Source organism: Symphalangus syndactylus, chromosome 13 (genome assembly GCF_028878055.3).
Source record: "Symphalangus syndactylus isolate Jambi chromosome 13, NHGRI_mSymSyn1-v2.1_pri, whole genome shotgun sequence".
Lineage (NCBI taxonomy): Eukaryota > Metazoa > Chordata > Mammalia > Primates > Hylobatidae > Symphalangus > Symphalangus syndactylus.
Genome location: NC_072435.2, coordinates 41,038,788 through 41,157,621, shown reverse-complemented (window position 1 = coordinate 41,157,621; position 118,834 = coordinate 41,038,788). Strand labels below are relative to the sequence as shown.

At 41.2% G+C, this 118,834-nt stretch overlaps 7 protein-coding genes, 1 long non-coding RNA gene and 2 pseudogenes across 9 annotated transcripts; 5 read left to right on the top strand and 5 right to left on the bottom strand.

Annotated features, from left to right (window-relative positions):
- Positions 1-6,787: 6,787 nt before the first annotated feature.
- OR7C2 (olfactory receptor family 7 subfamily C member 2) lies at positions 6,788-7,750 on the bottom strand. The gene has a single exon (XM_055235566.1). The coding sequence runs from the start codon at positions 7,748-7,750 to the stop codon at positions 6,788-6,790; it is 963 nt and encodes a 320-aa protein (XP_055091541.1).
- Positions 7,751-21,622: 13,872 nt separating this feature from the next.
- On the bottom strand, positions 21,623-22,471 carry LOC129459188 (olfactory receptor 7A17-like). Its single transcript, XM_055235574.1, has 2 exons — positions 22,117-22,471; positions 21,623-21,831 (listed from the first exon to the last, which is right to left on the bottom strand). Exons 1-2 carry the CDS (start codon positions 22,469-22,471, stop codon positions 21,623-21,625), a joined length of 564 nt encoding a protein of 187 aa, XP_055091549.1.
- Positions 22,472-31,836: 9,365 nt separating this feature from the next.
- Positions 31,837-38,088, bottom strand: LOC129460197 (olfactory receptor 7A17-like; annotated as a pseudogene).
- Positions 38,089-42,602: 4,514 nt separating this feature from the next.
- Positions 42,603-43,547, bottom strand: LOC129460196 (olfactory receptor 7A10-like). Its single transcript, XM_055237844.1, has 2 exons — positions 43,118-43,547; positions 42,603-42,832 (listed from the first exon to the last, which is right to left on the bottom strand). The coding sequence occupies exons 1-2, from the start codon at positions 43,545-43,547 to the stop codon at positions 42,603-42,605; spliced, it is 660 nt and encodes a 219-aa protein (XP_055093819.1).
- A 15,007-nt stretch (positions 43,548-58,554) lies between these two features.
- LOC134732178 (uncharacterized) lies at positions 58,555-65,885 on the top strand. Of its 2 annotated transcripts, none has more exons than XR_010115055.1 (3): positions 58,555-58,960; positions 61,784-62,420; positions 64,097-65,885. It is a non-coding gene; the product is annotated as an uncharacterized lncRNA (long non-coding RNA). The 2 variants fall into 2 exon arrangements; XR_010115056.1 differs by having other exon boundaries at positions 61,761-62,420.
- Positions 65,886-67,781: 1,896 nt separating this feature from the next.
- LOC129459183 (olfactory receptor 7A17-like) lies at positions 67,782-68,710 on the bottom strand. The gene is given in 2 exon segments (XM_055235568.1): positions 67,782-68,197; positions 68,200-68,710. Coding segments are annotated over 2 exon segments (927 nt in total).
- Positions 68,711-85,935: 17,225 nt separating this feature from the next.
- Positions 85,936-86,816, top strand: LOC129460194 (olfactory receptor 7A10-like; annotated as a pseudogene).
- A 5,751-nt stretch (positions 86,817-92,567) lies between these two features.
- Positions 92,568-93,398, top strand: LOC129460193 (putative olfactory receptor 7A2). The gene is made up of 2 exons (XM_055237843.1): positions 92,568-92,922; positions 93,208-93,398. The coding sequence occupies exons 1-2, from the start codon at positions 92,568-92,570 to the stop codon at positions 93,396-93,398; spliced, it is 546 nt and encodes a 181-aa protein (XP_055093818.1).
- A 10,441-nt stretch (positions 93,399-103,839) lies between these two features.
- On the top strand, positions 103,840-104,742 carry LOC129459184 (olfactory receptor 7A10-like). Its single transcript, XM_055235570.1, has one exon. The coding sequence runs from the start codon at positions 103,840-103,842 to the stop codon at positions 104,740-104,742; it is 903 nt and encodes a 300-aa protein (XP_055091545.1).
- A 3,038-nt stretch (positions 104,743-107,780) lies between these two features.
- Positions 107,781-116,856, top strand: LOC129459182 (olfactory receptor 7A10). Its single transcript, XM_055235567.1, has 2 exons — positions 107,781-108,203; positions 115,430-116,856. Exon 2 carries the CDS (start codon positions 115,442-115,444, stop codon positions 116,369-116,371), a length of 930 nt encoding a protein of 309 aa, XP_055091542.1. The 5' UTR covers positions 107,781-108,203; positions 115,430-115,441; the 3' UTR covers positions 116,372-116,856.
- The last annotated feature ends 1,978 nt before the right edge of the window (positions 116,857-118,834 follow it).

Sequence of the window (118,834 nt, the reverse complement as noted above, 5' to 3'; positions counted from 1 at the left end):
GTGCGGTAGTGGGCACCTGTAGTCCCAGCTATTCGGGAGGCTGAAGTGGGTTGAGCCCCGCCAGCGAAGGTTACAGTGAGCCGAGATAGCATCACTGCACTCCAGCCTGGGCACCACAGGGAGACCCTGTCTCAAAAATAAAATAAAATAAATAAAAAGACTCGTAGAACTCAGAAAAGCTATCATACTCATAGTTATGGTTTATTACAGTGAAGGGTACAGATTAAAATCAGCAAAAGCAAAAAGTGCATGGGACAGAGTCCAGGAGAGACCAGATGTGAGTTTTCAGTTCAGTAGAAAGCAATTATATCTCCCAGTAATGAGATATATATATGTATTTTTTTTTTCAGAGTCTCTTTCTGTCACCCGGGCTGGAGTACAGTGGCAAGATCTCAGCTCACTGCAACCTTCACCTCCCAGGTTCGAGCGATTCTCCTGCCTCAGGCTCCCGAGTAACTGAGATTACAGGTGCCCACCACCATGCCCGGCTAATTTTTGTATTTTTAGTAGAGACGGGGGTTTCGCCATGTTGGTCAGGCTGGTCTCAAACTCCTGACCTCAAGTGATCCGCAGGCCCTGGCCTCCCAAATTGCTGGGATTACGGGCAGATCACCTGAGGTCAGGAGTTCGAGACCAGCCTGGCCAACATGGTGAAACCCCGTCTCTACTAAAAATACAAAAGTTAGCTGGGTGTGGTGGTGGCTGCCTGTAATCCCAGGTACTCAGGAGGCTGAGGCAGGAAGAATCGCTTGAACCCGGGAGGTGGAAGTTACAATGGGCTGAGATTGCGCCACTGCACTCCTGCCTGAGCTACAGAGCCAGACCCCTTCTCAAAAAAAAAGATAAATAAATAAAACCAAACAGAACATCAACAACAACAAAAAACCACTTTTGGGCTGTTTTGTAATAACGGGTAGCTTAAAACAAATACACTGTACAGCTGTACAAAAATGTTTTTTCTTTATATTCTTATTCTATATGGGTTTTTTTTCTGTTTAAAAAATTTGTAACATACGCATTAGCCTAGGCCTACACAGGGTCAGGATCATCAGTATTACTGTCTTCTACCTCCACATCTTGTCCCACTGGAAGGTCTTCAGGGGCAATACCATGCACGGAGTTGCCATCTCCTGTATTAACAATGCCTTCTTTTAGAATATCTTCTGAAGGACATGCTTGAGGCTGTTTTATGGTTAACTTTTTCTTTTAATAAGTAGAAGGAATAACCTTTAAAATAGTGATAAAAAAGTATAATATAGTAAGTACACACATCAGTAACATAGTCATTTATTTTCATTGTCAAGTATTCTGCACTATATATAATTGTATGTGCTTGCCTTTTATACAGCAGGTGGAACAGTAGATTTGTTGACACAAACGTGTGAGTAATGTGTTGCATTCTGAAGTACAGTGACTATGAAGTCATTAGGCCGTAGAAAATTTTCAGCTCCGGGCCGGGCGAGGTAGCTCACGCCTGTAATCCCAGCACTTTGGGAGGCCAAGGCAGGTGGATCATGAGGTCAAGAGTTCGACAGCAGCCTGGCCAACACGGTGAAACCTTGTCTCTACTCAGAATACAAAAATTAGCCAAGCATGGTGGTGGGCGCCTGTAATCCCAGCTACTCAGGAGGCTGAGGAAAGAGAATTGCTTGAACCCAGGAGGCGGAGGTTGCAGTGAGCTGAGATTGCGCCACTGCACTCCAGCCTGGGCAACAGAGCAAGACTCCGTCTCGAAAAAAGAAAAGAAAATTTTCAGCTCCATTATGATCTTATGGGTTTACCATAATATACGTGGTCTGTCGTAGGCCAAAGCATCATTATGTGGGGCATGACTGTATACCAATGCTGCTGGATAATAAAAACAAATTCAGTAAAATAAGAAGCTACTACATTATAAAAGTGACATTAAAATCAATGAGGGGGCCGGCCATGGTGGCTCTCGCCTGTAATCCCAGCACTTTTTGGGAGGCTGAGGCGGGTGGATCACCCAAGGTCAGGAGTTAGAGACCAGCCTGGCCAACATGGTGAAACCCCATCTTTACTAAAAATACAACAATTAGCTGAGTGTGGTGGCGGGCGCCTGTAATGCCAGCTACTTGAGAGGCTAAGGCAGGAGAATCACTTGAACCCAGGAGGCAGAAGTTGCAGTGAGCTGAGATTGCGCCATTGCACTCCAACCTGGGTGACAAGAGTGAAACTCCATCTCAAAAAAAAAAAAGAAAAAGAAAAAGAAAAAACAACAATTTTTTGATTGAGGGAGGGAAGGACGTTAAAAATGGTACTTGGATAATTGGTTATTAATTGGGGAGCAAAATCAACTTAAATTCCTATCTTAACATCAGCCACCATAATAGAATGAAGTTGGAGGAAAAATGTCAAATAGCAGCAGAATTCTAGAAAAAAAGATAGATTAACCCTCTGAGCAGAAATCCAGATGGAAGAAAGAGAAAAGAAGAGAAATGAGAAGATAACTGATGGACTTTTTTACCTGCAGATGTTTAACAGCTGCAGGTAAAACAATAAAGATAATGAAAGATGAATGGAAAGCTGTGGAAATATTTAATAAATACTTACGTAAAAGATATCTTTTATGCAAACTGTCATGTTTGTTTCAGCACTATTCACAATAGCTAAGATTTGGAATCAAACTAAGTGTTCATCAACAGATGAATGGATAAAGAAAATGTATTACATATACACAATGGAGCACTATTCAGTCATAAAATTAATGAGAGATCCTATCATTTGCATCAACATGGGTGGAACTGCAGGACACTATGTTAAATGAAATAAGCTAGGCGGCCGGGTGTGGTGGCTCACGCCTGTAATCCCAGCACTTTGGGAGGCTGAGGCGGGCAGATCACCTGAGGTCAGGAGCTCAAGACCAGCCTGGCCAACATGATGAAACCTGGTCTCTACGAAAAATAAAAAAATTAGCCGGACGTGGTGGTGGCTGCCTGTAATCCCAGCTACTCGGGAGGCTGAGGCAGGAAGAATGGCTTCAACCCGGGAGGTGGAGGTTGCAGTGAGCCAAGATCGCACCATTGCACTCCAGCCTGGGTGTCAAGAGCAAAAGTCCATCTCAAAAAAAAAAAAAAAGCAAAAACAAAACAACAACAACAAAAGAAATAAGCCAGGCACGGAAAAACACATTACATCTTCTCACTTGTGTGTGGGAGCTGAAAAAACTGAACTCATGGAAACAGAGTAGAATGATGGTTACCAGAAGCTAGGAGGGGCAGTAAGGAGGGAGGGAAGATAAAGAAGGGATAGTTAATAAGTACAAAAATACAGTTAGAAGGAATAAAATCTAGTATTTGGTAGCACAATAGGGTGACTACAGTTAGCAATAATTTATTGTATATTTCAAAATAACTAAAAAGGTGGAATTGGAATGTTTATAACACAAAGAAATGATAAATACTTGAAGTGATAGATACCCCAATTACACTGATTTGATCACTACATACTGTATGTGTAAAAATTTCATATGTGGCCAGGTGCGGTGGCTCACACCTGTAGTCCCAGCACTTTGGGGGGCAGAGGTGGGCAGATCACGAGGTCAGGAGATTGAGACCATCCTGGCTAACACAGTGAAACCCCATCTCTACTAAAAATACAAAAAATTAGCCGGGCGTGGTGGCAGGTGCCTGTAGTCCCAGCTACTCGGGAGGCTGAGGCAGGAGAATGGTGTGAACCCAGGAGGCAGAGCTTGCAGTGAGCAGAGATTGTGCCACTGCACTCCAGCCTGGGCGACAGAGCGAGACTCCATCTCAAAAAAAAAAAAAAAAAAAGAAAATTTCATATGTACCCCATAAATATGTACAACTATTGTGTATCCATAATGATTAAGAATAAAAATTTAAAAACTACTTTAAGTGAACTAGAATTTTAAAAAGTCTAAGATGATAAATGATCAAAGGAGGTAAACTCAAAATTTAGTAAAAATAAATGTGAGCAAATCACTACACAATGTGTACATATATCAAATCATTATACACCTTGAATATGTACAATGTTTACTCATCAATACTCAGTAATGCTGGAAAAAAGAATTACTATAAAAACATTGAACACAAAAAGATCGAGCACAAAAATGATCGAGCACAAAAATTTTCATGAACAATCAAAGGAAGTCAAATTAAAATATCAAAGGAAACAATAAATCTTACTCATGGGTTTCATTTATTTCTGAGGCTGCAGCTCCCAGACACAGAATATTTCTTGATTGGGGAGCATAATTCCAGAAGTAAGAATTTACGTCAGAGAATTCCTGGTTCCTTTGAGGTTTAACTATTATTATTAGAAGGTTTGACTAGAGGTAGCTGTCATGGGTGAGTGGCGACTGTCTGGGGCTGGTGGTGTGGAGGATAAGAAGAATTTATCAACACAATTGTAGGTAAAGAAAGGCATATTTATTGGAGAAAGTATGAAAATACATCGCAAGGAAGCAATGGGCAGGCCAGCAATGGAGGAGCTGACTGCAAAGAGACAAAAGCTTGCTGGGGATTTTATAAGACAATGCTTGTGCTGTGTGCTGAAGAGGGCTTTGTACAGTATTGATAAGGCCAAGGTTGCAGTGAGCTAACTTGCAATTTTTGTATCAGCCGAGGGTCTGGTGATGGCTGAGTGCAGGAAGATTGTGAGTTTTTTGCACAGGAGGGCTTTGTGTCCGGGACCATGAAGAAGGGCAGACTTCTATCTGCTTCTTTTTGCTTTCCCTTGGTCTCGCCAGCCTGACTCCTTTTCCCTAATTAGGACTCCACAGTAACATAACATAATGCCTGGGAGAGGTGTCTGATTCATACAGCCCTGCATTTGAACCTTGTCGCTACATTCATTACCTTAAGCTAATTACCTACTTACCATAAGCTCTTACTTCTTTATTTGTAAATATGAGAAATAATACTAATCACATAAAAGAGTTATTGGAAAAATTAAATGAGGTAATGTATATAAAGCTCTTAAACGGTGCTGGTATATAAAGTGCTATTAATATCAACATCAATAACCTTGAATTTTGTGTCTAGCTCTAAATCTTAATTAATTTATTATTATTATTATTATTTAGAAACAGAGTCTCACTCTGTCACCCAGGCTGGAGTACAGTGGCATAATCACGGCTCACTGCAGCCTCAACCTCCTGGGTTCAAGCCATCCTCCTGCCTCAGCTTCCTGAGTAGCTGAAACTACAGGCATGCAGCACCATGCCTGGCCAAAAGCTCTAATCAGATTAATCAATTTGTATTTTTCTGGTCCAGATCTTATTTTATATTTAACCATCCACCCATCTATTTTTCTACTCCATTTGACAAATATCGTGTAAACATGAACTCCTTACCAATAACTGTGCTAGGCATTGTGATTGCAAAAATGGGTGAGACGTTGCTCTGAAGTTCAAGGAACCCATATTGTGAAAGAGTAGAAAAGTTAAGTAAAGTTGGTGTGACTGAAAGGAAAGTGAATCAGATTAAAAAAGGAGGAAACTCTTTGAGTTATTTTTATTCACGTAACCTCAAAAAACATCTCTGTAAATGAGTTTCCAGGGCAACATGTCCAAAATAGGGACATATCTCATCGCTTCTGAGGGTATATATTTAACACGTTAAGATTTGATATATATATTTGTAACTCAAATCAGGCCAGGCGTGGTGGCTCATGTCTGTAATCCCAGCACTTTGGGAGGCTGAGGCAGGCAGATCGCTTGAGGTCAGAAGTTGAGACCAGCCTAGCCAACATGGTGAAACACTGTCTCTATTAAAAACGCAAAAATTAGCCAGACATGGTGGTGCATGCCTGTAGTTCCAGCTACTCGGGAGGCTGAGGCAGGGGAATTGCTTCAACCTGGGAGGTGGATGTTGCAGTGAGCCGAGATGGCACCACTGCACTCCAGCCAGGGCAACAGAGGGAGACTGTCTCAAAAACAAAAACAGAAACAAAACAAAACAAAAAACAAAATCCAAATCATTACTAAAGATAACGGAGAAAACACCAGGTTGTATTCATACAAAGTTATGATTACTGATTAGAAAGTCAAATACGGTGATCCTATATAACTTTATTAGCAGCAGCAAGGGCAGAAAACGTTCCAAAGGAAGATGCAAGGGAAGAGAAGCTGTAATACGTATAAAAGAAGGCAGGGTGCGGTGGCTCATTGCCTGTAATCCCAGCACTTTGGGAGGCCAAGATGGGCAGATTACTTGAGGTCAGGAGTTCCAGACCAGCCTGACTAACATGGTGAAACCCCATCTCTACTAAAAATACAAAAACTAGCCAGGCGTGGTGGCGGGTGCCTGTAATCCCAGCTACTCAGAGGCCGAGGCAGAAGAACCACTTGAACCCGGGAAGCGGCAGTTGCAGTGAGCCGAGATGGCACCATTGCACTGCAGCCTGGGTGACAGAGTGAGACTCCTTGAAAAAAAAAACGCGGCTGGGCACAGTGGCTCATGCCTGTAATCCCAGCGCTTTGAGAGGCCGAGGCAGGTGGATCATGAGGTCAGGAGTTCAAGACCAGCCTGACTAACATGGTGACACCCCGTCTCTACTAAAAATACAAAAAATTGGCTGGGCATTGTGGCGCAGGCCTGTAATCCCAGCTGCTAAGGAGGCTGAGGCAGGAGAATTGCTTGAACCTGGGAGGCAGAGGTTGCAGTGAGCCGAGATCATGCCATTGCACTCCAGTCTGGGTGACAGAGCAAGACTCCGTCTCAAAAAAATGCATAAAAACAGAAGTCGAAATATTGGCTGAAAGAGGCCAGTCTGGACTCAGTATTGTGTTCACTGCAATTCATGAGAGCTTGGTAATGGTCCCCTCTTTGAGAGACGCTGCCCTGAGGAGGAGTCTCCCCAGTGACCCCTTCGTGTCCCTGTTCCTCAGGCTGTAGATGAAGGGGTTCAGCATGGGGGTGACCATGGTGTACATCACCGAGGCCACCAGACTTGTTCTAGAAGATGGTGTAGCTGCAGAACTGAGATAGACCCCAAGGCCCGTGCTGTAGAACAAGCTGACCACTGAGAGGTGGGAACCACAGGTGGAAAAGGCTTTGTGCTGGCCTCTGGCAGATGATACTCTTAGGACGGAGAAGAAAATCTGAGAATAAGAGAATAGGATTCCACAGAGAGGAAAAACACCCAGGACAATGGTCATAAAATACATCACGATGTTATTGATGAAGGTGTCAGAACAGGCAAGCTTCAGGACTTCGGAAGGATTGCAAAAAAAGTGCGGAATTTCCATATTTGTGCAGAAGGACAGCCTCAAAATGGTCAAGGTCTCAAGCAAGGAACCCATGACACTGATGCACCAGGGCCCCAGAACCAGCAGTCCACAGAGCTGGGGGTTCATGATGACCATGTAGTGCAGGGGGTGACCGATGGCCACAAAGCGGTCATAGGCCATCACGGTCAGGAGCAAATTGTCCAGGCATCCAAATGCAATGAAAAAAAATATCTGGGTGAGGCAGCCTGCAAAAGTGATCATTTTGCTTTGTGTTTGGATATTCACCAGCATCTTTGGGACAGTCGTGGATGCGAAACAGATGTCAGCAAAGGACAGGTTGGAGAGGAAGAAGTCCATGGGGGTTTGGAGGTGGGAGTCTGAGCTGATGGTCAGGATGATGAGCAGGTTTCCGGTGATGGTAACCAGGTACATGGAGAGGAACAGCCCATGGAGGAGAAGCTGCATGTCAGAGTCCTCTGCGAATCCCAGAAGGAGAAAGTTTCCAACTTCTGTTTGGTTTCCCCTTTCCATGGGGCCTCTGGGTTCGCTGAGAAGGAGGAAAAAAAAAAAAAAAACAGCCACACAAAATTTACTCCAAATAGGCACTCCCCAGAATGACTGCAATATCCTTTATTCAAACCCAGGGAACTCAAGAAATCATGCATTTTGGCTAATTATTGGATTTCTTTGCCAACAAGTTACAGTTACCATCACTACCTGGAGAAGTCATCTCTACATTATTGGTCCTCAAACTGTGGTTCCTGGAACAGCCCCATCAGCATCACCTGGGAACTCATTAGACATGCGCCTTATCATGCCCACCTGACCAATTGAATCTGATACTCTGGGTATGGAGCCAGCATGCTGGTGTTTGTTTGTTTGTTTGAGATGGAGTCTCACTCTTTCACCCAGGCTAGAGTGCAGTGGTGCAATCTGGGCTCTCTGCAACCTCCACCTCCCGGGTTCAAGCAATTCTCCTGCTTCAGCCTCCTGAGTAGCTGGAATTATAGGCATGCACCACCATGCCCAGCTAATTTTTGTATTTTTAGTAGAGATGGGGTTTCACCATGTTGGTCAGGCTGGTCTTGAACTCCTGACCTTGTGATCTGCCCGCCTCGGCCTCTCAAAGTGCTGGGATTACAGGCATGAGCCACCACGTCTGGCCTTTTAATCTTAATTTTTTTTTTTTTTTTTGAGGCAGAGTCTCACTCTGTTGCCCAGGCTGGAGTGCAACGGTGCAATCTCAGCTCACTACAACCTTTGCCTCCCAGGTTCAAGCAATTTTCATGCCTCAGCCTCCTGAGTAGCTGGCACTACAGGCGCACACCACCACGCTGAGGTAACTGTGTGTGTGTGTGTATGTGTGTGTGTGTGTGTGTGTGTGTGGTGTGTTTTTAGGAGAGACAGGGTTTATCCATGTTGGCCAGACTGGTCTCAAACTCCTGACCTCAGATGATCCGCCTGCCTCAGCCTCCCAAAGTGCTGGCATTACAGGCGTGAGCCACCGTGCCCGGCCGGCATTCTGGGTTTTAACAAGCCCTCTAGGGAATTCTGATGCACACTCAAGTTTGAGGACTATTGCTTCAGCGCTTGCCTGTATCCCTAAGCAATCATTCCCTCCCCAGCATCCCTGGTGGCTGCTCTTGCCGTTTCTGCCTAAGGCATGGGGATTAGGAAATCAGGCAATGAGAATTCCCTAATTCTAGGCAGAATTTCAATCCTCAGGAGGCTTTTTCTTTTATTGTGCTGCATTCCTGTAATTTATTTTTCATTTTGTTTTAGAGACAAGGTCTTGCTCTGCTGCCCAGGCTGGAGTGAAGTGGCGCCATCCTAGCTCACTGCAGTCTCGAACTTCTGGGCTCAAGTGATCCTCCTGCCTCAGCCTCCCAAGTAGCTGGGACTACAGGTGCAAGCCACTGTGCCCAGTTGTAATTTCTACATGTTAAATCCCCTGGATCTTGGATGCCCCTTCTGCTAAAAAATAATAACCACATTTTTAATAATCATTGTTTACATTTCATTTATATCATCAATCTCCCTACCTAAACTCAACAAAAATGGAACTTTGAAATAGAAAAGCCCTAGAGTTTCTAGATATAGAATTAAATTTTATCCCCATTTTCCGTCATCTGATTCCCTCAGATCAAAATATTCTGCCATACGGAAATGGCTCTTTAAAACTTGCCCATGTTGGACATTTACTTACTTTCTAAGTTTTCTTAAAGACAAAGAAGTTGTTGATTAATTATAGTTTTATATTTTCTTCTCTTAGGATAATCTGTAAATGGCCTTTCTCAGTTTTGTTTTTTTTTTTAATTAAGATATTTCCGGCTGGGCGCGGTGGCTCACGCCTGTAATCCCAGCACTTTCGGAGGCCAAGGTGGGTGGATCACGAGGTCAGGAGTTCGAGGTCAGCCTGGCCAACATGGTGAAACCCTGTCTCTAATAAAAATACAGAAATTAGCTGGGCGTGGTGGCACACACCTGTAGTCCCAGCTACTAGGGAGGCTGAGGCAGAAGAATTGCTTGAACCCGGGAGGCGAAGGTTGCAGTCAGCCGAGATCATGCCACTGCACTCCAGCCTGGACAACAGAGCGAGACTCTGTCTCGAAAAACAACAACAACAAAAACAAAACACATTAAGACATTTTCTTGTTCACAGTCTTATAAATAGATAATTTTAAATGGTCATCTGTGCCATGACAGCAAGCAGGGTATCAAATCTTTTGTTCCATATTTTTAATTGTCTATCTTCAAAATATACTTAAACATTGAGTTGAGAAATTTGCTTAGTATTGTTTTTTTCATAATTTTATTTCTGATGTGCCAGTTTATCCTCCCAGATGAGCTTTAGAATCCTCTAGCCGTGTTGCAAGAAAAATGCCATTGGAATTTTATTGGAGATTACATTAAAGTTATTAATTAATTTGGAGAGAAATTGGCATCTTTATTATGTTCGAATTCTCATTCTAGTAGCAGAAATGTTCCTCTGCATATTTTAATCCTTTTTCGGGTAAACATTTTTGTTCATGTGTTAAAAATACACATATAGATTATGTTAATTTCTTAATATTTTAATGTAATATTCCCCCACATAACGTCTCTGCTGTTGGTATTATATTAGGAAGTCATTTGATTTTTTTGTATTGATGAGGTGCCATGTTCTTTTTCTGGGTTATCTTGTTAGTTTCATGTTTTTCTCTAAAATTCATCTGTTTTCTCCAAATAATGCTAATTAATAACACCTATTTCTCTTTTAGGTCTTATTGCATTGGTTTGAAATTTTAGAATCCTTTTAAAATTTATGGTAGGAGTTAGCATTCTTCTTTTTCTTCTTCTTTTTTAAATAGAATAACCCTAGAGTTTTGTAATTTAATATGATGTCACTGTGATTTAGAATGTGTAATTTTTATCATGTTAACTTGCATTTTTTATTTCTGGATACTTCAGTGTGTTTAAAAAATTTTTTTTATTTTTTTATTTTTAAGTTGTGTGGGTAAGTGTATATCTCTATGAGTTACATGACATATTTTGATTCAGGCATGCAATGCATGTGGTAATGACATCATGGAAAATGCAGTATCCATCCCCTTAAGCATTTATCCTTTGTGTTTCAAACAATCAAATTATACTCTTTTTGTTATTTTAAAATGTACAGTTAAATTGATTTTGACTATACTCACCCTGTTGTGCTAGCAAATACTAGGTCTTATTCATTATTTCTCTTTTTACAACTTATTATTAATTTTTGTGGGTACATAACAGGTGTATGTACTTATGGGGTACATGAGATGTTCTGATACAGGCATGCAAAGCATAAGAATCACATCATGGAGAATGGGGCATCCATCCTCTCAAACATTTATCCCTTGTGTTACAAGCAATCCAATTATCCTTTAGTTTTTTGTTTGTTTTGTGGTTTGTTTGTTTCTTTGTTTGTTTCAGATGAAGTTTCGCTCTTGTTGCCCAGGCTGAAGTGCAATGGCGCGATCTTGGCTCGCTGCACCTGCGCCTCCTGGGTTCAAGCGATTCTCCTGCCTCAGCCTCCCAAGTAGCTGGGATTATAGGCATGTGCTACCATTCCTGGCTAATTTTGTATTTTTAGTAGAGATGGGGTTTCACCATGTTGGTCAGGCTGGTCTTGAACTCCTGATCTCAGGTGATCCACCCACCTCAGCCTCCTGGAGTGCTGGGATTATAGGTGTGAGCCATCTTCCCTGGCCTCCTTTAGTTATTTTAAATAGTGTTTTTTAAAGGTATAAATAAGTGTTTAATGATTAATTATTTAGAAAAAATAATGTCAAATCCCATCTCTGTAGTCCCAAGTACATTTCAAGCAAACAAGAGACTACATAAGCTATCTGAAGAAAACATAGATAAACATAGATTATGTAAATTTATACGTGGATAGACGTAATCTTTGAAAGTATAAATTCTTTCTGAATAATTCCCCTTTGATAGAAAAAAGAGGTCAGCAACTGGAACCATAAATTGAAAAATTCTGAATGAGAAAATGTGCCTTGCGGAAAGTTAGAATGCAAAAATAATCTATTTAACCGACAAAAGTTAGTATCTTTATAAAGACAATTATAAATCATTGAAATATTAATGCATTGCTGGGGAAAATAAATAGAATATTAAAGCTTCATAAGATGAACTGTAAAAAGGGTAATAAATGTTGGAGAAAATGTTTTATTTTTACTGTTAATCTAAAAAAGTAAAATTAACAATAACATACCCCTTTCACTGAGGGAATTGAAACGTCTGTATGAAACAAGAGTAAGAATGCAAAATTCCGGCCAGGGGCGGTGGCTCGTGCCTGTAATCCCAGCACTTTGGGAGGCCAAGGCAGGCAGATCATGAGGTCAAGAGATGGAGACCATCCTGGCCAACATGGTGCAACCCCATCTCTACTAAATATACAAAAATTAGCTGGGCATGGTTGCACGCACCTGTAATCCCAGCTACTCCCAGCTACTCGGGAGGCTGACGGAGAATTGCTTGAACACAGGAGGTGGAGGTCGCAGTGGGCTGAGATCGCGCCACTGTACTCCAGTCTGGCGACAGCGTGAGACTCCGTCTCAAAAAAAAAAAAAAAAAAAAAAAAAAAAAGAAGAATGCAAAATTCCATCATGTGGAACATGTGGAAAGAAAACATTTCAGATACTGCTATGAAAAGACATTTGGTCTCCTTTTCTGAGCTACAGAAATGAACTCAGCCTATGGATCTCTTATAATTATACACATATTGGCACCAAAAAAATGATCTATAACAACATATCCCAAAGTATGAGAAGGATCATCTTTGAGTGTTAATATTAATCTTGATTTTTAGATTACGTTTTTAGTATATTCTTTGAAAATTGCAAATGAGTACATGTGTAGCCTATCCTCAAGAAATAAAAACTTAAAAATTTGAAGATATTGTCAATACAAATGTTACAAAATCAATATTGTAAAATTTGATTTTGTTAAAAATTATCAGAAAACATTTAACATTCTGTTAAAACAGAAAAGAGTAGCTAATAAAGATCAAAGCAGAGTTAATGAACTAAAAAGAAGAAATATTCTGGAACTGAAAAATAAATTCCAGAGCTAATTCTTTGGCAAACACAAACAAATAGAAAAAATTAGACAGAAGTGTAACAAAAGGGATACAAAGAGGGAGAAAGAGCAGAAAGGCCTAGAACCAAGAATGAGAAAAAAATGAACACAGAGATAAGGCAACGCTCAACTTTGCAAGATAATGTTAGTTATAACGCCATGTTAAAAATGTGAAAATCTATACCTAATGCTAAATGACGAGTTAATGGGTGCAGGAAATCAACATGGCACATGGATACATATGTAACGAACCTGCACATTGTGCACATGTACCCTAAAACCTAAAGTATAATAAAAAAAATGTGAAAATCCCCAAGAAACAAATTTATTTCTGGAAAAATATAAGTGCCCAAAGTTGATTCAGGATGGAGGAAAACAGATCAATAACCAAGAAAGGAATTAAATAAACAGAACTTACTTCCAAAAATGCCCTGGCGAGGCTGTGTGGCAGGAACAACAGGAGAATTCTCCTTTAAGAATTAAAAAGGAAACGTATGTTTATTATTAGTAATTATTTGTCAGTGCCCTGGAAGTTTCAACGAATGCAATACAAGGAGAAAAAGAAATGAGACCTATATTAAAAAGGCAACATAACTTTGTTTTCAGATGATGGATTGGCTGTGGATAATGGATTGGTAGCTGAAAACTTATTCTTTTTTCTTCTTTTTTTCTCTTTTTGAGACAGAGTCTCGCTCTTCTCCCAGGCTGGAGTGCAGGGGCACGATCTCGGTTCACTGCAACCTCCACCTCCTGGGTTCAAGCAATTCTCCTGCCTCAGCCTCCTGAGTAGCTTAGATTACAGGCACATGCCACCACGCCCAGATAATTTTTGTATTTTTAGTAGAGACGAGGTTTCACTATGTTGGTCAGGCTGGTCTCGAACTCCTGACCTTGTGATCCACCCACCTCAGTCTCCCAAAGTGCTGGGATTACAGGCATGAGCCACCACGCCCAGCCTGAAAACTTATTTTAACTGAGCATGATTTTAGTAAGGCAGCTGAAGCAAAACAAATCTGTAAAAAGCAGTAGCCCTTCTAAGGTGGCATTCAGAGGGACATTCAGAATGTTTTTCAACCATTGCTTTTATCTAGTTCCCATGGGAATAGGTAAGGGAATTATGGGAACTCTGTACTCTCTCTGTAACTACTCTGTAAATCCAAATTATTCAAAAATAAAAATTAATAAAAAAGTGAGTCCAAGGGAAAATAAAAGTAGCATTCATATGTACAGTTGAATTTCTTAGAAAATACATCTCCATCATTTCAAACATTAACAAGCATGGATGCTGGTGAGGTTGTGGAGAAAACGGAACAGCTTATACACTGTTGGAGGGAGTGTAAATTAGTTCAACCATTGTGGAAGTCGGTGTGGTTATTCCTCAAAGATTTAAAGATAGAAATACCATTTGGTCCAGCAATCCCATTACTGGGTATATACCCAAAGGAATATAAATCCTTCTTTTATAAAGACACATGCACGAGTATGTTCATTGCAACACTATTCACAATAGCAAAGACAGGGAATCAACCTAAATGCCCATCAATGATAGACTGGATAAAGAAAATGTGGCACATATACACCATGGCATACTAGGCAGCCATAACAAATAACAAGATCACGTCCTTTGCAGGGACATGGATGGAGCTGGGGGCCATTATCCTTAGCGCACTAACACAGGAACAGAAAACCAAATATCACATGTTCTCACTTGTAAGTGGGAGCTAAATGATGAGAACACATGGCCACACAGAGGGAAACAACACACACTGGGGCCTATTGGAGGGTGGAGGGGGAGGAGGGAGAGGATCAGGAAAAATAACTAATGGGTGCTAGGCTTAATACCTGGGCGATGAAATAATCTGTACAACAAACCCTCATGACACACATTTACTTATGTAACAAAACTGCACATGTACCCTTGAACTTAAAAAGAAATTTTTTAAAAAAAATCCAAGAATATAAAATTCCTGGAACAGGGACTGGAAACTTATAAATACTCAACAACTAAAAGTAATAATAGCTAAAATCTATTAAGGACTTTTGCATGTCAAGCACTTGTCATATATTTTATATGTCTTAGTTCATTTGACCATCATCACAATTTTTTGATTTAATGAATGAAAATGTGTTTATAATAATGCATTAATAATAATTAACATGAGTAGGTGTTCACTAGATCTTGGAGACTATTAAAAATTATGCATGATCTTTAATTTAATCCTCTTTTTTTTTTTTTTTGAGACAGAGTCTCACTCTGTAGCCCAGGCTGGAGTGCAGTGGTGCGATCTCGGCTCACCGCAAGCTCCTCCTCCCGGGTTCACGCCATTCTCCTGCCTCAGCCTCCCGAGTAGCTGGGACTACATGTGCCTGCCACCATGCCCGGCTAATTTTTTGTGTATTTTTAGTAGAGACGGGGTTTCACTGTGTTAGCCAGGATGGTCTCGATCTCCTGACCTCGTGATCCATCTGCCTCAGCCTCCCAAGGTGCTGGGATTACAGGTGTAAGCCACCGCGCCCGGCCAATCTAATCCTCATTTTAAATTAAAATGTTTATTATAGTTATTTTAAAAAATTGATACATAATAATTGTATATACTTATGGGGTCCATGTGCTATTTTGATATATGCATACAATATATAATGATCACAGCAGAGTAATTAGCATATGCATCACCTCAGACATTTATCATTTATTTGTGTTGGGAACATTTCAAATCTCCTCTTCTTGCTATTTTGAAATATACAATAAATTATTGTTAGGCCAGGCGCGGTGGCTCACGCTTGTAATCCCAGCAATTTGGGAGGCCGAGGCGGGTGGATCACGAGGTCAGGAGATCGAGACCACGGTGAAATCCCGTCTCTACTAAAAATACAAAAAATTAGCCGGGCGTGGTGGCGGGCACCTGTAGTCCCAGCTACTCGGAGAGGCTGAGGCAGGAGAATGGCGTGAACCTGGGAGGCGGAGCTTGCAGTGAGCCAAGATCACACCACTGCACTCCAGCCTGGGTGACAGAGCGAGACTCCGTCTCAAAAAAAAAAAAAAAATTATTGTTAACTATAATCCGCTACTGTGCTGTCAAACACTAGAACGTATTCCTTCTAACTATATTTTTATACCCATGAGTCAACCTTGCCTCATCACCCCCTACCCTTCCCACTCTCTGATAACTATCATTCTACATTCTACCTCCATGAGATCAACATGTTTTAGCTCCCACATATGAGCAAGAACATGCAATATTTGTCTTTCTGTGCCTGGCCTATTTCACTTAGCATAATGACCCCCAGTCTCATCCCTGTTGCAGCAACTGGCAGGATTTCATTCTGAATAGTATTCCTTCATTTAGGTACCACATTTTCTTTATCCATTCATCTAGTGATAAGCACTTAGGTTGATTATATATCTTGGATATTGTGAATAGTGCTGCAATAAACATGGAAGTACAGATATTTCTTTGATATACAGATTTCCAGGCTGGGCATGGTGGCTCATGCCTGTAATCCCAGCACTTTGGGAGGACGAGATGGGTGGATCACCTGAGGTCGGTAGTTCAAGACCAGCCTGGCCAACATGGAGAAACCCCATCTCTACTAAAAATACAAAAATCAGCTGGGTGTGGTGGCGGGCACCTGCAATCCCAGCTACTCAGGAGGCTGAGGCAGGAGAATCACTTGAACCTGGGAGGCGGGGGCTGCAGTGAGCTGAGATCACACCACTTCACTCCAGCCGGGGTGACAGAGCAAAACTCCGTCTCAAAAAACCAAAAACCCAAAACCAAAAAACCGACAACCAAAAACAAAAACGATACATGGATTTCCTTTCTTTTGAATATATACCCAACAGTGGGATTAGTGGATCATAGGGTAGATCTAATTTAATTCTCATCTTAACCCCATGAAGCAGATATGACTATTATACTCATCTTACAGATATGGAGACCGAGACACAGAAATATTAAGCAAACTAATGTCAGAAGATGTATGCAATGGGCTTGCAAGTGCTAACTATGAAATCTCAGGGAATGTTTCTTTAGTGAATGAATGAATGAATGAGTAACTGAGTAAGATATTATGAGTAAACAACATAGGAACATCTTTGATACAGGAGAATGGAAGCATTTTTATTATTTTTTCTTTTTCTTTTTTGTTTTTCTTATTTTATTTCTTGGAAGCACTTTAAATGGCTCCAGAAAAACAGCTAAGATGGCTGGGTGAGAAACTTTTGAGAGATACTAGAAGCTAACAGAAGATCAATTTTTATTAGGAAGGTGAAAGAGCCTCAGAATTTGGTCCTGGAAGGGATAGGAAGACACCTGAGAGGGAGCTAAGAGGAAGAGCTAAGAGAGACACAGGAATTCATTGTGCAGGTTGCTTTAAGTGAATGGACTGTCCTCACCACACTGTCCCCATTTCCACCGCCAAAGTTCTTCCTTTAAGAGCTCTGCCTGCCTCCATACCTGTTCGCCACCTCAGATGCTCTGGGGCACTGCTGAGCCTCTAGTTCCCTAGGTCCTTTCTTCCCTGGGTGATGGAGGTTCAACTCAGCTTCAGGGATGGACGGAGATGTGGCCTCAGGCGTAAGTCCTCTGAAAGTTGAACTCCCTGCTTCTTGGAACATTCGAGCAGTAAGTAACAGGTGTAAGGGGCATATTTACTATCAGACTTAGAGGTTGAATTCTCATGAATGCTCATTAAATTAATCACTCCGTTCTAACTCTATTCTCTGAGCAATTTCATTCCCATGAGTGAGGGAGCCAAAATAGAAAGAAATATTTTTTCTGCTAGTTTCATATTCTTGGGAGCATCTTGGATACCAGGTATGGGAATCCCTTCCTCTGGGGCTCTTTGCTTATGATACTCTTTTCTGCCTGGTGTGGCTTCCATTGTTTATTGTCCTCCCCCATGATGGTTTCCTCAACATTTTATTTTTTTATTTTTATTTATTTATTTTTGAGACAGAATCTTGCTCTGTCGCTCAGGCTGGAGTGCAGTGGCACGATCCCGGCTCACTGCAACCTCTATCTCCCGGGTTCAAGCAATTGTCCTGCCTCAGCCTCCCGAGTAGCTGGGACTACAGGCACCCACCACCATGCCAGGCTAATTTTTGTATTTTTAGTAGAGACGGGGTTTTGCCATGTTGGCCAGGCTGGTCTCAAACTCCTGACGTCAAGCGATCCACTGGCCTCAGCCCCCCAAAGTGCTGGGATTACAGGTGAGAGCCACTGCGCCTGGCCTCAACATTTTAGATGGAGTTTCTTTGCGCATGAGCAGGCAGGTTTTGTTTTTTTGTTTTTTTTAAAAGACCTTGTGAGTCCTGAGCAACTTCACTTGGAGTTGTGGACAGGAACCACACACAACTCCAAACAAAACCATTCCAATGACTTTGCCACAAGTTCTATTCTTACTATTGAAGGTGCAATATAGAGAAAGTTCCAGGCATGCAAAGAGAAGTAAGATGAGAGGTGGCTTGCCTGGCTGCCCAGGCAGGACCCTGAAGGTATCTACACTTTTACAGGTTCAAAACAAGTCCATTGGATGCTCCTTGTTACTCCATTCCAGAGAATATAGACCATCTTTAACAATTCACAAAGGACCAATTTTTTTTTTTCATTTTTTTTTTCGGTAGAGATGGGGTCTTGCTATGTTGGCCAGACTGGTCTCAAACACCTTGTGGCAGGCCAGGTCCTACTAACGCAGGCCTCTGTAACAACTGTTCCAGCACTGACTCAGTAGTTCAGTTAAATATTAAAAACCGACAGAGCCAGTGCCTTTATACAAAGGCTGGAATGTAAAAAAAAAAAAAAAGCCTACCCAGAGTTTTGCCTAGGCCTTTCCTGGGCCCTGAAACATGAGAAGATAATGAAGGAATTCTTAACAGGACCCATTTAGGATTAAACAAGTTTTATTGGGGGTCTGAAGAAACTCCCCAGGCCTCCACAAACAAGTTCATTGGGGGTCTGAAGGAACTCCCTAAACCTCCATGATCTATTGGGAGACAAGATAAGGGTAATCACTCCAGCACCTGGACCCATTTAGATTAAGTAAATTTACTGAGGCTCCAGAGGAAGGTCTTCAGGACTCAGATCTTAGTTATAGATTAAAAGAAGTTAATCACTTATGTCTTTAGATGAACGCACACTTACACATAGACATATAGCTTAGAAGGTATATAAGCTCTGGAAAACTTTGTAATTTTTGAGTTGATCTGGTGATAATTTCCAGGCCTTCTCCCTGTAACCAGTTACAGAAATAAAAACTCTCTTCCTCCCTAGTTCATCTGCATCTCATTAATGGGCTGTGAGAATAAGCAGCCCGACCTTTGCTTTGGTCTGGGAACAGCCTGGGCTCAAGTAAGTGATCCTCCTGCCTCAATCTCCCAAAATGCTGACGTTATAGGCATGAGCCACTACGCCTATAGTGGCTAGGATCGATTTTTAAAGCCCAAATAAAATACCATTAAAACAGTTCCAGAAAATAAGAATAGTGAGACACAGCATCCCCTCTGAGTGACAAGTTTCTGCCTGAAGGAATAATCAACAAGATGAGATATTTCTCACCAGATGGGAAGACCTACTATAGGGTTTACAATGCTTATGTGTTCAAGTGATGCAACATTCAGCTGGTCGATGCTTTATTCCTGGGTTAACCTCTCACTTTTCTTCTCTGTATTAAGTCATTCCTTATTATCTGCAGGGGATTGGTTGCAGGACACCCTGCAGATAACAAAATCCACTGATGTTGAAGTCCCTTATATAAAATGGCATAGTATTTGCATATCAGCTATTCACATTCTCCTGTATACTTTAAATCATTTCTAGAGTACTTATAATACTGAATACAGTGTAAATGCTCTGTAAATAGTTTTTATACTCTATTTAAAAATTTGTATTATTTTTATTGTTGTATTGTGATTTTTAATTTTTTTAAAAAACAATTTTTTATTTATATATTTTAAATTAAAAAGAACGAAATGGAGATATATGAACTTTCTGACAAAGGATTCAAAAATAATTGTTTTAAGGAAGTGCAGCAAACTTTAAGAAAATACAGAGAAACAATTCAACAAAATCAGAAAGACAATACATGAACAAAATTGGAAATTTAACAGAGTGACTGAAATTATTTAAAAACTCTAGAAGTTCTCAAGATGAAAAATACAATGAATGAAATGAAAAATGCAATCTGGTGTCAACAGCAGGATTGATAAAGCAGAAGAAATAATCTATGAACTTGAAGACATATTATTAGAAAACATACACTCAGAAGAGAAAAACAGAATAAAAAGGAGTGAAGAAAACTTATGGGATTTATGGGGCAGCATAAAGAGGGTAAATATTTGAATTAACAGGAATCAAGAAAGAGAAGGAATGAACAAAGGGACAGAAAGCTTATTAAAAAAAACTGAAAACTTTCCAACTTTCAGGAAAGATATAAATATCCAGATATAAACAGAATAATCTTTGATCATGAGGACTGAAAAGAATTTAGATCATAAAAGATGTAAAGGAATTGATGATCAAGTAAATACACATATTGTTCAATCATCTGTATTTTGTGTTATGATTACATTTGTTAAAGGGGGGAATATTTTTTGGACAATGTAAGTAGTCATATTTGTAGGTAACACTAGAATTTTCAAGTAGAAACAGCAAGATGATACAATAAAATAATATAGACTATGACACCAAATCTTTCACTCAGATCAACAAGCCTCATTATACATGAACAACAAGCTTCCACACTTCAATAAGTAGATGTACATCATCGAAAACAAACCTTCCATAGGAATTTAGTACATAATTGAAAATGTTACTCTATCAATTTAAGGTCATCTCTAACTCTAAGACCATGTAAAGCCAATTGATTTATGCCAATTTGTCTTTCTGTGTAGACTACACTTGGAACATTTATTTGATGAGCAACTTTTGATTAAGTACTCAGTGCCAGTAAATGTAGTAGAATCCATGAATACTGAGTTCAAGAAGAGAACAGGATCCTAATGGGAGTGAAAAATCCCATGACCAGCTATAAAATACCCTAGTACGTTAAAGTCTATATTATCAGGAAGATCAATTAAGGCAGTGATACAGAAATGAATGACAAACACAAAAAGTGAAAAACCATAGCCTCAGAAATTCTTCTCCAATAAAATTACATGAATGGCCTCAGTGCCAAGCGTAGTTTATTCCATAGGAATAGTACAACTCATCACCCTATGAGGCAAATGGGAATCTCCAAATTGTTTCTGACCCAAGGTTGGGAATAACTTTGAAAAAGGAGGAAAACAAGGGGAAAGTCTGTTGAATATTAGAGAGAGAGGAAAGCTTAATAATAGGAGTTGCTTAAGTTTGATGAGGCAGTTGAGATAAAAGAAATGGAAACTTCAGGAAATAAATAGAGCAATTTCCAGCCGGGCGCAGTGGCTCACGCCTGTAATCCCAGCACTTTGGGAGGCAGAGGCGGTTGGATCACGAGGTCAGGAGATCAAGACCATCCTGGCTAACATAGTGAAACCCCGTCCGTCTCTACTGAAAATACAAAAAATTAGCTGGGTGCGGTGGCGGGTGCCTATTGTCCCAGCTACTCGGGAGGCTGAGGCAGGAGAATGGCATGAACCCAGGAGGCGGAGCTTGCGGTGAGCCGAGATCGCACCACTGCACTCCAGCCTGGGCTACAGAGTGAAACTCTGTCTCAAAAAAAAAAAAAAAAGAGCAATTTCCACTTCCATGATCTGATTAAACAACAGCAATATCTGGCTCTGAGGCTTTGAGCCTTGCAATCATGGATATAGCTTCAGCCCTAGGACAACTGGCACTTTTCTAGTTTCCCTCCCAAAGAATTCTTCAGAGCCCTCTTTATGTCCTTATTCCTCAGGCTGTAGATGAAGGGGTTCAGCATGGGGGTGACCACAGTGTACATCACTGAGGCTGTTGCACCTGAGTGTGAGTTGTGGGTTGCAGCCGAGCTAAGGTACACTCCTAGGCTCGTACAATAAAACAAGGAGACAACTGAGAGGTGAGATGCACAGGTGGAAAATGCCCTATACTTCCCTTGAGCTGATGAGATTGCACGTATAGAGGAAACTATCTTAGAGTAAGAGTAAAGGATCCCAGCGAGACATCCTCCACCCAGCAGCACAGCTGCTGAATACATCGCCATGTCATTAAGAAAGGTGTCAGAACAGGCAAGGTGGATGACCTGATTAAGTTCACAGAAAAAGTGGGGGATTTCCAACTCTCTGCATAAGGACAACCGCAGCACCATTAAGCTATGTAATAAGGAATGCAAGACACTCATGATCCAGGACGCCAGAACCAGCAGTCCACAGAGTTGAGGGTTCATGATGACCGTGTAGTGCAGGGGGTGACAGATGGCCACAAACCGGTCATAGGCCATCACAGTTAGGAGGAAGCTGTCCAATCCTACAAAATGTATGAAAAAGTACATCTGGGTGATGCAGCCTGCATAGGTGATGACTTTGCTCTGTGCCTGGATATTCGCCAGCATCTTTGGGACCGTGGTGGAGGCAAAACAGATGTCTACAAAGGACAGGTTGGAGAGGAAGAAGTACATGGGGGTGTGGAGGTGGGAGCATAAAATGATAACCAGGATGATAAGCCAGTTTCCAAATACAGTGATGAGATACATGGAAAAGAACACTCCAAAGAGAAATCGTTGCAGTCTGTGTTCTTCTGAAAATCCCAGAAGTCGAAATTCTGAAATTTGTGTATCATTCTCTGGTTCCATGTGGTGGAAGTGACTATCAAAAAAAAAAAAAAAAATGAGAGAAAATACATGACATAAGCATGCTTTATTCACCCATCAGAAAAAGCTATTATTTATATCCTATAGTCAACAAGTTAATTTCTATATTTTGTGTGTGGATCTGGTCTTCTTTATGAGATCTCCCATCCCATCTGTGCTTAGGAATTCCTTTCCCATGATGCTCAACCTTTCCCCAAATGGTCATGTATTTAAAAACTTTGCCAGGTGCCGTGGCTCACGCCTGTAATCCCAGCACTTTGGGAGGCAGAGGCTGGCGGATCACCTGAAGTTGGGAGTTTGAGACCAGCCTGACCAACATGGAGAAAACCCATCTCTACTAAAAATACAAAATTAGCCGGATGTGGTGGTGCGTGCCTGTAATCCCAGCTACTCGGGAGGTTGAGGCAGGAAAATCGTTTGAACCTGGGAGGCAGAGGTTGCAGGGAGCCAAGATGGCACCATTGCACTCCATCCAGCCTGGGCTACAAGAGCAAAACTCCGTCTCAGACAAAACAAAACAAAAACCAATACTTTAATGATAAATTCTTTCATGGATTTGAGGAATTTAAATTGAGTGTTATCTATGTTCCAGGCTCTGTCTAGACAATGAGTGAACAATGCTGAAAAACAAAAGTCCCTACAGTGAAGTATGGGGAAGAATACGAGTAAATCACATGCTATGTCAGATGGTGACCAGGGCTAATAAGAAAAGGAAAGAAGGTAAAAACGAGAGGGTGGATAGAGGATGTTAATTTTCCTAGGTGTCCAGAGAATACTAGCAGTCAAGGTGACAAGTGCCCATCAACAGTGGATTGGACAAAGAAACTGTGGTACTTATACACCATGGAATACTAGGCAGCCATAAAAAAGAATAAAATCATGTCCTTTCCAGCTACACGGATGAAGCTAGAGGCCGTTATTCTGAGCGACCTAATGCAGGAACAGAAAACCAAATATTGCATGTTCTCACTTATAAATGGTAGCTAAACATCGAATATACATGAACATAAAGATGGGAACAATTGACACTGGAGACCACTGGACAGAGGATGGAGGGAAGGGGATGTGAGCTGAAGAACCACCTGTTGGGTCCTATGCTTACCTCCTGAGTGATGGGATTGTTAGGACCCGAAGCCTCAGCATCACACAATGTACCCGTGTAATAAACCTGCACATGTACCCTTTAATCTATAATAAAAGCTGAAATTTTTAAAAAGAGAAATGAGACCTCAAGGAAGACAGGGCGGGAGCCATGAGGATATCTGGGAATGTGTGTGCCCAGCAGAAAGAATGGCCACTGCAAAGGTGCAGAGGAAGGTTTCAGATGTTCAAGGCCAACAAGGAAGCCAGTGTGGCAGGGAAATCTGTGAGAAGTAAGTGATGGGAGATGGTGTCAGAAGATGTTGCACTATAAGGTGACTTCATTGCTGCTGAAGCTCCAAAATACAGGAAGTCCCTCTGCCCAGCTTTTGTTTTGTTTTGTTTGGTTTTGAGACAGAGTCTCACTCTGTTGGCCAGGCTGGAGTACAGTGGCATTATGTGGATTCACTGCAACCTCTGCCTCCTGGGTTCAAGCGATTCTCCTGCCTCAGCCTCCCGAGTAGCTGAGACTACAGGTGCCCGCTACCATGCCCTGCTAAGATTTATATTTTTTGGTAGATCCTGACCTCAAGTGATCCTTCTGCCTCGGCCTCCCAAAGTGCTGGGATTACAAGCGTGAGCCACCATGCCCTGCCTTGTCCTAATGTTTTCTATTTGCACTTTAATAAATTGGCTCCATGTCCCATGAATTGAAATGCATCCTTTGTTTATTTCCATATGCTGCCTGTGTGCTGACCTCTGTATTCTGAGTCATCTTTTGGAATATATTGAGTCCAGGTCCCTTTACTTTTTTTTTTTTTTTTTTGAGACGGAGTCTCGCTCTGTCACCCAACCTAGAGTTCAGTGGCGTGATCTCGGCTCACTGCAACTTCCACCTCCCAGGTTCACGCCATTCTCCTGCCTCAGCCTCCCAAGTAGCTGGGACTACAGGTGCCTGCCATCACGCCTGGCTAATTTTTTTGCATTTTTAGTAGAGGCGGGGTTTCACCGTGTTAGCCAGGATGATCTTGATCTCCTGACCTCGTGATCCGCCTGCCTCGGCCTCCCAAAGTGCTGGGACTACAGGTGTGAGCCACTGCGTCCCTCTACTCTTAAAAGGGATATCTCTACCTCATTTGTATGTCATATTCTTTTATGCCTAGGTCTTTGCAACTTTAATTATTTATCCATGTTGAAAACATTAAATTATTGCTACTTCATATCTTGTTTCAGTTAATTAGCAAGGCTCCTTTCAATTCTGTTTAATGATGTTATTTTGAAATCACTCTCCCCACTAAAGACAGACACACACACGCACAATTAGCACAGACACACACACAGGCACACACTTGAAGCTGAATGAGGACTCCTGGGACTGTGTTTATAGCAAGCTATTCTCACCTCCAGTCACACTATTAATATTAGAGAGGAATGGAAATGAAGCAAGCTTTCAATATCAGATTATCTTTCCATTTTTTTGTATGGTCATGTTCTGTCTTCTGTTTGAAAAAAACATAAAAATGATAAAAACAACAATTTTGCTTGATAAACATACAGAGGAGAATTAAATAAAACCCAAGGGGGAAAAAATCTAATAACCTCAGATAATTCCTGAGAGACTAGGAAGAAGAAATAGCTTGCTTGAATGAATTAATGGCATTCGCAGTGACGTGGAGGAGACTGGAGACAATCTTTTTTTTTTTTTTTTTGAGACAAAGTCTCCCTCTTGTCCCCCAGGCTGGAGTGCAATGGCACGATCTCAGCTCACTGCAACCTCCGCCTCCCAGGTTCCAGTGATTCTCATGTCTCAGCATCCCGAGTAGCTGGGATTACAGGCGCCCGCCACCACGCCCGGCTAATTTTTGTAGTTTTAGTAGAGATGGGGTTTCACTATGTTGACCAGGCTGGTCTCGAACTCCTGACCGAAGGTGATCTGCCCGCTTCAGCCTCCCAAAGTGCTGGGATTACAGGTGTAAGCCATCACGCCCGGCTGGAAACAATTATTCTAAGTGAAGTAACTCAGGAATGGAAAACCAAACATTATATATTCTCACTCATAAGTGGGAGCTAAGTTATGAGGATGCAAAGGCATAAGAATGACTCAATGGACTTTGGGGACTCAGGGAAAAGAGTGGGAAGGGGGTGAGGGATAAAAGACTACAAATTGTGTGCAGTGTACACTGCATGGGTGCATCAAAATCTCACAAATCACCAATAAAGAACTTACTCATGTAACCAAATACCACCTGTTCCCCAACCTATGGCAATAAAAAAAATTAATAAAAAAAAGAAAAAGCTTCCTTGGTTATGGCCACACTCCAACTCCCAATGTTCTCCTTGATACGCCACCAAAATAATAGAAGATAAAAAACAAATTAGTCCAAAAGATAAAAGTCATGAAATCTTTTTGGGGCCAAGACACTTAGAGATTGAACATACCCATGGAAAGAATGGGCAAAGGAAATAAACCAACAATTCAACCAAGAACAAACAAATTTGGGCATTTTTAATATATGAAACAATAAAAATCTTGTTTTTCCTGTAGCCTATTTCATATTGATTTGGAAAATTGGTTTTTATATGGTCCGACAGAAGATGAAGAGGCGGGCACCTTTTCTCAGGCAGAGTTTCCCTCTTGTTGCCCGGGCTGGAGTGCAATGGCGTGGTCTCGGCTCACTGCAACCTCCATCTCCCGGGTTTGAGCGATTCTCCTGCCTCAGTCTCCCGAGTAGCTGGGATTACAAGCATGTGCCACCACGCCCGGCTAATTTTGTATTTTTAGCAGAGATGGGGTTTCGCCATGTTGGTCAGGCTGGTCTCGAACTCTTGACCTCAAGTCATCCACCTGCCTCGGCCTCCCAAAGTGCTGGGATTATTGGCGTGAGCCACCGCGCCGGCTGGCAATCTATTCTTTGCTATTTTTTTGGGTTTTGCATTTTGATCTCTTTATTTACAATCCCACAGGCACACTCTAGTTCTGGTTCTGGTCTTCTTGCAACATGCAAAGGCTTCGCTGATATTACTACATAAAATTCTGCGCACACTGTGACAAGTCCTTTTACACTGAAATGCCTTCTTCATGCAATTAATCCCTGAGGACATTGTGTCATACACACATTTATTTCATTGTATTCTGTCTTCATCATTCTCATGCCAAATATAAATGAGCGGGGACTTAACTTGCTTTGTTCACTTTTGTGTTTTCACAAACGTATGTGAATACATGTGCATTGTATAGAAACACATTTTAAGAAAATGAGAAGTAATGAGATGAAAAGAATGGCAAGAGAATAAAATCAGTTTAAATCTAGTGGTTTCAAAATAACAATATATTAAATAAAATCAAAAGAAGCAGCAGTAATGAACTGAAACGAGACACGAAATAGCAGTAATTTAATGATTTCAGTGTGGATAAATATAGTTGCAAAGACCTAGGCATAAGAGAATATAACATACAACTGAGGTAGAAATATTCCTTTTAAGAATAAAGGGATCTAGACTCAATATGTTCCAAAAGATGACTCAGAATACAGAGGTCAGAACACAAGGCAGCATATGAAAATAAACAGGAGATGCATTTCAATTCATGGGACACCTTTGGAGCCAATTTATTAAAATATAAACATAAAACACCAGGACAAGGCTGGGTGTGGTGGCTCATGCCTCTAATTCCAGCACTTTGGGAGACCAAGGCAGAAGCATCACTTGAGGTCGGGAGTTCAAGACTAGCCTGGCCAACATGGAGGAACCCCGTCTCTACCAAAAAATACAAAAATTAGCCGGGCGTGGTGGCGCATGTCTGTAGTCCCAGCTACTTGGGAGGCTGAGACAGGAGAATCGCTTGAACCTGGGAGGTGGAGGTTGCAGTGAGCCAAGATCATGCTACTGCACTCCAGCTTCGGCAACAGAACATGACTCTGTCTCAAAACAAAACAAAACAAAACACAGACCTAGTCATAAGAGAATATACTGTATAATTGAGCGAGAGGTATCTAAATTTATAGTTTTATCTTCATAAACATGGATCACATATGTTTATAAAAGATAAAGGTGATCTTTAGTCAAATGAAGAAGAAGAATGCCTTCCAAATGATGGTCAAAGACAGTGCGACTTGTAGAAATAGATTGAACGACAAAACGACAAAAGCGCAATTACAAATAACACAGATGAAAATAAACTGGAAATGTATTAAAGGCCATTTATTTACTCAAATGATGCAGAAGAACTTTGTATGTTTATAAAAGCAATCGGGGTAATGGGTGCAGCAAAACAACATGGCACATGGATACATATGTAACAAACCTGCACATTGTGCACATGTACCCTAAAACCTAAAGTATAATAATAAAAAAAATAAAAATAAAAAAAAGCAATCAGGGGAACACAGTATGACAGATAGATTTGACCACACAAAACTTACAAACTTTCATATATCTATACATGTATAGATGCATCTGTATGTACATAAAATATGCAGTACATCTATATGTGCATAAAATAACTAAATGTTAAACTGCAAAGGTGGTGGTATATACTCAAATATACCCCACCTTAACTCCAATTCCTTTTATTGTTTTGTGAGATAAGGTCTGGCTCTGTCACCCAGGCTGCAGTGCAGTGGCATGATCTCAGCTCACTGCAACCTCTGCCTCCTGGGCTTAAGCCATCCTCCCACCTTAGCCTCCCAGTAGCTGGGACTGCACGTGCATGCCACCATGCTTGGCTAATTTTTGTGTTTATTTTTGTAGAAATGGGATTTCACCACGTTGCCCAGGCTGGTCTCGAACTCCTGAGCTCGAGCGATCTGCCCACCTCAGCCTCCCAAAGTGCTAGGATTATGGGCATTAGCCACCCTGCCTGGAGTAAAACTCCAATTCTTATGTTTGAAAGAATGCAATCAAAAACAGAAATAAAGACACTGCAAACAAACCCACTCCGTGAAAGCAAAGCACTCACACAGACAATTTGCAATTGAGAAAGTAAATGTCTAACAAACCCACAAATATGTTCAGACTCAGCAGTGAAGAAATAATTGCAAATAAAGCTCTTTAGTGTACCCTTTTCCACCTACCCAATGTATACTTTTTCCATCTGACTATCTAGCATGAAGGGAGATAACTGCAAAACGTATGCCTCACGAACTACTGTTGTAAGGTAGCATTAGCAAATAATCCACTGGTCTGGATCTTTCTCACCAGTGTGGAAGCATGCTCAAATATACTCCATCTTAAAAACAAAAAGGAGGCCAGGCACGGTGGCTCATGCCTGTAATCCCAGCACTTTGGGAGGTCGAGGCAGGCGGATCACAAGGTCAGGAGTTCAAGACCATCCTGGCTAACACAGTGAGAGAAACCCCGTCTCTACTAAAAATACAAAAAATTAGCTGGGCGTGGTGGCAGGCGCCTGTAGTCTCAGCTACTCAGGAGGCTGAGGTAGGAGAATCGCTTGAACCTGGGAAGTGGAGGTTGCAGTGAGCCGATTGCCCCACTGCACTCCAGCCTGGGCGACAGAGCCAGATTCCATCTCAAAAAAAAAAGAATGCGCTCACATCAGTGTGTATCCCTCCACAGCCAATACCCTATTTGTCTGCTTCCGAAAATTGCAGAGATTCGTGGACATTTGTTCTCAAATATACATAGAGTGGTTCTACTGGAACCACTCTATGCCTACAGTTCTCTCTTCTCATTATGCTTCCATCACTTAAATATCAACAGTGAGCAGTACATTGCTGAGGTCAATGTTTATGTCCTTTTTAGCGTCATAAACAAAAACCTGAATTAATTAAGCAGACAAGCAAAAAAAAAAAAAACACCCACCGCAATCTCTGGGCTCTGGACTAGGCTGTACTGACTCTCAAGTGACCTCAGAAAAATGTTCTCTGTTTTTATTCTCTCTGAAGCTTTTGTAAAGTAGCTACTGGGCTGTCCGACTCACCTGGATGGGATCTCTCGGAGGAAAGGCTCTGTGTGGGAATTCAAATTCTTCTCTGAATGGTTGATGGTGGAGACTGAAACTCTGTCGCCAGACAAGGCAGCAGGAAGGAGTCAAGCACTGGTCCCTGAGGTAGACCTAGCACTCCAGAATAAATAATCACGTGTGTCCCTTCCAGCCCAAAGTTGTACACGCTGAGGGACAACAGTGATATTTATAGCTCCTCGTATCTGCTCATTAGGCACATAGCTTATTATTCAGACCCTGAGCACATCATTTTCCTGTGGGACGTTGCTTTGCACAGAAAGGAATTTTTTCTTGCAGATTCTTTAAGAGTCCAAGTTAAAAGTTAGGTGCATCGTGAGAACACATAGACACAGGGAGGGGAACATCACACACCGGGGCCTGTCAGGGGGTGGGGGACAAGGGGAGGGAGAGCATTAGGACAAATACCTAATACATCCAGGGCTTAAAACCTAGATGACGGGTTGATAGGTGCAGCAAACCACCATGGCATATGTATACTTATGTAACCAACCTGCATGCTCTGCACATGTATCCCAGCACTTAAAGTAAAATAAAATAAAATAAAATAAAATAAAGAGTCAGGTGCATCTAGTCTTTATTATTCCTTCTCCATGAACTCTCCTGCTTTCCAGAGGTCTAACCTCCCATCACCTTGTCCCAACCCTGAGAGAAAGTTTCCCCGAAACTCGAAGAATGAAGAACCTCCCCTGACTAGGTTTCTTGGATTTCCAAAGCATTGACATGGTGGGCACAGCCCTCACCCCGATACCTCCAGAAAACTGTTATTGTTTTCTTCAACAAGGGAGAGAACTATATTCCTTTGATATAAAATCATAGATACTGTACTCCTTGGCTTCATAACACTTTTGATGAAAAAATAAGGAGATCCATGCTTGTGACACAAGTCAAGAGCTGTCCTCCTCCTCCATTTATAAAACATTTATTAGGCCCACAGTGGCTTACGCCTGTAAACCCAGGACTTTGGGAGGCCAAGGCGGGTGGATCACTTGAGGTCAGAAGTTCAAGACAAGCCTGACCAACATGGTGAAACCCTGTCTCTACTAAAAATACAAACATTAGCCAGGTGTGGTGGCGCATGCCTGTAATCCCAGCTACTCGGGAGGCTGAGGCACGAGAATCACTTTAACCTGGGAGGTGGATGTTGCAGTGAGCCAAGATCATACCATTGTACACCAGCCTGGGCAACAAGAGCGAAACTCCATCTCGAAAAAAATTTATTAATGATAAGATATATATATATATATATATATAGTTATATCTTTTTATGCACATTGTCCTAGGATTACTAACTTATCAAGATGCCATTTAATTTTTAAATAAGAGTTCATTCTATGATGGTTAGGATTATTATGAATTTTGCCCTACATTTGCAGAAATGGTGCTCAGAAGGGTTAAAAGATCTGCCCAAAGTTATGAACTGAGTAAGGGATGAGCTTTGATTGGCACTCTAGCAAGATGTTTTCAGTTCTCTTGCACTTGACCAGTGATTCTTAACCTTGGTTTAGCCTCCAAGGGACATTTGGAAATATCTGGTGAAATGTTGCTTGTCACAACTGGGGAGGTGCTACTGGTGCCTAGTGTGTTGAGTCCTGGGATGCTGCTCCACAACCTATAATACATGTGACAGCCCCCACCACAAACAACTACCCAGCACAAATGTCAAAAGTGAGTAGGTTGGGTAGCTTTATTAAAGACAAGCACTTCTGCAATTTCGTTGTGTAAGAATCACTTGGAGAGCTTGTTCAAGTGCAGGTGCTAATTTGTCAGGGCTGGGGTGGGCCCAGAGATGCTCCATTGGTAACTATCTCCCAATTGATGTGGTTGCTGCCAGTTTTTGCTCTGTGGACCACTCTTTGAGTATTAAGGCAATGGCCAAGTTTTACAGTCAGGTGTAGATATTTTGAGGCCACCACCAACTGTTGGACTCAGTAGCTCAGTGCTATGATTTGCAGGGGTCCCTCAAAATTTATTGTTGGACACTTAGGCTGTTTCCATACTTTGGGTATTGTGAATACTGCTGCAATGAACATGGTAGTGCAGATTTCTTTTTGACATACTGAAGCGGCATCGTTGTTTGGGGTAAATACTCGAGGTTCGTTGTCTCATGCCAAGGAAAGCAAGGACCTGGATACACAAGAAGTGAGTTTAAGAGCAGAGGTTTAACAAGGAAGAGAAAAGAGAGAAGCTCTCATTCCTGCAGAGAGAGAGGGGCTCCAGAGTGGGTCTTCTGGCCCATGGCGAAGTGCAGGAGATTTTTAGATGAGCTTGAGGAGGTGGTGTCTGATTTACATAGGGGATGAGAGATTGGTTGGACCAGGACGTTTGTGAGAAGAAGCTGCCCACCTCACCCTAATCTTTTATTATGCAGATGGAGTCTACCTGACCGGTGCCACGTTGCTGTTCCTTTACTGTACACGTGGTTGACAAAGAAAAGGAAGAGGGAGCCTCCATGTTGAACATGCCTGGCCCCCAGCTAGCCCTTTTTCTCTTGGCACAGCTGCCGGCACTCACTCATGAAAGCTTCCAGCTTGCTTATCTATGGCTGCAGCTCGATTTTACAGGCTGCTCTTTGTTAGAAAAGAAATGATTTGGGGCTGCTTTTTGTTGAAAGGGAAACCTTACCAAGGACTCTCTTAGCCTCTCTAACTGCCTAAATAATTTCTTTTTAGCTCCTATATCAATACCAATTTTAATTCCTTTAAATATGTACTCAGAAGTGGGATTGCTGGATCGTATGGTAGTTCAATTTTTAATTTTTTTTTAGAAACCTCTTTAGTATTTTCCAAACTGTCTGTACTACTATACTTTCCCACCGACAATGTAGAGGTGTTCCCTTTTCTCTATATCCTTGCCAATACTTGTTATAATTTATCTTTTTATCAATAGCCATTCTAACAGATGTGAGATGATTTCTCATTGTGGTTTTATTTTGCATTTCCCTGATGGTTAGACATGATGAGCATTTTAAAATATACCTATTGGCCATTCATTCTCTTCTTTTAAGAAATGTCTGTTCAGATTCTTTGCCTGTTTTTTCACTGGGTTATTTGTTTTCTTGCTATTGAGTTGTTTGAGTTCTTTATGTATTTTGGTTATTAGTCCCTTATCAGATATATGATTTGCAAATATTTTCTTCCAGCCTATGGGTTGCATCTTTACTCTGTGAATTGTTTCCATTCTGTGTAGAATCTTTTTAGTTTGATGCAATCTCACGTATCTATTTTTGCTTTTGTTGCCTGTGGTTTTAGAGTCTTATCCAAGAAATCATTGCAGAGACCAATGTCATGGAGTTGTCCCCCTACATTTTCTTCTAGTAGCTTTACAGTTTCACTTCTTACATTTAAGTCTTTATTCATTTTGAGTTGATTTTTTAAATATAATTTGGGTTAAGGATCCAATTTCATTCTTCTGCATGTGGATATCCAGTTTTCCCAATACCATGTACTAAAGAGGCTGTCCTATTTCCATTGAACGTTTTGGCACCTTGATTGAAAATCAATTCACTGTAAATATTTAGGCTTATTTCTGGGCTTTCTATCGGCTTCATTAGTGGCTGTGTCTTTTAAAATGCCAGTACCATGCTGTTTATAATAAGATTGTTTTCTTAATTTCTTTTTCACATAGTTGGTTGTTAGTGTATAGAAACACTACTGATTTTTCGTGTGTTGATTTTATATCCTACAACTTCACTGAATTTGTTTATCAGTTCTAATAGTTTTTTGGCAGAATCTTTAAGGTTTTCTTTTTTCTTTTTTTCTTTTTCTTTTCTTTTTTTTTTTTTTTTTAGATGGAGTCTTGCTCTGTCACCCAGGCTGGAGTGCAGTGGCATGATCTCAGCTCACTGCAACATCCGCCTCCCAGGTTCAAGCAATTCTCCTGCCTTGGCCTCTTGAGTAGCTGGGACTACAGGCATGCACCACCGTCAGGCTAATTTTTGTATTTTTGGTAGAGACGGGGTTTCACCATGTTGGCCAGGCTAGTCTCAAACTCCTGACCTCAGGTAATCCACCCACCTCGGCCTCCCAAAGTGCTGGGATTACAGGTGTGAGCCACTGCACCTGGCCCAAGTTTTTCTTTATATAAAGTCATGTCATCAGCAAAGAGTGACAGTTTTACATCTGCCCTTCCTGTTTGGATGTCTTTTATTTCTCTTTATTGCCTAATTGTTCTGGCTAGGATTTCAAGTACTATGCTGAAAAGAGTGTGAATCCTTGCCTTGTTCCTGATCTTTCTTAGAGGAAAAGCTTTCAACTTTTCACCTTTGAGTATGATGTTAGCAAGAAAAGAGAAAGTGCTGGTATATGCGTCCAAACTCATCTAGCTGTATATATCAAACACATGCAGTACTTGTATATTAATTATAATTTGGTAAAGCTGATACCCAGAATCTACAAGGAATTCAAACTATAATCAATGTAATAAACATATCCATAATTTCTCAGAGTATCCTGTGTCCTTTTCTTGTTTTGTTTTGGTGTTAAGAACACTTTAACACGAGGTATTAGTCTATTCTCACACTGCTAATAAAGACATACCTGAGACTGGGTAATTTATAAAGGAAAGAGGCTTAATGGACTTACAGTCCCACATGGCTGGGGAGGCCTCACAATCATGGCGGAAGGCGAATAAAAAGCAAAGTCATGTCTTACATGGCAGCAAGCAAGAGAGCTTGTGCAGGGGAGCTCTCATTTATAAAACCATCAGATCTCATGAGATTTATTCACTACCACGAGAACAGTGCAGGGGAAACCGCCCCCATGATTCAATTATCCCCACCTGGCCCCGCTCTTGATGACACATGGTGATTATTACAATTCAAGGTGAGATTTGGGTGGGGACACAGCAAAACCATATCAAGAACCAAAGCTGCGGTCCCATGTAAGAGTCAGATATAAGTGTTTTGAGGCCTTTTCCAACAAGAATTCTATCATGCACCTCATGTGTGACTTTAGGAGGTCAAATGTTGGACTTGGTAGCTCAGCTTTTGCACAGGTTTACACATGCCTTTTGAGTACTTCTCTCCGGACAGGAAATGGAACTTTAGAAATTCCATCTACCTTAGGGAGTTTACTTGAGATGTAAATAATATTTTAAAGCTCATTGGAAAGTGCCTGCCACAGAGCAGATGTTTGATGGACAGCAGCTTGTGACTGTATCATAGTTTCTTATATTTACTAAGATCATTGTGACACCAGAAAGGTTTCTTGGGACAGAAAGAGCATGTCTCATTGGTCGTCACAGAGTCATGAGACAATGACTCATGAGTTATGAGATGTTCAGTGCCTGAGAAGATGCTGTAAGAGGCATTGTGAGATCGCTTCACTTCTCTTGATCTTCCTTTCTCCAATTGTCCTTGCTCTCCCAAATTCAAGAACTAACTAGATTTGGATAGTCACATGGACTAAAAGTGTTTGTCTTTTCCAAAATATATGTGTCCTCATACCCAAAGTGAAAACTTCCCCAACATATATTCTGATGTGTTCTTTCTTTTTTTTTTTTTTTGAGATGGAGTTTCACTCTTGTTGTCCAGACTGGAGTGCAATGGTGGGTTTTCGGCTCATCACAACCTCTACCTCCTGGGTTCAAGCAATTCTCCTGCCTCAGCCTCCCAAGTGGCTGGGATTATAGGCATGCACCACCACGCTGGCTAATTTTGTATTTTCAGTAGAGATGGGGTTTCTCCATGTTGGTCAGGCTGGTCTTGAACTCCTGACCTCAGGTGATCCACCCGCCTCGGCCTCCCAAAGTGTTGAGATTACAGGTGTATGCCACCGTGCCCGACACTCTGATGTGATTTTTAAAAAGCATGACATTAAACCATTTGGTATTGGGAATTTTTGTTATGCAATAGTAACTTACTGATACAATAATCGATGTAAACAGAATTAGTGACATTCAGAATCATCTTTGCTTCTTTATTTTTCACATTTGTTCTGATATTTGAAGGAAACAATTCATGATTACCTGGTTTTCATGTTTGTTTCAGATAATTGTATTAAAATGAGTCTACTTTTAGATTTCCTTCTAGGCAACCAAGAGAGGTTGAAAAAACATGCGATTCGGAGAAATAAATTATGACCCTGTAGATTTTTGGGGAACAGGAGTTCAGTTACATGAGCAAGCTCTTTACTGGTGATTTGTGAGATTTTGGTGCACCCATTACTCGAGCAGTATAGACTGCACCCAATTTGTAGTCTTTTATTCCTCAACCCGCTCCTTTTTATGCTTTCTCCCCACAAAACCTATGGAAATAAAAACAAACAGCCCCTTTTGATGGCAGACTTGTTAATTTCCCCTTGTAACTTACTATAATAAATTTTGCTTTCTATGTTTAAAAAAAATTGTGACCCTGAATCCCGAGTCTCTATTCTCACAGGCAATAGAGGCCAGAAATTCAAACTATTGTGTGAGTTGATCCTTTCATCATGAAGATTGGAAGGAGTTGAATGTAAAAGACATAAAGCAACTAATGATAAAGTAAATACAAACATTCTTCATTAATTTACACTTTAATGATTATGACACTTTTTTTGTAGGTGGAAGTATTAGTTAGGACAATAGAAAGAATCATGGTTGCAGGTAGCAGTGGGACATTTTAAACAGGAAGAACAATAGGATTCAATTTAATATAGACCATGATGCCAAATCCTTCACCTGGATGAACAAATCTCATTACACAGAGAGACCAAGCTTTCACACTTCAATGAGTAGATGCACGTCATCAAAAACAAATGTTACACAGTAATTCAATGTATGATTGAACATTTTACTCCATCGTATTTAAGGTCATATCTGAATCTAAGGCCATATGAAGTCAATGGATTCGGGCAAATTTATCTCTCTGTGTAGATTACACCTGAAACATGTATTTGATGTGCAATTTTTTTTTTTTTTTGAGACAGTGTCTCGCTCTGTCACCCAGGCTGGAGTGCAATGGCACGGTCTCGGCTCACTGCAGCCTCTGCCTCCTAGGTTGAAAAGATTCTCCTGCCTCAGCCTCCCAAGTAGCTGGGACTACAGGCGCGTGCCACCACACCCAGCTAAGTTTTGTATTTTTAGTAGAGGTGTGGTTTCACCATGTTGGCCCGGCTGGTCTCGAACTCCTGACCTTGGGATCCACCCACCTTGGCCTCCCAAAGCTCTAGGATTACAGGCATGAGCCACTGCTCCCAGCCTGCAATTTTTGTTCTATTCTTGCCCAGGGAATGTGGTAGGCACTGTGGACACTGGTCTGAATAGAGCACAGGATCCTAATGAGGAGAATAAAATGCGATGATGAGCTGTAAACACACTAATGTGTTAAAGTTTACATTGTCAAATACAGCAGTCAAGTAGTGATAGGGAAAAGAATGGTGGACTCAGAAGAGAAAAACTGTGGTCTCAGATATTTACCTACAGTAAAATTACATTAATGAGGCTGGGCGTCGTGGCTCCACACCTGCAATCCCAGCACTTTGGGAGGCCAAGGGGGGCTGATCACTGAGGTTAGGAGTTTGAGACCAGCCTAGTCAACATGGTGAAACCCGGTCTCTACTAAAAATACAAAAAATTAGCCGGGCATGATGGCAGGCGCCTGTAATTCCAGCTACTCTGGAGACTGAGGCAGGAGAATTGCTTGAACCTTGGAGGTGGAGGTTGCAGTGACCCAAGGTCACACCATTGCACTCCAACCTGGGTGACAAGAGCGAAACTGTCTCAAAAAAAAAAAGATTACATTAATGACTTATAGTTGCCAAGTGTAATTTTTCTTTGGGCTAACACAGCTCACAACTCTATGGACTAACAGGAATCTCCACTTTGTTTCTGACCTTAGTTTGGGAATAACTTTGGAAAAGTAGGAAAATGACAAAAACAAAACAAAAACAAAACAAAAACAAAAACAAAAACAAAAAAAAAGGCGGGTGACCTGATTAAGTTTACAAAGCGTGGAATTTGGAAATCTGTGCAGAAGGGCAGTGACAACACCATGAAGCTATGTAATGAGGAATCCAGAGCACCAATAATCCAGGACACCAGAACCAGCAGTCCACAGAGCCCAGGGGCTCATGATGACCGTGTAGTGCAGAGGGTGACAGACGGCCACAAACCGGTCATAGGCCATCACCGTCAGGAGTAAGCTGTCCAATGCTGCAAAGAGTACAAAAAAGCACATCTGGGTGCTTGCATAGGTGATGACTCTGCTCTGTGTCTGGATGTTTATGAGCATCTTTGGGACTGTAGTGGAGATGAAACAGATGTCTGCAAAGGACAGATTGGAGAGGAAGAAGTACATGGGGGTGTGGAGGTGGGAGTCTGAGATTGTGGCCAGGATGATGAGCAGGTTCCCGAACACGGTGACCAGGTACATGGACAGGAACAGCCCAAAGAGGAAGGGCTGCAATTCTGGTTTCTCTGAAAGTCCCAGAAGAAGAAATTCTGAAATCTGTGTATCATTCCCTGGTTCTATGTGATTGATAATGACTTTCAAAATGAGAGAAAGAACTTGACGAAAGCGTGCATTACAAACCTATCAGAAATGCTGTCATTTATATTCTACTGTCAATAACTTAATTTTTAAAATAAATTTTATTTCTTTTTAAGTTGACAGAATTGTTTGTATTTGCTGTGTATAATATGATGTTTCGAAGTATATTTACATTGTGGATTGGCTAAATCTTGTCAATTAATATTAATTAATATCACCTCACATAGTCATCATTTTTATGGTGAAAATACTCTGCAACCACTCTCTTAGGATTTTTCACGAATACAATGTATTACCATTGACTAGAGTCAACATACTGTACAATAGATCTCTTGAACTTTTTTTAATTTAACTGTAATTTTGTATTCATTGACGATCATCTTCCCCAACAACCCCCCTCCCCCAATACTCCCAGGCTCTGATAACCTCTATTTTACAAGAAGTTAATTTCTACATTTTGCATGTGAATCTAGCCCCTGTTAGGGCATCCCTTTGACAATTCTGGTTAGGAATTCCTGTCCCACTCACAATCTTTCCCTGAATGCATGAACTCTGCAGTATTCATGAGAAAATTTTTAGGCATTTGAGGACTGTAAAGTGAATTCTGATGTGTTACAAATACTGTCTGGACATTGAATAATTAGTTCTATAAAACAAGTCACTACAGGCTGGGCGAGGTGGCTTACACGTGTAATCCCAGCATTTTGGGAGTCCGAGGAGGGTGGATCACCTGAGGTCAGGAGCTCGAGACCAGCCTGACCAATGTGGTGAATTCCCATCTCTACAAAAAATACAAAAAAAAAAAAAAAAAAAAAAAACAGCTGGATGTGGTGGCACGCACCTGTAGTCCCAGCTACTCTGGAGGTCAAGGCGGGAGAATCGCTTGAACCTGGGAGGTGGAGGTTGCAGTGAGCCAAGATCACGCCATTGCACTTCAGCCTAGGTGACACACTGAGACTCTGAAAAAAAAAAAGTTGCTACAAATCAGTGACAGAGAAAGAATACAAACAAGAGAAATGCCATATGGTATCACCATATGGTATCCAATGGTGACAAATCCTTTGAAGAAGAAAAAAGAAATAAGAAGGAAAGTGTGGATGGAGTGTTATTTTTTTTTTTACTGACCATTTTTTTACTGGTCATTGATGCAATATCAGCAGACCAGGTGACAATTGAACAGAGACCATAGTGAAGGCAGGGCAGAAGTCCATAAATTATTGGGGTACAGTTGGTATTTAGTTACATGAGTAAGTTCTTTAGTGGTGATTTGTGAGATTCTAGTGCACCCATGACCCGAGCAACATACACTGCACCATATTTGTAGCGTTTTTTTTTTGTTTGTTTGTTTGTTTTTTTTGAGACAGAGTCTCGCTCTGTCACCCAGGCTGGAGTGCAGTGGCACGATCTCTGCTCACTGCAAGCTCCACCTCCCGGGTTCACGCCATTCTCCTGCCTCAGCCTCTCCGAGTAGCTGGGACTACAGGCGCCCGCCACCACGCCCGGCTAATTTTTTGTATTTTTTTTTTTTTGGTAGAGACAGGGTTTCACCGTGTTAGCCAGGATGGTCTTGATCTCCTGACCTCGTGATCCGCCCGCCTCGGCCTCCCAAAGTGCTGGAATTACAAGCGTGAGCCACCGCGCCCAGCCGCGTTTTATCCCTTACCCCCTTTCCACTCTTCCCCCCAAGTCCGCAAAGTCCATTGTATCATTCTTATGCCTTTTTGTCTTCACACTTTAGCTCCTACATATCAGTGAGAACATACAATATTTGGTTTTCCATTCCTGATTTAATTCACTTAGAATAATAGTCTCCAATCTCATCCAGGTCACTGCAAATGCTGTTAATTCATTCCTTTTTATGGCCGAGTAGTATTCCATCAGGAACCACCACACTGCTTTCCATAGTGGCTGTGCTAGTTTACATTCCCACCAGCCGTGTAGAAGTGGTCCCTAATCACTGCATCCACACCAACATCTACTGTTTTTTGATTTTTTGATTATGGCCGTTTTTGCAGGAGTAAGGTGGTATTGCATTGTGATTTTGATTTGCATTTCCCTGATCGTTGGTGATGTTGAGCATTTTTTCATAGGTTTGTTGGCCATTTGTATATCTTCTTTTAAGAATTGTCTATTTGTGTCCTTAGCCCACTTTTTGAAGGGATTGTTTGCTTTTTTTCTTACGATTTGTGTTTGTTGTAGATACTGGATATTGTCCTTTGTCATATGTATAGACTGTGAAGATTTTCTCCCACTCTGTGAGTTGTCTGTTGACTCTGCTGTCAAACAGACTTTTGCCATGCAAAAGTTCTTTAGTTTAATTAGGTCCCAGCTATTAATCTTTGTTTTTATTGTATTTGCTTTTGAGTACTTGGTCATCAAATCCTTGCCTAAGCCAATGTCTAGAAGGGTTTTTCCAATGTCATCTTCTAGAATTTTTATAGTTTCAGGTCTTAGGTTTAAGTCCTTAATCCATCTTGTGTTGATTTTTGTATAAGGTGAGGGATGAGGATCCAGTTTTATTCTCCTACATGTGGCTAGCCAATTATCCCAGCACCATTTGTTGAAAAGGGTGTCCTTTCCCCACTTTATGTTTCTGTTTGCTTTGTTGAAGATCAGTTGGCTGTAAGTATTTGGGCTTATTTCTGAGTTCTCTATTCTCTTCCATTGGTCTATGTGCCTATTTTTATACCAGTACCACACTGTTTTGGTGACTATGGCCTTATAGTATAATTTGAAATCAGGTAGTGTGATGCTTCCAGATTTGTTTTTTTTGCTTAGTGTTGCTTTGGCTATGTGGGCTCTTTTTTGGCTCCATATGAATTTTAAAATTGTTTTTTCTAACTCTGTGAAGAATGGTGGTATTATGATGGGGATTGCATTGAATTTGTAGATTGCTTTTGGCAGTATGGTCATTTTCACAATACTGATTCTATCCATCCATGAGCATGGGATGTGTTTCCATTTGTTTGTGTCATCTATGATTTCTTTCAGCAGTGTTTGGTAGTTTTCCTTGTAGAGGTCTTTAGACTCTTTGTTAGGTGTATTCCTAAGTATTTTATTTTTTTTGCAGCTCTTGTAAAAGGGATTAAGTTCTTAATTTGATTCTCCACTTAGTCACTGTTGATGTATAAAAGAGTTACTGATTTGTATATATTAATCTTGTATCTGGAAACTTTACTGAATTCTTTTATCAGTTCTAGGAGCCTTCTGGAGGAGTCCTTAGGGTTTTCAAGGTAAACGATCATATTGTCAGCAAATAGCGACAGTTTGACTTCCTCTTTACTGATTTGGATGCCCTTTATTTCTTTCTCTTCTCTGACTGCTCTGGCTAGGACTTCCAGTCCTGTGTTGAAGAGGAGTGGTGAGAGTGGGCATCCTTGTCTTGTTCCCATTCTCAGAGGGAATGCTTTCAACTTTTCCCTATTCAATATTATGTTGGATGTGAGTTAAATGCATAATTTTAAATTTACTTATATTAACTTTTATCTCTGACTCTAATGCCATACTAAGACAAATCATTTTTTTCAAATTTGTCCATTTGGAGACATGTGGATGAAAATCAGTTTTTTACCAGTCACTGTGTATGCACTTTGGACACCAAGCTGAATAAGAAAAAGGATTCTAAAGATGAGAATAAAACCCAATGGCAAGTAATTAAACAAACTGATGTGTTAATCACCACGTTACCACGAAGAACAGTTTACGTGGTGATGTACAAAGGCATAACGAACACGAAATTGAAAAAGTATTTTCTTCTGCTATAAAATTACACAAATGACTTTCATTGCCAACCGTAGTCTTTTTCCCTTCATTGAAGAAGTACAGCATATGACATTTTTTAGAAGAAAAATTATTTAACATATGTCATTTGAGAAGAACTTATTCTTAAGAAGTCCATGTTGCTCCATGAAATGAATTGGATTCCATGTATTTCTATTAAATTAATTAAATTTATTTATTTATTTATTTATTTTTTGAGACAGATTCTGTCACCAAGGCTGGAGTGTAGTGGTACGACCTCTGCTCACTGCAACCTCTGCCTCCCCAGTTCAAGTGATTCTCCCACCTCAACCTCCCAAGTAGCTGGGATTACAGGCATCTGCCACCACACTTGGCTAATTTCTGTATTTTTAGTAGAGACGAGTTTCATCATGTTGCCTAGGCTGGTGTCAAACTCCTGACCTCAGGCAATCCACCCACCTCGGCCTCCCAAAGCGCTGGGATTACAGGCATGAGCCACCATACCCGGACCCAGATTCCATGTATTTCTGACCCGTAGTTTGTATTAACAGGTGAAAATATAAAAATGGACAAAAAGCAGAACTGTCTAGATATTAGACAGAGCAGAAAGCTTAATGAAGTGAGTCACTTACATTGTATAACGAAGGTGTAATCAAAGTAATGGAAAATCCAGGAGGTAAGTAGAAGGAACAATTTCAATATCCATATTCTAATCAGATTTCAAAGCTCTGAGGCTTTGAGTCCTGCTATCATGGACACTTCTTTAGCCGAAGAAAAATTGATCCTTTTGTAGTTTTCCTCTTGAGGAATCTTCCCAGAGCCCCCTTTATGTCTTTATTCCTCAGGCTGTAGATGAAGGGGTTGAGCATGGGGGTGACCACAGTGTACATCACCGAGGCTGCAGCACTTGAGTGTGAGTTGTGGGTTGCAGCAGAACTAAGATACACCCCTAGGAGTGTACCATAAAATAAGGAGACAACTGAGAGGTGAGAGGCACAGGTGGAAAATGCCTTATACTTCCCCTGAGCTGATGAGATTGCACGTATGGAGGAAACTATCTTAGAGTAAGAGTAAAGGATCCCAGTGAGGGGACCACCGCCCAGCAGCACAGATGACAAATACATCGCCATGCCATTAAGAAAGGTGTCAGAACAGGCAAGGTGGGTGACCTGATTAAGTTCACAGAAAAAGTGGGGGATTTCCAAATCTGTGCAGAAGGAAAGCCGCAGCACTATTAAGCTTTGTAACAAGGCATTCAGGGCACTCATGATCCAGGATGCCAGAACCAGCAGTCCACAGAGTCTGGGGTTCATGATGATCATGTAGTGCAGGGGGTGACAGATGGCCACAAACCGGTCATAGGCCATCACAGTCAGGAGAAAGATGTCCAATCCTGCAAAGAATATGAAAAAGCACATCTGGGTGATGCAGCCTGCATACGTGATGACTTTGCTGTGTTTCTGGATATTCACCAGCATCTTTGGGACAGTGCTAGACACAAAACAGATGTCAGCAAAGGACAGGTTGGAGAGGAAGAAGTACATGGGGGTGTGGAGGTGGGAGTCTGAGATGGTGGCCAGGATGATGAGCACGTTCCCGAGCACGGTGAGCAGGTACACGGACAGGAACAGCCCAAAGAGGAAGGGCTGCAATTCTGGTTCCTCTGAAAGTCCCAGAAGAAGAAATTCTGACATTTGGGTATTATAGCTTGGTTCCATGTGGTTGATGTCACTATAAAAAAGAAAGAAAAGAAACGATTAAAAAAAGGGAGAGAAAGAGTACATGACATAGGCATGCATTACAAGCCTAACAGAAATGCTACCATTTCTATTCTATCGTCAAGAAGTTAGTTTCTACTTTTTTTATTTTTATTTTAAGTTCCAAAGATCTAGAGCCAGAAATACCATTTGACTAAGCAATATCATTACTGAGCATATAGACCCAAAGGAATATGAATCATTCAATCACATAGATACATGCACACATATGTTCATTGTAGTTTCTGTTTTAAAATGTTTATTTTTAATTGGACACATAAAATTGTATGTATTTCTTGCATACATCATGATGTTGTGAAGTATATTTACATTGTGGAATGAAAAGTTACCTTGTGGGATGGCTAAATCTAGCCAGTTAACATCTGCATTACATATCCTTTTTTTTGTGGCGAGAACACTCTACATCCACTCTCTTAGCATTTTCCAAGAATAAAATATGTCATCATTAACTATAGTCACCATGGTATACAGTAGACCTCTTGAACTTAATCCTTCTGTCTAACCGTAATTTTGTGTTCATTGACCAACAGCTGTCCAGTCGCCAGCCTGTGAACCACCCCAGGAACTTCCATTCTATAATACTAGAATTTAACTTCTATAGTTTTTGTGTGAAGCTGGTACCTGTTATGGGATTCTCTTGGTATTTCTTATTAGGAATTTCTGCCCCATTCTCAGCCTTTCCCAGAGGGCATATATTTTGCAGGATTTATGAGAAAATCTTTTATGCATTGGAGGACGATAAAATGAATTTGTCATATTCTAGGAGGTCTAGGATAGTGAGTGAGTGGTGCTATATAACAAATGTCCTTACAGTTTCATGAAAGAGAAAGAATACAAGCAAAGCAAAGCAAAACAAAAAATCGGAATGTACTATGTCAGGTGGTGATGAATCTTTTGAAGAGGGAAGAAAAGGTAAGGAGGAGAGTGGATGGGGTGTTATTTTTTACTGGGCATTCAGGCAAGACCAGCAGACAAAGTGGCAGTTAAACAGAGATCGTAATGAAGACAGGACAGAAGTCATCATGTGCCCTGCAGAAGTGTGTGCAAGGCGGAAGGAATGATCAGCAAAAGACCCAGAGAAACGTGCTTCTTTCGGGTCTTCAAAGCCAGCAAGGAAACCAGAGTGCAGAGGAATGAGCAAGAGGAGACGGATGAGAGGATACTGAAGAATGAGGTGGCCTCGTAGCTGCTGAAACTTGAAGACACAAAGAGTTCAGGGCGGATCACCTGAAGTCAGGAGTTCAAGACCAGCCTGGCCAGCATGGCAAAATCCCATCTCTACTAAAAATACAAAAATTAGCCAGGCGTGGTAGTGCATGCCTGTAATCCCAGCTACTCGGGAGACTGAGGCACAAGAATTGCTTAAACCTGGGAGGCAGAAGTTGAGGTGAGCTGAGATCACGCCATTGCACTCCAGCCTGGGCAACAAAAGTGAAATTCTGTCCTCCACCCCCCAAAAAATTACCAAAAGACAAATGCTTATAGATTGAGAACTTCAACAGAAAACATGAGCAAATTAAATAAACCTAAAGGAAATATACAAGGAACCACAACATTTTGGCATTTATTTTTACATGAAACAGTGGAAGATTTGTTTTTCCTATGCCTATTCTATGCTCACTTAAACAACTAGTTTTTATATAATCTGATAGCAGATGAGACAGCCTTCTTTTCATTTTTCATGTGGTATCTTTTGTTGTTGTTGTTATTCTTGGTCTTTGGATTTTGATGTCTTTTTGACAAGTCTAACGGGCACACTCTAGTCCTGGTTCTGGTATTTATGTAACATGCAAAGACCTCCCCAGATCATGCTCTATGAAATCCTAGAGTCACCAGGATAACCATATCCTCTTGTACTGAATATAATCCTGTACATGATTTTCCCCTGAGAACATTGCTTTATACACACATTTATTCCAATGTACTGTTTCTCTGCTGTTATCATGCAACAGCCAACTGAGCAGAAATTTCACTTGTTTTGTTTACCTTTGTATTTTCACAAAGGTGTACGGATATATGTGCATTATTTAGAAAAAAATTAAAGCAAGGGGAAGTTATGAAATACAAAGATTTCAGAGCAACAAAGCCAGGCTAAGTAGAGGGATTTTTAAAACAACAGTAGTAAACAAAATTGAATGGAACATCAAAACATTAACTTAAATGAGATACAAATAACAGTAATTTAATAGTATCAAAATAGATTATTTAATTGAGAATGAGCTAGACATAAAATTGTATAATATATGATGTTCCTAAAATGTTTTAGTACATGGAAAATTCTCGTTTTTATTGAAATAATCAGGAAGTAAGTTTCAACATATATGGACATTTAATATTTGAAAAAGTTCGTATTTCACTTGGAAAAGGCTAGTTTGTTGAATCAAAGCTGGCATAAAAGCCTATCTACTCAGAAGACAGTAAGGTTAGTCCCCTGCCTCACATCTTACTAACAATTAGTGGGTTTAAAGAACTCAGTGTAAAAGGAAACAATATATATTAGATGAACAGCTAGAAAACTATATATACAATTTATATGTAGGCAAACCTTCCAAACTAAGGAAACAAACAGAAGTAAGAAGATGGACATATAGTTAGCTAAATAAAAGTTAAAACTCTCTTTTTTTGTTTGTTTGTTTGAGACAGAATCTCATTCTGTCACCCAGGCTGGAATGCAGTGGTGCGATCTTGGCTCACTGCAACCTTTGCCTCCTGGGTTCAAGTGATCCTCGTGCCGCAGCCTTCTGAGTAGCTGGGATTACAGGCACACACCACCACGCCTGGCTCATTTTTTTGTATTTTTAGTAGAGACAGGATTTCACCATGTTAGCCAGGCTGGTCTTGAACTCCTGACCTCAGGTGATCCACCTACTTCAGCCTCCCAAAGTGCTGGGATTACAGGCGTGAGCCACCAAGCCTGGCCTTTAAAACTCTTTATGGCCAAAAATATCTCCTTAAAAATCTATGAAGAAACAATTTTCTGTAAAAATCATTTGAAACGCTGATAATTATAGAAAAATAGGAATATAGTAATAATATTTATAATAACAATAATAACAATAACAATAACAAATGCAAATACTTTTTATTACATGAATTTTTGCTCAATCCCAGGAATAGTTTAAGACAACAAGAAGTCTCTTGCACATCCATCAGCCTGGGAAAAAACTTAAGCGCTGCCACATTGAGTGGGGTTGGAACTTTTAAACGGGCAGCAAAAGGGGGCTCTCTAATTTTTCTGGCAGAAATGTGAAGTGTTACAAGACTTTGGGGGAAACAGTTTGGATATGGTTATAAATGTTAAAAATGTACATATTCAATTAACTTGAAATTTATCAATGTCAGTGCTACTGCAATTCTGGTCCACCTCATTTATTGTGCTGGGGTCTGCCCTGCAGATTTCATTATGTTTATCAATGTCCTTGTTCTCTGCTGACCCCACCCCAGCGTGAAACACAAACATGTCATTTCTCAGTGTTCCCTAAGGAACAAAATTACTTCCCAGTGAGAATCACAGTTTTAACATAAAAATTTTAAACTATTTTTTTGGTATTGATATATAGAAAAGAAGAGGAAGAAACATGCTTAAAAAAAAAAAAAAGACTACACTAAATTGGCCAGGCATAGTGGCTCACACTTGTAATCCCAGCACTTTGGGAGGCCGAGGCGGGCAAATCATGAGGACAGGAGTTCGAGACCAGCCTGGCCAACATGGTGAAACCCCCATCTCTACTAAAAATACAAAAATTTAGCTGGGCGTGGTGGCGGGAGCCTGTAACCCCAGCTACTCGGGAGGCTGAGGCAGGAGAATTGCTTGAACCCAAGAGGCAGCGGTTTCCGTGAGCCGAGATTGCACCACTGCACTTCAGCCCAGGTGACAGAGTGAGACTGTCTTAAAAAAAAAAAAAAAAAAGACACTAAATTATAAGGAGCATCTGTGATATCCAAAGAATACTATTCAAATATTTGCATAGACATTGTATGAATATATATGTGGTATGTGATAAAGAAAGAAAAGTTTTTAAAGAAACTAAGAACTCTGAGGACAAAGAAAGGCAGTGAGGATGCAATTAAGTTAAGCATCGTCATGTCAAAGCAACTGCATTGAACAATATAGGATGAAAATCTGAAAAACTTTATATATAAAGATATAAAATAGTAATAATTTAATGACAATAATGCATCATTACTTCAAGATTAAATAGCCCAAGACTTGGAAATTGAAGACTATAAGAGGAAGACTTTTGAAATGTGAGGAGGAAGCCATGTGTAAGGTTATAATTTAATCTTATATAATGATAGAAGTATTCAAATATATTTTTGAGATATAAAAGTGATCTTTATGGCCGGCACGGTGGCTCATGCCTGTAATCCCAGAACTTTGGGAGGCCAAAGAGGGTGGATCATCTGAGGTTAGGAGTTTAAGACCAGCCTGACCAACATGGCGAAACTCCATCTCTACTAAAAATATAAGAATTAGCTTGGCATGGTGGCGGGTGCCTGTAATCACAGCTACTTGGAGGCTGAGGCAGGAGAATTGCTTGATCCTGGGAGGCCTAGGTTGCAGTGAGCCAAGATCGCACCACTGCACTCCAGCCTGGGTGGAGCAAGACTCCATCTCAAAAATAAAATAAAATAAAATAAAATAAAATAAAATAAAATAAAATAAAAATAAAATAAAATAAAAAAGTGATCTTTATTCAGATGTAGAGAATGATTTTCAAAGAATGGCCAAAGGTGATGCAGAAGGTGAGGAACAGACTGAATACAAAAATCCAAAAGATACAATAAGGAATGATAGAGGTAGGAAAACAAGTTGGAAATGTTTGTATGAGAGGTGATTTATTTAGCCAACCAATGCAGAATAGCTTTCTACATTTAAAACGCAAGGTGATAAACACTCTATGACTGATAGACTGATGTGGCCACACAAGATTTATAAGCTTTCACACATTCCTCTCAAATACACTGATGCTTACATAAAAGTACTAAGTGACAAATTCCAAAATTGGTGAAAAACTTTCAATTCTTATGTTTTAAAATATGCAATCAAAAACAAGAATCAACACACTCCAAACCCACTATCCAAAAGCAAAGAACTTGCACAGACAACTTGCAATACAGTGATACACGTCTAACAAACACACAAATAGATTTAGCCTCAACAGTTAGAAACAATTGCAAAGTTAATGTCAGGATATCACTTTTCACCTATGAAATAAATTTTTATTTCATTTGAATCATCAGCATAAAAGAAGATACTGCAAAATATTTGCTGCAAAATGTTTGCCTCATAAACTCCTGTTGTCACGTGGTATTTGCAATGAATTCATTGATCTGGATCATTCTCCTTAATATGGAAACACTCAGAAAACAAACCGTTCATAAAAATAAACAAATGCCCTCACTTTAGTATATATCCCTCCACAGCTAATACCCTATTTCTGTTCTCCGCTTAATTGCAATGGTCCTTGGGTAAATGCTCTACTTTTATTGGGACCACCTTATTTTATTTTTTATTTTTATTTTTCGAGACGGGGTCTCGCTCTGTCACCCAGGCTGGAGTGCAGTGGTCTGATCCCAGCTCACTGCAGCCTCCACCTCCCAGGTTCAAGCGATTCTTGTGCCTCAGCCTCCCGAGTAGCTGGGATTACATGTGCACACCACCACACCTGGCTACTTTTTGTATTTTTAGTAGAGTCAGTGTTTCACCATGTTGGCCATGCTGGTCTCGAACTCTTGACCTCAAGCGATCCTCCTGCCTTGGCCTCCCCAAGTGCTGGGATTACAGGCGTGATCCACTGTGCCTGGCCTTATTGGGACCACTTCAAGCCTCCCTAATCCTCTTCTAATTGGGCTTCCGTTACTATTAATCATCCACAATCACCCTCTACTCTTACATTTATTGTTTTCTTTTTAGCATTATAAATAAATTCTTGAATCAATTATTTCATCAAGCAAGCAATCGAACAACTGCAGCAATCTCTCCACCTAGATCTAGGCTAAATTGGCTCACAGGTGACCTCAGGTCCATCAGCAGGGCTTGCATTCTCCATACACTCTTTACCACATTACCTACTGGGCTCTTAGACTCACCTTCCTGGGTTTTCTGAAAGGAAGGTCTCCATGTGGATGTGTGAGTTTCTCCCTGGATGGTCCATGATAGAGATGGAAGCTTTGTCCCCAGACAAGATAGCGGGAAAAGTTGAAGCAAGTGTATCTGAGCCAGATTTAGGACTCCAGAAGAAACAAACATGTCCCATCCAGCCCAAGGTTGCATTTGCTGAGGGCCAACGCAGAGGAGATATTTAGAGCTTTGTATTTCTGTTCATAGGCACATTTCTTCCTGTTATTCCAACTGTACCACTCATGTCCCTGTGGGATATTGCTCAGCACTAAAAGATATTTTTTTGTTCCTTCATCCTCTGTTCCCAAGACATCTGATTAAAAGTCACATGAATGCAATTTTTATTCTGTCTCCACGGGCTTATTTGCCTTCCGGAGGCCTAACCTTCTCATACCTCATCACAGCCCTGAAGGAACGATTTCTCCAAAGTCTAAACTGAGGAACCTGTCTTGGCTAAGTGCCTTGAGATTTCCAAAACATTGACCTGTGCTGGAAATACAGCCCTTCATATCTCCAGAAAATTGCTATTTCCTTCTTCAACAAGGGCATGAACAGTATTCTCTTGATAGGAAACCATGGAAACGGCATTACTTGACTTTATGATACTTTTTCTGAAACGATTAGAAATGTCATACTTGTAACGAAAGTTAAGAGCTGTGATTTAATCCTTCATTTATAAGACATTTGGTAATTGGAAGAGATATATTTAGATCTTCTAATGCAAGTATCCCCGAGCGTAGCACCTTTTAAGGATTATCTTATTTAATTTTTCAACATTTATTTATTTATTTAAATTAACAGATAAAACTGTATGTAACCATTGTGTACAACATGATGTTTTGAAGTATTAGGTTGGTGCAAAAGTAATTGTGTTTTTTTCTGACTTTTTCTAGTGGGAAAATATATAAGATATACACATTGTGGAGTGGTTAAATTTTTCTAATTAATATATGCAATACTTAACATAGTTATTATTTTTGAAGTGAGAACACTTCATGTCTACTCTCAGCATTTTTCAGGAATACATTCTATCATCATTAAATATAGTCACCATGCTGTACAAGAGACAGCTTGAACTTATTTATTTTAACTGAAATTGTGTATCTTTTGACAAACATCCCCCTACTTCTCTTCCCTCAACTGCCCCAGCCTCTGATAGCCACCATTCTACTTGATAATTCTATGAAATCAACTTTTGTAGATTTCACATGCGTGAGATCATATGATATTTGTCTTTCCATTCCGAGCATATTTCACTTAACATAGTATTCTCCAGGTTCCCCCATGTCGTGGTAAATCACAGGATTTCCTTCTTGTCTATGGCTGAATAGTATTCCATTGTGTAGACACACCACATTTTAATATCCATTCGTCCATTGATGGACATGTGGATTGATTTCCTATTCTATTTCCAGCTCTATTAAAGAGTGCCGCAATAAACATGAGAGTGCACATATCTCTTTGACATGCTGTTTTCATTTCCTTTGTGATATGGTTTGGCTGGGTTCCCACCCAAATCTCATCTTGAATTGTAGCTCCCATAATTTCCACATGTTGTGGGAGGGACCCAGTGGGAGGTAGCTGAATCATGGGGACAGGTCTTTCTTGTGCTGTTCTCATGATAGTGAATAAGTCTCACTAGATTGGATGGTTTTATAAAGGGGAGATCTCCATCACACACCCTCTTGCCTGCCACCATGTAAGATGTGACTTTGTTCCTCATTCGCCTTCTGCCGTGACTGTGAGGCCTTCCCTGTGGAACTGTGAGTCCATTAAACCTCTTTCCTTTATAAATTATCCAGTGTCAGGTATGTCTTTATTAGCAGCGTGAAAACAGAGCAATACACTTTGGATAAATGCCAGCAGTGGGATTGCTGGATCATATGGTAGTTCTAGTTTTAATTTTTGGAGGAAAATGACTGTACTACTTTACATTACATTCCACCAAAAATAATGACTGTACTACTTTACATTCCACCAGGAGAATGAATAAAATGTAAGAGAAAATATCAGAGGGCATCATATATATAATAACATAAAAAGGGTGATACAGAAGGGTACGTACAAAATCACTTCATGATATTTTTTCTTTTTTCTTTTTCTTTCTTTTTTTTCCAGTCTGTTGCCCGGGCTGGAGTGCAATGGCACGATCTCGGCTCACTGCAGCCTCTGCCTCCCGGGTTCAGCAATTCTCGTGCCTCAGCCTCCCAAGTAGCTGGGACTACAGGCTCATGCCACCACATCCTGCTAACTTTTGTATTTTTAGTAGAGATGGGGTTTCACCATGTTGGCCAGGCTAGTCTCGAACTCCTGACCTCAAGTGATCTGCCCACCTCAGTCTCCCAAAGTGCTGGGGTTACAGGCGTGAGCCACTGTGCCCAGCCTCATGATATTCTTTCTTTGTGTCTGTGTGTGTGTCTGTCTGCATGTTTGTGTATGTGAATGTGCAGGCCTGCTACATCACAATATAAAAAGTAATTCTTACTCTTGGAAGAGTCAAAACATTTGGAATCCACTGTAGTAAAGTCAATAATACTTTCATTTCTTGTCTTCATATATTTTCTTTTCATTTATTTATTTATTTATTTATTCCTCTTTTGAGATGGAATCTCACTCTGTCACCCAGGCTGGAGTGCAGTGGTGCGATCTTGGCTCACTGCAACCTCCGCCTCCCAGGTTCAAGCAATTCTCCTGCCTCAGCCTCCTGAGTAGCTGGGACTACAGGCATGCACCACTACGCCTAGCTAATTTTTTTTCGTATCTTTAGTAGAGACAGAGTTTCACCATGTTGGCCGGGATGTTCTTGATCTCTTGACCTCGTGATCCGCCCGCCTCGGCCTGCCAAAGTGCTGGGATTACAGGTGTGAGCCACCGCGCCTGTCCCTAAATTTTTATTTCAATAGCTTTTTGGATACAAGAGTTTTTTGTCACATGGATGAATCATATAGTTGTGAATTCTGAGATTTTAATGTACCTGTCACATGAATAGTGTACAGTGTACCTAACGTGTAGTTTTTTTTTAATCCCTAGGTCCCCTCTTACCCTCCACCTTCTGAGTGTCTAAAGTCCATTATATCACTCTGTATGAAAAATACTGTTTGGGCCAGGCGCGGTGGCTCACGCTTGTAATCCCAGCACTTTGGGAGGCCAAGGCGGGCGGATCACGAGGTCAGGAGATCGAGACCACGGTGAAACCCCGTCTCTACTAAAAATACAAAAAAAATTAGCTGGGCGTGGTGGGGGGCGCCTGTAGTCCCAGCTACTCGGAGAGGCTGAGGAAGGAGAATGGCGTGAACCCGGGAGGCGGAGCTTGCAGTGAGCCGAGATCACGCCACTGCACTCCACCCTGGGTGACAGAGCAAGACTCCGTCTCAAAAAAAAAAAAAAAGGAAAATACTGTTTGTTTTTTGTTTGTTTTGGAGACTCCCTCTGTCACCCAGGCTGGAGTGCAGTGGTGCATCTTGGCTCACTGCAACCTCCGCCTCCCAAGTTCAAGTGATTCTCCTGCCTCAGTCTCCTGAGTAGCTGGGATTACAGGCATGCACCACCATGCCCAGCTAATTGTATTTTCGGTAGAGATGGAGTTTTGCCATTTTGGCCAGGCTGGTCTCGAACTCCTGACCTCAGGTGATCCACCCACCTCGGACTCCCAAAGTGTTGGGATTACAGGCGTGAGCCACTGTGCCTGGCCATAAGGAATGCTTTAAAAAGAAGGCCAGTTCCTGCTAATGAGGAAGAAGCAGCCTGAAGGTTGTTTGGGAAGCAGGCAGCCAGGTGGAGCCAGAGTCACCTCCAGACCCAAGTGCCCACACACCGAGCAGACTTTTATTGATTGACGGGCCTCATCATGGCATCCACGTCAGGACACTCACTCACGTTTCCTTGTGGCATCTGTCCTTTGTTATTCTTGGGCTTTGGGTTTCTAGCTCTTTTTCTGAAAAATCCAGTGAGCACTCTCTAGTCCAGGTTCTGCTCCTGGTCCTACATGCAAAGGCCTCTCCAGATCATATTTCACCTGGTTTGTTCATTTCTAGATGAACACTAAGGTGTGCACCTAGAAACAAAATGTTTGTTCGTTTGCTTGTTTTAGAGATGGACTGTCCCTTCGCTGCTCAGCCTGAAATGCAGTGGCTATTCACGGGTGGGAGTGTTGCCCACGTAGCCTGCAACTCCTGTGCTCAAATAATTCTCCCGCTTCAGCATCCTGAGGAGCTGGGATTAAAGACACTCACCATCGCACCCAGCTTAGAAACAAATTTTATGAAAATGAAAATTTATAGTAGAATAAGAATGGCAGAGAACATAAAGCCAGGGTAATTAGAGTTCATTCGAAATGACTGTATTAAATGAACTAGAACAAAAATTGATAGCTGACTTCTGGAAGAAAAGATAGGTTGGGCACGGTGGCTCACGCCTGTAATCCCAGCACTTTGGGAGGCCGAAGCGGGTGGATCACCTGAGGTCAGGAGTTCAAGACCAGCCTGGCCAACATGGTGAAACCCCGTCTCTACTAAAAATACAGAAAACAATTAGCTGGGCGTTGTGACAGCTGCCTGTAATCCCAGCTACTCGGGAGGCTGAGGCAGGAGAATCGCCTGAACCTGGAAGCAGAGGTTTTAGTGAGCCGAGATCACGCCATTGAACTCCAGCCTGGGCAACAAGAGTGAAACTCCATCTCAAAAAAAAAAAAAAAAAAAAGTAAATATATACAATAATAATTTATTGACATCAACATGGATGATAAATTCAATATTGAACTGTCAAAGACTTGCAAAGAAAAGAACATGTTAATATGCTTTTTTAGAAGCCATAAAGGAAGCAGTATTTAAAGTTACAAGTGTACAAGTGTACCTTTTATGAACATAAATGGATTTAAATATGCTCATGAAAAAGAGCTTAGGTTCAGTATAATCTTAGATTGCACCCAATCTTAGGTAGAGTGCAAAAGAACATGTTCCATAGAATGGCAGAAGATGATTAATATTGAAAAAAAATAAGTCTGTGCTCTCGCATGCACACGCAATATAAATATTCAAACTCATTGAAGTATAGAGTAGAATGGACATTACTAGAGGCTTGGGGTGCGGGTAGGGTGGATGGAGAAAAGGGAAGTATTCGTCAAAGAGTATACAGTTTCAGTTGGACAAGAGGAATCATTTCTAGTGATGAATTGCACAGCACGGCAACTATTATTGAGAATAATGTATTATATATTCCAAAATTATTAAAATGTTAAATTTTAAATGTTCTTCCCACAAACAAATTATAAATATGTGGGGAGATGGATAGGTTAATTAGCTCAATTTAACCATTCCACAATTTATATACATATCGTAACATCATATTGTACTTCATAAATATATACAGTAGGCCAGGCACAATGGCTCATGCCTGTATCCCAGGACTTTGGGAGGCTGAAGGAGGTGGATCACCTGAGGTCAGGAGTTCAAGACCACCCTGATCAATATGGTGAAACCCCGTCTCTATTAAAAATACAAAAATTAACCAGGCATGGTGGCATATGCCTGTAGTCCCAGCTACTTGGGAGACTGAGACATAAGAATTTCTTGAACCCAGAAGGTGGAGGTTGCAGTGAGCTGAGATCGTGCCACTGCACTCTAGCCTGGGTGACAGAGCAAGATTCTGTCTTAAAAAAAGAATATATATATTCCTTTTTATGTATGCGTGTAGTAAGATTCCTTACTATATATATATACACATATATATAGATATACACATATATATGTATGTATATATACACATATATATATATATATACAGTTGCTATTGGTCCATCAAAATAAAATTTAAAATTCCATTCAATTAAAAAAAACTCATCACAAAAGGCAAAAAGGTAATGATCAAAAAAAAAGGATGTGAAATAAGATGGCAATACATATGAAAGGCGATTTATTTCTATTAAAGATGCAGGAGAATTTTCTAAGTTAAGAAAAATTGGAGAGGGTGGGTACACAATATGACAAGCTGAGAGATTAGACCAGAGGAAATTTATAAACTTTCACATATTCCGTCGAGATATAATCTATACATACATAAACAATGAACTATTATTATTCTGCAAAGTTGGTGAAAATCTCTTCTTCTTTATCTGAAACAATGTAATCAAAAGAATAAAAGCACTCAGACTCTCGGACATAAAAGCAAACAACCTTCAAAATTTGCAATAATTAATAAACCAACAAACACTGTCTACTCAGCCTCAGCTGAAAGGAAATAATTGAGATTAAAAACTCTTGGGTATTCCTAATTCGACCTATCACATGATTTTTTTTCATGTGATTATGAAAAATAATCCAGGGATGCTGCTCAACATCCTACAATGCCCAGGACAGCCCACAGCACAAAAATTACGCAGCAAAAATGTTAACACTGGGGAGGTTGAAAGTCTATTTTGTCCAGAATATGCCCAACCTCAATGTGTGTGTGTGATTCAATTAGGGATCTCGTTCAAATGTAGATTCTGACATGGGGCCTCTAGGACAGGTCCAGATATTCCACATGTGTAGCATTTTCCCTGTTGATGTTGATGCTCCCTGACCAGTTGGGTGGTTCACTCTTTGAGGATCAAGGCTGTGGTCCAGTGTTAGAGTCAGATATTAGTACTTTGAGGTCTTCTCCAGCAGGAATCTTACTACACACCTCATGTCTGACTTCAGGTAGTCAAATGTTGAACTTGGCAGGTCAATTTGGCATAAATCAAGATTGCATGTGCCTCTTATGTGCTTTTCTCATGACAGGAAGTGAAATCTTTAGAAATTCTATCTTCTTTATGGAGTTTCTGTGAGAAGTAAGTAATATTTTGAAGCTCATTGGAGATTACCTTGCACAAACCAGTTGCTCAGTGGAAAGCAGGTATTCTATGTCTCCTGGTTCATCAAATTACTCCTTCAACTCCTTTTTTTTTTTTTTTTTTTTTTGACAGAGTTTTGCTCTTGTTGCCCAGGCTAGAGTGCAATGATGCAATCTCGGCTCACCATAACTTCCACCTCCCAGGTTCAAGCGATTCTCCTGTCTCAGCCTCCCTAGTAGCTGAGATTACAAGCATGTGCCACCATGCCTGGCTAATTTTGTATTTTTAGTAGAGACGGGGTTTCTCCATGTTGGTCAGGCTGGTCTCGAACTCCAGACCTCAAATGATCTGCCCACCTCGGCCTCCCAAAGTGCTCCTTCAACTCTTGTAGAAAACTCTTAAAGGACCTCTTATAACTCTTCATAGAACACTTTTCCTTGTTGAAACTAATAGCACATTATTCATCAACAACTATTGTCAACATAAGTATGAAATGCCTGCATATCCATTTCGCATGCCAGTAGATACATTTAATTTTCACGTATTGGTTAACTCCTCAATTGTCTTTAGGAGAATTGTACTTCCACACCTTTGGCTCTGGGTTTTGGTAATACCTCAGTTGGGAAGTGTGTATATCCCTACAGTGGTTGATGCTGAGCTTGGACATGTGATGTGCCTTGTCTGAAAGAATGTGAGCAGTCAGGAGAGATCCAGCGTCTATGAAGATGTTGGGAGAGGCATTCTGAGATTCTACCACTTTTTTTCATCTTCCTCTGCCAAATTGTCCTTCCTGTTCAAAATTTAAAAACCTACTAGATTTGGAGAGTTGTAGGAGTGACTATATTGTCTTCTCCAAAGTTCATATGTTCTAATTCCAATGTAGAAACTTTCCCAACATAGATTCCTATGTAATAAAAAAGCGTGACAATTAAGTCACTTACCAATGGGATGGTTTGTTATGTGGCATTAGCTTACTGACACAATAAACAGTGCAAAGAGATCTAAAGACATTCAGAATATTCTGATGCCTCTTAGTTTTTAACATGAGTTCTGATATTTGATGGCAGCCTTCACGATTACCTGGATATTCATGTTTATGCTGGATAACTGTATTAAATGAGACTATTGTTTACTTTTTTTTCTAGGTAGCCAGAAGAGGCTGAAAGGACACATATTTTATTTAAGTTTAACTTTTATTTTAAGTTCAGGGGTACATGTGCAGGTTTGCTATATAGGTAAACTTGTGTCATGGGGGTTCGTTGTACAGATTATCTCATCACCCAGGTATTAAGCCGTGGGCGGCAAGCCATCCAGGTGCTGAGGCAAGAGACCGAGGGCATGAGCTGTTCCAGTATAATAAAACATATAAAACAACAAGAGTTATACTAGATCTAGATCATAGACATGATTATATATGAATATCAGTAATAATTAGTTTGTAGCAATTACTCTTTATTCCAATATTATAATAATCCTCGCTCTATAATCACAACCTAGAAAAAACCAGGCCATACAGAGATAGGAGCTGAGGGGACACAGTGAGAAGTGACCAGAAGACAAGAGTGCGAGCCTTCTGTTATGCCCGGACAGGGCCACCAGAGGGCTCCTTGGTCTAGCAGTAACGCCAGCATCTGGGAAGTCTGGTCTAGCGGTAGCCTTAGCGTCAACGAAAAGCACCCGCTACTTAGTGGACCCGGAAAGGGAGTCTCCCTTTCCCCCGGGGAGTTTAGAGAAGACTCTACTCCTCCACCTCTTGTGGAGGGCCTGACTGATGTCAGTCAGTCACCTGCAGTTATCCGGAGGCCTAACCGTCTCCCTGTGATGCTGTGCTTCAGTGGTCACGCTCCTAGTCCGCCTTCATGTTCCATCCTGTACACCTGGCTCTGCCTTGTAGATAACAGCAGCAAAATTAGTGAAAGTACTAAAAGTCTCTGATATGCAGAAATAATGGCGTCAGCTGTCTCTCTCTCCCTCTCTCTCTCTGCCTCGGCTGCCAGGCAGGGAAGGGCCCCCTCTCCAGTCGATACGTGACCCACGTGACCTTACCTATCATTGGAGATGACTCACACTCTTTACCCTGCCCCTTTTGCTTTGTATACAATAAATAACAGCGAAGCCAGACATTCGGGGCCTCTACCACTCTCCACGTCTTGCTGTTAGTGGTCCCCGGGCCCAGCTGTCTTTTCTTTTATCTCTTTGTCTTGTGTCTTTATTTCTACAATCTCTCGTCTCTGCACATGGGGAGAAAAACCCACCAACCCTGTGGGGCTGGTCCCTACATCTGGCGCTCCAATGGGGGCTCTCCCTCGCTGTGTGAAGTTGCACTCTGACTGTGGGATGCAGCGGAGGAGTTCCACGAGAGATTCCTGAGGACTGCAGTCGATAAGCTTGGTGGTAAGCTAGAGCACTCAGAGTATTCCGGGGACACCATGGGACAAGCCAGTACTGAGTACTCAGACTCGGGTAGAGTCACAGGCTCCCTTGAGGCCTGGTTCTTTTCTTCCCAATCCGACTCCACTAGAGTCACAGGCTCCCTTGAAGCCTGGTTCCTTTCCTCCCGATCGGACTCGGTTAGAGTCACAGGTGAAATGCCTAACCTTGTTTTTACTTCAACTCGTTATTTTAAATTTTGTCCTGCTTGTCTCTTTAAATCACCTAGCCTTGCTTCTCATGTATATAAGACTCTCTAGCTAGGAAAGCCGGACAAACTCCAATTGACCCCTTAATTTACAAGACACTGGGGCTCCTCACACAACCCCCTTTCCTGAGGAGTTGGCCTGGGTAAACAGATCCTCAGCATTTCAAAGGAGCCCAATTAACTGATAAGGTACCAACACCAACAATGTATGAAGTTCCCCAGGAATTTTCTCCAAGAGATAACAACATAAAACCTTGAGTTTGTGTCCGGCATAAACCCTGTATCTAAGTTTAATGAAAGACTTAGAACCTTGCACCTGGTACCATTGCTCTTCTTGTAACCATTTGTCTTTTAAGTTATTTATCATTCTGTAACCATTTTGATTCTTTTGATTTTTGCATGTTTTTACTTCTGTAGAATTATTGCATTTGAGTCCCCCCTCCCCTTCCTAAACCTAGGTATAAAAGTTAATCGAGCCCCTTCCTCGCAGCCAAGAGAATTTTGAGCATTAGCCATCTCTTTGGCCGCCAGCTTAATAAAGGACTCTTAATTTGTCTCAAAGTGTGGCATTTCTCAACTCGCTTGGGTACAACACAGGCTCGCTTGAGGCCTGGTTCCTTTCCTCCCAATCATACTCAGTTAGAGTCACAGGCTCCCTTGAAGCCTGGTTCCTTTCCTCCCAATCGGACTCGGTTATTCACAGGCTTCCTTGAAGCCTGGTTCCTTTCCTCCCAATCATACTCGGTTAGAGTCACAGGCTTCCTTGAGGCCTGGTTCTTTCCTCCCAATCGGACTCAGTTAGAGTCACAGGCTCCCTTGAAGCCTGGTCCGCAGTTGCCGTGGCAGCCTGGTTTTCAGGCCCATGAAAGACCTGCTCAGCAGATAATCTCGTCTACCCTTGTGGCTCACGAGCAACAAATTACATACATCCCTGAAAATGACACTCCTCTTATGAGGGCTATAGCTCAGGCAAGGGAATACGGGGATCCCAAAGCCTGGCAATTTCCTGTAATTTTACAACCTCCAGTACCTGCCACCCCAGCAGCACAAAATCACCCACAGCCCATTGTTGATCTTGCTTAGCAGGCGGCTGATCTCATGGCACCTTCACGCTCTGTATTAATATCTTGTTTTTCTGCAGTACAACAAGCAGTTGCAGTAGCCGGTTCGGTTATTGCCCCCCAAAAAATCCAGACTTCTCCATATCACTATTTAGGAATGCAGCTAAAAGACAAGGTTATTAAGCCCCCCCCAAAAAAAAATCATTGTTCCCCTCACCTGATTACAAGTTCAACAGGCTTTTGCTACTTGCATCGCTTGGCAAGTGCATTTGGCAGGTTTCCCGGGTATAATTGATAATCACTATCTTAATGTAAAATTATTTCAGTTCCTTAAACTCACTGCTTGGATTTTACCTAATATTACTAGAAACACCCCATTACCTGAAGCTGTCACTGTTTTCACTGATGCTTCCTTTAATGGCCGAGCAGCATATACAGGACCAAGAGAACGTGTTCGTAGCACAGGAGCTATTTCAGCACAACGAGCTGAGCTGCTTGCTGTTATGACTGTCCTTGAAGATTTTCCTGAACCAGTTAACATCGTCTCTGACTCAGCCTACGTAGTACATGTTGCTCGCAACATTAAAACTGCCTTAATCAAATTTCTGCCTGATGATAACCTGTTCTTTCTTTTTCAAAAGTTTCAGTCTGTGCTCAGAGCAAGGTCTTCTCCTTTCTACATTACTCACATTCGGGCCCACACACCCCTCCCCAGGAGTCTCTCAGCAGCAAATGCCAGAGCTGATACATTAGTTACTCCCGTTTTCACAGGTGCAGAAAATTGTCATGCTTTAACCCATGTCAATGCTGCGGGACTCCGAAAAAAATTCCCCCTTACATAGAAACAAGCTAAAACCATTGTACATCACTGTCCTACTTGTCAGGTGTTAATTTTATAGCCACTTTCTTCAGGAGTTAACCCTAGAGGACTTTCACAGAATGCTCTCTGGCAAATGGACGTGACTCATTATCCTGCTTTTGGCAAGCTTTCTTTTATATGTGTAACTATTGATACCTTTTCTCATTTTATTTGGGCCACTTGTCAAACAGGAGAAAGTACAGCTCATGTTAAACCACATATGCTTTCCTGTTTCTCGGTTATGGGCTATCCCGAGAAACTGAAAATTGATAACGGCCCCGGCTACACTAGTGCTGCTTTTAAAAAGTTCACTCAAACATGGGCAATTAACCACACAACTGGCATCCCCTATAACTCTCAAGGACAGGCCTTCGTTGAACGAGCCAATAAAACACTCAAAGATCAACTTCGAAAACAGGATACTAAATCAAAGGGAGATGCTGCTACTCCTCATGCCCAATTAAATCTGACTCTTTTCACACTAAATTTCTTAAATCTAACAAGAAATCAACCTTTTACAGCGGGAGAAAAACATTTCACTGGAAATAAATTTGATCCACAAAAAGGAATGTGGGTACTGTGTAAGGATGCAAAAACTAACACATGAGAATTAGGCACGGTCATAATTTGGGGTAGGTGTTTTGCTTGTGTTTCCCCAGGAAAAGGACTACAGCCCGTGTGGGTTCCCTCCCGACAATTAAAATTGCACCATAACTCCAAAGATGAAACGCTCCCGGAAACAAAAGGCAAAGACCCCTCGGAAACCAAAGAGCAACTTTCGCCGCCTGACACATAAACTTCATGACCTCCACATTGAGTCAAAAATCTCGCCGTGTGACCTACAACACCGCTTGTTCAACTCCACCTACATGGGGTCATATAAAGGTTTTATCGCATCAAACAGAATTTTTTTTTTTTTTTTTTTTTTTTTTAGACGGAGTCTCGCTCTGTCGCCCAGGCTGGAGGGCGGTGGCGCAATCTCGGCTCACTGCAAGCTCCGCCTCCCGGGTCCACGCCATTCTCCTGCCTCAGCCTCTCCGAGTTGCTGGGACTACAGGCGCCCGCTGCCTCGCCCGGCTAATTTTTTGTATTTTTAGTAGAGACGGGGTTTCACTGTGTTAGCCAGGATGGTCTCGATCTCCTGACCTCGTGATCCGCCCGCCTCGGCCTCCCAAAGTGCTGGGATTACAAGCGTGAGCCACCGCGCCCGGCCCAGAAAATTTTTTAAAAGAAAAAGGAATCCCAAAAACGACCGGTAATATAATTCTGGCTGCCTTTATGGTAGTCAGTGCAGCGGTAAGTATACCACCGGTTGGGGCAATTCAAAATTATACTTACTGGGCATATGTTCCTTTTCCCCCTCTAATTCGGTTTGTCTCTCGGATGGACTCCCCAGTAGAAGTTTACACTAATAATAGTGCATTCATGCCGGTCCCTAATGATGATCGGTTTCCAGCTCAACTGGAAGAAGAAGGTATGCACTTAAATCTGTCAATTGGCTATAAATATCCACCACTATGCATTGGGAAGACGCCTGGCTGTTTAGCTTATTCTTGCCAGAATTGGCTGTGGACTGTACTGTCCTTTACACATGATTCTTATCAAGTACATAATGTGTTCAGTACCAATTCTTTTCAACTTCTCACTGTCAAACTTACTCCACATGAGGCATGGAGAGCTCCTCTCACTACCAAAAGTAATAAAACAAAAGGACTGTCAGACTGCCCAAAGAAACCTACAAAGGGGCCTTTTATAGTGACTTCAATTTTATGGGATAATTGTAATGCTCCCAAGGCCGATGTGCTCCAAACTGTAGCCACGGGTATTGTTATTGAGTGGGCTCCAAAGGGGCATTATTGGGAAGATTGCTCCAGCAAAAATACCTCATGCTCGGAGTTTATTTATTCCTTAGATTATATAGAGCATGGATGGCAGTCTTACAGGCTGAGACAATGGGTGTCTCCTTACCCATTTAAATTGATGGACACAGGCATTGCTCCTCCTAGGCCAAAATTGATTCATCCCTTTGTTACCCCCAGAACATCCTCAACTATGAAAATTAGCTGCAGCTATGACAGGAATAAGGATATGGAACACTACCTATCAACTCCTTCACACTAATACCAAAATACCCACATTCAACATCACCTTCATATCTGAACAGGTGATACACATCAGGAGCTGCGTCAAACCCCCTTACATGCTGTTGGTTGGAAATATAATTAGCATTCCCAATACACAAACTATACAATGTGATAACTGTAAGCTGTTCACTTGCATTGATGCTACTTTTAATCCCACTACAAGTATTCTCTTAGTAAGGGCTAGGGAGGGGGGTATGGATACCAGTTTCTTTACATCGTCCATGGGAATCTTCCCCCTCTATTCACATAATCAGTGAAGTTCTTAAAGGTATCCTCAAAAAAACAAAGAGATTTATTTTTACTCTTATTGCAGTCATTGCAGGACTAATTGCAGTTACCGTCCACAATTCTGTTAAACCGCTCACTATGTTGAAGCATGGCAAAAAAACTCCTCCAGACTTTGGAATTCTCAGGCTCAAATTGATCAAAAATTAGCTAATCAAATTAATGATGTCCGCCAAAGTGTAATCTGGCTGGGAGATAGAGTTATGAACTTGGAACACCGTATGCAATTACAGTGTGATTGGAATACTTCTGATTATTGCATAACGCCTTATGCTTATAATAAAGATCAATATAGCTGGGAAAAGGTCTCAAGACATTTACAAGCCTGGGATGATAACTTAACCTCGAATATTTCGCAACTTAAAGAGCAAATTTTCGAGGCTTCACAAGCTCATTTATCCACTGTTCCTGGCTCAGACATTTTTGAAGGCCTGACTAAACAATTATCTGATCTTAATCCCTTCAAATAGATCAAGCCCCTCAGAGGATCATTGTTGTCACTGGCATTATTAATATTGGTATGCTTATGTTTTCTCCTTTTAGTCTGCAGATGCCTCCAAGGAGTCCGAAAACAAATCCGAAGTCAACGACAAGCAATGATGGCGATGGTGATCCTAGTTAATAAAAAGAGGGGGAGATGTGGGCAGCAAGCCACCCAGGTGCCGAGGCAAGAGACCGACGGCACGAGCTGCTCCAGTATAAAATATATAAAACATCAAGAGTTATACCAGATCTAGATCATAGACATGATTATGCATGAATATCATTAATCATTAGTTTGTAGCAATTTCTCTTTATTCCAATATTATAATAATCCTCGCTCTGTAATCATAACCTAGAAAAAATCAGGCCATACAGAGATAGGAGCTGAGGGGACACAGTGAGAAGTGACCAGAAGACAAGAGTGCGAGCCTTCTGTTATGCCCGGACAGGGCCACCAGAGGGCTCCTTGGTCTAGCGGTAACGCCAGCGTCTGGGAAGTCTGGTCTAGCGGTAGCCTAGACATCAGTCAGGCCCACTCGCAGTTATCCGGAGGCCTAACCGTCTCCCTGTGATGCTGTGCTTCAGTGGTCACGCTCCTAGTCCGCCTTCATGTTCCATCCTGTATACCTGGCTCTGCCTTTTCGATAACAGTAGCAAAATTAGTGAAAGTACTAAAAGTCTCTGATATGCAGAAATAATGGCGTAAGCTGTCTCTCTCTCTCTCCACCTTGGCTGCCAGGCAGGGAAGGGCCCCCTGTCCAGTGGACACATGACCCACGTGACCTTACCTATCAATGGAGATGACTCACACTCTTTACCCTGCCCCCTTTTGCTTTGTATCAAACAAATAACAGTGCAGCCAGACATTTGGGGCCGCTAGCGGCCTCCGCCTCTTGGTGGTAGTGGTCCCCTAGGCCCAGCTGTCTTTTCTTTTATCTCTTTGTCTTGTGTCTTTATTTCTGCAATCTCTCATCTCCGCACACGGGGAGAAAAACCCACCGACCCTGTGGGGCTGGACCCTACATTAAGCCTATTACCCATTAGTTGCTTATCCTGAGCCTTTCCCACCCCTTAGCCTCCACGCTCCGATAGGCCCCAGTGTGTGTTGTTCCCTTCTAAGTGTACATGTGTTCTCATGATTTAGCTCCCATATATGAGTGAGAACCTGCGATATTTGGTATTCTGCTTCTGTGTTAGTTTGCTAAGGATAATGGCCTCCAGGTCCATCCATGATGCTGCAAAGGACATGATCTCATTCTTTCTTATGGATGCATAGTATTCCATGGTGTATATGTATTTTAAAAAACCCAATCTATCATTCACTGGCATTTAGATTGATTCCATGTCTTTTCAAATGTGAATATTGCTGCAATGAACATATCCATGCTTGTGTCTTTATAATAGAAGGATTTATATTCCTTTGGGTATATACCTAGTAATGGGATTGTTGGGCCAAATGGTATTTCTGTCTTTAGATCTTTGAGGAATCACCACAGTGTCTTCCGCAATGACTGAACTAATTTGCACTCCCACCAACAGTGTAAAAGTGCTCATTTTTCTCCACAACCTTGCCAGCATCTGTTATTTTTTGACTTTTTAATTATGGCCATTTTGACTGGTGTGAGAGGATAATCTCATTGTGGGTTTCATTTACATTTCTCTAATTAGTGATGTTAATTTTTTTTTCATATGATTGTTGGCTGCATGTATGTTTTCTTTTGAAAACTTCTGTTCAAAAGGACATACAAGTTTTTCGAGAAATGAGTTGTGACCTTGATTCACACAAGTCTGTATTTCCAGGAGCAATATTGGGCAGAAATTCAAGCTCTTGTGTGAGTCTTCCTTTGATCATGAGGGTTGTAGAGAGTTTATAGTATAAAAGAGATAAGGCAATGGCTGATAAATTAAACACACATATTGTTCACTTATCTGCACTTTAATGTTTATGATGCTTTTTTTTTTTTTTTTGTATTGGAGTCTAGCTCTGTTGCCCAGGCTGGAGTGCAGTGGCAGGATCTCAGCTCACTGCAACCAGCGCCTCCTGGGTTTAAGCAATTCTACTGCCTCAGCCTCCCAAGCAGCTGGGACTACAGGTGCATGCCACCACACCCAGCTAATTTTTGTATTTTTAGTAAGGACGGGATTTCACCATATTGGCCAGGCTGGTCTGGAACTCCTGACCTTGTGATCCAACCACCTTGGCCTCCCAAAGTGCTGGGATTACAGGTGTAAGCCACTGCGCCCAAACTATGTTGCAGTTTTTTAAAGGGAAAGATATTTCTTAGTACAATGGAAAGAGTCGTATTTGCAGGTAGCACAGGAAAATTTTAGGTAGAATGAAGATGATACAGTAAAATTATATAGACCATGACATCAAATCGTTCACTCAGATGAACAAACTTCATTACACATGGACATCAAGATTCCACACTCCAAATGTTCCAGAGTAAGTCCATGCATGATCAAAAATTTTACTCTCTCATAGTTAAGACAACCTCTGAGTCTAAGTCCAGATGGAGTCAGTTGACATTTGCTAATTTGTCTGTTTAGACTACACTTGGAACATGGATTTCATAAGCAATTTTTGTCTTCTTGGTTTTTTTTTTTTTCTTCAGAGTCTTGCTCTGTTGCCAGGCTGGAGTGCAATGGCACAATCTTGGCTCACTGCAACCTCTGCTCCCAGGTTCAAGCAATTCTCCTGCCTCAGCCTCCTGAGTAGCTGGGACTACAGGCACACACCACCACGCCCAGGTAATTTTTGTATTTTTAGTAGAGATGGAGTTTCACCATGTTGCCCAGGATGGTCTTGATCTCTTGACCTCATGATCTGCCCATCTCAGCCTCCCAAAGTGCTGGGATTACAGAGTCTTCTTTGTTTTTAATCAGAAATACAGTAGGCATTTGGACGTGGAGATAACGGGAGAACAGGATCTTAATGGAGAGGATAAAATGCCACCACTGGCTAAAAACACACTAGTATATTAAAGTGTTTTTTGTTTGTTTGTTTTGAGACAGAATTTTGCTCTGTCACCAGGCTGGAGTGCAGTGGCGCGATGTTGGCTCACTGCATCCTCTGCCTCCCGGATTCAAGCCATTCTCCTGCCTCAGGCCCCCGAGTAGCTGGGATTACAGGTGCCCACCACTATGCCCAGCTAATTTTTGTATTTTGAGTAGAGACGGGTTTCACCATGTTGGCCAGGATGGTCTCGATCTTCTGACCTCATGATCTGCTTGCCTCAGCCTCCCAAAGTGCTGGGATTACAGGCGTAAGCCACCGCGCCCAGCCCCCTAGTACATTAGTTTTACATTGTGAGGAGGAGCAGTTAAGGCAGTGATAGAAAAAGAAATGACAGACACAAACGTAGAAAACTGGGGTCTCAGCTATTCATCCACAATAAAATTATATTAATAATTTGTATAGTTGCCATTCTTGGTTCCTTGTGTGAACGCAACTCACCACTGCATGAGACCAACAGGAATCTCTACCTTGTTTCTGACCTTAGTCTGGGAATAACTTTGGGAAAGTAGGAAAATCACAAAGGAGAAAACAGTTGACCATCTGAGAGCTGAAAGCTTCTTAAAGAAAATGCATATATTTTACAAAGCAGGTAAGATCACAGAATTTGAACATCCATGAAATTAATAGAAGGAATCATTTCTATTTCCACCATCTGACTAATAAACCAGTTTCTGCGTCAGGGGCTTAGAGCTCTGGCATCACATGCCCTTCTTGAAAACAGCTCTTTTATTGTTTCCCTCTGAAGAATTGTGTCAGAGCCCCCTTTATGTCTTTATTCCTCAGATTGTAGATGAAGGGGTTCGGCATGGGGGTGACCACAGTGTACATCACCGAGGCAACAGCACTTGAGTGTGAGTTGTGGGTTGCAGCAGAACTAAGGTACACACCTAGGCTCGTACCATAAAATAAGGAGACAACTGAGAGGTGAGAGGCACAGGTGGAAAATGCCTTGTACTTCCCCTGAGCTGATGAGATTGCACGTATGGAGGAAACGATCTGAGAGTAAGGGTAAAGGATCCCCGCGGGTGGAGCACCACCGAGCAGGCCTGCTGCCAAATACACCCCCATGTCATTAAGAAAGGTGTCAGAACAGGCAAGGTGGGTGACCCGACTAAATTCACAGAGAAAGTGAGGGAATTCAAGTCTGTGCAGAAGGACAACCACAACACCATTAAGCTTTGTGACAAGGAATTCAGGGCGGTAATCATCCAGGATGCCAGAATCAGGAGTCCACACAGCCGAGGGTTCATGATGACTGTGTAGTGCAGAGGATGACAGATGGCCACAAACCGGTCATAGGCCATCACAGCCAGGAGTAAGCTGTCTAACCCTCCAAAAAGTACGAAAAAGCACATCTGGGTGATGCAGCCTGCATAGATGATGACTCTGCTCTGTGTCTGGATGTTTACGAGCATCTTTGGGACTGTAGTGGAGACGAAACAGATGTCTGCAAAGGACAGTTTGGAGAGGAAGAAGTACATGGGGGTGTGGAGGTGGGAGTCTGAGATTGTGGCCAGGATGATGAGCAGGTTCCCAAGCACGGTGACCAGGTACATGGACAGGAACAGCCCAAAGAGGAAGGGCTGCAATTCTGGTTCCTCTGATAGTCCCAGGAGAAGGAATTCTGAAATCCCTGTGTCATTCTCTGGTTCCATCTTTTTTTTTTTTTTTTTTAACATAGAGACGGTCTTTCACTCTGTGGCCAATGTTGGTCTGAAACTCCTGGGCTCATGCGATCCTCCCACCTCAGTCTCCCAAAGTGCTGGCCTTACAGGCATAAGCCATTGCACCCAGCCTTGGTTGCAAATTTTCAATGTGACTACCAAAAAGAGAGAGAATATGACAATGTAATGATGCATTACAAACGTACCAGAAATTCTCTCATTTATATTCCAGAGTCAAGAACTTATTTTTCTTTTAAAAATTATTTATTTCTATGGTGACAGATAAAATGGTATGCATTTATCATGTATAACATCATATGTTGAAGTATATTTACATTGTGGATTGGCTAAACTAATGTTAATTAGCCAATTAACATTAGTATTACCTCATATAGTCATCATTCTTGTGTCGAGAACACTTAACATCCATTTTCTTGGCATTTTCCAATAATTCAATATATCATCATTAACTATATTCACCATGCTGTAAAATACATATTTTGAAGTTATTCCATCTAATTATAACCTTGTATCCCTTGACTGACATCACCTCAAGCCTCCATACCAATTTTCCCAGCCTCTAGTAATCTCCATTCTATAAGAAGTTGTTTTCTATGTTTAGTGTGGAAATCTGGTTCCCTGTTAGAAGATCTCCTTGCCTTCTCTGATTAGGAATTCCTATGCCACGCTCTCTCTCTCTCTCTCAGCCTTTCCCTGAAGGCATGTATTCTACAGTATCATTAATGAGAAAAACCATTCATGCATTTGTGGACTGCAAAGTGAGTGTTCTGAGGTTCCAGGTACTGTGTAGACAATGAGTCAATGGTGCTATAAAACAAAGTCCCTACAATTGAATAACGGGAACAAATACGTATACACTATGTCAGATGGTGAGGAGTCCTACGAATAAAAAGGAAAAAATGTGTTACTTTTAGTAGGTGTACAGACAAGATCAGCAGACACGGTAAAAATTGAACAGAGAGCAGAATGAAGACAGGGTGAGAGTCACCATGTTCTTTGCCAGAGTCTGTGCCAGGGGAAGGAAGGACCAATGAATGACTTGACAGAATGTGCTTCTTTCACATGTTCAAGGTGGACAAGGAAGCCAGCGTGGCAGGAGAATGTACAGGAAGAGAGTGATGAGAGACAGTTTCAGAGGATGTTGTGGGATGAGGGGGCCTTGAAGCTGCTGAAACTTAAAGATACAAGGAGTCCCTCTGACCAGATGCTGTTGCATTTGCATTTTATTAATTTGCCTGCAAAGGTATCTCAGTATGTGTAACGCATCCCCTCTTTTCTTCCCGCTGTGTCTTTGACTTCTGGCTTTTCTATTATGAGTTACCTCTTGGAATATAGACCCCAAATCCCCTTTCTCCGTAACCTGCTCTTATGCTAAAGGTGCTTGCACGTGCACGTGCACACACATACACACACACATACATTGCCTACGTGCACACAGCACACTGTAGCTCCCTGGAGCCCTGTTACTCTTGTGCTGTTCTCACCCTAGTTACACTATTGGAAAGAAATGAATACCAGGAAAGTTGTCAGTTTCAAATTATCTTTCCCCAGGAGAATTCAGAAATGGTCTGATAGCAGGTGAGACAGCCCTCTTCTCATTCTCTTCTTTAATTATTCATGTGGCATCTCTTCTTTAATCATTCAGGGTCTTTGGGTTCTGAGCTCTTTTGAACAATTCCAAGGAATTGCACTAGTTCTGGTTCTGGTGCCCTAAAGTCGTGCACCCACACACGTATACACACAGAGAGAACGCATCCACACATGCAGCCATGGCTTCCTGGGGCCATGTTACTCCCTCACGCTTCTCATCCCACTCACAGTATTAGAAAGGAATGGATACCTCGAGGTTATGTATGGCAAATTCTTAATATCAAATTATCTTTCCCCAAGAGGATACAGATATGGTACCTAGAAGTTCCAGTTTGGAAACTTCCCATGCATACGTAACCTCGAGGTTCCACTTTGGGATGGCCTTTTCCTGCCCTATGTTTAAAGAATAAAAATCTGCTTAATAAGCAGAGAGGTGGCTGCCTTTGTGGCTCATCCCTGTAATCCTAGCACTTTGGGAGGCCGAGGTGGGTGGATCACCTGAGGTCAGGAGCTTGAGACCAGCCTGGCCAACATGGTGAAACCCCATCTACTAAAAATACAAAAATTAGCTGGGCGTAGTGGCGGGTGCCTGTAATCCCAGCTACCTGGGAGGCTGAGGCAGGAGAATCTCTGGAACCCAGGAGGTGGAGGTTGCAGTGAGCTGAGATTGTGCCACTGCACTCCAGCCTAGGCAACAAACAGAGACTGTGTCTCAAAAACGACCACCACAACAAACAAACAAACAAAAAAGCAAGAGACAGAGAGAGAAGAATCAATTGGATCTGAAGGGAAAAATAATCTAATAAGCTCACATAGTCCCTGAGAGACCTAAAGGAAGAAAAGGCTTCCTTAGTTTTGAAAACTTTCCAACTCCCATTATATCCCTGAGGCCCAGCAAAAATCAGAAAAGACAGAGGGAAATTTACCAAATATCAAACATGGTGATATCTTTTCTGTGTCAAGACACTGATATGTTGAGAACCCCTATGGAAAAAAATGAGCAAATGATATAAACCAACTATCCAAAAAGGAAATACAAAAGGAAATGCTAGGCCAGCTCGTTTATTGTGCCGGGGTCTTTCCTGTGCATTGTGTGATGTTTATCAGCTTCCCTGTTTTCTACTGACCCTCCCCAGGGTGACAGCCAAACCAGTCATTGCTCACTGTTTCCTGGGGGACAAAATTACTCCTGGGTGAGAACCAGTTTTTAACATAAAAATCACAAAATATTTCCATACCAGTTATCAACTGAGAAAGGAAAGGGAAAGACGAGCTTTTAAAAAAAAAACAAACAAACCCACAGTCAAATATAAAAAGCACATGTGTTATGTATAGCAAACTACTCAACCTTTGTGTAAACATTGTATGAATGTGTATGTGTGCATTCAGAAAGAGAAGGTTTATGAGAAACCAAAATCTTATGGAGAAAAGAATATAAGTGAGGATGCTATTAGGTTAAGGATAGTTATTTCATTTTATGGCTGCATAGTTTAAATTAAACAATATACATTAGATGAGCATCCACATAACTACATACAGAATCTTCGCATAGGTAAATCATCCTAAGGCAAGAAATAGAAGTAGGAAGATAAACATATATATATAGCTAAATAAAATTTAGAACTTTTATGACCAAAAATATTCCCTTAAAAGTCAATGAAGAAATGATAACCTTTAAAAGTCGTTGGAAATGCTGATATCTATATAAAAAGGAACAGATATTGCTCAATCAAAATGGCGATCATATCTATGAATCTTTGCTCACACCCAGTAATAGTTTAAGACAGCAACAAGAAATCTCTCTCAAACCAATGAGCCCTGGAAAAAACTTAAAGAGTTGCCACATTGAGTGGAGTTGGAACTTTAAACAGGTAGCAAAGGGGATTCAAATTTCGCAGAAATGAGAGTGTTACAAGGTATGGCGGAAACAACCTGGATACAGCCATCAGACTAAATACAGGTATTCATGAACTTAAAGTTTCTCGGTCTCAGCACTACTGAAATTCTGGGCTGGATTATTTACTGTGTGGGGTCTGTCCTGGGCATTGTGCTATGTTTATCGACTTCCCTGTTCTCTATTGACCCACCTCAGGGTGACAGTGAAATATGTCCTTGCTCAGTGTCCCCTGGGTGACAAGATCATGTCCAGTGAGAATCACAGTTTTAAAATGAAAAATCCCCAAATGTTTTTATCACATTGGTATAATGGGAAAATAAAGAAGAAAACAAGTTAAAAGCTACACCAAAATATAAAGAATATTTGTGACATGCATAGGATACTATTCATGCATTTTTATAAACTCTGTATGAATGTATATGCGTGCATAATATAGGAAAAGAAGGTTTAAAAGAAACTAGTTCTTATGGAATAAAGAATGTAAGTAAAGATGCAATTAGGTTAAAAATGATCATTTCAAAAAACTGTCACTCCTGTAATCCCAGCACTTTGGGAGGCCGAGGCGGGCAGATCACGAGGTCAAGCTGGCCAACATGGTGAAACCCCATCTCTACTAAAAAAAATACAAAAATTACTCATGCCTGTAATCCCAGCTACTTGAGAGGCTGAGGCAGGAGAATTGCTTGAACCTGAGAGTCGGAGTTTGCGGTGAGCCGAGATCGTGCCACTGCACTCTAGCCTGGACGACAGAGTGAGACTCCATCTCAAAAAAAAAAAAAAAAAATTAGCTGGGCATAGTGGAGCGCACCCGTAGATCCAGCTACTCAGGAGGCTGTGGCAGGAGAATCGCTTGAACCCGGGAGGTGGAGGTTGCAGTGAGCCGAGATCGTGCCACTGAACTCCAGCCTGGTGACAGAGTGAGACTCCGTCCCCCCCCCCAAAAAAAAAAGAATAAAAATCTGAAATAAAATTTATATAAAGATATAAGACATGGCGGGGTGCAGTGGCTCACGCCTGTAATCCCAGCACTTTGGGAAGCTGAGGCGGGTAGCTCACAAGGTCAGGAGTTGGAGACCAGCCTGGTCAATATAGAGAAATCCCATCTCTACTAAAAATACAAAAATTAGCTGGACGTGGTGGTAGGTGCCTGTAGTCCCAGCTACTGGGGCCAGAGAATCGTTTGAACACGGCAGGTGGAGGTTGCAGTGAGCTGTGATCATTCCTTTGTACTCCAGCCTGGGCGACACGGTGAGACTCCGTCTCAAAAAAAAAAAAAAAAATATCTAAGATAGTAATAATTTAATGATACCAAAATGGGTCACTAAGTCAAGATTAAATCACCCAAGCCCTAGAAATTAAAGAATATAAAATGTAGAGAGGAAGTAGTATCTAAGGTAATAATTTGATCCTATATAAAGATAAATATTTAAATACGTTTTTGAGAGATAAAGGTGATCTTTCGTCAGATGATAAAGAATGATTTTCAAATGATGGCCAAAGGTGATGCAATGTTTAGAAACAGATAGAGCCCCAAAAGCCAAAAGGCATAATAAAGAGAAAAGAGGTGTGAAAACGAGTTGGACATGTGTATATAAAGGCAGTTTACTTAGCCAAACGATGCAGACCTCTCTACCTTTGTAAAGAAATGAGAGTTATATGATATAACTGTCAGAGGCGTGTGAACCAGAGCAACTCTATCTTGAATAGGGGCTGGGTAAAATGAGGCTGGGACCTACTGGGCTGCATTCCCAGATAGTTAAGGCATTCTCAGTCACAGGATGAGATAGGAGGTCAGCACAAGATACAGGTCATAAAGACCTTGCTGATGAAACAGCCTGCAGTGAAGAAGCCGCCAAAATCCACCAAAACCAAGATGGCGAGAGAGCGACCTCTGGTGGTCCTCACTGCTACACTCCCACCAGCGCCATGACAGTTTACAAATGTCATGGCAATGACAGGAAGTTACCCTCTATGTTCTAAAAAGGGGAGGCATGAATAATCCACCCCCTGTTTAGCATATCACCAAGAAATAACCATAAAAATAAGTAGCCAGCAGCCCTCAGGGCTGCTCTATGGAGTAGCCATTCTTTTATTCCTTCACTTTCTTAATAAACTTGTTTTCACTTTACTCTATGGACTCCCCTGAATTCTTTCTTGCGCGAGATCCAAGATGCCTCTCTTGGGGTCTGGATTGGGACCTCTTTCCTGTAACATCTTTCTGGTGACTGCTAAAGGGACTAAAGTGAGGAAATCCCAGACCCAAAGGCTAAATTTGGGTAAGTGGTGGGGTCGCGTAACATAACCAATGAGAAGATTTGACAACATAAAATTTATAAACTTTCACACATTCCATGAAAACACATTCATACTTACATAAAAGAACTAAATGAAACATGTCAAAATTCGTAAAAAATCTCAAATTTTATCTTTTAAAAAATGCAATAAAAAACACTACAAGGCTGGGCGCAGTGGCTCACACCTGTAATCCCAGCACTTTGAGAGGCCGAGGAGGACAGATCACTTGAGGTCAGGAGTTCAAGACCAGCCCAGCCAGCATGGTGAAACCCGATCTCTACCAAAAATACAACACTTAGCTAGGCTTGGTAGCCCCTGTAATCCCTGCTACTCGGGACGCTGAGGCAGGAGAATCTCTTGAACCCAGGAAGTGGAGTTGCATTGAGCCAAGATCGTGCCACTGCACTCCAGCCTGGGCAACAGAGCAAGATTCTGTTTCAAACAAACAAACAAACACACTACAAACCCACAATACAAAAGCAAATTGCACAGAATTTGCAACAGAATGATAAATGTTTGACAAACACAAATACATTCAGCCTCACTAATAAGAAAATAATTACAAAGTAAATGTTAGCATACTACTTTTTAACTATGAAATAATTTTTAAAGTTTCATTTGAATACTCAGCATAAGAGAAGAAAAATGAAAAATGTTTGCCTCATGAATTTCTGTTGTCAGGTAGTATTTGGAGAAGTTTATTGGTCTGAAGACTTCTCGTCAATGTGGAAAGATACTCAGATATTCCCACTCTTAAATATAAAAAAAAAATGCCCTCACTTCATTGTAGATCCCTCCACAGCTAATACCTTCTTTCTTTCTTTTCTCCACTTAATTGCAAAGATATTTCGACAAATGTTCTAATTTTTTTGGAACCACTTTAAACCTCCCATTCCCTCTTCTAACTGGGCTCCCATTACTGTGACTTAATTGAGAACAATCACCCTTCATTGCTGAGTTTATTGATCACTTCTCTTTTTAGCACTAAAAATGATTACATGAATCAATTAATCAAGCAAACAACCTCAGTGTTCTCTCTGCTCTGGGCTAGGCTGCATTGGATCTTAGGTGACCTAGGGTCCGTGTTCATGGTTTCCATTCTTTCTGATCCTTTTCTTTCCTTTACTTTCTTTCTTTCTTTTTTTTTTTTTTTTTTTTTTTGAGACGGAGTGTCACTCTGTCTCCCGGGCTGGAGGGCAGTGGTGCAATCTCAGCTCACTGCAACCTCCACCTCCCAGGTTCAAGTGATTCTCCTGCCTCAGCCTCCCAAGTAGCTGGGACTACAGGCATGGGCCACCATGCCTGGCTAATTTTTGTATTTTTTAGTAGAGGTGGGGTTTCACCATATTGGCCAGGCTGGTCTGGAACTCCTGACCTCGTGATCCACCCACCTTGGCCTCCCAAAGTGCTGGGATTACAGGGGTGAACCACCGCACTCGGCCTTCCTGATCTTTTTCTACAGTACTTACTGTGTTCTCAGACTCACCTTGATGGGTTTCCTGACAGGAAGGTGTCTACATGAAAGTGTGTCTTCCTCCCTAGCTGGGTGATGATGGAGACTGAAACTCTATCCCAAGACAAGAAATCAGGAAAGGTGAAGCATCGGTACCTGAGCCAGATTTAGGACTGCAAAGAAAGAACAGTGTCCCGTCCAGCCCAAGGTTGCATATACTGAAAGCCAACAGGACAGGAGGTATTCACAGCTTCATATATCTGCTCGTGAGGCACATTTTCTCTTGTTATTCCACCACTGAGCACACCATGTCCCTGTGGGACATTGCTCTGCAATGAAATAATTTTTTTTCTTGTATCCTCTATTCCCAAGACACCAGATTAAATGCAAGGTGAATCCAGTCTTTATTACTTTCTCTCCATGGACTTTCTTCTCTTCTAGAGACCTAAACTCTTAAAAGGTTATCAAAACCCTGAGGAAAAGTTGTTTCCAAAGTCTAAATTGAGGAACTTGTCTCAACTAGGTACCTTGGATATCAAACGCATTGACTTGTGGTGGGAGCAAAGTCCTTAATATCTTCAGGAATTTACTATTCTCTATAACAAGGGTCTGCACTATGTTCTCTTAATATGGGTACAATATTCCTTGGCTTCATGATTCTTTAGTAAACAAATAGAAATGTCATACTTATCACACAGGCGAAGAGCTGTCACTTAATCCTTCATCAAACATTTGGTAATTGTAAGACATATCTTTAGATGTTTCTATACTAGCTTCTCTGAGATTAGCACCTTGGAAAGAATATCTTGTGAATTTTTCAAAATTCATTTAAATTCACAGATACAATAGTATGTATTATTGTGTACAACGTGATGGTTTGAAGTATACATACCTTGTGGAATGGTTAAATCTAGCAAATTAATACATGCATTACCTCACATTTTTATCATTTTTGTGTTAAGAACACTTAACATCCATTCTCTTAGCATTTGTCAAGAATGCAGTAAAATATCATCAGTCGCCACAGTCACCATGTTGTACAATAAACATCCTGAATTTATTTATCCCAACTGCAATTGTGTATCCTTTGACAGATATCTCCTCACCCCTCTTCCCTCAACCTTAAACCTATAGAATAGATGCCCCCAGGAAAAGACCGACTAAAGATAGTCAGGGATGAAAAGGGGATACCCTAATGGGAACAGATTGACAGGCAAATTATATTAACTTATAGAATAAAGGTTACTGGAGATTAGTAGGTTGGGAGGGAGGGTTGGGGAGATATTGGTCAAAGGATACAAAAATTGCAGTTAGGGGGAAGGAGTAAATTCAAGAGATATGTTTTATAGCATGGTGACTGTTGTAAATGGTAATATTTTGTAATCTCAAAAAATATTAAGAGTGGATGTTGTATTCTCACAGGAAACACGAGGACAATGTGAGGTCATGCAGATATTAATTAGCTACATGTAGCCATCTCACAATGATATTTTGTGTATATTTCAAACTATCACATTGTGTGTGATAAATACACATGATTTTATCTATCAATGTAAAAATGTTTTTTGTTGTTTTTTTTTTTTGAGACGGAGTCTCGCTCTGTCGCCCAGGCTGGAGTGCAGTGGCGCGATCTCTGCTCACCACAAGCTCCACCTGCCGGGTTCATGCCATTCTCCTGCCTCAGCCTCCCGAGTAGCTGGGACTACAGGCACCCACCACCACGCCCGGCTAATTTTTTGTATTTTTTTTTTTAGTTGAGACAGGGTTTCATCGTGTTAGCCAGGATGGTCTCAATCTCCTGACCTGGTGATCCACCTGCCTTGGCCTCCCAAAGTGCTGAGATTACAGGTGTGAGCCACCGCGCCCAGCCAAATGTTTTTTATCTTCTTTCTTATTTTTATGTTTTAATGATTCCTTTAATTTTTTTATTTTTATTTATTTATTTATTTATTTATTATTTATTATACTTTAAGTTCCAGGATACATGTGCAGAAGGTGCAGGTTTGTTACATAGGAATATATGTGCCATGGTGGTTTGTTGCACCCATCAATCTGTCATCTACATTAGGCATTTCTCCTAATGCTATCCCTCCCCTAGCCCCCCACGCCCTGACAGGCCCTGGTGTGTGATGTTTCCCTCCCTGTGCTCATATGTTCTTATTGTTCAACTCCCTCTTATGAGTGAGAACATACAGTGTTTGGTTGTCTGTTCCTGCGTTAGTCTGCTGAGAATGATGGTTTCCAGCTTCATCCATGTCCCTGCAAAAGATATGAACTCATCCTATTTTTGGCTGCATAGTGTTCCATGGTGTATATGTGCCACATTTTCTTTATCCAGTCTATCATTGATGGGTATTTGGGTTGGTTCCAAGTCTTTGCTATTGTAAATAGTGCTGCAATAAACATACATGTGCATGTATCTTTATAGTAGAATGATTTATAATCCTTTGGGTATATACCCAGTAATGGGACTGCTGGGTCAAATGGTATTTCTGGTTCTAGACCCTTGAAGAATCACCACACTGTTTTCCACAAGGGTTGAACTAGTTTACACTCCCACCAACACTGTAAAAGCATTCCTATTTCTCCACATCCTCTCCAGCATCTGTTGTTTCCTGACTTTTTAATGATTGCCATTCTAACTGACGTGAGATCGTATCTCATTGTGGTTTTGGTTTGAATTTCCAGTGATGATGAGCTTTTTTTTTCATATGTGTGTTGGCCACATACATGTCTTCTTTTGAAAAGTGTCATATCTTTTGCTGACTTTTTGATGCGGTTGTTTGTTTTTTTCTTGTAAATTTAAGTTTTTTCTAGATTCTGGATATTAGCCCTTTGTCAGATCAATAGATTGCAAAAATTTTCTCCCATTCTGTAAGTGCCTGTTCACTCTGATGATAGTTTCTTTTGCTGTGCAGAAGCTCTTTAGTTTAATTAGATCCCATGTGTCTATTTTGACTTTTGTTGCCATTGCTTTTGGTGTTTTAGTCATGAAGTTTTTGCCCATGCCTATGTCCTGAATGGTATTGCCTAGGTTTTCTTCTAGGGTTTTCATGGTTTGAGATCTTACATTTAAATCTTTAATCCATTCTGAGTTAATTTTTGTATAAGCTGTAAGGGAGGGGTCCAGTTTCAGTTTTCTGCATATGGCTAGCTAGTATTCCCAATATCATTTATTAAATAGGGAATCCTTTCCCCATTGCTTGTTTTTGTCAGGTTTGTCAAAGATCATATGGTTGTAGGTATATGGTGTTATTTCTGAGGCCTCTGTCCTGTTCCATTGGCCTCTATATCTCTTTTGGGACCAGTACCATGCTGTTTTGGTTACTGTAGCCTTGTAGTACAGTTTGAAGTCAGGTAGTGTGATGCCTCCAGCTTTGTTCTTTTTGCTTAGGATTGTCTTAGCTATATGGGCTCTGTTTGGTTCCATATAAAATTTAAAGTAATTTTTCTAAGTCTGTGAAGAAAGTCAATGGTAGCTTGACGGGGATAGCATTGACTCGATAAATTACTATAGGCAGTATGGCCATTTTCACGGTACTGATTCTTCCTATCTATGAGCATGGAATGTTTTTCCATTTGTTTGTGTCCTCTCTTATTTCCTTGAGCCGTGGTTTATAGTTCTCCTTGAAGAGAACTTGTAAATTGGATTCCTAGTTATTTTTTTTTTCTCTTTGTAGCAATTATGAATGGGAGTTCAGTAATGATTTGGCTCTCTGTTTGTCTATTATTGGTGTATAGGAATGCTTGTGATTTTTGCACGTTGATTTTGTATCCTGAGCCTTTGCTGAAGTTGCTTATCAACTTAAGGAGTTTTTGGGCTGAGACGATGGTGTTTTTTAAATATACAATCATGTCATCTGCAAACAGAGACAATTTGACTTCCTCGCTTCCTATTTGAATACCATTTATTTCTTTCTCTTGCCTGATTGCCCTGGCCAGAATTTCCAATACTATGTTGAGTAGGAGTGGTGAGAGAGGGCATCCTCGTCTTGTGCTGGTTTTCAAAGGGAATGCTTCCAGCTTTTGCCCATTCAGTATGATATTGGCTGTGGATCTGTCATAAATAGCTCTAATTATTTTGAGATACGTTCCATCAATACCTAGCTTATTGAGAGTTTTTAGCATGAAGGGGTGTTGAATTTTATCAGAGGCCTTTTCTGCATCTATTGAGATAATCATGTGGTTTTTGTCATTGGTTCTGTTTATGTGATGGATTACATTTATTGATTTGCATATGTTGAACCAGCCTTGCATCCCAGGGATGAAGCTGACTTGATTGCGGTGGGTAAGCTTTTTAATGTGCTGCTGGATTCCCCCCAGGCTTAGGGTAACAACAGGGAAATACATCTCACTAGCAGATCTTAGGAGCTGTAAATATTTCACCTGCTGTTGTCCCTGGGATTAGACAACCCTGGGCTGGATGGGATGTGGTTGATTCTTTTGTAGTCCTAAGTCTGGCTATGGGGCTGATGCTTAACTCTGTCCTTTTGTCTGTCTGGATACAGAGCTTCAGTCTGCATCATCAACTACCCAGGGAGGAATTTAAACTTCCACACAGAGACCTTCATCTCTGAGACCCCATACATGTGAGTCTGAGACCCCATACATGTGAGTCTGAGACCCCCAGAAAGTACTGCAGGAAATGTTCAAAGAGAATGGAAGCCAAGAACATTTACCTGAGGTGACCTAGTATCAAGCCAGGTGAGAGATTCATGTGTCTTTGTTTGCCTGGTTGACTAATTTATAATTTATTTACTTTATATGTTAAAATGTGTCTGTAAGACTCAGCAATGCAGGGGTTGTTGTTGACAATTAATTGAGGGATATAGAGGTTCAACTGGATGAGACTGAAGGAGGAATGGAAGACATAAGGTGGTTCCAGTAAAGTTAGAACCTAGGAGGTTTGCAGTTAAAGAAGTAGGAAAGGGGCCAGGCATGGTGGCTCACACCTGTAATCCCAGCACTTTGGGAGGCCGAGGCAGGTGGATCACCTGAGGTCAGGAGTTCGAGACCAATCTGACCAACATGGTGAAACCCCATCTCTACTAAAATTACAAAATTGGCCGGGTGTGGTGGCGCACATCTGTAGTCCCAGCTACTTGGGAGGCTGAGGCAGTAGAATCGCTTGAATCCAGGAGGCAGGGGTTGCAGTTAGCTGAGATCATGCCATGGGCACAACGGAGAAACTTTGTCTCAAAAACAAACAAACAAAGAAAAAAAGAAGTAGGAGAGTAGAATGTAGAATATCGGTGTGGATGGATGTGCAATGACTTGAGGGCTTATTTTTAAAATGAAGTTGAGTGTATTGGAGCATGTTTCTGTATTCATTAGAAAGATCTAGACCAATGGGCTGCTTACAAATACTACCTCGCAACAGTAGTTCACAAGACGGACATTTCACAGTATCTTCTCTCTCTCGTTAAATATTCCCCTGAATAAAATAAATGTTACTTGATAGGTCAAAATGGGAACACTAAAGAGTTTTTACTTGCCATGACTTTCTTATTTATGTATTTATTTATTTTACTTTATTTAGCTTCTGGGATACATTTGCTAAACGTGCAGGTTTGTTACAGAGGTATACATGTGCCGTGGTGGTTGGCTGCACTTATCAACCTGTCATCTAAGTTTGAAGCCTCACTTCCTGTTGAGGCTGAGTATACTCTATCTGAGGGTTTAGTAGCTTTAATTTTCTCCATTGCAAATTATGCATGTTCTATGCTTTTATATTCTGGTTTCTGAGGGGTTTTTTTTATTATTTTGATTGCATTCTTTCAAACAATGAATTGGAAGCTTTTTTTTCTACTAACTTTCCTGAATAACATTTAATTGTTTTGTGTATGTACAGATGTATGGTTGAGGGAGTATGCAAAATTACATTGTTTTGCCAACGGAATCATGAAGCCAAGCAATATAGAACTCTTGGTTTTCTGTCAAGAGAACACAGTTCACTCCCTTGTTGAAGAGGGGAAGAGTCATTCTCTGGAGGTATCAATGTCTGTGTTCCCATCACAGTCAATGCTCTGCAGATCCAAGGGATCTAATCAAAGACAGGCTCCTCAGTTTAGACTGTGGAGAAAACCTTCCCCCAGGATTGGGATACAGTGTTAACGGATTACATTTCTGGAAGGCAAGCAGGTCCATAGTGAAGAAGTAATAAAACTGGATTCACCTCTCTTTTAATCTGGTGTCTTAGATACAGAAAATGCAAGAAAAATAAAAAAGTTCCATGCAGAGCAATGTCTCACAGGGACATGATCTGCTCAAGGCTGGAGTAACGGGAGAAAGTTTGCCTAATGAGCAGCTGCACAAAGCTGTACATTTCTCCCCTGCTGCTGTCCCTCAGCACATGCTACCTTGGGCTTGATGGGACATGCTTTCCTTTTGGAGTCCTAATCTGGCTCGTTATCATCTGATTAAACCTCACTTTTATCTCTCCTAAACATTTGAAGCTTCATATGTTTATATAATATGAAATTATAACCTTAGATACTGTTTCCTCCCCACATTTTAAGCATTTTCCTGTTATATTCTTCAATTTCCAAGAAGAGGCGATTTGACCGTGAATTAGTGGTGCATTTTTATGTCAGTAAATTATTACCGTCATATTTTTCTGTAAGATTTTTTCAGACTTTCCTCCTGTGTTGTTTCATACAGCTGTTTTAAATAACTATTCTTCTTTAATTTTTATTTTTAGTTCTGGGGTACATGTGCAGGATGTGCAGGTTTGTTACATAGTAAACATGTGCCATGATGGTTTGCTGCACCTATCAGCCCATCACCTAGGTATCAAGCTCAGCACACATTAGTTATTTTTCCTAATGCTCTCCCTCCCACCACCCCACCCCCTAGCAGACCCCAGTGTGTGTTGTTCCCCTCCCTGTGTCCATGTGTTCTCGTTGTTCAGCTCCCACTGATAAGTGAGAATGTGTGGTGTTTGGTTTTCTGTTCCTATGTTAGTTTGCTGAGGATAATGGTTTCCAGCTTTAATGATGTCCCTGCAAAGGACATACACCATGGAATACTATGCAGCCATAAAATGAAATAACTGCTCTTAACGTAATAGCATTCTCACTCATATTCTATTTTCCATAAGATTTTAGTTTTTCATAAACCTTCTCTTTACACAAAGGTTTATACAGAGGTTGAGTAGTATGTAATGCATAACACATGTGCTTTTTATGTTTGGCTATGGTTTTTTTGTTTGTTTGTTTAAAGCTCATCTTCCCTTGTCCTTTCTCAGTTGATAAAAGGTATGGAAATATTTTGTGCTTTTATGTTAAAAATTGGTTCTCACCCAGGGGTAATTTTGTCCCCCAGGGGACATTGAGCAATGACTGGTTTGGCTGTCACCCTGGGGAGCGTCAGTAGAGAACAGGGAAGCTGATAAACATCGTACAATGCACAGGACAGACCCCAACACAATAAATAAGCTGACCCAGAGGTTCCTTTTGTACTTCCTTTTTGAATAATTGATTTTTATCATTTGTTCATTTTTTTTTCCCTAGGGGCTTTCAATCCATCAGTATCGTGACACAGAAAAGACATCACCACGTTTGATATTTGGTAAATTTCCCTTTGTCTTTTCTGATTTTTGCTGGGCCTCAGGGATATAAGAAAAGTTGGAATGTTTCCAAAACTAAGGAAGCTTTTTCTTCCTTAAGGTCTCTCAGGGACTATGTGAGCTTAGTAGGTAATTTTTGCCTTCAGTTCCAATCAATTTTCTCTCTCTGCCTCTTGGTTTTGTTTTCATTTTTTATTTTGAGACAGAGTCTCATTTTGTCACCCAGGCTGGAGTGCAGTGGCGTGATCTCAGCTCACTGCAGCCCCTGCTTCCTGAGTTCCAGCTATTCTCCTGCCTCAGCCTCCCAGGTAGCTGGGATTACAGGCACACACCACCACGCCTGGCTAATTTTTGTATTTTTAGTAGATGGGGGTTTCACCATGTTGTCCAGGTTGGTCTTGAACTCCTGACCTCAGGTGATCTGCCCGTCTCGGCCTCCCAAAGTGCTAGGATTACAGGCATGAGCCACCAAGCCAGCCACCTCTCTGCTTATTAAGCAGATTTTTATTCTTTAAACATAAGTAGGAAAAGGCCATCCCAAAATGGAACCTCGAGGTTCTATATGCGTGGGAAGTTTCCAAACTGGAACTTCTAGGTATCATATCTGTATCCTCTTGGGGAAAGATAACTTGATATCAAGAACTTGCCTGGTATCCATTCCTTTCTAATACTGTCAGTGGGATGAGAAGCATGAGGGAGTAACATGGCTCCAGGAAGCCATGGCTGCATGTGTGGATGTGTTGTGTGTGTGTGTGTGTGTGTGTACGTATGAATTCAGGGTGAGCAGAGGTTTCAGACATAGGGAGCCGGAGCTCTATGTTTCAAAAGGCAACCCATCAGATAAAAGTCAAATCTCAAGAAAATATTAGTAAGCAGAATGGGCATGCATTGCAATTCATGAAACACCTTTGCAGCCAAATTAATACAGTGAAAATGCACCAATATCTGGACAGAGGGACCCTTGTGTCTTCAAGTTTCAGCAGCTATGAGGACACTTCCTTCAACATCCTCCGACAGCCCTCACCTCTTGCTCATTCCTCTGCCACACTGTCTTCTTCGCAGTCCTCGAATATCTGAAAGAAGCACATTCCTCGGGGTCTTTCATTGATCATTACTTCTACGTTGCACACACTTCTGCAGGGAACACAGTGACGCCCACCCTGTCTTCATTATGGTCTCTCTTCAAATGTCACCTTCTCTGCTGGTCCTGTCTGAACATCTGGTAAAATCTAATACCCCATCCACTGTTTCCTTCTAACCTCCTTCTTCATAGGATGCATCACCATCTGACATCATGGATGGCATTTTAAAAACATACTTATATTTTTCATTCATCATTAAATATTAGGGAGTTGTTTATTTATTTTTTGTTTTATTTTATTGTTATTATTATTGTTATTATTATCATTATTATTATTATTTAAGACAGTCTCGTTCTGTCACTCAGGCTGGAGTGCAATCACGACATCTTGGCTCACTCCAACCTCCACCTCCCAGGTTCAAGCAATTCTCCCGCCTCAGCCTCCTGAGTAACTGGGATTACAGGTATGCACCACCATGCCCGGCTGATTTTTGTATTAGCCAGGCATGTACTAGTATTAGTAGAGACAGCATTTCACCATGTTGGTCAGGCTGGTCTCGAACTCCTGACCTCATGATCCGCCCACCTCGTCCTCTCAAAGTGCTGGGGTTACAGGCGTGAGCCACCGTGCCTGGCCATTTTATTATTTTTTTTTAAGACAGGATCTCACTCTGTCACTTAGGCTGGAGTGCAGTGGCGCAATCTCAGCTCACTAAAACCTTCATTTCCTGTGTTCAAGCGATTCTCATGTCTCAGCCTCCCGAGTAGTTGGGGTTACAGGCACTCGCCACGATGCCGGGCTAATTGTTTTTTGTATTTTTAGTAAAGACAGGGTTTTGCCATGTTAGCCAGGCTGGTCTCAAACTCCTGACCTCAGAGCACCACTTACTCATTGTCTAGACAGTGCTTTGGACATGTCAAATTTCACCATATATTCCCCATATGCATGAAAGATTTTCTCGTTAAAATTTTAGAATGTTTTTTACTAGAGACGGGATTTCACCATGTTGCCCAGGCTGGTCTCAAACTCCTGACTCAGGCGATCCACCTACCTCGGCCTCCCAGAGTGCTGGAATTACAGGCATGAGCCACTGCACCCGGCTGATATTAACTTCTTGACTGTAGAGTATAAGTGAGAATATTTCTGATATGTTTGTAATGCATGCTTGTGTCATGTTCTCTTTCTCTCTCTTTTGGAAGTCACATCAACAAGATGAAACCAGGGAATGAGACACAAATTTCACAATTCCTTCTCCTGGGACTTTCAGAGGAGCCAGAATTGCAGCCCTTCCTCTTTGGGCTGTTCCTGTCCATGTACCTGGTCACTGTGCTGGGGAACGTGCTCATCATCCTGGCCACAATCTCAGACTCCCACCTCCACACCCCCATGTACTTCTTCCTCTCCAACCTGTCCTTTGCAGACATCTGTTTTGTGTCTACCACTGTCCTGAAGATGCTGGTGAATATCCAGACACAGAACAGAGTCATCAGCTATGCAGGCTGCGTCACCCAGATGTGCTTTTTCCTATTCTTTGCAGAACTGGACATGTTTACGCTGACCAGGACGGCCTAGGACAGGTCTGTGGCCATCTGCCACCCCCTGCACTACACGTCACCATGAACCCCAGACTCTGGGGGCTGCTGGTTCTGGCATCCTGGATCATGAGTGCCCTGAATTCCTTGCTACAAAGTTTAATAGTGCTGCGGCTTTCCTTCTGTGCAGACTTGGAAATCCCCCACTTTTTCTGTGAACTTAATCAGATAATCTGCATTCCCTGTTCTGACACCTTTCTTAATGGCATAGTGATGTATTTTTCAATAGCACTGCTGGTCGGTGGTCCCCTCGCTGGGATCCTGTACTCTTACTGCAAGAGTGCAATCTCATCAGTTCAGGGGAAGTACAAGGCACTTTCCACCCGTGCATCTCACCTCTCAGTTGTCTCCTTATTTTATGGTACGAGCCTAGGTGTGTACCTTAGTTCTGCTGCTACCCACAACTCACACACAAGTGCAACAGCCTCAGTGATGTACACTGTGGTCACCTCCATGCTAAACCCCTTCATCTACAGTCTGAGGAATAAAGACATAAAGGGGGCTCTGACACAATTCTTCAGAGAGAAAACAGTAAAAGAGCTGTTTTTCAAGAAGGGCCTTTGTTTCCAGAGCTCTAAGCCCCAGACCCAGAAATTGTGATTTATTAGTCAGATTGTGGAAGTAGAAATGGCTCCTTCTATTAATTTCTTGGACCTTCACACTCTATGATCGTAACTGCTTTGTAAAATATATGCATTTTCTTTAAGAAGTTTCCAGCTCTCAGATAGTCAACCATTTTCTCCTTTGTGATTTTCCTACTTTCTCAAAGTTATTCCTAGACTAGGGTCAGAAACAAGGTGGAGATTCCTGATGGTCTCATGCAGTGGTGAGTTGCATTCACGCAAAGAACCAAGAATGGCAACTACAAAAATTATTAATATAATTTTATTGTGGATGAATAACTGAGTCCACAGTTTTCTGTTTGTGTCTGTCATTTCTTTCTCTATCGCTGCCTTAACTGCTCCTCCTCACAATGTAAAACTTTACTATACTAGTGTGTTTATGGCCAGTGGTGGCATTTTATCCCCTTCATTAAGATCCTGTTCTCTAGTCATCTCCACGTCCAAATGCCTACTATATTTCTTATTAAAAACAAAGAAGACAAACATTGCTTATGAAATCTATGGTTCAAGTGTAGCCTAAACAGACAAATTAGCATATGTCGATTGAGTTCATCTGGACTTAGACTCAGAGATTATCTTAACTATGGCATAGTAAAATTTTTACTCATACATGGACTTACTCTGGAACATTTGGAGTGTGGAATCTTGGTGTCCATGTGTAATGAAGTTTGTTCATTTGAGTGAACAATTTGATGTATAGTCTATATAATTTTATTGTATCATCTTCATTCTACCTAAAATTTTCCTGTGCTTCCTGCAAATACAACTCTTTCCAGACCCCACATGGCTAAAACAATGTTGAACCAAAAGAACAAAGCTGGAGACATCACACTATCTGACTTCAAACTATATTATGAAGCTATAGTACCTAAACCAGCTTCGTACTGGCATAAAAACATACATATGGGCCAAAGGAATAGAGACAAAAACCCATAAATAAACACACATATTTACAGCCAACTGATTTTAGACAAAAGTGCCAAGAACGCACATTGGCGAAAGGACAGTCTTTTTAATGAATGCTACTGGGAAAACTGGATATCCACATTCAGAAAAAGGAAACTAGATTCCTGTTTCTTGCTATATACAAAAATTAACTTTAAATGAAATAAATATTTAACAGAATACCAAAAACTATGAAACTACTAGAAGAAAATACATGGGATATGCTTCATAAAATTAGTCAAGGTAAAGATTTTTCAAAATAAAACTTCAAAAGCATAGATTACAAAAGTAAAAATAGATGAATGGGATGACATCAAACTAAAAAATCCTCTCCACAGCAAAGGAGATAATTGACAGATCCAAGAGAAAAGCTGTAGAATGAGAGACAATATTTCCAAACTATACATCTGAAAAGTGGTTATCCAGAATGTATTTTAAAACTCAACAGTGGGAAAAAATAATTTGATCGATAAATTGGCAATGACCTGAGGGCACTTTTTTCAAAAGAAGACATACAAGTGTACAAGGGTCCATGAAAAGTGCCCAAAATCACAGAAATGCAAATTGAATCCACAATGAGATGCCACGTCATCCTAGCTAACAGGGCTATTATCAAAAGACAGGAAAAATAACAAATGCTGACAAGGATATGGAGAAAGAGGAAATCTTATACATTGTTCATGGAATGTAAATTAGTATAGCCATTATGGAAAACAGCATGTACGTTCCTCAAAAAGTTAAAAATAGAATATGACTCAGGAATCCCACTACTGGGTATTTATCCAATGGAAATGACAATAGTGTATCAAACAGATATCTGCACTTTCCTGTTTATTGCAGTGTCACAATAGCCAAGATACAAAGTCAATCTAAGTGTACCTTAGTGGATGAATGGATATTAAAATGTGGCATATGTACATAATGGAATACTATACAGCCCTCTGTAAGAAGGAAATACTGTGATTTGCAACAAAATGAATGAACCTAGAGAGCATTATGTTAAGTGAAATATTCTAGGCAGAGAAACACAAATATCACACGATCTGAATCATATGGAATACAAAAAAGTTGATCTCATAGAATTATAGAGTAGAACAGTGGCTACCAGAGGCTACGGCTGTTGTGGGAGGAGGAGTGAGGAGATGCTTGTCAAAGGATACAAAATTGCAGCCAGGAAAAATATGTTCACCAGATCTATAGTACAGCATGAAGATTTTATATTTAATGATGATACATGGCGTTTCTGAAAAATGCTAACAGAGTGGATGTTAAGTGTTTTCACTACAAAAATGATAACTATGTGAGGTAAAACATACATCCATTAGCTAGCTAACCATTCTGTAATGTATATATACCTAAAAATGTGATGTTTTATGTGATAAATACATACAATTTTATCTGTCAATTTAAATAAATTTTGAAAAATTAAATTAAATAATCTTTAGAAGGTGCTATTCTCAGGGCAACTTGCATAAAAAGAGCCAAATATATCTCTTAAGAGTAACCAGATGCTTTATACATGAAGAATTAAATGACAGCTCTTTAACCTTTTTAAGAAGTCCAAAATTTCTCATCGTTTTGGCAAAAGCATCATGAATTCAAGAAATGCAGGACTCGCGGTTTTTTATCGGAATAGAGTTCACCCCCCTGTTGAAGAGGAAAATAGCAATAATTCTGGAGATATCAAGGGCTGTGTACTCATCACAAGTGAATACCTTGGAGACCCAAAGAACATAGTTAAGACAAGTTCCTTAGTTTAGACTTAGGAGAAAACCTTCCCTCGGGAATGGGGAATAGAGTAAGGCATTAGGAGGTTAGAACTCTGGAAGGCAAGCAAGTCCATGGAGAATGAATAATAAAGACTGGATTCATTGCAGGCTTAATATGGTGTCTTGGGAATAGAGAATGCAGGAAAAAAGTCAATTCAGTGCAGGGTAAAATCCCAAAGGAAAATGGTCTGCCCAGGGTTGGAATAACAAAAGGAAGTGTACCTGATGAGCAGATATACAAATCTGTAAGTACCTCATTGGCTGTTGTCACTCAGCATGTGCAACCTTGGGCTGGATGGGACATACTTGTGCTTTTTGGAGTCCAAATCTGCTGGCTCAGGTACTGAAGCTTTCCTTTCTCCTACTGTCTTATCTCAGCACAGAGCTTCCATCTCCACCACCAACCATTCAGGGAGGAATTCACACTTCCACATGGAGGCTTTTCTTTCAGAAAACCAGTCAAGGTAAGTCCAAGAGTCCAGCAGGTGCTGCGGGAAAGGGTCAGGGAGAATGGGAACTGTGAACGTGAACCTAAGGTCACCTGAAAGCCAAACCAACCAATGCTAGAGTGGAGAGATTGTTGTGGTTGTTTGCTAGCTTGCCTGACTAATTAATTGATTCAGGTATTTACTTAGGATACTAAAAAGAGATGTGAACATTGAATTCAGCATTGGAGGATGATTGTTGACAATGAAGTAATAGTAATAGAAGCCCAATTAGAAGAGGAAATGAGAGGATTAAAGTGGCTCCAGTAAAAGTAGCATCCGTGCCCAAGGATCTTTACAATTAAGGGAAGATGAAAAATAGGGTACCACTGTAACAGTTAAAGAAAGAGGAAAGAAACATGAAAAGCGGCTCAACAGTCAAAGGCAGGTTTATTTTGGAGAACAAACCTGAGAAGGGCTTCTGGCTGAGTTAGGTCAGAGATACTCTCTTTCTTTTTTTTTTTTTTTTTTTTTTTTTTTTGAGACAGAGTCTCACACTGTTGCCCAGGCTGAAGTGCAGTGGCGCAATCTCAGCTCACTGCAACCTCTGCCTCCCAGGTTCAAGCGATTCTCCTGCCTCCGCCTCCCAAGTAGCTGGGACTACAGGTGCCTGCCACCACGCCCAGCTAATTTTTTGTATTTTTAGTAGAGACGGGGTTTCACTATGTTGACCAGGCTGGTCTCAAACTCCTGACCTCATGATCTGCTTGCCTCAGCCTCCCAAAGTGCTGGGATTACAGACGTGAGCCACTGCGCCAGCCAAGGCACTCTCTTACAGACTAAGAGTTTTTAAGGGTTCAAGGCGAGAGAGCTTATCACCGGCTTGGAATGTTTCTGTGCCTCTTTGTCTTGCTTACCTGGAGAGAGAGTTTTTGTGTCTGTTCCCATACATCTTCTTGCAGCTGCAGGCATACCCCCCAAGTCTGCTTTGAGCTTCACTATCTAGTGCACCTAAAGGGAAAGGATTCTGCTTATTAGAGCCCACTGTTTTACTGGGGCCCACTGTGTGAGAGCCAGGTTTGGTGGTTACCCAAGAGACTTTCCCCTCCCTCTGTGCCCAAGCTGTCTTATCTGTGTTTTACTGTCTGCTCTTTCTGGCTGCTTGTTGTTAGAAGAGAAGTGATTTTCTTAAGATGCACGAGGTTAGAAAAGGAGCTGGAACTTAAAGTGCGGTTGTCCAAGATGACAGTGCTCCTGCTCTGTCACTTACCTGTGGAGAGATATACTCTGAAGAGAGGGATTTGTTTGTTTGTTTGTTTGTTTTTAAGAAAGGGCATATTTGACTGTCTTTCCATATTGGTGGGAAAGATCCAGACCAATGAATTCCTTTCAAACACTCTCTGACAATAGCAGTCATGAGGTACACATTTTGCAATGTCTTCTCTCATGCTAAGCATTCAAATGAAATAAAAAACTTATTTAATAGGTGAAAAGGTGATATACTAGCAATCTTCGCCATTTTTTTACTAGTGAAGCTAAATATATCTGTGTATTTGTTAGACATTTACAGCTATTGCAAATTGTACATGAACTTTCCTTTTGTAAAATGGGTTTGTAATATTTTTAATCCTGTTTTTATTTCATTTATCAAAATATAAGACTTGGAGTTTTTCATCAATTTTGGCATTTGTCTTTTATTACTGTTATATAACTTTCAATGTATTTGAGGGAAATGTGTGAAAGCTTAGAAGTATTGTGTAGCCAAATCCATTGATCGTAGTGTGCTCCCCTCATTGCTGCATGAATGTAGAAAGTTCTTCTGCATCTTTTGGACAAATAAATTGTCTTTTATGCATGCATTTCCAACTTTTTTTCTCTCTTGTTTTTTATTGTGCTTTTTGGCTTTTTGTATTAGATCTCTTCTTAGAAGTTGCATCGCCTTTGACCATCATTTGGTAATCATTCTTTATCATCTGACTAAAGACCACCTTTCTCATAAATATTGGAATCCTTATATCATTATATAGTATGAAACCATAACCTTAGATACTACTTCTTCCCATGCTTGTAATCCCAGCAGTTTGAGATGCCGAGGAGGGTAAATCACCTAAGGTCAGGAGTTTGAGGCCATCCTGGCCAATATGGTGAAACCCAGTCTTGACTAAAAATACAAAAATTAGCCAGGCATGGTGGCATGCGTCTGTAATCCTAGCTACTCGGGAGGCTGAGATAGGAGAATCGCTTGAACCTGGGAGGCAGAGGTTGCAGTGAGCCGAGATCGCGCCATTGCACCCCAGCCTGGGCATCAAGATTAAAACTCTATCTCAAAAAAATAAAAACAAAAAATAAAATAAAACACAGCTTCTTCACTGTAGAATATGTATGACAGCATTTCTGGTAAGTTTGCAATGCATGTTTTTCTCATGTTCTCTTCTTTCTTGTGTGTTTTTTTGTTTGTTTGGGTTTTTTCTTGGTAGAAACATCAACCAGGTGAAAGCAGGGAATGAGACACAAATTTCAGAATTTCTTCTTCTAGGATTTTCAGAAAAACCAGAATTTCAGCCCTTCCTCTATGGGCTGTTCCTGTCCATGTACCTGGTCACTGTGCTCGGGAACCTGCTCATCATCCTGGCCACAATCTCAGACTCCCACCTCCACACCCCCATGTACTTCTTCCTCTCCAACCTGTCCTTCGTAGACATCTGTTTTGCCTCCACCACAGTCCCAAAGATGTTGGTGAACATCCAGACACAGAGCAAAGTCATCACCTATGCAGGTTGCATCACCCAGATGTGCTTTTTCGTACTCTTTATAGTGTTGGACAGCTTCCTCCTAACTGTGATGGCCTATGACCGGTTCGTGGCCATCTGTCACCCCCTGCACTACACGGTCATCATGAACCCTCAGCTCTGTGGACTGCTGGTTCTGGTGTCCTGGATCATGAGTGTCCTAAACTCCATGTTACAAAGCTTAATGACATTGCAGTTGTCCTTCTGCACAGACTTGGAAATCCCTCACTTTTTCTGTGAACTTAATGAGATGATCCACCTTCCCTGTTCTGACACCTTTGTGAACGACGTGGTGATGTATTTTGCAGCTGTGCTGCTGGACGGTGGTCCTCTTGTTGGGATCCTTTACTCTTCCTCTAAGATAGTTTCCTCCATGCGTGCAGTCTCGTCAACTCAGGGGAAGTACAAGGCATTTTCCACCTGTGCATCTCACCTCTCAGTTGTCTCCATATTTTATGGTACAGGGTTAGGGGTGTACCTTAGCTCTACTATGACCCAAAACTCACACTCAACTGCTGTCACCTCGGTGATGTACACTGTGGTCACCCCCATGCTCAACCCCTTCATTTACAGTCTGAGGAATAAAGACATAAAGGGGGCTCTGACACAATTCTTCAGAGGGAAACAATAAAAGAGCCATTTTTTGGCCGGGCACAGTGGCTCATGCCTGTAATCCCAGCACTTTGGGAGGCAGAAGTGGGCAGATCACGAGGTCAGGAGTTCGAGACCAGCCTGACCAACATGATGAAACCCCATCTCTACTAAAAATACAAAAATTAGCCAGGCGTAGTGGCATGTGCCTGTAGTCCCAGCCACTCAAGAGGCTGAGGCAGGAGAATCGCTTGAACCCATAAGGCGAGGTTGTAGTGAGCTGAGATCATGCCACTGCACACCAGCCTGGGAGACAGAGTGAGACTCTGTCTCAAAAGAAAATAAAAATGTTTTTAAAAAGACCCAGTTTTCAAGAAGTGTCTGTGATTCCAGAGCTCTAAGCCCCAGACCCAAAAATTGTGATTTATTAGTCAGATTGTGAAAATAGAAGTGGCTCCTTCTGTTAATTTTTGGGGATTTGTATGATCTTAACTGCTTTGTAAAATGTATGCCTTTTATTTAAAAGCTTTCAGCTCTCAAACAGCCAACAGTTTTTTTGTCCTTTGTCATTTTCCAACTTTTGCAAAGTTATTCCCAGACTAGGGTCAGAAACAAGGTGGAGATTCCTATTGGTCTCATGCAATAAGGAGTTGTGTTAGCCCAAATAACCAAGAATGTCCACTCTAAGGTCATTAACATGATTTTACTGTGGATGCCTAGCTGAGACCACAGGTTTTCCTTTTTCCATTTGTCATTTCTTTCTCTATCACTGCCTTAACTGGTCTTCCTCACAATGTAAATTTTAATATACTAGTGTGTTTTCTAGCTACTCTTGGAATTTTATTCTCTTCCTTAGGATCCTGTCTTCTATTCTGCTTGGTGTCTACAGTGCCCACTATATTCCCTGGTAAAAACAAGGAAGACAAAAATTGCTTATTTTTTATTTTTTATTTTATTTATTTACTGATAGATTTTTGAGACAGAGTCTCGCTCTGTCGCCCAGACTGGAGTGCAGTGGCGCAATCTAGGCTCACTGCAAGCTCCACCTCCCAGGTTCACGCCATTCTCCTGCCTCAGCCTCTTGAGTAGCTGGGACTGCAGGCACCCACCACGCCTGGCTAATTTTTTGTATTTTTAGTACAGACAAGGTTTCACTGTGTTAGCCAGGATGGTCTCGAACTCTTGACCTCGTGATCCACCAACCTCAGCCTCCCAAAGTGCTGGGATTAAAAATTGCTTATAAAATACACGTTCCAAGTGTAATCTAAACAGAAAGACAAGTGAGCATACATAAATTGACTTCATCTGGCCTTAGACTCAGCAATTACCTTCAATATGACAGAATAAAACTTTCAGTCACATATGGAATTACTGTGGAACATTTGAAGCATAGAAGCTTAGTGTCCATGTGTAATGAAGTTTGTTCATCTGAGAGATTGAGTATCATGGTCCATATAATTTTATTGTATTAGCTTCCTTACTTAAAATTTTCCAGTGCTACCTATAAATATGACTCTTTCTGTTGTACTAACAAATATCTTCCCCTTTAAAAATTGTGTCATAAACATTAAAGTGCAGATAAGTGAACAATATGTGTGTTTCATTTATCAGCAGTTGCTTTATATATTTTATACTCTGAACTCTCTTCAACTCTCACAATCAAAGGAATGCACGCACGTGAGCTTGGATTTCTGCCTATTATTGCCTCTAGGAATAGAAATTTGTGTGAATCAAGGTCACAATTCATTCCCTCAAAAACATATATGTCCTTGCAACATTTCCTGGCTGCCTAGAAAAAAAGGAAACAATACTCTCGTTTTAATACAGTTATCTGACATAAGCATCAATATCCAGGTTATCATTAATGCTGCCTCAAATATAAGAACCAATGTTAAAAAGTAAGAAGCGTTAGAATATTTTGAATGTCTTTAGATCTGTTTGCACCATTTATTGTATCAGTAAGCTACAGCTGCATAACAAGCCATCCCATTAGTCAACGGTTTAACGTCCTGCTTTTTTATCACATAGGAGTTTATGTTGGGAAAGTTTTTCATTGGGATTAGGACATAGGGATTTTGAAGAGGACAAAATATTCAGTCCATGTGACTATCCAAATCTAGTTCGTTTTTGAATTTTGAACAGGAAGGACAATTTGACAGAAGAAGATCAAGAGAAGTGGTGGAAACTCACAAGGCGTCTTACAACTTCTTCATAGACATTGGACATCTCGTGAATGCTCACATTCTTTCAGACAAAGCACATCACATATCTATGCTCCACATCAACACTGTAGGGATATACATGCCTCCCAATTGAGGTATTAGCAAAGCCCAGAGCCAAAGGTGGAGAAACACAATCTTCCTAAAGACAATAGGGAAGTTAATAAATAAGTAAAAATCAGATTTACTGGCATGAGAAACAGACATGCAAGCATTTCATACTTATGTCCACATTAAATGTTAATAAATGATGTGCTATAAACTTGTAATAAAATAAGTGTTCTATGAAGAATTAAAGGAGTTCTTGTAAGACTTCCTACAAGAATTGAAGTAGTAATTTGATGAACTAGAGACATAGTCAAGAATAGCTGACCTATCCATTGAGCATCTGCTCTGTGCAAGGTAATCTCCAATGAGCTTCAAAATATTGCTTACTTCTCACATAAACTCCATAAGTAGATGGAATTTTTTTTTTTTGAGACAGAGTCTCACTGTGTCACCCAGGCTGGAGTGCAGTGGCACGATCTCAGCTCACTGAAACCTCTGTCTCCCTGTTCAAGAGATTCTCCTGCCTCAGCCTCCCGAGTAGCTGGGACTACAGGTGTGTGCCACCATGCCCAGCTACTTTTGTATTTTTAGTAGAGACAGGTTTCACCATGTCAGCCAGGCTGGTCTCGAACTCCTGACCTCAGGTGATCCACCTACTTCAGCCCCCTTAAATCTCCAAAGCATTGACTTATTGTGGGAATACAGCCCCTGATACCTTAAGAAAATTTCTCTTTTTTTTTTTGAGACGGAGTCTCGTTGTGTCACCCAGGCTGGAGTACAGTGGTGTGATCTCAGCCCACTGCAACCTCTGTCTCCTGGGTTCAAGTGATTCCCCTGCCTCAGCCTCCCGAGTAGGATTACAGGCACCTGGGATTACAGGCACCTGCCACCATGCCCAGCTAATTATTGTATTTTTAGTAAAGACAGAGTTTCACCATGTTGGCCAGGCTGGTCCCAAACTCCTGACCTCAGGTGATCCACCCACCTCCCCAAGTGTTCGGATTACAGGCATGAGCCACCACGCCAGGCCTTAGAATGATTTTTAAATGATAGCCAAAGGTGATGTGATGCAACTTCCAGAAAGAGATCTAATACAAAAAGCCAAAAGTCACAATAAGGAAGAATGAACTGATGAAATCAGGTTGGAAATGTGTGTATAACATGAGATTAACTTAGCCAAACATCTACATTTATAAAGCAAAAAGGGCAACACGGAAGTGTGTTCATAAAGCGGCACCCCATGACAGCATTAGACAGATCATTGAGGCAGAAAACTAAACTTCAGAGATCCAAACGACCTCTTCACAAATGCCTCAGTTTAGACTTTGGAGAAAACTTTCACTCTAGGTTGGGTTCAGGTTTCAGACAGGTCTCTGGAAGATAAGCAAGTCCATATAGAAAAAGTAACAAAGGCTGGATTGGGCTGGGTACGGTGGCTTACGCCTGTAATCCCAGCACTTTGGGAGGCCAAGGCAGGCGGATCATGTGAGGTCAGGAGTTCGAGACCAGCCTGGCCAACATGGTGAAACCCCGTCTCTACTAAAAACACAAAAAGTAGCCAGGCGGGGTGGTACGTGCCCGTAATCCCAGCTACATGGGAGGCTGAGGCAGGAGAATTGCTTGAATCCGGGAGGTGGAGTTTGCAATGAGCCAAGATCATGCCACTGCACTGCAGTCTGGGTGACAGAGCAAAACTCTGTCTCAAAAAAAGAAAAAAAAGAGACTGGATTGACCTGATGTTTACCCTGGTGTCTTGGGAACAGAGTATGCAAGAAAAAAAAAAATTCTTTCAGTGCAGAGCAATGTCCCACAGGGACATGGTCTGCTGAGGGTGGGAATAACAAGAGGGAAAGTGCCTAATGAGCAGATACACAAATCCATAAATATCTCCGCTGCCACTGTCCCTCAGTGTATGCAACCTTGGACTGGATGGGACATGCTTGTTTCTTTTGGAGTCCTCAATCTGGCTCGAGTACTGATGCCTGACCTTCTCCTGCTGTCTTGTCTCAAGACAGAGCTTCAGTTTCCATCATCAACCACCCAGGGAGGAATTCGCACATCCACATGGACACCTTCCTTCCAGAAAATCCATCGGGGTAAGTCCAAGTGCCCAGTAGGTACTGTAGGAAAGGCTCCGGGAAAATGAGAGCCGTGAATATGGACCTGAAGTCCCCTGAAAGCCAATACAGCCAAGCCCAGAGCAGAGAGATTGCTTTGGTTGTTTGCTTGCTTGAGTCACTAATTGATTGATGTATTTATTTGTGATGCTAAAAAGAGAAATGGATGTTGAACTCAGCAATGGAGGATAATTGTTGACAATTGAGTAGCAATGGAAATGGAAGTCCTACTAGAAGAGGAAATGGGGGAAGCCTAATTAAAAGAGTAAAAGTAGAACATTTGCCCAGGGATCTTTGCAACTAAGTGGAGAAGAGAAATAGGACATTTGTTGTGGAGGTATATACACTAAAGTGAGGGCATTTCTTTTTTACTTTAAGAAGGAGTGGGCCAGGAGCGGTGGCTTACACCTGTAATCACAGCACTTTGGGAGGCTGACGCAAACGGATCACAAGGTCAGGAGTTCAAGACCAGCCTGGCCAATATGGTGAAACCCTGTTTCTACTATAAAAAAAAAAAAAAAAAAAATAGCCCCACCTGGTGGCACATGCCTGCAATCCCAATTACTCAGGAGGCTGAGGCAGGAGAATCACTTGAACCAAGGAGACTGCAATCTCGGAGGTTGCAGAGAGCCGAGATTGCGCCACAGCACTCCAGCCTGGGTGACAGAGCAAGACTCTGGCTCAAAAAAAAAGAAGGAACATATTTGAGTATACTTCTATATTAACGGGAAAATCACACCAATGAATCTCCACAGTTTATGAGGCACACATTTTACAGTATCTTCTCTCATACTGGGCATTCAAATGAAATAAAATTTTATTTGATAGGTGAAATGTGATATGGTAATGACCTTTACTTTGTAATTTGTTTTTGTTTTTTTTTTTTGAGACAGAGTTTTGCGCTTGTTGCCCAGGCTGGAATGCAATGGCGCGATCTCGTCTCACTGCAACCTCCACCTCCAGGGTTCAAGCAATTCTCCTGCCACAGCCTCCAGAATAGCTGGGATTACAAGCATGCACCACCATGCCCAGCTAATTTTGTATTTTTAGTAGAGAGGGGGGTTTCTCTATGTTGGTCGGGCTAGTCTCGAACTCCTGACCTCAGGTAATCCACCCGCCTTGGCCTCCCAAAGTGCTGGGATTACAGGCATGAGCCACCACACCTGGCCGTAATTATTTTCTTACTAATGAGGCTGAATAGATTTGTGTATTGGCTAGACATTTACCATTTACTGTCAATTGTCTGTGAACGTTCTTTGCTTTTGTATGATGGGCTCAGAGTGTTTTTATTCCTGTTTGGTAACTGCATTCTTTAAACATAAGAATCAGAGTTTTTCACCAATTTTGGCATTTAGCATTTAGGTCTTTTATGCACCTATCAATGTATTTGAGGAGAATGTGTGAAAGTTTATAAATTTTGTGTAGCTAAATCCTTCCATCGGTCACATCACGTTGCTCTCTTTGCTTCATAAATGTAGAAAGTTCTTCTGTATGTTTGGCTCAATTAATCTCATGTTGTACATACATTTCCAACTTGATTTCATAAATGCATTTTTCCTTATTGTGACTTTTGGCTTTTTGTTTTAGATCTCTTTCTAGAAGTTGCATCACATCACCTTTAGCCATCATTTGAAAATCATTCTTTATAATCTGACTACAGATCATCTTGATCTCTCATAAATGTACCAGAATCCTTATATCATCATATAAAATGAAATTATAATCTTAGGTACTATTTCCTCCCCATATTGTAAAAGACTTTCTGTTATATTTTTCAATTTCCAAGACTTGGATGATTTAATCTTGAATTCGTGACATATTTTGATATCGTAAAATTCCTATTATTTTTCTTTATATAAAGTTTGTTCACATTTTCTCTCTGTTGTTTCATACGGTTGTTTTGAAATCACTATGCTTAACCTAATTGCATTTTCACTACCATTCTTTGTTCTGTAAGTTCTTAGTTTTTGGTTTTGGGGGGAGTTTTTTGTTTGTTTGTTTGTTTGTTTGTTTGTTTTTGTTTTTTTGACAGACTCTTGCAGTCTCGCTCTATCGTCCAGGCTGGAGTACAGTGGCACAATCTCGGCTCACTGCAACCTCCGCCTCCCGGGTTCAAGCCATTCTCTTGCCTCAGACGTCCAAGTAGCTGGGACTAGAGGCATGTGCCACCACGCCCGACTAATTTTTGTATTTTTAGTAGAGACGGGCTTTGACCACTACACGTTGGTCAGGCTGGTCTGGAACTCGTGACCTCAAATGATCCACCCACCTCAGCTTCCCAAAGTGCTGGGATTACAGGCGTGAGCCACCGCACCTGGCCTCTATAAATTCTTAGTTCCTTTCTAACTTTGCTGTACACATAGACATTCATATAGTGTTTATACAAATGCATGAATAGTATTCTACACATATCACAAATGCACTTTACATTTTAGTATAATTTTAATACTTTGCCTTCCACTTTCCTTTTCTATTATATCAATACTATAAAATAGTATTGATTTTTTTATGTTAAAGTTATGGTTCTCACCTGGGATTGATTTTGTTCCCCAGGGGACATTAAGCAATGACATGCCTGGCTGTCACTTTGGGGAGGGTCAAGAGGCAGCAGGGAAGCTGATAAACATAGCACAATGTGCAAGACAGATCCTACCGCAATAAATGATCTGACTCAATTTTAGTGGTGCTGGGATTAAGAAACTTTGAGTTAATGAATATCTGTATTTTTTATATTTTTAGCCATATCAAGATTGTTTCCCCAAGATGTTGTAACATGTCACATTTCTGCCATGAAAATCAGAGAGCCTCCCCTTGCTACCTGTTTAAAAGTTTCAACCCCACCCATTGTGCCAGCATTTTATGTTTTTCCCAGGCTGATGGGTGGGAAAGAGATTTTTTGTTGCCTTAAACTATTGCTGGGTTTGAGTGACTATTCACGTGTATGATCATCATTTTGTGTTGCTGATTATCATGTGCCTATTTTCTACAGTTATCAGCATTTCAAATAATTTTTACAGATTATTGTATCATCATTTACTTTTTAAAGGATATTTTTGGTCATAAAGAGTTTTACATTTTATGGGCCAGGTCTGGTGGCTCATGCCTGTAATCTCAGCACCCCAGCACTTTGGGAGGCCAAGGTGAGCGAATCATTTGAGGCCAAGAGTTCAAGACCAGCCTGGGCAACATGGCAAAACCCCTGTCTACTAAAAATACAAAAATTAGCCAAGTGTGGTGGTGGGCACCTGTAATCCCAGCTGCTCGGAAGGCTAAGGCAGGAGGATTGCTTGAGTCTGGAAGGCAGAGATTGCAGTGAACCAAGATTGCACCACTGTACTACAGCCTGGGTGACAAAGCAAGACTCTGTAACAACAACAACAAAAAAGTTATCCAACTAAATTGAAATACAACCTTGTCATATATTAAATGTCCATAAATACTAAGACATATTTTCCGATTCACTCAACAAATTATAAGTGAGTATCTGCCGTGTGCCAGGACAGTCTAGGAATGTTACATATTATATAATTTTAAGCCTCGGTCATTGCCAATTAAAGTTAATCTATTTTTTTAGATCATCAAATTATTTTTATTTTATATCTTATTTCAGTTAATTGTTTATGTTCCATCCAATCTCGTTCAATACAGTTGTTTTGAAATCACTATATTTAACCTAGTTGTATTCCCATGATGTTCCTTTTATTTTGTAACTCCTCCTTGATTTAATGCTTTGTTATATAATGCACACATATTTATATACCTGTGTGGAAATGCAAAGGTCAACAGGGCAGGTGCAGGTCTGGTTCATTTGGATCTTTCAATATAATGATGAAGACACTGCAATGTAATAATATGTATAGGATGTAATTCCCTCAGGGCTAAATCATGTACCAGATATTATTCCATGTGAAAGACTGTAATTATCATGCTGCGTGCAGTATTTTATAGAGTAAGGTCTGGGGAGGCCTTTGTATGTTTGATGAAGACCAAGCCAGGACTAGAACAGGCTAGTGAAATTTGTCAAAATGAGACCAAAACACAAAGACCAAGAATAACAAAGAAACGATGCCACAGAAGAAAAAATGAGAAAGGGGCTGAACAATTGCTATTAGATTATGTGTATAAACCAGTTCCAACATACATGGAATAGGCACAGGAAATGCAAGTCTTCTATTTCTTAAAAAAAAATCCTTTATTGAATTGTTGGTTTATTCCATTTGCTGATTTTTTTTATTGAGATTCTCAATCTGTAAATGTCTTGACACAGAAAAGATACCACTACAGTTGTCATTTGGTAATTTTATCTTTGTCATTTATTATTTTTGCTGGGCATCAAGTGGATATAGCAGGACTCAGAGCATCTTCAAAACTAGAAAAGCTTTTTCTTTCTTATGGTCTCTCAGAGAGTACCTCAGTTCTTTAGTTCTTTTGTTCTCTGCCTCGGTTCCAATTAATTCCTCTCTCTCTTTCTCTGTTTATTTCTCTTCCTCCTCCTCCTCCTCCTTCTTTTCTTTTTCTTCCTCCTTCTCCTTCTCCTTCTCGTTCTTCTTCTTTTTCTTAGTATTTCTTTAAACACAAGACAGAAAATGGCCATCCCAAACTGGAGCCTCAAAGTTACTTGTGCGTGAAAGATTTGCAAACTGGAATTTCCAGTTACCATTTCTATATTCTCTCAGGGAAAAATAATTTGATATTGACAACTTGCCTGTTATCGATTTCTTTCTAGTAGTATGCTTGGCATTGAGAAGAGCATGAGAGTAACATGGCCCCAGGAGGCCATGATGTGCTGCATATGTGTATGTGGGGTGTGTGTGTGTGTGTGTGTGTGTGCATGTGCACTCCTTTAGGGTGAGAGCAGGTTTCAGAGAAAGGAGGCTTAGCCTATGTGTTCCAAAAGATAACATTTAAGACAGATACCAGAACTCAGGGCAAATGAGGGAAATGAAGAGGGGATGCATTTCACTTCATGGCTTACCTTTGCATCCAAATTCATAAAGGGCAAATGCATCAACATCTGGACAGAGGGCCTCCTTGTGCCTTCCAGTTTCAGCAGCTGTCAGGCCATCTCCTTCCTCAACATCCTCTGACACCATCTCTCATCCCTCTCATCTTGCTTATTCTCCTGCCACATCAGCTCCCTTGATGGCCTTGAACATCTGAAAGAAGCACATTTCTCAGGATGCTTTAGTGATCCTTCCTTCCACCTTGCACACCCTTCTGCACATTCACACCAGGTCTTCGTTATGGTCTCTGCTCAGTTACCACCTTGTCTGCTGGTCTAGCCTGAACACCCAGTAAAAATGATGCCTCATCCACGCTTTTCTTCTTATCTTCTTACTGTTTCTTCATAAGATTTGTTACCATCTGACATAGTATATGGTATTTTAAAATTTTACTTATATTATTTCCATCATTAGATTGTTGAGGCCTTGGTTTTATGGCACCATTCACTCATCATCTAAATTCCTGGAATATGTCAAAATTCAATTTACTTTATTAAAGTGCATGAAAAATTTTCTTCTTAAAACTATAGAATACATGCCCTCAGGGAAAGGCTGAGAGTGAGAAGGAACTCCAAATTAGAGATGCAAGGGGATCCCCAACAGGAATCAGATTCACACACAAAATATAGACGCTAACTTCTTGTAAAATGAAAGTTATGAGAAGCTGAGGAGGTTGGGGACGAAGAAAGTTGGGAAGATGTTGGTCAAAGAATAGAAAATGACAGTTAATGAGAAGGAATTCATTCGAGAGATCTATTGTACATCATGGTAACTATAGTTTATGATGATATTTTGTAATTTCAAAAATGACAAAAGTGGATATTAAGTGTTCTCACCACAAAAATGATAATTATGTGAGATAATGCAGATTTTAATTAGCTACAAATGGCCATTCACATTGTACTTCTACTTAAACACATTATGTTGTACATGATAAATAGATGCAATTTTATCTGTAATTTTATAAATACATATTTTAGAAAAAGAAATTAACTTCTTGTCTAAAGAATATAAATGACAACATTTCTATTAGGATAGTAAGGCATGCTTGTGTCATATTCTCTTTCTCTTTTTTCAGAAGTCACATCAACAAGATGAAACCAGGGAATGAGACACGAATTTCAGCATTTCTTCTTTTAGGACTTTCAGCAGAACCAGAATTGCAGCCCTTCCTCTTTGAGCTGTTCCTGTCCATGTACCTGGTCACCGTGCTCGGGAACCTGCTCATCATCCTGGCCACAATCTCAGACTCCCACCTCCACACCCCCATGTACTTCTTCCTCTCCAACCTGTCCTTCGTAGATATCTGTTTTGCCTCCACCGCGGTCCCAAAGATGCTGGTGAATATCCAGACACAGAGCAGAGTCATCAGCTATGCAGGCTGCATCACCCAGATGTGCTTTTTCCTACTATTTGCAGGGTTGGACAGCTTTCTCCTGGCTGTGATGGCCTATGACCGGTTTGTGGCCATCTGTCATCCTCTGTGCTACACAATCATCATGAACCCTCAGTTCTATAGACTGCTGGTTTTGGCATCCTGGATTCTTAGTGTTCTGAATTCTCTGTTACAAAGCTTAATGGTGTTGCCACTGCCCTTCTATACAGACACAGCAATCCCCCACTTTTTCTGTGAACTTAATCAGGTGGTCCATCTTGCCTGTTCTGCTACCTTTCTTAATGACATCATGATATATTGTACAACTGTGCTGCTGGGCGGTGGTCCCCTCACTGGAATCCTTTACTCTTACTCTAAGATACTTTCCTCCATACGTGCAATCTCATCAGCTCAGGGGAAGTACAAGGCATTTTCCACCTGTGCATCGCACCTCTCAGTTGTCTCCTTGTTTTATGGTACAAGCCTAGGAATGTACCTTAGTTCTGCTGCAACCCACAACTCACCCTCAAGTGCAACAGCCTCAGTGATGTACACTGTGGTCACCCCCATGCTCAACCCCTTTATCTACAGTCTGAGGAATAAAGACCTAAAGGTGCTCTGAAATGCTTCTTCAGAGGGAAGCAATAAAAGGACTCTTCTTCAATTAATGCCTGTAATTTCAGAGCTGTAATTCCCAGAGATAGAAATCGTGATTCATTAATGAGATTGTGGAAGCAGAAGTTACTCCTTCTGTTATCTACCTGGAGTTTCCGTTTCTTTGATTCCAACTGCTTTATAAAGTTTATGATTTTCCTTTAAAAAGTTTTCTGCTCTCAAGTATCCAATAGGATTTTTCCTTTGTCATTTTCCCACTTTCCCAAAGTTATCCCCAAAGTAGGATTGGAAATAAGGTGGAGGCCAGGCACAGGGGTTCACCCCTGTAATCCCAGCACATTGGGAGGCCGAGGCAGGTGGATTGCTTGAGGTAAGGAGTTCGAGACCAGCCTGACCAACACTGCGAAACCCCGTCTCTACTAAAATACAAAAATTAGTCGGACATGGTGGTGGGTACCTGTAATCCCAGCTACTCAGGAGGCTGAGACAGAATTGCTTGAATCCAGGAGGCGGAGGTTGCAGTGCACTGAGATGGCATCACGGCACTCCAGCCTGGGCAACAGAGCAAGACTCCATCTCAAGAAAAAAACCAACAAAAACAATTAAAAAAAAGTACAATGAGATTTCATCTTACCCAAATTAGAATGGATATTATTAAAAAGGAAAAATAAAACAGTTGTTGAGAAGGATAAGAAGAAAAGGGAACTCTTATACACTGTTGATTAGAATGTAAATTAGTAGATCCTTTATGGAAAATAATATGGAGATTTCTCAAAAAACTAAAATAGAACTACCATCTGATGCAGCAATCCCACTACTGGATCTATAACCATAGGAAAAGAAATCAGTGTATCAAAAAGATACCTGCATTTGCATGTTTATTGCAACACTATTCACAATAGTTCAGATATGGAATCAACCAAAGTGTCCATCAGTGCACAAATAGATAAAGAAAATGCAGTACATATACACAATTGAATACTATTCAGCCATAAAAAAGAATAAAATTATGACATTTGCAGCAACATGTATGGGACTGGAAGCTACTATGTTAAGTGAAATAAGCCAAGCACAGAAAGAAAATACTACTTGTTCTCATTCATATGAAGGAGCTAAAGAAGTTGACCTCATGGAGACAGAGAATAGAATTGTAGATACAAGAGATATAGAAATTTGAAAGAAGAGGGGGAAATTGAGGTGGAAGTTTCATTGCAGATACCCTGAGTGTATGATTGAGAAGAGATTGGAGTCAGGAGAGAATCCAAGGTACCTGGGAGGGGCCGCATGAAATGATGTACAAGAAGAAACGCCAGCATTCTTTTCAGTGGCAGACAGGACTGTCTCCACATGTGCAGGAAAAACAACCAACTTCTTCACATGTACAGAAAAAACAACCAACTTTTCTTCTTCCAGTCACCCTATGATACTTTTTAGATTTTTCTATATGTGAGCCATTCTCCTATGGAGGTCTTCCAATTTGTCAAGACTTTATGTGTCTGTGTGTGTGTGTGTGTGTCTGTGTCTGTGTGTGTGTGTGTGTGTGTAGCCCCATCAAAAAAATAAGAATGTACAATAACTGCTTATTAGAAAGTACACGTGAGATATAACTGATTTTGATCCCCATGTAGATCTTGTATACATATGACAGGTTACTAATATTATAAAATTTATTGGAATAGTATAGCAAGTTATGGATTACGATCAATTGCAATTAACAGAACATCAAATGAAAATCGTGACTCTTAATTTGCTAAGTGATACACAATATAAAAAGCTGTAAATTGTGACCTCCAAACCATAAGATGGGTTGGGAGTGAGGGGTGGAATAAAAATGTTTAGATATGTGGTCTACATTATCAGCAAACTACAGATCCAACAAAGTGTTAATATGCAGAATTACGTCCAGAATATCCTGAATCCAAGATGTGAAATCAATCAATGTGTCCATCAATGAATGAATGCATTTTAAAATATTATATAATTCATTATGTATGACACACACACACACACAATAGAATACTATTCAGCCATAAACAAGAAGGAAATTCTGTCATTTGAGACAACATGGATGAGTCTGGAGAACATTACGTTATGTGAAATAAGACAGTCACAGAAAGACAAATACCATGTGATCTCACTCATATGAAATTGAAACAAGTCGATCTCACAGAATTATTGAGCAGAATGGTGGTTACCAGAGGCTGGGGCAGTTGCAGCGTGAGGAGTGGGGAGATGTTTGTCCAAGGCTACACAATTGTAGTTAGGAAGAATACATTCAAGAGATCTATTGTACAGCAAGGTAACTATATTTAATCATGACATATTGTATTCTTGAAAAATGTTGGCCGGATCACGAGGTTGAGAAATCGAGACCACCCTGGCCAACATGGTAAAACCCCATCTCTACTAAAAATACAAAAATTAGCCGGGTGTGGTGGTGGGTGCCTGTAATCCCAGCTACTCGGGAGGCTGAGTCAAGGAGAATCACTTGAACCCTGGAGGTGGAGGTTGCGGTGAGCCAAGATCGTGCCACTGTACCCCCGCCTGGCGACAGAGCTAGACTCCGTCTCAAAAAAAAAAAAAAAGAAAAAGAAGAAAGAAAAAGAAAAATGCCGAGGGTGGATATAAAAGAATCTCCCTACAAATTTGATAGCTACATGAGATAATGCATATATTAATTAGCTAGATCTAACCATTCCACAATGTATATATACTTCAAAGCATCATGTTGGACACGATAAATATAGACAATTGTATCTGTCCATTTAAATAAATAAATACTTTAAAAAATAAAAATTTTTTTTAAAAAATTAATGAGATCACCTTTATAAGGTGCTAATCTAAGGGTAACTTGCATGAAAATATGTAAATATATCTCTTACAATTATCAAATGTTTTATAAATGAAGGATTAAATGACAGCTCTTAACCTGTGTTCCTATCACACATCAATGCTTTGGAGACTCAAGGGGCTTAGTCAAGAAAGATTCCTCAGCTTAAACTTCGGAGGAAACTTTCCCTCAGGGTTGGAGTGAAGTGATGGAAGGTTAGACCTTTGGAAGGCAGACAAATCCATGGAGAAGGAATAATAAAGACTCGATTCACCTGATGTTTAATCTGGTGTCTTGGGAACTGAGTATGCAAGAAAACAATTTCTTTCCATGAAGAGCAATGTCCCACAGGGACTTAATGTGATCAGGGGTTGAATGACAAAAGGAAACGTCTCCAATGATCAGGCATACGAAGCTGTAAATTTCTCCCCCGCAGGTGTCCCTCAGCATATGCAACCTTCGGCTGGATGGGACATCCTTGTTTCTTTTGGAGTCTATATCTGCTGGCTCAGGGGTACTGATTCTTTCCTTTCTCCTACTGTCTTGTCTTGGGACACAGTCTCAGTCTCCACCATTAACCATCCAGGGAGGAATCTGCACTTCTAGACCGAGACCTTCATTTCAGAAAACCCAACAAGGTGAGTCCAGTAGGTACTGTAGGAAAGGATCAGGGAGATTGCAAGCTGTGAACACAGACCTGAGATCTCGAAAGAGCCGATCCTGGCTACACCAGAGCGAAGAGGCTGCTGTGGGTATTTGCTTGGTGAACGAATGGATTCATATCTTTATTTATGGTGCTAAGAAGAGAAGCGCATGTTGAACTCAGCAATGGAGAGTGGTAGTTGACAATCAAGTAAGGGTAATAAAAGCCCAATTAGAAGAGAAAATGTGGGGGCTAAAGTAATTCCAGTGAAAGCAGAATATCTGCCCAAGAATCACGGCAGTTAAATGGGAAAGAGAAGTAGGGTATTAGCTATGGGGGTTACGAATGGAAGTGAGGGCATTTTTTTTTTTAAGACAGAGTCTCACTCTGTCGCCCAGGCTGGAGTGCAGTGGTGCAGTCTCGGCTCACTGCAACCTCTGCCTCCCGGGTTCAAGCAATTCTCCTGCCTCAGCCTTCCAAGTAGCTGGGATTACAGGTGCGTGCCACCACGCCCAGCTAAATTTTGTATTTTTAGTAGAGACGGGGTTTCACCATGTTGGCCAGGATGATCTCAATCTCTTGACCTCGTGATCCACCCACCTCGGCCTCCCAAAATGCTGGGATTACGGGCATGAGCCACCTGGCCCGGCCAATTTTTCATTTTTAAGAAGGGCATATTTGGCCGGGCGCGATGGCTCACACCTGTAATCTCAGCACTTTGGGAGGCTGAGGCCGGCGGATCACAAGGTCAGGAAATCGAGACCATCCTGGCTAACACAGTGAAACCCTGTATTTACTAAAAATACAAAAAAAAGTAGCCCGGCATGGTGGCAGGTGCCTGTAGTCCCAGCTACTCGGGAGGCTGAGGCAGGAGAATGGTGTGAACCCGCCAGGCGGAGCTTGCAGTGAGCCGAGATTGCGCCACTGCACTCCAGCCTGGGCGACAGAGCGAGACTCCATCTCAAATAAATAAATAAATAAATAAATAAAAATAGAAGGGCATATTTGAGTTTGTTTCCATATTGATGAGAAAGATCCAGACCAATAAATTTTTTCCAACTAGTACCTGGCAACAGCAGTTTATGAAACACACAGTTTTCAGCTGCTTTTCTCATGCTAGGTATTCAAATGAATTAAAAATTTATTTAAGAGTTGAAAACTGGTATATTAATGGCCTTTACTTTGCAATTTTTCCTTACTAGTAAGACTGGCTACATCTGTGTTTGTTAGACATTTATCACTCTATTGGAAATTGCCTATGAAAATTATTGGCTTTTGTATGATGGGTTCAAAGTGATTTTATTCGTGTTTTTTATTGCATTCTTTAACATATAAGCATTGGAGTTTTTGCCAATTTTGGCATTCGTCATTTAGTTCTTTTATGTAAGTTATTACATAAAGAATGTTCTTATATGTGCTTTTTTTAAAGCTGTTTTATGTTCTTTTATGTAAGTTTCAATGTATTTGAGAGGATTTGTAGCCAAATCCATCCATCGGTCATATTGTGTCCCTCTAATTGCCTTATAAATGTAGAAAGTTCTTCTGCATCTTTTGGCTAAATACATCACCTTCTATATATAAATTTCCAACTACTTTTCACATCTCTGTCATTCCTTATTGTGCCTTTTAGCTTTTTGTATTCAATCCATATCTAGAAGTTGCATCACCTTTATATCTTATAAACAGATTTGAATCCTTATATCTAAAGGTCACATTTATCTGTCATAAACATGTTTGAATCCTTACATCTTTATATAAGATCAAATTATAACCTTAGATACTACTTCCTTTTCACTTTTTTTTTTTTTTTTTTTGAGATGGAGTCTCGCTCTGTGCCCAGGCTGGAGCACAGCGCAATCTCAGCTCACTGCAACCTCCACCTCCCGGGTTCAAGTAACTCTCCTGCATTAGCCTCCCTAGTAGCTGGGATTACAGGCACCAACCACCACGCCCAGATAATTTTAAAAGGCTTCCTGTCACATTCTTTAGTTTCCATGACTGGTAGTTTAATCTTAAGTTTGTAACCCATTTTGATGTTATTAAATTATTACTATTTTATACGATTATATTAAAATTTTTTCAGATTTTCATTCTATGTTGCTTTAGACAGTTGTTTTGAAACCACTGTGCTTAACCTAATTGCATTTTAACTGTCATTCCTTGTTGTATAAGTTCGTTTCTTTTAAAACTTCTCTTTCTATATTATGCACACTTTTGTATTCACACAACACTTATGCAAATGCATAGACAGAATCCTATGCAGATCACAAATATGCTATATTTTAGTGCAGTTGTTTTTAGCTTGTCTTCTCCTTTCCTTTCCTATCTTATAAATGCTATAAAAACATTTTGGATTTTTTTTTTCTTTAAGATGGGGTCTTGTTCTTGTCGTCCAGGCTGGAGTGCAATGGTGCGATCTCGGCTCACTGCAACCTATGCCTCCTGGGTTGAAGCAATTCTCCTGCCTCAGCCTCCCGAAGTAGCTGGGATTACAGGTGCGTGCCACCATGCCAGGCTAATTTTGGTATTTTTAGTAGAGACGGGGTTTCACCATGTTGGTCAGGCTGGCCTGGACTCCTAACCTCATGATCCACTCGCCTCAGCCTCCTACATTTTGGAATTTTTATGTTAAAATTGTCGTTCTCACTTGAGTGGGTGGCATGATTTTGTCCCCCAGGGGACATTGAGCAATGACATATTTGGCTTTCACCCTGTAAAAGGTCAGTAGACAAGAGGGACAGACCCCACCACAATAAATAATCTGGCTGAGAATTTAAGTAGCGCTGAGATTGAGAAACCGAGTGAATGAATATCTATCTGTATTTTTAGTATTTATAGCTGTATCCAGGTGTATCACTTCACATTTATGCCAGCAAAATTAGGGAGTTTCTCTTTTCTCCCTGTTTATAAGTTCCAACCCTATTCAATGTGGTAGCTCCTTAAGTTTTTCCCAGGCTGATGCGTGTGACAGAGATTTCTTGTAGCCTTAAACTATTGCCTGGTTTAAGCAAAATTCATATATATCATCACCATTTTCACTTGCCTATTTTTTTTTTTTTTTTTGAGATGGAGTCTTGCTCTGTTGCCCAGGCTGGAGTCCAGGGGCACGATCTCGGCTCACCACAGCCTCCGCCTTCCAGGTTCAAGCAATCCTCCTGCCTCAGCCTCCCCAGTAGCTGGGATTGCAGGCATCCACCACCACGCCCAGCTAATTTTTGTATTTTTAGTAGAGACAGGGTGCCACCGTGTTGGTCAGGCTGGTCTCGAACTCCTGACCTCAGGTGATCTGCCCACCTCAGCCTCCCAAAGTGCTGGGATTACAGGCGTGAGCCACCATGCCTGGCCTCCATTCCTTTCTAATATTGAGACTAGGGATGAGAAGAGCAGAGGAGTAACACAGCCCTAGGAGGCCACGATGTGATGCACATGTGTATACATTGTGTGTGTGTGTGTGTGTGCACCTCTAGGGCAAGAGGAATTTTCAGAGGAAAAGAACCTGGAACCAGCCAGGCGCGGTGGCTCACGCCTGTAATCCCAGCACTTTGGGAGACCGAGGTGGGCAGATCACGAGGTCAGGAGATCGAGACCATCCTGGCTAACACGGTGAAACCCCATCTCTACTAAAAATACAAAAAATGAGCCAGGCGTGGTGGCGGGCGCCTGTAGTCCCAGCTACTCAGGAGGCTGAGGCAGGAAAATGGCACGAACCCGGGAGGTGCAGCTTGCAGTGAGCCGAGATTGCACCATTGCACTGCAGCCTGGGCGACAGAGCGAGACTCCATCTCAAAAAAAAAAAAAAAAAAAAAAAAAAGAATCTGGGACCTATATTCCAAAAGGCAACTCGTAATTAAAAGACCAAAACTTAGCCAGGAGCGGTGGCTCACGCCTGTAATCCCAGCACTTTGGGAGGCCAAGTTGGGCAGATCCTCTGAGGTCAGAAGTTCAAGACCAGCCTGACCAACATGGCGAAACCCTATCTCTACTAAAAATACAAAAATTAGCCACGTGTGGTAGCAGGCGCCTGTAATCCCAGCTACTCAGGAGGCTTGAGGCAGGAGAATCACTTGAGCCCAGGAGGCAGAGGTTGCAGTGAACCGAGATCACGCCACTGCACTCCAGCCTGGGTGACAGAGTGAGACTCCATCTCAAAAAAAAAAAAAAAACAAAAAAAACAGAACTCAAGGCAGCAGTGAAAAACAAAGAGGAGATGCACTTCAAATAATGGGACAGCTTTGCAACCAAATTACTAAAGTGCAAATGCAACAACATCGGGACAGAGGAACTCCTTGTGTCATCAAATTTCAGCATTTAGGAGGCCACCTCATTCCTCATCATCCTCTGACACTGTCTCCCATCCCTCTCTTCTTGCTCATTCTCCTGCTACACTGGCTTCCTTGTTAGCCTTGAACATCTGCCAGAAGCACATTCCTCAGCATCTTTCACTGATCTTTCCTTCTGCCTGGCACACACTTCTGCGGGGAACATGGTCAGTCCGACCCTGTCTTCTGTTCCATTGTCACCTTGTCTGCTGGTCTTACAGGAAAACAAAGTAAAAACTAACACCTCATCCATGTTTTCCCTTTTGCCTTCTTTCTTTTCTTTGTAGGAGGTGTCATGACCTGATGTAGCATAGGATCTGTTGTCACCTGACATAGTATAAGATCTATCATCATCTGACATAGTATGTGGTATTTTACAAATTTACTTGTATTATTTCTCTGTGTTTAGAGCATAGGGACTTCTGGGGTTTTTTAAATTATTCTTTTAAGTGCTGGGATACATGTGCAGAACGTGCAGGTTGGCTACATAGGTACACATGTGCCATGGTGGTTTGCTGCACCCATCCACCCGCCATCTAGGTTTGAAGCCCCACATGCATTAGGTGTTTGTTCTAATGCTCTCCCTCCCTTGTCCCGTACCCCCGACAGTCCCCAGCGTGTGATGTTCCCCTCCCTGTGTCCATGTGTTCTCATTGTTCGACTCCCACTTATAAGTGAAAACATGCAGTGTTTGGTTTTCTGTTCCATTCTCAGCAAACTAGCACAGGGACTTCTGTTATATCACCACTCACTCACTGTCTAGACAGCGTCTGGAACATGTCAAAATTCAAATGCATGAAAGATTTTTCTCCCTAAACTTGTACAGTAGATGCCCTCAAAGAAAGGCCGAGAGTGGGAAGGAATTCAGAGATGGCAAGGGGATCCCCTAATGGGGACCAGATTCACAAACAATATAGAAATTAACTTCTTGTAGAATAGAGGCTGGGGGAAGGGGAGTGGGGAAAGTTAGAAAGATGTTGGCCAATAGGCACAAAATTCCAGTTAGACATGAGGAATAACTTCAAGAGACGTATTGCACAGCATAGTGACAACAGTTCATGGTGATACACTGTATTCTCAAAAGACTAGACTAAGAGGGTGAATGTTAAGTGTTCTCCTCACAAAAGTGATGACAAGGTGAGGTCATGTAGATGCTAATTAGCTAGATTTCGCCATTCCACATTGTATTTATACTTCAACACATCATGTTTTAAGTTCTTTGAGAAATCACCAAACAGCTTTCCACAGCAGCTGAACTAATTACATTCCCACCAGCAGCGTATAAGTGTTCCCTTTTCTCCACAACCTCAGCAGTGTGTTATTTTTTGACTTTTCAATTATAGCCATTCTGACTGGTGTAAGACGGTATCTTACTGCGGTTTTAGTCTGCATCTCTGTCATGAGTAGGGATGTTGAGCATTTTTTAATATGCTTGTTGGCCGCATGTATGTCTTTTCCTGAAGTGTCTGCTCATGTACTTTGCCCACTTTTTAATGGGGTTGTTTGTTTTTTGCTTGTTAATTTGTTTAAGTTTCATACAGATTCTGATATTAGACCCTTGGCAATTTCTCAAAGAACTTAAAACAGAACAACCATTTGACCTACCAATCCCATTACTAGATATATACCCAAAGAAATATAAATTGTTCTACCATAAAGACACATCCGGCCGGGCGCGGTGGCTCAAGCTTGTAATCCCAGCACTTTGGGAGGCCGAGGCAGGCGAATCACGAGGTCAGGAGATCGAGACCACGGTGAAACCCCGTCTCTACTAAAAATACAAAAAAATTAGCTGGGCGTGGTGGCGGGCGCCTGTAGTCCCAGCTACTCGGAGAGGCTGAGGCAGGAGAATGGCATGAACCTGGGAGGCGGAGCTTGCAGTGAGCCGAGATTGCATCACTGCACTCCAGCCTGGGCGACAGAGCGAGACTCCATCTCAAAAAAAAAAAAAAAAAAAAAAAAAAAAAAAAAAAAAAAAAAAAGACACATCCCCACACATATTCATCACAGCACTATTCACAATTATAAAGACATAGAATCAACCTAGACGACCATCAACAGTAGACTGGATAAAGAAAATGTGGTACATATATACTATGGAACACTACGAAGCCATAATAAAGAACAAGATAATGTCCTTTGCAGCAACATGGATGTAGCTAAAAGCCATTATTCTAAGCAAACTAATGCAGGAACAAGAAACCAAATACCATATGTTCTAATAAGTGGGAGCTAAACATTGAGTACACATGAACACAAAGAACAGAATAGTCCAGGAGCAATGGCTCATGCCTGTAATCCCAGCACTTTGGGAGGCTGAGGCAGGCAGATCACCTGAGGTCAGGAGTTCAAGACCAGCCTAGCCAACATGGCAAAACTCTGTCTTTACTAAAAATACAAAAATTAGATGGGCGTGGTGGTGCCTACCTGTAATCCCAGCTACTCGGGAGGTTGAGGCACAGGATTTGCTTGAAAAAGGAGACAGAGGTTGCAATGAGTTAAGACTGCACCACTGCACTCCAGCTTGGGTGACAGAGCGAGACCGCATCTCAAAAAAGAAAACGAGAGAATAGATGCTGGGACCTATTTGAGGGTGGAAGGTGGGAGGAGAGTAAAGATCGAACACCTATTACGTACTATGCTTATTACTGGGTATTGAAATAACCTATACACTAAACCCCCATGACATGTTACCTGTTTAACAAACCTGCATATGTAACCCTGAAACTAAATAAAACTTTTAAAAACACATTATGTTATATGTGATAAATACATATAATTTTATCTGTCAACTTTTTAAGAAGAAGATATTAATTTCTTGACTGTGGAATATAAATGATAACATCTCTGATAGTTTTGGAATGCATGTTTGTTTCATGTTCTCTTTCTTTCTCTCTGGTAGTCACGTCACAAGATGAAATCATGGAACAATACAATAATTTTAGAATTCCTTCTCCTGGGAATTTCAGAGGAGCCAGAATCGCAGCCCTTCCTCTTTGGGCTGTTCCTGTCCATGTACCTGGTCACCGTGCTTGGGAACGTGCTCATCATCCTGGCCACAGTCTCAGACTCCCACCTCCACACCCCCATGTACTTCTTCCTCTCCAACCTGTCCTTCGTAGACATCTGTTTTGTCTCTACCACTGTCCCGAAGATGCTGGTGAACATCCAGACACACAACAAAGTCATCACCTATGCAGGCTGCATCACCCAGATGTGCTTTTTCTTACTCTTTGTAGGATTGGATAACTTCCTTCTGACCGTGATGGCCTATGACCGGTTTGTGGCTATCTGTCACCCTCTGCACTACATGGTCATTATGAACCCTCAACTCTGTGGACTGCTGGCTCTGGCTTCCTGGATCATGGGTGTTCTGAATTCCGTGTTACAAAGCTTAATGGTGTTGCCACTGCCCTTTTGTACACACATGGAAATCCCTCATTTTTTCTGTGAAATTAATCAGGTGGTCCACCTTGCCTGTTCTGACACCTTTCTTAATGACATGGCGATGTATTTGTCATCTGTGCTGCTGGGCGGTGCTCCCCTCACTGGGATCCTTTACTCTTACTCTCAGATAGTTTCCTCCATACGTGCAATCTCATCAGCTCAGGGGAAGTACAAGGCATTTTCCACCTGTGCCTCTCACCTCTCAGTTGTCTCCTTATTTTATGGTACACGCTTAGGGGTGTATCTTAGTTCTGCTGCAACCCACAACTCACACACAGGTGCTGCAGCCTCAGTGATGTACACTGTGGTCACCCCCATGCTGAACCCCTTCATCTACAGTCTGAGGAATAAAGACATAAAGGGGGCTATGAAAAGATTCTTCAGAGGGAAGCAATAGAAAGGCTATTTTTCAAGAAAGGTCTGTGACTTCAGAGCTCTAAGCCCCAGAGCCAGAAATGGTGATTTGTTAATAAGATGGTGGAAGGAGGACTTGCCCCTTCCATTTATTTCCTGGAGTTTAAATTTCTTTGTTCCTCAACTACTTTATAGAGTTTACACTACTCTTCTTAGAGTCAGATATGACCTTAAATATGACAGAATACAATTTTCAATCACACATTAAATAACTATGGAATCTTTGCTTTCATTGAGGTACATCTACTCACTGAAGTAGAGGAGCCTGGTGTCCACGTGTCACTAGGTTTGTTCATCTGAGTGAAGGATTGAGTGTCATGGTCTATGTAATGTCCTTGCATCACTCTGCTACTTCTGCCTAATGTTTTCCAGTGCTACCTACAAATATGACTCCTTCCATTGTCCTAACTTACATCTCTTCCTTAAAATGTCATAAGCATCAAAGTGTTGATAGGTGAACAATATATGTGTTTACTTTATCTTCAGTTGTTTTCTCTCTTTTATACTCTAAACACTCTTCAACTCTCATGATCAAAGCATGACTCACACAAGAGCTCGAATTTCTACCCAGTGTTGTCTCTGGGAATAGAGACTTGTGATTGAAGGTCACAGTTCTTTTCTTCAAAAACATATGTGTTGTTCCATGAAAGGACTATATATGCAAAGCAGTTCCCAAGTGCAGAAGGATCTGAGAAGCCAAAGGACAAGGCAGACAAGCCAGTTTGTTGGTTACGGTAATTTACCAGGGAAACTTACAGACAGAAGCATGGTCTTAGGTGGCCGCCAGACGAGTGGATCTCCACACCTCCACCACCCAGACCCGGGGCTTGTATCTTGGAGGAAACATTATATGTGCTCTGGAAGGAATGTGTAAGCAGTTACAGGCATCACAGCCTATAATGTATGGAAGAACACCAAGGGTTGTTTTGGAGGAAAGGCAAAAATTACAGTGAACACATATTTCTGTAAAAAGAGTAATCCATCAACTAGATATTTTTGGAGGCTTTTCTGGACTCAGGGTTACTCAAAAGTAACCTGGTGGATTAGCATGTGAAAAAAAGTCAGTATTTTCCCAACATATTTACTTTCAACCTCTCCTAGCTACCTGAAGATAATCTCATAGGCAGTCTCATTTTAATACAGTTACTTGAAATAAATATGAATAACCAGGTAATCATGAATGTTTCCTTCAAATAACAGAACAAAGGTCCAGAACCAAGAAACGTCAGATTATTCTGAATCTCTTTAGTTCTGTTTGCATTGATTATTGTATCAGTAAGCTACTACTGCATAACAAGTCATCCTAATAGTAAATGGTTTAATGTCATGCTTTTTTTTAATCACATAGGAGGCAATGTTGGAGAAGTTTTAACTTTGGGGATTTGGGACATATGAATTTTGGAAGAGACCAAAATATTCTGTACATAGGGCTATCCAAATCAAGTTCTTGAACTTTGGACAGCAAGGACAATTTGAGAGAGGAAGCTCAAGAAAAGTGATGGAATCTCTTTTTTTTTTTTTTTTTTTTTTTGAGAGGGAATCTTACTGTGTCGCCCAGGCTGGAGTGCAGTGGTGCAATCTCGGCTCACTGCAAGCTCCGCCTCCTGGGTTCACGCCATTCTCCTGCCTCAGCATCCCCGGTAGCTGGGATGACAGGCACCCGCCACCACGCCCGGCTAATTTTTTTCGTATTTTTAGTAGAGACGGGGATTCACCATGTTAGCCAGGGTGGTCTCGATCTCCTGACCTCATGATCCGCCCACCTCAGCCTCCCAAAGTGTTGGGATTACAGGCGTGAGCCACCATGCCCAGCCAAGTGATGTAATCTCTTACAGCTTCTTCTCAGGCATTGGACATTTCAGGATTATTCACATTTAGCTGAAGTCACATGTCCAAGTTCAATGTCAACTACTGAAGAGCTATGCTCTCCTTACAGTTGAGGCACCCTTAAGACCCAGAGTCAATAGTGGTGATTTACAGTCCTCCTACAGAGAATAGAGGAGTTAATAAACAATTGTAAAAAAAAATTATCTGAGAAAGAAACAGACATGCAAGAACTTCATACTTCTGTTGGCAGCAAACATTTGTGAATTACGTGCTGTGGAATTGGAACAAAAAGGATGAGAAAACTTATAGAAATAATGTGATGCAACAAGAAATAACAGCTTTGCGAATATTCCCAAGAGCAGAACAAGTAAAGTGGATTGAAAGAGTCTAAAAATTCTTGCTGTGGTTATTTGGAGTCAGCATTAGAGAGTCTGAGGCAGGCCCAGGCGCGGTGGCTCACACTTATAATCCCAGCACTTTGGGAGGCTAAGGCAGGCGGATCACCTGAGATCAGGAGTTCGAGACCAGCCTAGCCAACATAGTGAAACCCTGTCTCTACTAAAAATACAAAAAATTAGCCGGGCGTGGTGGCACAAGCCTGTAATCCCAGTTACTTGGG

Coding starts and splice junctions, on each gene's coding strand:
- LOC129459188 (XM_055235574.1), bottom strand. CDS start 22,471: ATGTATCTCATCACTGTATTTGGAAACTGGCTTATCATCCTGGTTATC. Junction 21,832..22,116: donor TCTGGCGTCCTGGATCATGA/GTGTCTTGCATT, acceptor CTCACCTCTCAG/TTGTCTCCTTGTTTTATTGT.
- LOC129459184 (XM_055235570.1), top strand. CDS start 103,840: ATGAAACCAGGGAATGAGACACGAATTTCAGCATTTCTTCTTTTAGGA.
- LOC129460193 (XM_055237843.1), top strand. CDS start 92,568: ATGTACCTGGTCACTGTGCTCGGGAACCTGCTCATCATCCTGGCCACA. Junction 92,923..93,207: donor TCTGGTGTCCTGGATCATGA/GTGTCCTAAACT, acceptor CTCACCTCTCAG/TTGTCTCCATATTTTATGGT.
- LOC129460196 (XM_055237844.1), bottom strand. CDS start 43,547: ATGTCAGAATTTCTTCTTCTGGGACTTTCAGAGGAACCAGAATTGCAG. Junction 42,833..43,117: donor TCTGGCATCCTGGATCATGA/GTGCCCTGAATG, acceptor CTCACCTCTCAG/TTGTCTCCTTATTTTATGGT.
- OR7C2 (XM_055235566.1), bottom strand. CDS start 7,750: ATGGAAAGGGGAAACCAAACAGAAGTTGGAAACTTTCTCCTTCTGGGA.
- LOC129459182 (XM_055235567.1), top strand. CDS start 115,442: ATGAAATCATGGAACAATACAATAATTTTAGAATTCCTTCTCCTGGGA.